A 113,814-nucleotide genomic window follows, 5' to 3' on the forward strand; every position below is an offset into this window, starting at 1 on the left:
TATTTTTTTTTTAATTTATAGAATAAAGCAAACATTTCCATAACATAACATAACAAAAAAGATGGTTGGACACAAAACTGCAAATATATTATGTACAAATGCTATTCCTTTTAAACATATAATAAAATTCTGTAAATTTACCTTATTTTTTTTTTTTATTTTCTTCTCCCTGCCCTAGAGATGGCTACCATTAGACACGAACAGGTATATGCATATGTAAAATCATTTGTTCATACTTCTATTTATCAGTTCTTTCTCTGGATACACTAGCATCTTTCTTCTTGTGTCTTTTAGAGTTAATTTGGGTATTTATGATAGTCAAAATTATGATCTTTAGAGTACAACAACAAAGCAGATGGTGGTTATCTTCTTTAAAGTCCCTTCCACTGATAAGATAACCTCCCTTTCTGATCTTGAACCATGACTGTGCCAAGAAGTTTGGTTTTGAGAACTCTCTTTTCTGAGTCTTCAAGTACAGTTTGCTGAGGAGGTAGGGGCTTGAGCACCCGCAGAAGCAGTAGCCAGGTCCAATCACTAAGAGTTGCTTGCCAGGGTGTTGGCTTGAGAGGTGAGGGGCAGAAGGAGAGAAGAGAAATTTCTGCCTGCATGCTGAATTTGTTTGGAAAAGAATAAAGTGTGATGGCCAAGGATACTTTTCAACACTCCCCTTTAAAATAAATTGATCACCAAACGTAGAGAAAAAATTTTATCAAAGACAATTTAATTAGAATTATTTCAAAACAGGTATGTTGTTAAATATTCCCCAGCCAGCCTGCCCCTGCCTGTAAGTCTTCATGGTCTAATGCACTGTTTTGCACAGTGCCCTGGCACATCGTAGGCGTTACTTTCATGCCTGCTGACTTGCAATCAGTCACAGGATTGCTTTAATATGTGTTTGAGTGAGTGACTAAGGCATGTGCATCTAACTGAATTTCCAGGACGTATTTGTCCCTTCTTTGTCCATCTCTGTGAATTTCCATGAAATCTACATGGAGCCCGAGAATCCATCAGTGGCCACGGAGGAAAAAGACGTGCGCTCAAAGCAGCTGCCGCGGCTTCCTTAGGAGTTTTGCAAAAGTCAGCCAACTGCAGCACGCAGGCATGCGCTTAGCAGAGCCTGGAGCTGAGTGGGGAGTGGGGAAGAATACTACATTTCCCAGAAGGTACAGCTGGCACGCCTTTACGAACCCGGGAGATCTGGGGCCTGGGGAGGAGGCGACGGGGAAAGAGTACTACATTTCCCAGAAGGCACAGCTGGCATGCGCTCTTAAATCCGGGCGGTCTAAGGCCTGCGGAGAGGCAAGGGAGAATACTGTAATTCCCAGGAGGTGCACTGCTGGCATGCGCTTAAGAACCCAGCCGGTCCAGAGCCTCGAGGGGCGACAATACTACATTTCCCAGAAGGCATCGTTACCACGTGATAAGCCACAGAGAAGAGACTGGTGAACTTTCTTTCCCCGCACTGCCCTCTCCTTCCAGGAACAACCGTCATCCTCCGCTGCATGGCATGCTGGGATTCGTAGGCTTCCTCCGCCTCGCGGGCCACGATCGGGGTGCCCATGAGGTTGCCAGCCTTTGCCCGATTTCTGCGATCAGAACTCGTCTGAGCGGGAGCTGAGAAGGAGGCGGCGGCGGCTTGGGGGCGGCGGCGGAGGCGTGGGTGCCCCGGGGCTCGCGCGGCGCGCGCGCTCGCTCCTTCCTGCTGCTGCGGTGACCCCGCCCGCTCGTCGGGCGCCACGCAGTAGGAGACTCGGAGGAGCTGCGAGCGGCCGGCCCCCAGCGGCGGCCGGGGCTGCGGAGCTCGCCGCCTCCTTTCCTCCGCGGCTCCATGGTGGCGACCTGCTCCCGGGGCTGAACTAGGCGCGGAGGGGATGGAGTGACCGGCCGGGGAAGGTGGGCTCGCCTCGGGGGAGGGCTGGGCGAGGGCCAGGGGGTGGTCCCCTCCCCCGCCGCTGCGGGGGTCGGGGTGTCGGGGCTGTCACCCTCCGGCCCATTTCATCCAGGCCGGCGGGGGGCCATCGGGTGGGTGTCGGCGGGTCGCCTCTCCCTCCCACGCGAGCAGCACGTGGAGCCCCCTGTCCCCACCCGAGACCCCTTCACTCTTGGAAGGGATTCCTCTAGGACAGGAGGGGGGCGCCCTTAGCATTCCACGCAGGGTCTTGGTTCTCTCTTAATTCTTTTTTTTTTTTTTTATCCTTTTTCTAATTTTTTGGCGTAAAGTAAGATGCTCCCGTAACCAGAAAAACGAGTCCTGGGCCTCCGACAGTGCTCATTAGTCGCGTGGGGTGGGGGTGGGGGGGCTGGGAAGACAGGAACACGCGGTTTGTGCTAGTCGCATCCAGGCAATTATAAACTTGTCATTGGGATAATGAGGGGATGTTTGAAAAAACCTCCAAGATGATTTTAAAGAGCCTTCACCGCAGTGTGGAAGGGTTTTTTATTTTAATTTTTTCTTCCCAAGGGGTTTGGTTATTGATAACAGGTGAGGTGTTAAGGAGTCTTTTTTTTTTAAGTGTCAGGGCTCTGTGGTTTAAATCTTTCGATATTACCAGACAACAGATCATACTTTATTATCATCACCTGCGACTTGGGGGTGATGTAGTTTTTTACTCTAGTAACCACTAGGTTTTTCTCCACCTTCCCTTCTTTTATCCCTCTCCTCTCCCCAAAGGGAGGTGTTGAGTTTGCAGCAATTAAATTTTTATGCTTTTTTGGTATATTGTGAGCTCTTGATTAGTCTTGTCAGCGAATTATTTTCACCTTTTAGACAGCTAGATGCTCCTTGGAGTCAGAAAGATCTGAATTCAGTTTCAGCCTCAGAACACTAGCTGTGTGTGACCCTGGGCAAGTCACCTAAGAAATGATGAAATTTAAGAGAGGTCAAGTTCCTCAGTCAACAAACATTTATCATTTATGTATGCCCCATATACGTACATATATATTATATATACACAACACACTCATAAAAAGGGGATCATAATAGCGCCTAACTTGATAAGGTTGCTGTGAAGATCACTTGGAAATAATCTGGTAAAGGGGCTTGCAACCTTAAAGCCCATTTATAAATGTTAGCAGTGATTTTCATTCAGGTAAGCACTGGCATATGGGTCAAAGTGTTTTTCCCCCTTTTTTTAGGGTTGGTTTTTTTTTTTTTGGTGTCTTTTATAAAAAGTCAAGTATACATCATTCTACCACATTCCTAGGGCTGTGGCAAGGATACTGAACTTAGAGTCATGGAATCGCCTAGACCTTCCTCTTATTGTGTAAACTTTGGCAAGTCACTTTTTCACCTCTTGGGGCCTCAGTTTCCTCATCTGGAAAATGAGAAGATTATACAAGATGATTTCCAAATCTCCTTTCAACTCTAAATCTAGAACTAAGATGCTGTAATCCTATAAATAGATTAGAAGTTGTTTTCCCAAGATCACAAAATAAATGCAGCAGAAATGTGATGAGAATTTCAGCCCTTAAGTATTTTGCTGACTTTTTCTTCTCCTGTGTTCCCTCTTAGCTTTAGATTTAGAAGGACCTTGTAAAGTCATCCAGTCCAACCCCATCATTTTTCAGAAAAGGAAACTGAGACCTGGACAAGTTAGTTGATTTACCTAATTTAGAACACAGGTTAATCAGAGCTGAGATCTAAAGCCAGGTCATCTGACTCCTCCAAATCCAACACACACACACTCTTAACACTGTACCTATATGCTTTCAGGAGAGGTCTGTATGTCCTTTGCCCATTGTAAAGATAGAGGACTGAAACTTAGAAAATTTGCAGCAAACCAGTGGAGTTAAGGCTCTCTTTTCTCCCCCGCCCTGCACAAAGGTAGAGAACAGGGATTTAGCTTCACATTGTTAATGTATGTATGGGTTATTGTGATAAAGATCTCAGCTTCTGTTAAAGACTGATAGAAGAGGCTGCTGTAGGAAAATTATCAAAGTAATGGAAGGAAAGTGAACCTTGGAGGTCATTTGAAGTCTAAATTCCCTTTCCATTGTTCTCAACAAGTGATAGTGCCTGACCCACCTCCAGTTAATAAGTAATCTTTTAGTGAACTGAAAGGAGACTTAGTTACTTGAGACAGAACTTAAGGCACAGGATCCCTGTCCATTGATTTTTTTTTTTAATTTAATGAAATACTAGGAAACATGAATTGAAGATATTTATTTCGGCTATCTAAGTGAATTTGTACTTCAGAAATGGAAATACTGGGATTCCTGTGGTGACTGCATTTGCAGAGTAAATCCAGAGTTCTCAGCTTTTAGCTGTACACAATTGATACTCTGCCAAGAACTGACTGCAAAGAGTTGATAGACTTTTCAACACATGCCTAGTTCTGTAGTCTGTTCATATATTAATAATCTAGAAGTGGAGAGAAGCCCTCGCCATCCAAGGTCTGACTTCTTTGATTCTAGCCCAAGTAGCTCATCTACTCACTTTGTTTCTCTACTGTATTGAAATGTTTGTGTGTATTTTCTTAACATTGACTTTGCCCTTTAGCCCAATCCCATTCCTGTTCTTAAGGAAGATCTCATTTCTGTAACTGAGAAGTGTGCCAGACTTCATAATTGTGAGAAAAGAAGCGATTCAGCCCTCATCCCTTTGGGACCTTCAGATTAGAGGCACCATCGTAGAATGTTGCATATTTTTTCTTTTCTTTCACCTCTAAATCACTAACCTTTCTAATCGCTCACTAAACTATTAAAATTGATGGTTAGAATTACATAAGTGGCATTTTAATAAGGAACTAAAAGATATTCTGTTTAACTAAGTTCTAAGAATACAGATTCTTTCTGTTTTATAAGTTTTTCTACTCTGTGAATTGCATTTCTAGCATTATTTGGTGGAGAAAAAGCTAAGAACGATTTCAGTAGAGTTTCCTAAGTGGAATTAATTCTCCACTATCCAGGGGGTAATTAATAAGCTCCTGGTTCTATTTCTTTTTACTTGACCATTCATGAACATCTCTACCAGGAAATGAAATGCAACAGGTCATGCTCACTCTTTGTCAACCACTCTGATTAAAAGGTTTTGGATTTGAGTGTCTGGGAGAGGAATATGTAGTAATAACTCTTGAATTGCTCACAGGTTGAGAACTGGAAGTCATCCAGCGCAGCCCCCTCATTTTGCAAGTGAGGAAACTGTGGTTTGGAAAGGTTGAGTGTTTTCCCAGTAAACAGGTAGTGAAGACCCGGGACTCTCATCCAGGCCCTCTGCCTCCACATTCCATGTACTGCCTCATTTCTAGCCCAAGGATAGCAGGGGCAGGATTGTGTAATGGTAGACACTAGATAGAGCCCATTAGGTTTTACACAATTTAACATATGATCCTTCCAATAACCGGTCTCCATTTCAGGTGAGAAAACTAAATTTTGAATTTAAATGACTCCCCAGACATGCTACTAACATGTGACAGGATCAGGATCCAAATTTGTGTCTTCTGATTTGGAACCGAGGTTTTTCCACTTTGCTATAGTTTTTGTGAAAATTTCAAGTTTCGAACAGCTGGTTTACTCTAGTTATTGAGTAGAATTATGGGAAATAGCAGAGAATTGCCATCCATAACACATTTTTACATTTACTTATAATCATACCTTGGGAAAACAAAATAATGAAGAATTGTCCATTAGATTTTTATAAATTAAACTGAGAATTTATAAATAAATAAACTTCCTCTTAAAATCTGATTATTCTTGTTTAATATAAACCTGCATCTTTGTGCATAGAAACAAAAAAGACTTAATAAAAATTCCATGTATAGGCTTTCATTTTCAAAGATTTTTTTTTTTTTTACAATTTTTGGACCACTATAAATTACATTTAATGTAATTAATTTTTAAAACATGAAATTATTTTGATAAACATCTTTTTTGCATATAAATACTGTTTCAATTTTTTTTTTTTTGATCTGCAGATGTTTGTGAATTCTACTGTGCGATCAGGGGGCACACCTAATAAGATTTGGAAACTCAGAGTATAGCAGCAGGCATGGATGAACAGGCCCTCTTAGGGCTAAATCCAAACGCTGATGCAGACTTCAGACAAAGGGTATGTTAAATTTGTCAAATTTTTTTTAAGTAAGTGTTACAATGCAGCATAATTGTGAATGTTGTTAGATAATTGAAGATGAGACTAACCTTTTATTATGTAGTACTATCTTATTCATGTAAATAATAATGAATATTTGTGCAGAAAACTTTTCACACTGACCAAAATGTTTTGAAGTCTGCTCCATTGGCAGTGCTGAAGTAAAACCGTGACTTGTCTTTTTAAATGAATGCATAAAGATTTATATGAAGGTGTAGAAATTTAACCTTTACTGGAAGATGGGGCATTAATGTTATTTCATCCTTTACTTTTTTTCTATTTAGGATTGCAAACTGTTAAATTGTTAAGGATAGAAAGGCACACTTCTATAGCTGAAATGCTTCCTCTCCCATGTTTAACCTGGTCTATAGCATCACTTAATTGTTGCATATCTGATAAATCTAATATTTTTGGTAAAGTTTATCTCATTAAATTAATGTTCTTCATATACAGCCTAAGGTGATTTAAAATAAATCTATCTTAGTATAGCAGTATTCAGCAGAAAGTAGAACTTAACATAAGATGGTTTTGTCCGGGACTCTGTCCTAAGAAATTTAGTTCTTGAAGCACCTCAGAGATTTTGTCAGCTGTAAAATGATTCTTTGATGTGATTCCAAAGGATAATATAATAATGAGGTGGTATTGTAGTCAGGAAACTTAATCATCTAAGAGAGTTGTTCTGAGTAATCCAAACTATAAGTTAATCCTGAATGCAAACATGATACAAAAGCCTTTAAGAAAAAATTAATTAATTTTTTGAAGTCTTCAGGCTGTGTGGGAGGAAAGAGGGACTTCTTTCCCACTGCTCTTTTTCTTCTTGCTTTTTCCAGTTGCAACTGGTGGCACCATATGTGCAGGGTATTTAATAACTGCAGTCATTTTAGTCATGTCCAATTCTTTGTGACCCCTTTTGGGGTTTTCTTGGCAAAGATACTGGAGTGAGTTGACATTTCCTTCTCCAGCTCATCTTACAGATGAGGACACTGAGGCAAACAGGGTTAAGTGACTTTCCCAGAGTCCCACAGCTAGTAAAAGTCGAAGGCCAAATTCGAACTCCAGAAGATGAGTGTTTCTGACTCCAGTCCTGGTGCTGTGTGCCACACCTAGCTGCCCAAGCCATCTCACTGTCTAGTTCAGTATTTTTGGAGGGGGGAGGAGCAAACAAGGGGATCCATAGAGTAAATCATAGGGTCATGAACTGAGAATTGAAAGAGAAGGCCATTGAGTCCAGGCCCCTCATTTCACGGGTGAGGTACTGGGACCCACAAGCTAAGTGACTCCCTAAGGTGACAGGCCTAGAGTCAGAACAAGATCTGACTCCAGGGATGGTGCTCATTCCATGTCCTGTCTGCCCAGGTTGTTGGAGTTTTCTCAAGAGTGATAGTAATTGACCTGATTGGGCAGCTTAGAGAGAGTGAAGCAGGAAGGGATGACCAGAAGAGAGCTCTGTAGGAAGCTGACAACTTCACTGTGCCTCCCAGAAAAAGAACACAGATGGCAATGGATTCAAGATGGATGGGAAAGAGCAATAAAAAAGTCATAGGCTAAACAATGAAATATTTTGTCAGGTCACTTTCCGAACCTCTAGAATACCCTTTTTGTGTTGCCTTCTCTTTTACATTGTTGTCTGGAGAGATGGCCAGGTAATCTCAGTTTGCAGAGGGCCCTGACTGCCTGCAGTGGGTTAAAGCGGCACCATTTGTATCTAGCTGCTGTTGGGTCACTTTACCAAGTAGCATTCTCTGCTTTCCCATGATGCTTTGTGCTATAAATTGAATTGATGATGCTGCTCTTGGGAAACAACAGTATCACACAGTACATAAAGTCAAGCTGACAGTTGTACAAGATGAAGGTACGAGTGGCAACTCTTTGTTGCTATGGTACCTTTATTTAATTATTTCAGAATTTGTTTCACACTGTCAGATTTTAAAATCATGTTGCTACTTCCCCAACAACTCCATGGAGAAAGTTTCACAAAATGTGGAACTTAATTTCCTTGCACTGTATCCTTATGTATGTGTGAAATGTGGCTGATTTGAAGCTCTGGTTCAGAGCATCCCAAGTGTTGCTCCCGAGTTAGGAGAGAAGAAGGAATTCCCTTCTTTCGTCTTGAGAGTGGGAAAAGAGAGTATTTGATTGTGGTGATGAGTAGAAGTGACCTCAGAAATATACATAAGACCAGGGACTGAACAACACCTCCATGTCCCATCTTTAAAGATATTCTAAACCAAAGCTTTGACCATTCAAAGAAAACTGGTACTCAGTGGGAACACCCCCCAGATTCTGCATTTGTAGTTTTAATTTTTTTTAGAGAGTTAACATGTTTTGTTGACAAAAGATATTTCCTTTTCTATCCTGTGATAGCTCAAATGATACACTATGAGATTGTTTTATTCTCTCTTTAGTGCTGATTTTCTATTAAGTTAATATATTCTATTCATAACTCTCTGGTCACAAAGAAGGCTAGGATCTCAAACTGATGCTTATAAGTGGTAAAGTTTAGGAGAGATATGACTGTTAAAATTGTGAACACATACATTTTTATTTTAAGCTAGTAAATTATAAAACTAGATATTTAGATTTAGATCAAATTAGGTGGCAAATTGGTACCTAAGAAGTTTTAATAAGTGCTGATTCATTATTAATTAAGTATTGTTTGCTGAATTTTTGTTTAGAAAATAGTGGGACATTGATTTTGTTTAATTCTAAGTGAATTTTTCTTTTTTTGTTGTAGGCACTGGCCTATTTTGAGCAGTTAAAGATTTCCCCAGATGCCTGGCAGGTGTGTGCAGAAGCTCTGGCCCAAAGGACATACAGGTAATTAGAATGTAATCATTTTATAGAACTCTCAGAAGACTTTAAATTTAAACCTAACTAAATTTAAGAAGGAATTAAGATTTTTCTGACCTCTCTATGCAAGAACATTTCACGGAACCTTATAATTTGGGAACAACTTCATATGTAACTATTAAATAGGCAGGGACACTAAAGAACAAATTAATAATCTGAAGACTTCCATAAATAATTACAAATTCTGGTTTGTTTGTTTTTTTACGTGGATTAGACTAAAGGCATAGGTAGTGCTAGTCTTCAATTTAAAAAATCCTACATTATTTCAGTTTTTGAGTTAGAAATATTGTAGGTCTTGCTGCAACCAATGGAAAAGGTTTGATTCAGTTACGGAGGAAAACATTAATATCTGATATTGAGAACAAATATTAGTTAACATTGTAAAATGTAATTAAAGTAGGATAATAGATTTAGAACTGTAGAGGATCTTATATTTCATCTAGTCAACTTCCCCCGTATTTTGCAAGTGAGAGAAAATGAGTTATATAGATAGGAAATGTCAGAGCTGGTATTTGAACCCAAGTTCTTTTCAGTTCCAACACATTTTCTGCCATGTAGCTTATGTTTTTTGAAGAAGCATTTAAAGAGTGATTTAGGGCACAACCAGCTGGCATAGGCCTGGCTCTTGGGGTCACAAAGAACAGAGGGCTAGCAAAACAGTGCTGCTGCAACCAGATTACAGAGTAACTGGGGAATGTGTAACAAGTTAAATACAATACAACCTACATAATGTTAGTTTGTGGTTTTCTGAGTCAGTGTTGGGGCAGCTGCTGTCATGGAGCAAGGGTTCTTAACTTTTGTCTAATGAAAACTGTCATCCCCGTGTTAGAATACTGTTTTTAAATGCATAAAATACCAAGGAAACCACTCGTATCAAAATACAGTTATCAGAGCACTGAAACATTGACACACTGTCTTTAATGTCAAGCAATGTTGTGGTAGAGGGAGAGCTCACATTTGACTCGACTTTGGAAATTAAAATTTTCACACCTACCTATACTCATAAACCCACCTGTCTTAGAAATGCAAGCTATTGGGGGTACCTGACAGGGAAAATGTGGTTGTCTCATTGTCACTCATCAGCTTGTAACATTGCATTGTTTTGTTACAGTTTTGTCACTTTACTTTATAAACACAGTAGCGTTTCTGGGATTTCATTAGCGGTAGAGGTCCATTTACTGAGTGAGAGCAGGGATGTGAGTAGGTAGGCTAGAGCTGCCACAATTAGCTGGCCCTACCGTCTAGGTTTCCCAGCATAGAGCATTCTACTTTTAGAGACATAGTGGTTGTATATGATATATAAGATGCTGAAGCCACCAAGGGATACATTTATGTTTATGTAGTGTATGTGTATTACATGTTACAGGAAATATCAAGTAGTGTAATGTATATGCATGTGTAAATATGTGATACATGTAAATATGTGTGCATGTATAAGATATTTCTTAGTTATTAAGACCTTTTTGCATATCAGATATAAGCTGAAACATTTTGATTGTCCCATGTTTATTGAACTAATAGGAGAAATGTTTTGGTATATAAGTAGTATTTTAGGATTTAGGCTAGCTTATGTGATAAAAATATAAGTTAAATGTAAAATGGAAAGAATATTTTTAAAAGCCCAGTGTTTTTAACTGGTTAGTTGGTAATATCAGTGCCTTGTATTTTCTATTAATTCTTCTACTCCCCAAATTCATTAATTCCATAAGAGTTAAGGGTAAGTTTTATGGTTAAATGTGTTGAGAATTTTTGTTGTTATTTTGTTTGTTTTGATCCTTATTCTGATTATGTTTCCGTTTCCTTTTTTTCCAGCGATGATCATGTCAAGTTCTTCTGCTTTCAGGTTCTAGAACATCAAATAAAATTCAAGTGAGAAATTTTTCCTTTCCCCATCCCCTTTTAACATTAAGATCTCCATGGGAAAATCGGTTTTGTTTTCTATTTGCCATGTAATAATATTTAGCATTTGTTAAGTGTTTTCTCTTCAGAGAATTAGAATGTAGATTGGCATAATTAGCGCAGTGGCAAATTAGTTTTCATAAGACCATGGCTTCTGATTTTGCTTCTGCCATGGCTCCTCAGTTTTTAAGATGGTTCACCTCATCCTTCAGTGAACTGTGACCCTCCACAATCACATGTATCTGATTTCTAGCCACAAAATAATTTTAATGGGACTCTTTTTAAAAAGTTGCAAGAAGTGCCAATTTGAACTATTACATCAAACATAAAATATCTTATGAGGCTCTTCAGCATATTAAATTTGGTCAGAATCAGTCAACTTCATATTCACAGGATCTACATCTAGAAATCATTGTCCAACTCCCTAACTGAACAGAAGAGGAAATAGAAGCTCATCAAGGCACTTCGCTGATTTCTCTCACAGTCAGGGAGCTGGGATTCAAACCCAACTGACTCCCTGTCTAAGGCCTTTTCCACAGTAGAAGGACCCTTCCCTACCCAGTCTAGGGATGTGGTGAGGAGAGCACCTTGTAAACCTATAGAACTATGAACTGTGACTACTACTAAGTTAGGGAGCAAAATACCTTTTCAGTCAACCACAAACAAACCTCTCAAAGCAAAATAAATACCTATTTCATTGAGAAACAAGAGAAGTGAGGTGAATTCAAGAGCATCTTCAAAATATATTTTTAGAAACTAGAACAAAATAGTGCCAATTTTCTATTATAGGAACTAAATATATATTCAGAAAGAGTAAAGATGATATGTAGCAGTGTGTGCATATGATAGGGAAATGATATCTGTGAATAACATTTTTTATATTCAGTTTTTCTTGCCTGTTTTTCTGCCCTTTATATAAAGCATTTTAGGCAGCTAAGTGCTATAGAAATATAATGTCACAGATTGAGCCTAGAGTCAAATTAAAGGTTTAAGTCCAAATTAGCTAATAATAAGATCCTATTAATTGACGTATTTGATCACTGTCAGTTGCCTGTTCATGTTTACTTTGTAATTTAGCAAGGGGAGAAAAAATAGAAATTATGGATTAAGAAAATATATACTGTTCTACTATACTTTAAAACATTGAAGACTTCAGATAGATTAACAGAAGGGTTAAGTTTTTAATGTTTTGTACTGTTGACTAGGGTAAAGTTTTCCTTAAAATTTGGAATTCCTTGAGTCTTGAAACATTTCATTGTTCTTCTGGGGTTATTGGATATCTGCTTCTAGGATAAAGGGGATTCGGGAAAATAGCCCAAAACAGAGAGGTGTGGGGATAGGAAGATGATGGTAATGTGTACTCCCGGGCAGGGGGGAGGAGGAGTGGTGGTACGGGGTGGTATGAAAAGTTATTCTGGGTTTATATCAGGTATGTATGACAGAAGTTAGAGGTGAAGGGTGATGGATGAGAAGGGCTAATAGGACAGTTTGGGGGAAGACTCCACATGGGGGTGTGTGTGTGTGTCTGTGTGTGTGTGTTGTAAGGTAGATGGGGAGATCTAACCTGGGACTGCCGTATGTGACCAGGCCAAACCTGAAGACAAAGGACTCCTCATAACAATTGGAGAAATGTTGACTTTGTGAATTGTGAACTTTATGTTGCATGGCAACCATTTTCTTGGAAATGAATGGCTTCACACTTGTTATAGTTATGTTGAATAACCCAGTAAGCCTTTGAAGATTGGTTGAATAATGACTGATGTTTATAGAGAGCTTGCTTGACATTATTGCCTTTGATCTTCACAACCACTCCAGTTATTATTTCCATTTCATAAGTGAGAAAACTTGGGCTCAGAAGGTGCCTGACTCAGCCTCCCATGGTCTTTAGCTAGTAAGTGTCCAAGGCAGAATTCCAGGCCACATCTCTTCCGGCTCCAAGATCCAGTGTTCTTTCAACTCATCGAGTGCTTCACTTTTTATGTGTTTTTGTTTCAGGTATTCAGAACTCACTGCAGCTCAACAACAGCTAATTAGGGAAACTCTTATAACTTGGCTACAAGCTCAGGTAAAGTAGTAACGCAGCAGAAGGTTTCCTAGCTTCATTTCCAGCACAAACCACAGAGTCTTTAAGTAATTATCTGTTTCTGGATTTGCGTATTTTTCTATTGTCAGCTGTTGATAAAAGAACTGACTTTGATCTAAAGAAACTTTCAGAAGTGTTCTCTTTTGAAAGAAGAAGGGAAAAGGAAGAAAAAACCTCTATAACCACTTTTGAAATTTTATAGATGATAAGATTTTCCACATTCTGATTTCAGTGTTCTCTAAATATCATGTCCCCACGTTTCATGCTTTTTCAGCTGAAGCAGCCAAATGAGTGTCCAGTACTTGAAGTTTATACTTACAGCTGTCCAGCTGTCCTGCAGTTTCCATGGTGCTTGACATACACATTTGACGACTTTAAGTTCACAAAGACATTGACTAACATTTTGTAGCATAGTGGAGATGTTGACGGCATGCTGTGGAAGCATGGTATTGATTGAAACTCAAGAAATATGTTTTCAGATTAGCAATTTGGAGAGAGGTGAAATGAGGGGCTTTTTTGGCTACAGTTTCTAGGTGGTTAAATGAATTTAAATATATAATATTGCATGATATGAATGTGATCTTCTGTCACTGATCACATGCCGGGCTAAGGAGTTTTTGGTATGTTCATGGAAGCACCTGTATTTCTTTTCTGCCTCTTATTACAAAGTGTATCATTCAGAGGATCTGAAAAATAAGGGAAAAAAAGGATCTCATAAACATGCAGAGTTCTTTTTTGGCCCATTTTAGATTATCTCTGATATATTCAAAGCAGTTGTATAAAGGGAAGACTTTGAGGTGCTTATTTCAATTGCCAAGTAATTAAGGAAAATTTTGAAAAGATTTTCAGATCATAAGACCATAGAAACTATTTAGAATTCCTTTTGAGGCCCTCACATAGATGGAGGCAAGGCAGATAATGACTTATTGCTACTTTTTTATTTCTACTTCCCTTTCTCATGCCCCCAAATTTTATTGAATTGTTTTTTGGCTAGCCCTTTAAACATCAGTACTAATTACTGAGCACATTTCAACCTAACAACATGTTGATCTGACCTATGTTTTGCGGATGATGCATTTTGTTGAACAAATAATATTCTCAGTGCAATTCGCATTTAACAGTGAAAAGTTTAGATGAAGATGAAAAAAGTTTTACTTTCTTGAACTAGATAAATTATGAAAGTAGCTTATGCTGCAAACATGTTGCTGAGCTTTTATTGTGCTCAGAATGTTTGTGCTTGTTTTAGATGCTGAATCCGCAGCCGGAGAAGACTTTCATTCGAAACAAAGCAGCACAAGTCTTCGCGTTACTTTTTGTTACAGAGTATCTCACTAAATGGCCCAAGTATTTTTTTGATATTCTATCAGTAGTGGACCTTAACCCAAGAGGAGTAGATTTATACCTCAGAATCCTCATGGCTATTGATGCAGAATTGGTGGATCGGGATGTAGTTCATACATCTGAGGCAAGTAACTTTAACAACGTTGATTTTTAGCTTTATATGGATTTTGTTTACGGTGAAATGGGTATGTCTTGCTTACAGTGGAAGTTAAGAAAAGATACAAAATTGCATTTAAGTATAATCTTTTTAGACAGAGTAGCATTTTAAAGACTCGTCCCTGGTTTGCTAGATGCTTTTCTTTGTAAAGTTTTGTTTGTTTTTTTTTTAACAATTCAGAACGTATGTAACTTGATGCTTTGAATATTAATAATCTAGATTATGAAATATATTGTTCAAATATAGAATTTGACTTTTCCGCTAAATGTGTCTTGTATAAAAATGTGTGCCCTGTAGTCATGGTGTCCCTGCTGGAGAGTCAGCTTTAGTAGAAATAATGGCAACAGTTTCTCTCCCAGCATATACATATGCTGGAGAAATCTGTGTTTTGTGTTCTTTCTGCTGATGCACCAAGGTAAAGTTGGAAGTTTCCTCCTGTTTGCATGTTTGGCAAAGTTTCTTAGAGATATGGATCTTATGGCAAACTCTACTCCCTCCACTTATATCTTTCATTTAATATTTGAATATGTACATGATATTATGATACGGCATACCTGACCTCATGAAATTTAAAACCTCATAGTATAAATGAGGTGTAAACAAAAATGAAGATTGAAGATGGTGGTTCAGTAGAAGTGCCAATAAAGTATAATATGGAATTAGATTTAAAATTACATAGGGTTATGTGCTCCATCATTGGCAGAAGTACTTATATAGTACTATGTGCCAGGCACTATGCTTTACCATTGTTCTCATTTGATCCTCACAACAGCCCTGTGAAGTTGGTGCTATTATTATCACACTCATTTTATAGATGGCAAAGCTGAGGCACACAGATGAAGGGATTTGTCCAGGGTCACACAGCTAGGTAATGTCAGAAACCACATTTAAACCCAGCACTTTGTGACTATAGGCCCTGAGCTCTCCCTCCTGAAATCTCAGCTGCCTCTCTTAGCTGCTCTTCCTTTATTTCCATCAAGATATATAGCAACTACTATCGTGGGATATTTAGAAAGGGATCCTCCTCAAAGAATTTGGGAAGCCCTGGTCAGTATTCTCCATCAACATGGAAGGAATGCTGGATTTTGATTTAGAGAATGTGAATTTGTGTGTCAGTTTGTTACTTGTAAGTTGTGTGGCCTTGGACAATTCACTTACAGATTCTGATACATGATTTGTTCAGTGCGAGGATTGGACCAGCACAGAAGTATCACACTCTTGAGGGCAGCTTGAAGCTAAAAATAAAGCACGATAAAACATAGCTGATGTGAATGTGACCATGGGGATCCTGGTGTATAGTGTAGTGATGTCCTTTCCTACCACGCTCACCATTTCTATTTGAGTTCGACACCACTGGAGTAGAGGACATATAGGGTCTGTCCTAGCTCAGAATCTGGGATCCCACACTCGTACAGTCTTGCCCCCCTTTATTGTAACTACAATACAACAGGAAACCTCAACTCAAATGTATAGGGTTTTTAAAACATTTTTGACCTGGCTTATTTGCAGCTTTTTCCTTTCTGCTCTCCAGTCACACTTTGAGTTCTGAATGATGTATTTTTATAGTTTATATAGAATTTGGCACTGAGAAGTAGAAAAAAGAGAATAGATAAAAGTTAGAGGACCCGAGGTCTCAAAGCTGCTAAATAAGAAAAGTAGTGGTATAGAGTCTGTCAAAATAACCTCAAAGCCGAATCTTTTTTTTTTTTTAAATATATTTCTATTTTGTTGACTTTCCCAATTATGTTTTTAAAATTTAACATTCTTTAAATGTGATCCAAATTCTCTTCCTCTCCCCCTTACTTCCTCCCTTATGATACCAGTTATAAATGGGAAGTCATGCAAAACATATTTCCATATTAGCCATATTTAAAGCTTCATCTGAAAAGACAGAAAATATGCCATGTACATTTGAAATTTTGTCATATGAAGACATGAGTAGATATACACCATATTGTAACTTGATGTCTGGTGAAATATTTTTGTTCCAGGAGGCTCGTAGGAATACGTTAATAAAAGATACCATGAGGGAGCAGTGCATTCCAAATCTGGTGGAATCATGGTACCAAATCTTACAAAATTATCAGTATACTAATTCAGAGGTAACATGCCAGTGCCTTGAAGTAGTTGGGGCTTATGTCTCATGGATAGACTTGACCCTGATAGCCAATGATAGGTAAGTCATTCTTTTTTAACATGAACTTACAAAATGCATGGTCTAAAATTTTTTGAGTCATGAACTTGTATATGTCCTAACTATGTTATACCTCTTCAGGTTTATAAATATGCTGCTAGGTCATATGTCAATAGAAGTTCTCCGTGAGGAAGCATGTGACTGTTTGTTTGAAATTGTAAATAAGGGAATGGACCCAATTGATAAAATGAAACTAGTGGAATCTTTGTGTCAAGTGTTACAGTCTGCAGGCTTTTTCAGCATTGAACAGGTCAGTAAGATGACTTGAAACTTAATCGTAATGGGTGGGTCTGCTTGGGATGGGAATTGAGTCTAATATTTGTAGTTGTAAAGAAATACTATGTCCAGCGGGTCCCAACAACAGCTATAGGTTTAAGTTTGAGCAATACCATTAATCCGACATGCATTTAGCTTCCATGTAGCCATAATTATAACTAGGAAACATACACAGATGTTGAAGAAACAAATACATTATAACATTTATAAATTTCAGTTAATTCTTAGTCCTAACAAAGCAACTGTTTTCGAAACAATTTCGTTATCTGATGAAATCAGTTTTAAAATATGTATGTTATTAAACAGGTACATAGAAATCATTTAGAAACCTTGCTGATCTGTCATAGAAATAGGGACTAAATGATTTTATTGGTATGGGGAATTTCCAGTTGAGGAAACTTCTTCTGCCATGCATGTCAGCATCCACTCTGCAATTTAAGGTCTTAGTTGCCCAGATCCTAAGAGAAGTTAAGGGATTTTTTCAAGATTGAACAACTAACATTTGTGATTGAAACCTCGTCAGGAATATTGGTGGAGAAGCTAGATTTTAAAATATTGTCTAATACTTTCAACAAGTTGGAAAAACTTTGATTCTGGGCTTAGTGATAGATGCCTTGCTAAGTGTAAAGAAGGCTTGTTCCCTAGGTCTTCTAACGATCTTCTAACTATCTGTCTAATTATGGCCACAACAACTATTGAAAACAGTTTGAGGTTGAGGACTATAATCCTATTGCTTGAGGGAGATTTTTGAATAACTGAAATATAAATTTTACAAATCATAATTGTTAGGCTATTTTAATTTAGCTTTAAATAGAGAGTAAGAAAATACCATAACATTGTTTTTGGTGCTAAAAACAGTGGGCCCATTTCAAAGGGTATTTCTGATTTTTAAAAAGTCAAGTTTTAAAAAAAGTTTTCAGCTCTATAATTTTACCTTTCCTTTCAAGCCCTCCCATTGTACTTGGAAAATGGCCTTAATTAACCTTAGGTGAATTGTTGGTTTGGTGTCATTTATGTGTAATTGATGGGTCTTTTCATTGCTTATGAGTTGTAGAATTCTTATGCAAGTTTTCTAAATTGAAATACTTACTAACAAAATATTAATTTTTTTTAGCTTTTTAAAAGTTTTTCTCGGGGACTTAGAGGAAAATTTTGTGTATTGAGAAGCTTACAGGAAATGTATGTTTAACAACGTCTATAAAACATTACAAGCGCTATAATAATGCTACAGAGTTATTTCTTATCCTTCTCACATCCATTATTCTTCCTTACATTTAATACTCCTGTTGTTTTCTTCCTAGTAACTAAGTAGATATTAACTAATCATTAAAATGACCTAAAGTGATGAAAATAGAACACTAATGGATAGAGAAAAATATTTAGAAGACAGCAATTTTTCCAAAGCATTTAGCTTCATTATAAGTTATAGAAACTAGAAGCTTAACTTATTAGTAATGTTTATCCTCTGAAATAAATTTGTAGTTATTTTGTAAATTTTTGTAATATATTGCTGATATTTTAGTTTTTAAAAATTGGTACTATGTTTAGGATAATTTTGTTATTAATTGCTTGCAGGAAGAAGATGTGGACTTCTTAGCCAGATTTTCTAAGCTAGTAAATGGAATGGGGCAGTCACTGATAGTCAGCTGGACTAAACTGGTTAAGAGTGGGGATATGAAGAGTGCTCAAGAGGCTCTCCAGGCTATTGAAACAAAAGTGGCTCTAATGTTACAGCTCTTAATTCACGAGGATGATGACATCTCCTCAAACATTATTGGATTTTGTTATGATTACCTTCACATTTTGAAGCAGGTAAGATGATAGGAAGTTTCAGAAATAGTTCTGTGCCAAAGTAATTAGCACTTTAATTTTAGACTTTGACATGTTATGTTTCATGTGATAGCCCTATCAAACGTGGCTTGTTTGAATTCCTATGAACAGTGGATTAATTCCTCAGTCCATCTTGTGATCTCACTGATGTGGTTTCTCACTCTAGTGGTACAAATTATAATGCATCTGTTCCTTTCATTCTGTTTAACTTGTTTTTGTCCTCCCATAAATTATCATAGACATTGGGTCAGTCTCAAGTGCCCTGAAAAATAATTACTTTACATAGCCTGAGGTAGCATATTCTCCAAGGCAAATTGTTAGCCTCATCATTCTTTTCTTTCTTTTTTTTTTTTTTTTTGACTATATTAAGAGGACTGAATCAAACAAATTTTATTCAACTCTTTGGGATGAAGAAAACAAGTAAAATAATATAAAATGTTATTTAAGAAATGCTCTTTTGAAACTGATACCTCAAGTCATTTCAATATTTTACAGATTGCCCACAAAGTAACTATTTCAAAAATTCTTACCCAATTCATCTCATTTAATTTGCTGCCATAAATGCAACACTGACAGATGGTTTTGTGCCAGTATTGTACATAGAATTAATGACTTACATCTATATATGCTTTCAATGAGATCATATCCAATACATACGTTATTTTCCTCAACTTTATTTTTTTATATTATGCTATGTCTTTTAAGAATTTAAGAAAGTTTTATAGTCTAGTTTAGATTCCAACTTCTTAGAATCAGCCACGTTTTTAACTGCTTTCATGAAATCTTCCTGTACTACAAAATCATGAGCAGCATGAATTGCAAACATACCTGCTTCAGTGCAAACATTTCTTAGATCTGCTCCATTAAAGCCATCTGAGAGTTTCACAGTTGCTTCATAATCTGTTTCACCATGTTTTGTGATAGGACCTGCATGAATCTTCAATATGTCTAATCTTGCTTATTCATTTGATAATCAGTATGTATTTTTTTGTCTAATCTTCCTGGATGCAACAAAGCAGGATCCAGTGTGTCTGGTTTGTTGGTACTCTGTGTAAATCCATCCATCTGATTCAGTAACTCCATTAGAGTTCTCTGAATTTCTCTATCAGCTGAAGTACCCATAGAAAAACGATGGCCACCAATAGCATCTATTTCTTCCATGAAAATGATGTATGGTGGTGATCCCTGGCATAATTGAACATTGATTTCTCTGATCAAACGAGCACTTTCACCAATGTACTTGTCTACGATAGAACTGGATACAACCTTTAAAAAACTGCAGTCCAGCTGGCTAGCAACAGCTCTTGCCAAGAGTGTTTTTCCTGTTCCTGGTGGTACATGTAGCAAACAGCCTTTTGGAGGTATTATTCCTACATGCTGGAATAATTCAGGGTTTGTAAGGAGTAGTTCTATTATCTCTCTTAATTTTCTGATTTGTTCAGAAAGCCCTCCAATCTCAGAATAAGAAACATTCCCAGGGTCTTCATGAGACATGTTGTAAACCAAAGGATCGACTTCTCTTGGCAAGTATCTCATGGTAGTTAGTGTAGTCATATCCAGAGCAACTCTTGTCCCTGGCTTCAGCTTACTGTTGTGGAGCTGACGCCAACAACCCACAACACATCTTGGTCCCTTTGTTGCTGTAACAATGAATTTTCTTCTGTTAATTGTTTAAGCACTTCACCCACAATCTGCCCAACACTTTGTAAGGCCTTCAGATCATTTCCAGACTTTTCTTATTGCTTGGTAAGCTCTTTCAGCTGTTCTCTTAATTCTTTGAGGTGTCCATCCATCTCCTGGTGCTCAAGCAGCTTTCTTATGGTAGTCCTGAAGTGCCTCATCTCTCGGGTCACCATGATGAGAAGATGTAGTCTACTTGACACTATGTTGTTTTATGTAGTGTTTATGCCCATTAGACTTGTTTCAAACTCTTAAGCTAGTAGAACTCTACTTCAGTACTATCCAGTACTACCTCTCTGAAATAGATGATCTAGTCCTTTGTTAAAGGGTAAGCCATTGTAACTGAAGAGCTGGTAGGTTATGCCAAACTAGAAAGACTTCCAGTGTGGCCTGGCAGTTGACTCTATGGCAGTGTTTTAAGGACTGGCCTAGCTAAATGTTAAAAAGTTCCTCACAAGAAAGGGGGACCTCTGTGAATTTAAGCCACTGAAATTCATGAAGATTGCTTACTAAGGTAGAAAGGTAGCTTGTTTCATTGGAGGAAAATCTGCCACCGTGAAATCAGGTGAAAGTGAAGCAAAAATATAAAACTACAATTACTAGCCAAATAAATTTCCTGAAAAAAGTGATGTGATTGTCATAAATACAAGCTGGATTTACTACCTTTTGTTTTTTTTTTTTAAATAGCTCACAGTGCTCTCTGATCAACAAAAAGCTAACGTAGAGGTAAGACTGAGAAAATTCCTTTTTGTTGAGTATTTTTGTAAACTGATAATGAAGTGTTGATTATATAAAAGTCAGGAATCATAAAACATTCAGTTTTAAATGTGTAAGTAATTGATCATGGGGCTTAAAGAAATTTCATTCTTTTTTATAGGCAATCATGTTGGCCGTTATGAAAAAATTGACCTATGATGAAGAATATAACTTTGAAAATGAGGTAAGTTTTTGTTTTTCTCTTTGCGGAAATAATTTGTGTAGGAACTTACTAATTTTATTTGCCTTGTACTACCATAGACTTAAGTTTTGTTAGTATTTGAATTCTTGAAAAGGCATGTAGGACATTTCAGTTTCACCTCTATTAACTTGAATAAGTTTAGGTAAAATTTAATATGAAACTTCTTACTCTTTAAATTGCATTTTCAGTATTTTTTTATGCATTAACATTTTGCATTGGTGCTGATAAAAATAGCTTGTTTTATACTTGGTGAAGCACTAAATTGAGGCCCTTGGAACTTAAATAATATTTTGGATGTCAAATGTGCCAGAATAAAGTTGGCTAATAGCTTTTTGTCCTCAGACTTGAGCAATTTTGATGCAACTCCTAGTTTGCTCAAAAACTGATGGGTTGAGGGCCTGGGTCCAAGTGGGAGAGTGAAGTCCATTGTAGTTTTCAGTTGTGTTCAGTGTTCTACTCATAGGTTATCCTAAGCAGAGTGAAGATCCTCTTAGGTTTGTTCACCTTTGGAGTCGTGTTCCTCTGATGAGATGATCTACTCATCCATCATATGCTCCCCAGTAAGGTTCCATGGTTGATTGTTACCCCCAGATGAACACTGGAATTTTGAATAAAGGGCAGAATTGATGTGCTTGATCAAGTTCTGAAGGTCCTGTAGTCATTTTAAACAAATTGAGAATTTTTTAGGACTTGTTGGACCAGTAAGAGAAGATAGCAGATTTTTCTAACAAATGAAACTATATGTAATTTTTAACCTTGAAGTTATGGTTTCATAACCTTGAATTCATTCTTAACTTTTCAGTCTTCTTCACTATATACAACCACTTGTCAGTTCCTGCCTCCATATTGTCTTTCACATTCATCCCCTTACCTCCCTTTAAATAGCCATCTACTTAGTTCAGGCTCTCATTACTTATTGTCTAGTCATAATTGATTTACCTGTTTCTCCCTTCTTCATCCATCTTCCAGTCAACCACCAAAGAATCGTTTTAGGTACAGATCTGACCATGCCACTTCTCCATAAACATTATCACTAGCTCGAGTCAACTTTTCCAGACTTCTTAATATTATTTCCTTTGCTTGCTCTATATTCCAAAGAAACTGAACTATTTTGGACTTAAAGTAGACTTCCTTAGGCTCAGGACTCCATCTGTCTCTGTATTCCACCGAACTGGTCCCCCTACCTGTAATACACACCCTTTTCAGTTCTGCCTTTCAGAGTCATTATCTTTCTTTGAGGCACCCTCCTAGCCACCAAGTCTTCCCTCAGCGATTTGGAACTTGTCCAAAGGGCTATAAAACCAAGCATGCCCTTTGATCCAGCAGTATCACTACTAGGTCTGTATCCCAAAGAAATCACAAAAACAGGAAAAGGACCTACAGGTACAAAAATATTTATAGCAGCTCTTTTTGTGGTGGCTCAGAATTGGAAATCAAGGGGATGCCCATCAATTGGGGAATGGCTGAATAAATTATGGTATATGAATGTAATGGAATACTATTGTGCTATAAGAAATGATGAGCAGGAAGACTTCAGAGAGGCCTGGAAAGACATATATGAACTGATGCTGAGTGAAAAGAGCTGAACCAGGAGAACATTATATATAGTAATAGCCACAGGGTGTGAGGGCTGTTTCTAATAGACTTCACGGCAATACAAGGACTTAAAACATTCCCAAAGGACTCTTGATGCAAAATGTCATCCATATCCAGAAAAAAAACTGTGGAGTCTGAATGCAGATTGAAGCATACTATTTTCACTTTGTTTTGTGTTTTTTTCTTATGGCTTTTCCTTTCTGATTCTTCTTTCACAATATGACTAATGTGGAAGTGTGTTTAACATGATTGTACATGTATTGGATTGCTAGCTGTCTTGGGAAGGGAGGGAGAAAAATATGGAACTCAAAATTTTTAAAAAATGAATGTTGAAAACTATCTTTACATGTAATTGGGGAAAAATACTATTAAGTGAGGGGGAAAAAAATCGTCCCTCATTTTTCAAACTCCCTGGACACCTAATTGTTAGTTTTTCTTTCTTTAATTTATCTTGCATTGGATTTACATATCCATTCCTACTCTCCTTCCTCCATGTAGAATGTAAGTTGCTTAAGGGCAAAAACTGTGTTTTTTTTGTTTGTTTCCCTAGCGCCTAGTACAATGCCATATATGTAGTTATATATAGGAGGAGCCATGTGTTTTGTGTAACTAATAGTATATACTGGCAACTCACAGCTAGGACTTGTGCAGGCCAGTGTTTATGTACCATATTTTAGAAATCTAAATATGTTTATTTTAAAAAATCATTTCAGGGTGAAGATGAAGCTATGTTTGTAGAATATAGAAAACAACTGAAGTTATTGTTGGATCGGCTTGCTCAAGTCTCACCAGAGTTGTTGCTGGCTTCTGTTCGTAGAGTTTTTAGCACTACGCTACAGTGAGTTTTTTTGTGACTTAAGTTTGAAGTGTGTGTTTAAGTAGACACTAGGTTTGGAGTAGTAGTTTTATTTTAGATAGTCCAGGCTAGAATTGCTTTGGGATTGATATATCCATCTGAGAACACAGTGGAGGAAGAAGAGCCTGAGAGACAAATAATGAAGCACAAATTTTGGATTTGAGTTCTGACTGCGCTACTCACCAACTGACTGCAAGCAAGTTATTCTGGGCCTTCCTTCTCTGTCTACTTTCAAATTTGTTCTAAGATGTGAATTCTCCTGATCCTGACATCTAGATCAATGTCGTGTTCTGTGCCAAACTCCTCACCACAGGGCGTAGAAAATAGCCCTTTCCTTGACTCTCCTAGAATTCTACTTTAGTGTGTTCCTTATTTCACATGCAGCTGCTCATCATAACCATCATTGTTAACCCTGTAAGGGACTTTGTTCCTTGGAGGCCTCCATTTGGATATGTGAAGTTGACAAACATTTCAAATGCTTTATACATGTTGTTATACACAATCAGTTGGGAGAAACAAAATAATTTAGAGCATATATTAAATAGTTGTGCATAAGGGTATCATTTGTCAAAGCAAGTAGCACTGAATATTTCCTAATTTTTATCTCAAGGAAAAATTCTTCTGAAAAAAAGCATTTCAGATTGGGGAAAGACATAATTGTATGTTGAATTATGATTTAGGTACTTAGTATTGTTTCTTATAAACTTGAATACTTGGGTCAGGTTTTTTTGTTTGCTTCTTTATTATTTTCCTGGTACTTGTTTAAAATAAATGGTCTCACTATATATAGGATGTATATCAAAATTTCAAGATTAGATGTCTGGAGAACATAAATGAACATTCTTTTTTATTTGACCTGTTTTCCCATCACTCCCTCTGACTTGAAAGTTTTCTTTGCACACAGGAAAATCAATAAAAATCTTTTGGATGAATGCATTTACCTAGTATAACTTAATACTTTTCCTAGGTAAAACATCGAAGCTTCCAAGTCTGCTTTAAATAATAAAAAATGCATTTTATTTCTTCCTTCTTAAGACATTGTGTATGTACAACTGTGGGACTCTAACTTGAGTATTTATGTTGATAACAGTAACCCCTCATCTTTTTGTCAGGAATTGGCAAGCTACTAGATTTATGGAAGTTGAAGTAGCAATAAGATTGCTGTATATGTTGGCAGAAGCTCTTCCAGTATCTCATGGTGCCCACTTCTCAGGTGATGTTTCAAAAGCTACTGCTTTGCAGGATATGATACGAACTGTGAGTATTTGACTGAAGGTGATAGAATTTTATTTTCTTTAAAAACAAATTATTTCCCTATGAACTAATGGAACTCTTAACTTGGTTTGCCATTATTTTCCCCACTGCAGTTGGTAACTTCTGGTGTCAGTGCCTATCAGCATACATCAGTGACATTGGAATTCTTTGAAACTGTAGTTCGATATGAAAAGTTTTTTGCCGTTGAACCTCAACACATTCCTTGTGTTCTAGTAAGTACCATTAATTCTGTATTTGTCAGTTTTGTGTAGTGTCTGTGCATTCTAGCTTCTCCCAGAGCCGACTGTTTTCATCTATTTTGCATAGAGCTGCTTTTTTCTTTGTAAACTTTGAGTAAATGGTATTCTAATGACTTAAAGTCTGCAAGTGCCTCCTTGTGTGTGGCTAGCTTTTGTATAGAATTTGAATAGACCTGACTCCTATCTTTTAGGAACTTAAGATATTGTAATAAATTATAAGGACCCAGATAACAGAATTTGCATGTTGTTCAAGGGCATGAAAATTGTAAAAAGCACTTTGGTCTTCCCCTCTAGATGGCGTTCTTAGACCAGAGAGGCTTGCGCCATTCTAGCCCAAAAGTGCGGAGCAGAACGGCTTATCTCTTCTCCAGATTTGTCAAGTCCCTCAAGTAAGTGGAAACTGTTTTCAGCTGCTAGTGGTTTGGGTATTTTGGTTTTTTACAGCACTTATGTGGGAGATTTTAATCAATGTAATATGTTTGTCTGGAATAGCTGCTTAAATTCTTTCCCAAGATTATAGGTTGGATCTTAGTTTTACCTAAACTTTTTCCATGAAGCAGATATTTACCGTTTATTGAATGAAATGTCTCTTGTATCATTCTTCATTTTATGTTCTCTCCTGCACGGTGGCTACTATAATTTATGTTCCCCTTTTTTAAATGTCTTTTTGTGCATAGCTTCTGTTCCCATCTCAAATGCCAGCCACTACGTAAACCAACAGGGTCACATCAAGGATTTCTCCTGGGAGTCTAGTCTGGAGAAAGATCTGGTTTCTTCAGTGTTCTGAATTACTCCAGACCACATGTCTGTGGATGGATATTCTTGCTATTGGCTTCATATGATTATGAAGCCTGTTTTGACACAAGATTTAAGTGTAGCAAATAAAAGTTGAGGGTTTTCCTCAAAATCAGAACCATTTGTGGGTATGTCTAGTGTAGGGCTATGTTCTGCTTCCAGAATAAGTTTTATATTTATTTTATAATAAGCATTTTATTTAAAACCTTTATTTTCTTTTTTTCTCAACATTTATTCAGTAAACAAATGAATGCTTTCATTGAGGACATTTTGAACAGAATTCAAGACCTGTTGGAGCTTTCTCCACCTGTAAGTGTCAGTTCTTTTGCTTACAAGGTTTTCACCATTAGTTAATACTGAGCCTTCTCCTTAGGAGCACAGAAATGACAAACCAGAAACCTGTTAATTCTGGTAATTGCTGATTATTTTCCACCTCAAGATCGTCTCATTGTTTGAAATATTAATGATAGCAGATAGTCTGGGAATCACTGCTTTTTACAGGGCTCTCCCTGGCAGGCATTCTCTGTGATTACTGTACTTGGTTCAGTATCAGTGTAGCTTCACCTATGGGGTGGGAAAATTCAAGAACTGTTTAATACAGATATTTTTTACAAGACTTGTCATAATTAATGACAATTAGATCAGAAGGCTTGGTTAACTGAAATCTTTTCCAGATATATTCCATCCTGCTGTGCACATTATCTTTCTCTTGAAAGACATCTACTTTTTCTAGTTTATAAGTCAATTCTAATGATTTCCAACATAGTAAAAATTGCATTTTACAGTGAAGGCTCCTTAGACACATTTGAGCATCATCTTAGCTCCCCCACACAGCCTCTTCAAGAAAAACTAGTCAGCTGACAAATCTACCTGTTCTTTTTTCTATGTTTATCTCCTAAGATATACTACACAGTTTATTTCCATTTCCTTGAAAAGTTCCTTGGCAGCTCTCACTGATTGCACAGGACTTTCATATGACTTCCTATGAAAGTAGGAAGAGCTCTCCAGTAGGAAAACTATTAATTAGATACAAGTTTTTAGACAATAAGTATAAATAATGATTTACATTTAGTTAAGAAAGTTCTGGCTCACAATTTCATTTGTCTTAAGTTTGTTGCTAAAGATTTTTCCAAATAATTGAGCATTTCATTTTGTATAATTGGTATATTTCTGAAAATGACATGTAAAATAGGTACATTGGGGAAGCTAGGTGGACCTGAGTTCAGATCGAGCCTCAAACATTTGTCACTTACTAGCTCTGTGATCCTGGGCAAGCAATTTAGCCCCAGTTGCCTCTCAAAAAATAAAAATCGGTATATTTCATCATTTCATGGCAGGAAGAACAATTCCTTCTTAATGTAAATAACTGCCTTTATATCTTAGAAGAATGGACCTTGTAAGTGCCACCATTTCTAGTCCAATGGTACTTGGAGACTTTTTTGTTCAGCTTTTGTGAAAAGTGGTGATGCAAATTCAAAATAAATATGAATCAGCTAATTAAAATATTTATAAGTGAATATATGTTAAAGTGATCTTGTGGAAAAACAGTAATTTACTTGATGTTGTTTGCAATGCTTTCAACATAACTTTTCTGTTTTAGTTAATACTTTGAAACGTTCTAAAGATGCTAATTTTTAGCATTAAAGTAAGATTTTTTTTCAAATGTGCACTGAATTTGTGTTTTGCTTTCTCTAAGTACACTAATACCCAATTTTTATCTTAACCTTATAAACCCTTTAGCATAGCTACAAAAAATTTAAGAAAATGAAACACATAAGTAATCACATCCAGGTTGCTGCTGCCATCCCATCACTACTTTCTGCCCCTGCCCAAAAAAGTTTAGAATCAAGTATTTTTGATTTATAATAGTTCATTTATGCTTTGTGTAATACAGCCATTTAAAATGGCTATGCTTAAATGCACTTTAAATGTTTTCTGCATAAGTTATTTAGATCAGTTTTTTAAAATTAATTATTCTTTTGGGCCTTTCTGTGATTGTTGCTAATTTTATTTTTATGAGTAAATGGGATGAATTAGAATGTCATTAAAGGACATAAATCTCCTTCTAGGAAAATGGTTACCAGTCTTTGCTGAGCAGTGATGATCAGCTTTTTATTTATGAGACCGCAGGAGTACTAATTGTTAACAGTGACTACCCAGCAGAAAGGAAACAGGCTTTAATGAGGAATCTGTTGACTCCGTTAATGGAAAAGTTTAAAATTTTGTTAGAAAAATTGATGCTTGCACAAGATGAAGAAAGGCAGGCAGCTCTAGCAGACTGTCTCAACCATGCTGTTGGGTTTGCCAGGTGAGTATAAATTGTAAATTTATATAAAGATTTACATCAGTAAAACATTCTTAAGAATTAAAATAACAGTAGCCATTTGATCACGTGAAAATAGGTCTAGTCTTGTAAATTACAAGACATTTTATGGAATCCAAAAAATGTTCTAATTTTGTGAAGTGAATCCCATTTTATTCACAATCGTTAAACTTTCTGATTGAACTCTTATGTTAATCCTTTGGGGGTCACTAGAACCTGCAGGTTGGCAGACTTTACAAAGTGCATGCTTGTATGTAAATGCTGTATTTGAAACCTTGTGCCTTTGCCTTAACACTTATAAATAGAGAGGTTCTAAAATTCTTACTTAAACACATCAGCATATTAAGTCATTCAGATTCTGGATCATTATTCAGCCAAGAGCCTCTCACATCAGAACTTTTCTCATTTTGCAAAAGATCAGTGCTTGCTACTAATTCAAGAATGTAACATACTTACAGGACATTTGTGTGGGATTTGTTATTGTAGATTTAATCTTCTCAAGAAAAACCAGAGATCTGGATAGAAGCTGTAATGCAATTACATCTTTTGAGTAAAAAACCATTTCATATTGACCTAGAAAGTTACGTTGGCAATTGAGCTTATCAATTCCAGGGAAATTGAGTTAACTAACTCAGTGTCTTGACCTACCTAGTACCTGCTAATCAGGGGCAGCTAGATGGTGCAGTGGATAGAGCACCAGTGCAGGAGTCAGGAGGACCTGAGTTCAAAAATCACCTCAGACACGACACTCACTAGCTGTGTAACTTTGGACAATTGCCTCAACCTGGGTCATCTCCAGTCATCCTGGTGAATATCTGGTCACTGGACTCAGATGGCTCTGGAGGAGAAGTGAGGCTGGTGACCTGCCCAGCCCTCCCTCCCTCAAAACAAAGTCAAGTGCAAGTCACGTCATTATTTCTCTGATGGCATGGTCTTTGGCAACGAAGGATGAACACACGCACACCTGTTGATCCATAGTTTTAGTATTTTTTTTCTTTTGGTCTTTATATTCTCTTACCAATACTTTTGACATCTTTGCATCAAAAAGGATTATTTTGGAATATGCTTATCATTTGTTATTATATTTCACATTTTTCAGGTGTACTACATTCCCCAAAATTTCCCATAAATCCCAAAGCTAAAGAACACAACAAATCAGGGGGTGTCAAATTCTGGTGGAAACAGGGGTCTCTGTGATGTTCAGTCACATACTGATTTAGAGAGCCACATAGTAATATTGTCTACATTCATGTATTATGTTCATTATAACATATAACTAATATTTTTATTTTGTTGAACGTTTCTCAGTTATATTTTGCCTGGTTGTCTGGGTAGCAGTCCTGTTTTTGACATATCTGCGGGAAGTCACTGTGCCACCAAAAAACCCATTTTTTTCCTCTTGGTTTTAGTAGAGAAAATTATATTGACAGCCTTTTCCATTTTCTAATCTGTGGATATTAAGTAACGTTACTAAAGAAGTTTCGATTTTATTATTTACACAGCCGAACAAGTAAAGCTTTCAGCAACAAACAGACTGTGAAGCAGTGTGGCTGTTCTGAGGTTTATTTGGACTGTTTACAGACGTTTCTGCCAGCCCTCAGCTGTCCTTTACAGAAGGAGATTCTCCGAAGCGGCGTCCGCACTTTCCTTCATCGAATGATTATTTGTCTCGAGGAGGAGGTTCTTCCCTTCATCCCTTCGGCCTCAGAACACATGCTCAAAGACTGTGAAGCCAAGGATCTTCAGGAATTCATTCCTCTCATCAATCAGATCACAGCCAAGTTCAAGGTACGCATCCAGTCCTGGTGGCTGCCAATGAACTTCTCTTCAGCCATCTTCTGGCCTGTGCTTTGTTTTGCTCAGTTAAAAGAAAATGCCCCACATCCCTCTCTGCATTCCACCCTCCCTTTGCTATTGCAGCCAAGGAGAATTCTCTTACTGAAGAAGACTGGATGCCTCGTATGTTTTAAATAAGGAACTCAGAGCTAAGCAGTGTCTAGGCAGTCAGAGCACATGTCATGCCCCCTCCATAGCACTCCCTCCATGGTGCTCCCTCCATGCCTTCTCATTAGGTGTACCCAGTTAGTGAGCATGAACTCTAGCAGTTTCTAGTAAGTTTGCAAGGCTTCATACATCCATGAATTGTGTCATCTGAAAACCAGCTTGTTAACTTCCAGGGTGAACAATTCATCATGATCCTTTGAGGCAGGTGCAGGAAAAGTATCTACACCATTTACATCATAGAGGCAGCACAGTAATTCAAGGTTCTGTGTCACAGAATAGTATGACAAAAATACCAACCTTAGCGCATCAGCCAATTCATTTAATATTACTAATAAATTGTGAGTAGAACCAGGTATTTTAAATTATTCAATTATATTAAATTATTAATTATTAAATTATAGTTATAAAGAGAGACTCTGATTTCTTTGTCCAAATATATTTTGTTCAATAAATAATTTTCATAAGAATTGTAAAGTTTGTATTCATTAGTTGTTGTCATTCACAAAGTAAATTGTATTTTCATAAAGGTTTTTTGCAGCATCTCTAATCCTTTTAGTTTTATGTATAGAAACTCAGTATTGTTTCTTAATAGTATTTTTATAATCTAATATTTGGAATGTCATTTTTTGGTAAGCAAATGTATAACTGGACAAAGGAATTCCCTCAGCTGATTAAAAGACCTAAATGCTTACACAAAAAACCACAGAGAGATTTTTCATTGTCAGCTAGCTGACACTGATAATTCAGCATGAATTTAAGTCCTATTAAGTGGGAAGGAATTTGTTATTTCAAGATGGAAGTAAAACTTTAGGGAATGCTTGGTTTGTGAAGTTGCATACAAACATTGCTTTTGACTGCCTGGTCCAGGGGTGGTGTGGATCACTAGTTCCCCTCCAGAAATAAGTACCTTCCCCAGGGCCCTGGTGCACACTACCTCATTAGCCCGTCTTCCCATCCCAGCAGGCTCTTTCTGGATTCATGAGGCCCTCTTCTCTCCAGCAGCCTTGCCATCTGGACCCTTTCACCCAATGCTATGTTGGAACCAGCTCATAGGGGCTTAAGCTGATTGTTAAATTTTCCATGTGAGCATCTACACTTTAGAAATGGGTCATCCCTACAAAATAGGGCTTGATTTATTGTGTTGTTTGTCTAGACTTAAAAAGTAATGGAGAAAATGTTAATGATGCAGATTAAACTTGAAAGTGTGTTGTGCTTCTACTTCCTCCTCCCCACCCAGAATCTTCCTTGGGGGCCCTGCTGTTTTGACGGGTGGCTGCCTTGTATGGCCCACTGCACCAGGCTTCTGGCCAGCCATCCCTCCAGCTCTCCTGCCCCTCTCCCTTCGTACACCTCAATGTGCCAGCTTTGATTCACTGCTTCTAGAAAATGAAATGTCCAAGTACCACCACCACCATCAGCACCCATGACGCCATCACCAACCACCCCTTCCCCACGAGCCCAGAACCTCCCACTTTGTTTTCCGTGTCCCTATTGCTTGTCGCATCACATTGTCCATTCCGTATGTAAAGTTTTTTTTCATTTGAGATTATTAAGGTGAGGATCTGTCTCATTGTCCAGAGTTTGCTATTAAAAAAGAATCTTTGTTTCTCTTCCCCAGACACAGGTGTCACCATTTTTACAGCAAATGTTCATGCCCTTACTTCATGCCATTTTTGAAGTGTTGCTTCGCCCCGCAGAAGAAAATGACCAATCTGCCGCTTTGGAGAAACAGATGTTAAGGAGGAGCTACTTTGCTTTCCTGCAGACAGTCACAGGAAGTGGAATGAGTGAAGTCATAGCCAATCAGGGTGAGAAAGCACATACTGGCTTCTTTTTGTTAACTACACACAGTAAATCTTCTCAGCTTAACACATTACTGTGTTTTTAATGGGGGAACTGGGTATTTAAAATTGCCCAGCCTACAAGAAAAACCACTGAGGCAGAGCTCTGAGTCAATGGCACTTTATTAAAGGATAATAATCTTCTAATGAAGAGGGCCTCAGATATTCCTCATGATCTAAGATACCACCTTCTTCCAGGGCCTTATTTTTATAAGGTTTGATACCTGAACATTCTAAAGAGGCTATACAAAGTATAGAATCCCATTTGTTGACCTTGCTTCACAGGCCAAAAAACAATGCATGAGCTAGAAATGGTATGTCAGCAGGGAGTTCTTGGGTTAGGCAAAACTTGAGGCATCTCCACTGACTATGTGGTCATAAGATGGTCACCTGCTCATGTTAGACAGGAGAGAATGGTCCAGACCTATAAAAATAAGTTGGGGGACTTTCCATGTCATTGAGTCACCTCTGCCACACTGGGCTTGGTCACCAAAACAAGGAAAAACTAGGTTGGAGGGCCTCTAGTTAGTTTCCAAGATTAAACAGGTGAAATTACAATCTGCAGCTCAGCTGTGGGGTCCAATATTCAGAATTTATCATCACTACCCCATGGAATCATATGAAACTGAATAATACTGATTGGAGTAGATTAGGGGTCCACATGAATTATTTTTCACAACTGTTTAATTTATTTGATCTAATTCAATTCAGTAAACTTTTATTAAAGGCATACTATGTGCCAGCACTGTGTGCTAAGTCCTGGGGTTACAAAAAAGACAGAAGACAGACCTCACCCTGGGAGCCTACAGTCTCATGAGGGAGACAATATGCAAACAGATATATAAAAAGCAAGCTTTATATGGGATAAATAGGAGATATTTAACAGAGGGAAAGCGCTAAAATTAAGAGGGGTTGAGGGACGGCTTCCTGTAGAAGATGAGATTTTAGTTTTGACTTAAAGGAAGCCTGGGAGGTCAGTAGTTGGAGTGGAGGAGACAGGAACATTCCAGGCATGGGGGCTAGCCAGAGAATGCCTGGAGCTGAGAGAGAGTCTTGCTCATACAACAGGCAGGAGGCCAGAGTTACTGAATGGAAGAGGACATGTTAGGGAGTAAGAAGACTGGAAAGGTAGGAGTAGGCTGGTTATGAAGGACTTCGAATGCCAAACAGAGCATTTTGTCCTTGGTCTTGGAGGCAATAGAAAATGAGGGATGGTCAGACCTGCACTTTAGGAAAATCACTTTGGTGGCTTAGTGGAGGGTGGACCAAATTGGGGAGAGTTGAGGCTGGCTGACCCACCATCAACATACTGCAGTAATCCGGATGGGAGGTGATGAGGGCCTGCACTAGAGTGCTACAGGGTCAAATGAGAGAAGGAGGTGTGTGCAGGAGATGTCAAAAAAGTGAAATTGACAGGTCATGTCAATAGTTTTGATGTGGAGAAGGTGAGAGGTTGTGAGGAGTCCAGGAAGACTCCTGGTTTATGAGCCTTAGAGTCTGAGAGCATGGCGGCACCCCAGCAGTTATAGGGAAGGTAGGGGAGAAGGGTTCAGGGGAAAAGATAAATGAGTTTTGGACATACTGGGTTTAAGTTGTCTATTGGACTTCCAGTTCAGGATGTCTAAAAGACTGCTGGAGATGCAAAATTGTAGGTCAGTTGCGAGGTGAAGGTATCAAGGAGGTGTTGCAAAGACTATAGATTAACTATCACACACACCTGTCCTAGTGTGGGTATACATAACAACTGTGATAAATTTGGGAGCACCTTTGTAGAGTTCTTTGAACACTCTAAAGAGCTGGAGAGGGGTAATAGTTTTTTGGTTTCATCATGGTTCTCTTAAAGCAGATTTACTCTTTTCTTGCTAACAGAATTTCCTCTTCTTTCCCCTTCCTGAAACACAGTCTCACCTCCTCAGGCAATGTTTTGAATAGGAAAACAATAGGGAAACAATTTTTAATTTCTTGAATTTAGATTTGAAGGGAAAGAATATTAAGAAGTAACTGTATCTGGAAATGATGGTGGTTGATGATTTTTGTATTTTTACAGCTAGGACAGTGGATAGATTACAGAGCCTGAAACTAGGAAGAGTTTAAATCCAGTCTCAGATACTCAGATAGTTTGACCTTGGGCATATTACTTCACATCTATTTACCTTAATTTCTGCAACTGTAAAATGGGGATCATAATAACACCTACCTCCTAAGGGGTTGGGAGGGTCAAATGAGATAATAATTGCAAAGCACTTAGCAGAGTTCCTGGCCCATAGTTATCTGTCTATAAATGTTAGCTGCTATTATTATTAAATCCAGCCAGTCAAATTATGATAATAAATTGAAGAGCATATGTGTGTATGTCTGTCTGTCTCTAGGTAGATGGTATCCCCTAGGTATTAGTAGGTTAAAACTAAGATTTTGGAGATACCTTGTATAACAAAAAGATAGACCTTTCTGGCAGTGGGTGTAATAATTACTACTCACATGTCCCTCTTACTATGACTTCATATATTTTGGTTAAAATCTTTTCAAAGCATGCACATCATATTACATCCCTAGTATTATTTCATTTTCTTTAGCTTGAAATAGGAACAAAAGGTGTTTTCAACTTTGAGACTGGGATGGGGGGGGAAGGTTGAGTCATGTCTGAAATAGGAGCTTTAAAAATATGAGTTGTAGTTCTATTGAAACCACATTGAAACATTTATTTCTACCTGTTTAGGTGCAGAGAATGTTGAAAGAGTATTGGTGACTATCATTCAAGGAGCAGTAGAATATCCAGATCCTATAGCCCAGAAAACATGCTTTATCATCCTCTCAAAACTTGTGGACCTCTGGGGTAAGTATGGTGGTTAATTTTTATCTGGTTTTTGTCTCCTGATCTGAACTTCCATCTCTTACAACTTTTGGAGATCAGGACTCTTAGTTGGAACTTAATTACCACTGTGATACATTCATAATTAATTTCTTTACACAAAATGAAAATCTGTTTTCTCTTCATAGGGGGCAAAGATGGACCAGTAGGATTTGCTGATTTTGTCTACAAACACATTGTTCCTGCATGTTTCTTAGCACCTTTAAAACAAACTTTTGACCTTGCAGATGCACAGACAGTTTTGGTAAGCACCTAGAATTTTTTGTTTAAATCATATAGATTGCTGTTGTGTTTTAAAAAGGCCAATTTGGCTCTTAGATTTTTTTAAAATTTGGTTTAGTTTCATTTTAAAAACATGTTGATTTATGTTGACTCTAACCTTTGTGTCACTAAAAATCCATCTATTTCAGTCACTCATAGGACTTTTCTGAGTAATGTAGCATCCCTAGAACACCACCTCCAAACATTTCATCATTGATTGTAAACCTGTTGTGTTCATCCAAGTTCAGCTGTGTGCACCCTTCTCAGTGCCGTGCACCCCACTTTCACTTGTCTTCTCCCTCAAGTCCTGTTTTCCTTATTTGCAATTGTTTTAAAATCCGTCCTCTGTGGAGAGGAGATGGAGTTGCAGTGGGGAGGGCACCACCTGGAGTCAGGAGGAGCTGAGGAGATACTTCCTGGCTGTGTGGCCCAGGACAAGTCATTTTATCTCTGTCTCTGATTCCTCAGCTGTAAAATGGGGATCATGATAGCACCTCCCCCCACTCCCAGGGTTGTTGTGAGGATCAACGGAGTTGATATCTGCTAAAGAGATTAGGACTGAAGCTGGTTCATAGTAAATGCCATGTAAATCCTTCCTCCCTTCCTAATGTTTGCCCATATAGCCCAAGTAACTCCAAATAGTTTTCAGGCAATGTCACTTCTCTCTGAAGACTGTATTTTTAAATACATACCAGTATTATATATGTGAGTTTATTCCTTACATGTCTTTTTTTATCAATCCCTTAGAGATTTTTGGTGCAGAGATTTTTTCCTAATTCTCAGCTCTTAATCTCATTGCAAAAGCTTTGCAATTTCCCGTAATCACATTGACTTCTTATTGCCTCTCTTCTTGTCCTTCTGGTCATATCTGAGAGAGGTGCCTGGTCTTGTTATGGTGGGACTCTTCATTGTGAGGCCCATCTGTTGTGTGTGGTATAATTAGAAAGTCCTATTCTTCCAAATTGCTTTCTACCTTTCCTAGCAGTTCTATAACAAAAGGAGAATTCTTCTTAATAATGCTTGGTCTCACCAGCTCTCCCTTCACTATGCCATGCTGTCTCCATTGATCTGGAGAAATTTAGCCAAAAATCACAAAAATACATTCTCATGGTAATTTTGGTGAATTTTTGAATTTGAAGTTGGTGAATTTTGTAACATGCACATTATTTCAGAAATCTCAGGGAACCTTTTTTGTTTTGTATTGAGGCTTAGCATCATGGATTTACTTTTTAAAAAATTCCTTACAGTTTCTCTGCAAATTTCTCCTTATTGTAACATTGACTAGGAAGCTGTGAAAGAATGCACTTATACTAGGAATAGACCATTCAGCTCCACCTCCTGTCCTTGGCCTACCTGTCTCCTACTTCTGGCCTTTACTGTATCAAATTCCATACTAAATTCCTCCTTTTGACCCAGATAAGAAGAGTGAGAAAGACACAAAAAGGGGAAGTATCTACAGACTATGGGCCATTTGTCTAATTTGAAAAGAAATAAGCAGGAATTGACTATTAACTTTTGTTTTTCCACAGGCTTTATCTGAGTGTGCAGTGACTCTAAAAACAATTCATCTCAAAAGGGTAAGTTTTGCAGATGTTTTCTTGGGTATTTAGACATTTATTTGTATAAAGATAAGAATTTTAATCATATTGAATCTAATTCTTTCTGTTCCAAACCCTTTTAAATTGAGCAACTTCATGTCACTGATTTCTAGGGAAAATGAAATTAGCTGCAGATAAGTGTGGTCCTCTTGTTATAAAACATACCCCCCAAAAATAGGATGTTCCCTCATTATCTTGAGGGATATATAAATCTCAACCAGCAATCAGCCACTTGGAATTTAGTATTACCTTATTTACAATGAACATCAAGGATGATCAAAAATAAAATAAGAAAGTTAGATATTTTCATGAAGCATGAGCAGGCTAAGTACCTCATTGTCTTCATTTTGACTTGTGAACACACGTGCTTACTATTACCACATAGTTTACCTAGAGATGTGGAAGAAAAGTGCTTTGTAAATAACTAATTACTTGTAAATCCTCACTCTAGAACCAACTAGTTGATTAACCATGGACAAAGTCATTTAATCTCTCTGGGCATCGGTTTCTTTGTCTGTAGATTAAATGAGGTTCCATTTAAGTCTAAGATTCCATTATTCTGTGATCAACTCACTGATAGAGATGATGACATGAAGATACCACTCTGGCTGCTGGTGACAGTGTATTACTGCTGTTGACTTTCCTAGGAGTCTGGCCACAGCTGCTACCAGTGATTAGAACAATGGCAGGGGCAGAATGAATAAAATTTCTGCAGCTTCTGCTTACAGATGTAAATCTTTTTTTCAAGAATTATTCTAGAGCACTATGTCAGGTTTTTTTCCCTAATTTGTAAAAGGGGGAGAGGTTAAAGTTTAACTGCTATCTAAACAACAAAGTTGTAGTTTGATTGTATTTACATTTGATTAAATTTTCAGGGCCCAGAATGTATTCAGTATCTTCAGCAAGAATACCTCCCTTCTCTACAGGTAGCTCCAGAAATAATACAGGTAAAAATCTTCCTTATTTTTTAATTTAACTATGGCAACAAAAATATTTGTATCAGTTCAGGCTTTGATTTAGAAAAGTGAAAATTAATATAAGCATTTCACATTAAATTTTTAAATTTTTTACATATATAACTGAAGGGTGCAGTCTGACCAGTTAGAGCAGTTAGTTAAATGCCTAACATGTAAAACTTAATTTTCATCACCCCAAACCATTTGTCAAGAAAAGTAGATAAGATAGCCTCAATTAATAACCAGGAATTTATTAAATGCATACTGATGCCATGCACTGGCAGAAAGACGAGATTGGCATTAGTCAGTGAGCTTCTGTTCGTCCAAGGAACCAACAAGTACCTAGAAGCATAAGTCCATGCAAAATAAATACAAGGTAGGGAGGTTGAGTAATAACCATGTTTGTGATGGCAGTAAATACAGTATCTGATCTGTTGGTTTGCAGTTATCCAAATACATTGAATTTTTAATGTATCCATTTAAGTAAAAGTTGTGTGTGTATCTACATCCTGCCATTTTTTAAATGGGTTTGGGATTCAACTTTTTTGTTTTTTAAAGGTTAGTGAAACTAAGCTCTCAGGCTTAGGACTACTTGTAATTGCAGAGAAATGTGGACACGTGTTACGGTATTTCTGGAATTTGCCATTACATTTTCATTTAACCTTGACTTTTGTGCTCATGCTTAATTTTCTTAGCTAAGTGTAAGCTTGACTAAGAAACAAAGTAGAATCTTTTGTGCTTATTGAGGTACTGAGGGTCAGAATCCCCACCCTTTCCTAGTCATTATTCCATTTTCCTATCCTTTCCTAATTTCTGGTAGAGCTTGTCCTTGAGGCTGAGCTGCTGCTAGAAAGGTATAGATTTTGAGCTGCTTGGTTTCTTGTCCTTGGGGGACAAGAGAAAAGCTTTTCTCCCCGCTCCTCCTCCTCCCCCAGGTGAGTGAGGGGTACATCTTAACCATGAGAACTGTACTTTTAAGAATTTGTGAATGAATAAATTTGAGTGTTGCATAACATTTGGCAAGAGGTAACTGCTAGATTTACTACATTTAGAATTGAACTTCATCTTGGATGCAGTTTCTACAAGTGACCTTTCTTGAGTTTTATGATGATATTCACAGAGATTCCATTTTCCCTTTAGGAGTTCTGTCAAGCCCTTCAACAGCCCGATGCTAAAGTGTTTAAAAATTACTTAAAGGTAAGTTTTGAAAGGCAGTTAATACTTTATGTAGCCTCATAATGAAACCCATGTTTAAGAGTAAAAAGAAAAACAATTTTGGGCGATATTTTAAAACTTTGCTGTTGAATTGACCACCCCAACTGAAATACTGACAAATAGGGATTGATTAACCTTGTTCTATGATGCACCTGGTAGGATGTCTTATGCAAGCTTTTGGTAAAGGCTGTTTGGCTTCCAAATTTGGTAGAAATGGCACAGGAAAGAAATAAAACAAGTAGAAGTTGTGTGTATATAAGAAATTTTTTCAGAAGATAATTCTGCTAAAGTGGTAGTTCTGGTTAGCAACTTTGTATTGACTATCAGGCATACCATGTGCACTCAACGACATGTGGAGGAAAAGAGCCAAGGGAAAGCATCCAGTAAGGATAGAGACTTAGCCTAGACCTTGCCTAATTAGATTTTTGAGAGGAAAGGATTTGAAAGAAGATAAGAAGGCAAGTAAAAGGGAATTATGTTTTGTATTTAACCTATATTGAAAACATTTTTTCTTGCAATGTGGGACAAAATGTACCTATATATGTTTTGGTTGAGATCTGCCAATGATCCTTTTTATGTTCATCCAAATACTAAAATTACGTAGAATGGTAGGGTCCTAAAAACTGACCATAATGTTTTTTATTTGGCAATTTGTTTTATAAGCTTAATTGAAATGTTAATCTTCACAGTATGAAAGCAGTATTTTTTATTTTAAATAGTGTTCTTCTACCTCCACTGAAGTCTTATTAGTCCAGTATTTTACCATGATATGAAGGTAACTGGTTTCTGATCTGGTTCTGCTCACCTCTGCAAACCTGTCGTCCCCTTTGTGAGCCCCAGCATAGTTTATGAGCTAGGTCATTTGGGTTGGGGTGCAGTCTAAGCCGGCCCAGCTTTATTTGCTTTTGTGAAGCTAGAGGTGTGTAGGAGGGTCAGACATGTTAACTTAGCACCCACCTAGTTGCCACCACCTATTTCAGAGTTTTAAGGAGGAAAATACTTCAAAAATGTTCAGGTACAACATACGTGTTTCCTTCCCTGAGACAATCCTCTTCCAAAAGGACAATTTTCTTCATTGTTTCCAGAACACAACTGGAGTGTTTGTGGCATTGTGTCTTGTATGCTGTTCTGTCCCCCAAATTTATCCTGTCTGTCCTTCAGGACTTAGCCAGAGTAACCACTTTCTCTGAGGTTTTGCCAGACTGCTCTCATCCCAAATGATCTCTTCTGCTATTGAGCTCTGGGAACAGTTAATGGGCATTTCACCTGGCACTTCACCAGCAGTTCAGTGTAGTAAATACAGCCAGACTGTAAAAACTCCACATATTTTGCTCTAGATTTTTTTGCATTCTGCTAGCAGAGTGCCATTTTTATCATACACACTCAAAATATTTGTCTAGTTTTGATTATGCCATTAATTGTTTGGATTTTTTGTTAAGCAGCCCAGCCTTGTTAGGAGAGTGCTTTCCAGGCTTATCTTTGGCACATGTTGGTGCTTTGACCTTATTCACTTGATTCACTGCTTAGCACCCACAGCACCTCTAGGACAAAATAAGTGACAGAAAAGCTGCTGGTCTCCATTAAGAAAGGGAAACTATCAGATGAGCCATTCTATGACACTTTCAACTTCTTTAGCAAAAGGAATACTCTTGTCTATTCCACACCCTATTCATGTGATCTATTTTTTACTTGTCTGTGGTCTCAGGTAATCAGCAATATGTAAAGTTCTTGTTTTGCCTTAATTTACCTGTGAATTTATGGATTATGTGAAGGATTGATTTTAGATAGCTGCCATCTTTAACCACAGAGGAATGACTGCATTCCATTGGTGAACCAGGTCTTAAGCAATGAGTCTTTGGGGGAGAAAGCTCATTTGTTTCTCTTTGAAGTAATTGTGTCTGATATCAGTACCAGGGATCACCCCTTCACCTTATAAGAAATTACACTAATACTTTTTAAAATTTTTTTACAGGTATTCTTTCAGAGAGCAAAGCCCTAAGGATCACACTGGAAATCCCTGTACCAATTTCTGTGATCAGGAACTCCAGTTAATTTATACAGATGGTATTTTTTTTTGTGCCATTTATGTTGGTGATCTTTTTAAAGTTGCTCTGTGCTTACTGCAGTATGTATTTTGGCATTTGTCTGTAAAAATGGGTATGACTGAGTTGGCTTAAATACAGGTATGTAACATGAAAAGTTGACCTGCATGCCTCCTCAGAGATTGTTGTATAGAAAAAAAAATTGCTGTAAACAATACAGCAAAGCTGTCATGGTATCTTTAATTTTTTATTTGAAACTTAATTGAAGTCTTTAAAGACCATAGCAGTGATTAAGCAATGTATATCCTAAAAAAAAATTATCGACTGTAACACATTCGACATAAGAATTTAATTTTCCCTCATGTATGCCAATATTAAAATATGGAAGAAAAAAAAAGAATCAAAACTGATTTTTTTGTAGATAGCCATGACATTTCTTTAAGCTGTTTTAATGCTAACATGTGTTTCCTACAGAACACAGTGATTTCATAAATTAATTGATTTAAAAGTAGGTGCTGGTTATACATTTTTATATAAAAAAATAAATTTTATGTAGTGAATTCTGTGAAGTTTTTTTTTTAACGTCATTGTTCATACTTTATATTAGCCATATCTTCTTATGTTTCTAGCTCTCCTGCATTTCCCAGAATATTCATAGTGGGGGCAGAGGAGTGTGTGTGGAGGGATTGGGAGAGGAGGAGAGATTTGTGGGGGAAGTTCCAGTCATAGTCCACAGGTCTGGGTTCACTTACTGCCACCTGCTCTTAATGGTGCATCTTAACCTGCAAAATTAAGATGGTGACATTTTTACTATGAACCCCAAAAGGTAGGGTTCTGAGAAAAGCAGTGAAATAAGTTTAAAGTGCTTCTGTAGATGTGAACTCTTGGGATTGGTGTCCTTCACATGTTCAGGAGCTGTTTTCCCTAAACGTTGTGTATAAATCTAATTTGGCAAAATTTTAAGCACTCTAGGTGTGTGTTTCTATTTTAGGAAATCTTACTTGAATGTTTGTAAAGCCAATCCTACTTTAACTTAGCTCCATCTTTTTTGGCATAGGACTCTGGTCAAGCCAGGCTATGCCAGTGTTTTCATTTCATTCATCGGCCTTCCAGTGAGCAGTGATCCAGGAACTACAAGCAGCACTATTTTTCCCCCACAACAATCACTTTCAGCCAAACCTTCTTCAGCTGACCTGAAGCAATGACCACAGCCATCTGAGACTAAACTCTCAGCCTTCACATTCTTGTTTCTTCTCTCCACTCTTCCCCATCTTTTTCACCAACACTGTCAGCCCCTCATATCAGACTTGGTGTTTTATACGAGGGGAGAGATGGTAATGGTGACAGAAGTACTGGGAATGATACCAAGGAAGGGAAAGAAGCAGTTGTGTTCAGAATTGGGGACTGTCTGTCTTCCCCAGCCAGGTTACCAGCCAAGGGACCTTGCCAGAATGGACTTCAGTCTGTTTTATCTTCCCCATTCAGAATGCCAAGAGGATATCTGAGCAGAATCTCAGGATTTGGGGCCAGGATCACTAAACTTAAATCACTTCACTCTGCCAAAATAAATACACCCCAGGGTGCCAATAGAAAGCAAATTCAGATGCAGTTGTTGAATGAATATTGGTAATCTTAGAGGAATTATGGTTATAGATGACGTTCCAGATGATCATCAAGTACATTCTATGCCAGGCTGTGTACCTGGCACCAGACATATGAGACAAAAACAATCCCTGCCCTCATATACGTGTGTGTGTGTGTGTGTGTGTGTGTGTGTGTGTGTGTGTGTGTGTGTAATAGGTAGAGACATAATACAAATAGGGTGAAGATGGGGGAGGGAGGAGGGACATCCAAATCTTGAAAATATGATCCAGGTGTGAGAAACAACTGGGGGATGCCACATAGGCTGACAGTGGGTTACCTTGTTTGGGTGTACACGAAAGCCTATTGAGTTGAAATGCAGTGTGCATGGAGAGAGGTTGGGCCCATGCTCTAAGGGCTTCAGAGGTTATAGGGTATCACTGGAGCTTATTGTTAGGGCTGGGTAACATAGACTTGCACTTCCGGAAAGTCTTTTTGAAGCAACTTTTTGAAGTTTGACTTAGAATAGGGAGAAAAACGAGGCAAAAAAACCCAATCAGGAGGCTGTTACAATAGTGCGTACATAATGTGAGCAGCTAGGTGGCGCAGTGGATAGGGTACGGGGCCTGCAGTCAGGAAGATTCATCATCCTGAGTTCAAATGTGGCCTTAGACACTTAATATAGCTGTATGGTTCTGGGCAAGTCACTTAATTCTGTTTGCCTTAGTTTCTTATCAGTAAAATGAGCTGGAGAAGGAAATGGCAAACTGCTCCAATATCTTTGTCAAGAAAACCCCAAAATGGAATCACAAAGAGGCAGACACTACTGAAAAATGACCAAACAATAATAGTAGCGCATGTGAGAGATGAGAAAGGAAGGCCTGAAAGTGGGTGGTGGTGAAGTAAGTACAGAGAAGTGGATGGATTCCAAAGACAGTGGAATGCAAATTACAATACTTGGCAGCTCAGTTGGTACAGAAGTTGGAGCTGACACCATGTTTATGAATTTGGGTGACTGTAAGGATGGTGATAACTTTGCCACAAATAGGGAAGTTTGAAAGAGAGATGGCTTTGGGGAGAGAAAGATTATGAGCTCAACTTGGAGCATGTTGAATTTGAAATGTCTGTAGGCTGCCTAGTTGGTGATATGAGACTGAGTTTGGGAAAGAAACTAGGGCTGAAAATAGAGATCTGTGAGTCACCTGCATAAAGACAAGAAGGAAACGCATGGAACTAATGAGGTCACTGAGTGAATAGGGACAGTAAAGAAGGAGGGCCCAGGACAGCTAGGAAGTATAACAATGCTAATTCAGGAGAAGACTGAGGCAGCAGTAGGAGAACCAAGAGAGAGCAGCAGCACAAAACAAATGGAAAAAGATTATCCAAAAGGAGAGGATTGAATGTCCAAAAGGTCAAATCCTTCTGGTCATGAGTGGTAAACATTGAGGAAAAGCCATCAGATTTGGAAACTGAGGCACAAAGATGTTACATGACTTGCCTGAGCTCATGTAAATAAAGATTAGTAAGCAGGACTTCTGTATTCTTCCTACCATGCTGACTTTGGGTAATTCACTTGACTCCTGAGTATCATTTTCCTCATGGGTAAAAATCTGTTGTACAGTGTTATAAGGGTCAAATGAAACAATGACCTAAAATACTTATTTAAGTAATTCTTATTTGGGTGACTTACTCTGTTTTGGAAAACTGAATACTTCTACCTCTGCTCGAGAACGTGGGCCCAGCTTTGTGGATTCTAAGTTTACATCTGCTTCCATTCCTCCCTCAGCTATGTGAACTTGGACAGGTCACACTTTTCTAGGTCTCAGTTTCCTCATCTGTGAAAGGAGGGTGTTGGACTATGCAACCTCTAAGGTCTCTTCCAAATATGTCATGATGCTCTGAAGCCTGGAAGATAAAGGTGGGTCAGTGAGCTTGGATGCTGATCTCTGGTAACCTTCTAGAATGAATTATCAAATGGATATTGTCTGTGAGGACTTCCAGTAAAGCTGTTGTCTTTGGGACCTAGCCTGGATTTAACAATGATAAAGAATAGTCTTTCCTAGTGACACATTTTAGGGTTGCTGGGAGCCCTGAAAATGTTAGGGTACAAGGCAGAGTTACCTGGAACAAATTCACACAAACCATCTTCCAGTCAAGTGGCAAAGTTTGTTGTATCACCAATAGGAGCCAGCAAAGTTCCTAGTCAACCTGCAAACCAATGAGGATGCAACTGATGTTTATATACAAAAGGGACAGTGAAAGGTTCTGGTTGACATTAAGGAGGGGTAAGTTTTCTGGGGTGGACCAGGTGCCACAGTGAAAGGAATGTCAAGTAAGGCAATTAAGTAATGTAGATGGGCTGGGATAGGCCAAGAGCCTTGGGTGGAAGTACCAGTGAGATGGGCTGCTGAAATGTATGGGAAAATTCAGGGACTGGGTTGCTTTCAAAGACATGATCTTTTCAGTTTTAGGGGTCCAGGTCCCATCACCCCATCACTACTATACATAACAGGGAAGTAGCACAGGACTGGAGGAGTCAGCCTTGAGTTCTAGTCTTGACACTGCCACTTCCTTGCTTTTGTGATCTGCGATGTGACACTTGCTACCTGCCTTGTTTCCTCATCTGTCAAGAGGTTTTGATATACCAGTTCTAACCTCCTGGTAAGTAAGGAAAAGCTAAGTCTTGTTTCCCTTTTTGCCAGGTACAAGACTAGCAGATCAAGAAAACACTACAGTTTATATAGACTTACACAAGATGTTGGACAAACTTTCAGAATATTTGTATGGACTTTACAAGTTGCAGATGAGTTGCTGATCTACATAAGTGGTAGGAGTTTGCGGAGGAGTGCCCACCCCAATGAAATGCTAGATTTGCATTTAAAAAATAGTGTATGGGTAAGATCAAGAGATAGGAGCTAGATGGAAATATAGTTAAGTGGATTCCTAATTGAAAGATTATCATCAAAAGCTATTGATTCATGCATCAGTGCCAGCCTGTTTAAGGTTTATAGTGGTGAGCCATGAGGTTTTATCTTGTTCCTTTTATGCCCCACATTTTTTTAATTAAATGTTTAGGATGGAGACTGGTGAACCCAATTCACTCTGGAGCTCATAAGACTGGACAAATCCCTACCCACCTACCGTAGGGTGGGTGTAATAACTCAATAGTCATTGTTTCTCTTTTACCCAGAAACGCTGAGGGTCTTCCCCTCCCAGTCTGATTTTTTTTTTTTATTTAAAGGGGCCATCCTTTGAGTAAGTTAAAGAAGCCTATTCATTGAATTGGGTGTATCTCACTCAAAGTAAGATAGTGATAAGACCTTAGCCTAAAAGGCCAAGGTCTCCCACTGCATTCTGGGCCATCTCCAGTCATCCTGATGAATATCAGGCCACTGGACCTAGATGGCTCAGGAGAAGAAAGTGAGGTTGGTGACCTTGCACAGCCCTCCCTCACTCAAATCAAAGTCAATTGCAAGTCAGGTCATCATCTTGATGTCATGGTCCTCTTTGAGAACAAAGGACTAAACACAAAATGTAAAGCCTTAAAGGATAACTAATATGTGGGATGGCACAATAGCCACTTACAGTTTTATGGTTTTTAAGTACTTTCCCAGTATTAATAGACAATTTAATAACAGAGTTGGGATCCAAAAAGACCTGGCTGGCTAGGAACAATGGGTTATACTGAAGAAAATTAAATTTTACAGGGATAAACATAAAATACTGAATTAAGGGTTTTTTTCCTTTCAAGGAAAATTACAAGATGGAAGAGATTCATGGCTAAATAAGAAGTTTATGTGGAAGGGATTTATGGTCTGGGTTTGTTAGAAGTGTGATGTGGCTACCATAAAAGTTGTGATATGGGGCTATATCAACAGTCTCTGAGACAAAGGTTTCTAATCTACCTGTGCTGGCCAGATCACAACTGGAGTGTTATGTTCAGTTTGGTTTAACTGTATTGGTTAACCAGAATATTGACAAATGAGTGATTGTAGAGGATGATGGTCAGCATGGTGAGGGATATCTAAACCAAATCCCAAATTATGAAGCATAATTAAAAAGACCTAGAAAGGAAAAGGCTTGGAGGGCAAGAGGGAAATGGCAGGGAGGAGGGGATGGCAGTACACCTACTATTTTCAAATACTTGGCAAAAATAGATGACTTCACAGGACAGAAGTAGGAACAATGGGTGGCAGAGGGAAAGTGCCTGCTTACTAGAAGATCTTCTTAACAATGAAAGGTGTTTGAAAAATTAAAAACAAATTGAACTGCTCAAGGTAATAGCAACTTCCCTATCACTGGGAGATTTCTAAGCAGACTCTAGACGACCACTTTTAAGATTTGTTATAAAGGAAGTTCATTCAAGTATTAAGTTGAACTAGATATCTTGTAAGATTTCTTCCAACTCTGAAATTCTTTGATTACTATGACTAAAATGACAAAGTACTGCTTTTTGGGGAAGTAGATTGAATGCATGTTAAAATCCCACAAGTCATCTAGCATTTATAAAGCATACAGTACATTATGTGCCCGGCGCTGTGCACAGGCGGTACAAAGAAAAGGAAAAATTTTTTTTTAAATTTTAATGGTCACTACCCTCAAGGAGCATTTCTTGTGAGAGACAATTTACAAACAACTTTGTACATAAAAATTCTGTACAAAGTAAATTGAGAATTAACCTTAGAAAAGTCACTGGCTTGGGAGTGGTGGAATGGGTAGTGTGAAACTGAGAAAAGTTCCTGCATAATGTAGGATTTGAGTTTTTCTTTGCAGGAAACCAGGGAAACCTTGAGGTAGCAATGAAGAGGAAAAGCAGTCCAGGTATAATGAAAATGCAGTCTAGACATTGAGTGTTTTGTGCTAGAAACAGTAAGGAGGCTGGTGTCACCCTACTGTAGAGTACATAGAGGGCTGTCAAGTATAAAAAGTCTAGGAAGGTCAGAAGGGGTCAGGTTGTAAAGGGCTTTAAAAATCAAAAAGGAATTTATTTTTGTTCCTGGAGATAATAAGGGACCTGATCAAATTCACTGAGTGTGGATTAGTGACATGGTCAGACCTGCTTTTTAGTAAGTTGACTTTGGTAGTGGAGTGGAGGATGGGCTGGAGTAGGGAGACCAACCAGCAGGCTGTTGCAGTAGTCAGAGGAGGGACCTGATGAGTATGCACCAGAATGATATCTGTGTTAGGAGAGAAGGGAACATAATAGAGAGGTGTTGCAAAGGCAGAAACAACAGGAATATCCTATTTACAGTGTCTGTTGCTATTAAGTCTTCTCAGTTCTGCTTTGACAGCATATCTCACATCTATGCTATTTTCTCCACTCATCCGGCCACTTACTCTACTGTCCTTCTGTCTTCCACTGTCTCCTGAAAACTGTCCAAGTTCATGTTGGTTGTTTCCATAAGACTATTCATCTCATCCTCTGCTGTCTCCTTTTCCTTTTGTCTTCAGTCTTTCCCAACATCAAGGAGTGATGTGATCCCAGTGAGTTCCATCTTCTCATTATATATCCAAAGTATTTAATCTTCAGCTGCAGTATTTGATCTGCCAGGGAATACCCTGAATTAATTTTGTTAAGTATTGACCAGTTTGATCTCCTTGCTGTCCCAGGGACTCTCAGAAGTCTCCACCACTACAATTTGAAATCATTCATTCTGTGGCACTCAGCTTTCCTTGTAACAGGAATATATTACATAATAATATAACTTTTCCTTATACATTGCTACTAGAAAAACCATAGCTTTGACTATACAGACCTTTGTTGGTAAGGTAAGGTCTCTGATTTTTAGTGTGCTGTCCAGATTTGCCATAGCTTTCCTTCCAAGGATAAAACATCTTTTGATTTCATGGCTGCAGTTGCTGTCTACAGTGATCATTCAGACCCTTAAATTATCTCTTGCCTGGACTATTGCAATTGTCTCCTAATTGCTGTCCCCTAGGGCCAGCTAGGTGGGGAAGTGAATAGAGCATTGAGCCTTGATTGAAGACCTGAGTTCAAATCCAGCTTGTGACACTTATACTGTATGACACTGAACAAGTCACTTAATCTCTGAATCAGTTTCTTCAATTGTAAAATAGGGATAATAGCATCTGCCTCACCAGATGTTGGGAGATTATAATGAAATAAGATTTATAAAGCTTAGTACAGTAGCTATGATGCAGTTTGGGGTGCTAGGTACCCCAAAATGTAAGGGTACAGGGTGAGTCTGCCTGGGAAGAATTTGAGCACTCAAGCATTCTTTCAAAGTAGTGAAGTTTATTTTAACACCGATAGGAGCAGGCTAGTAAATCTGTGCCTTGATGGGGTGAGATTGATACTTATATGCCAAAAAGACTGAGAAGATTTGGATGGGATTAAGGAGTGGTAAATAGCTTGGGGTGGCTCAGGTGCAACAGTGAAAGGAGTTAAGGTGGTCTGAGGTGGGTCTGAGAGCCATAGTAAAAGGACCATGGAGTATCTAGGTGGGCTGAGATGGGGCAGATGCCTTGAGTAGAGATACCAGTGATCTGGCAGTGATCCCAGATGTATGGGAAAGTCGAGAGACTGCATTGCTTTCAAAGACATGGTCTTTTCTGTTTAGGGGTCCAGATCCCATCACCCCATTAATAAATGCTTGTTCCCTTGCTTGCCTTCCTAACTGGTCTCCCTGCCTTATTTTTTATTAAGTCTTAATCACTGAAATGGGTGCTGCCTCAGTCAGACTGAGTCCTGTTAAAGACCTTAGCTTGAAAAGACCAATTTCCCCCACTGAATCCAGAGCCATCTCCAGCTGTCCTGCTCAATATCTGGCCACTGGACCCAGAAGGCTTGAGAAGTAAGTGATGCGGGTGACTTTGCACAGCCCTCCCTCACTTAAATCCAATTCACTCAGCATCACCTCCCTGTGTCATGGTCCTTTTTCAGAATGTAGGACAAACAGCAACCCCTGTCTCTAGACTCTCCCTTCTCCAATCTATCCACCCTACTGTTTAAGGGATCTTTAAAAAGTGCAGGTCCTTTTCCTACCCCAGAAACCCTAGTAGCTTCCTTTCCTTTTAGGGTAAAAAAGACAAACTCCAGCGTTTGGCTTTTCAAGCCCTTTGTAATCTTACCTCAATCTGTCTTTCTAGGGTAATTGCATATTATTCTACCATTTGTACTCTGCATTCCCCCCAGCATTCCATCCCCCTTGATGCCTCTACACAAACTATTCTCTTTGCTTGACTTGCCCTCCCTTCTCAGCTTCACTTTGTAGAATCTCTTCCTTCTCTTAGAGCTCAGTTCAAGGTCATCCCTCTTCATGAAGCCTCTTCTGATCTTCCCAGTTGCTAGTGCCCTCCTCTCCCCAAAAATCACTTTGTATATTTTTGTACTTAATGTTCTATGTACAAGGTTCCCCTCAATAAAGTCTTTGAGGGCATGAACAGGTTCATTTTGCCTTTGTATCCCCAGTACCTAGAGTAAAGGTTCTAAACTATGCCAGGCATATAATTGGTGCTTAATAATAATTTAACAAATGCCTACTGAATGTCAAGGAGATAAGAGTGCTGCACTTGGAGTTTAGTAGGATTTGCTTTTAAATCCTGCCCTTGGCACTTGGTAGCTCTGGGCAAACCACAACCTCTCTGAGCCTCAGTTTTCTCATCTGTAAAGTGAGGGAGCTAGATTATATGACCTTTAAGGTCCCTTTCAGCTCTAAGTTCTATGAGTAGGGTACTGACTGGCAGAATCACTTAGATTTTCCATATTTGTGAGGATATTTCTCTCCTAGACTCCCCTCAACACTTCTATTTCATCCATATTACACATGGAAAAAAACCATGTTCCCAAAAGCACTTCTGGAAAGGACAAAAAGGACTGTAGTCATAGAAACTTGATTCAATAAATTGCTTGATTTAAAATTCAGATAAGTGCCTTTTTTTGGCTAACATGAAATTCCTACTTGGAGGGCATTTGGAGCTGGCACCATCCAATTTCCTAGTAAATAGCATTGCTTTGGGTAATATAAATCCATCTAGAAGTTGATGTGATGAGAAAATTTAGTCACAGTATGAAAGTAGAAGTACAATAGATGAGCTGGTGGGTAGTTTACTCTGAAACCTGTAAGAAACTTTGAAGTCTGTCATTTAATCAATGTCTTTCATACAGGTTCTATCGATTGGTTAAAAGTCAGGCAACATTTTTTTCTGTACCACTTTGGAATGTTTTGTTGCAGAATGAATTCATTACTGGGACTTTGAAAATATTTTCGACACTTAGTTTCATTGAAAGCCTTCTTTAACCCTTTTAAGGACTTTCCTTAACTTTTTTTTGGTGTGTCCTAGACAGTCTGGGGAAGCCTACGCACTACTTAGGATCATGTTTTCAAATGCATAAAATATTTGAGATTACAAAGGAAGCCAATTGTGTTGGAATTCAGTTAATAAAATTGAAAAAAGTTCACAGACTCCCCAGATTAAGAGTCCTTGGATTTTTTTTTTTTTAGCCAAGAGACTTGGTTATCAGTACTCGGTTTCTTGTCTGTATGATGATTGTAATGATTCTTATATTATCTGTCCCATACATATATTTTGGGGAATGTGCTTTTGTAAAATTTATACAAAGTTTTCATGTGTTTTCACATATTTGTAGAATTTGTTACAAATAAAAAGGTTTTCATTATATTTATGTGAAAAAGTGGAACTGTAAGAAATTAAGGTTTTTCTATCATAAAGTATGGGTACTAGAATTACACATGATGTGTTATTACTAAAACCTAAAAAAAAAAAAATTTGCTGCAGTGCGCTTTGCTAGATAGTAAGAATTCAACAAATATTCAACAAATGAAAGAATGAGCTGGCCCAGCTGTGTTAAAAATAGATTAATTCTAGATAACATCTGGGTACCTCAGCCTTAGTTTTGTGGATCTGTGCCCCAAATCAGGGTGGACTCAGTAGGACAAGAATAAGTAATTGTTGATATATTTATACAGTGTTTTTTAATGTTTGTGAAATACTTTATAAATATATCATTTTATCCTCTCAACAACCCTGGGAGACAGGTGCTATCATTATTCCCGTTTTACAGATGGGCAAACTGAAGGAGACCTCAGTTAAGTGACTTGCTCAGTCACACAGCTTGGTAGTATCTGAAGCTTCTTCCTGACCCGCCTGCTACCTGGGTTTGAGCTCCAGGTCTCCCAGATCTAGGTCCAGAGCTCTATCTGACTTAGATATTATGGATGGAAGCAGGAGGACGCACACATATGACTTATGCCTTCAGAAACTATCATTCTTTGATGTCAATTTTGAGAAGCAGGTAGGGTCCAACATCCTGGGAGCCTAGAGCCCTTAATTCTGGACTTAACCTGGGCTAAATCGCAGTATTGGGACATTTCCTAGGGCGGATTCAGTGGCTCTCAGACCGTGAACCTTGGTGGATGAATTTAACTAGTTTGTGAATTAATTAAATGAGTTGAATAAGCCTACCTCACTAGAATTTAAGCTAATTAGTTAAATGAGTTTATCTACCTGATGAGAGTTTAAGGATCTAGTCCAGCCATCTGATTAAAATCGGAGAGGAAGGCCACAGAAAGAATTCCCCAGATGCTGCCTACCAGGAGAATGTGCTAAGACTGAACACCACCCGCAGACTTCAGCATAGGTAAAACAGATTTTAAATTTAAAGTGGGGAGAGGGAGAGGAGTGAACTGTAGGCTTCAGAACCAAAAGGAACCTTAGAGATCTGGTCCAGCTTTCTCTTGGCCCCAGCTCTCAGTCGTCACTGTACTAATCTTACTATTCAATGAGAAAGAAGGCATTTATAGAGTTTACCATGGTTCTAGGAGGCCCGGGAGCTTTCACTATACCCCAAGGAGGGGCTGCTGGGATGGGGGTGGGGAGGAGGGTTTTCCCAGCATCCATTCAGCTACCAACTCTCATTAAGCACCTGGCAGAAGAGGATGAGGACCGCACCTCCCCGCAGCCCAAACGTAGACTGCTAAAAGCGGGGAAAGGGAGTTGGGGGAGAAAGGAGAGGAGGGGGTTCTTTTGCCTTATTCTTGGTAACGTCGGTGTACGTTTCAACGCTTCGACATGGGACTGGACCCTAAGCTCCTCGGGAGCACGCTGTGTGTGGGGGCAGGATGGGGAGGTTCTGCCCTCCACCACCCCCCTTTTTGTGGATTGGCGCCGTCTGTCTGCATTTGGGGCTAGTGCCTTTAGCTTCGCTTTGCCCATCCAAGGAGAGGCGGGTCGCTTTGCCATGGGGGGAGCCCGCGGCCGCATCTTGGCCAGCCACACCCCCCTCCCCAATTCAGCCTGCACAGGTCATCTAGGCATGACCTTCTCGGGGCGTGCCCCAGCCATACAACCCTCTATCCCGGGAAGCTTGAAAGCTCGGATTCTCCCCAACCAGAAAAAGGGCGACAGGTGAGGAAGGGCGACGGGAGCGGGAGGAGGGGCAGCGGGAGGGGAGGGGACGGGAGGAGCAGTGGGGGCGGAGCGGAGGGGAGGGGCAGCGGAGGGGAGGGGCTGCGGATGAGGAAGGGAAGCGGTGAGGGGAGGAGCGGAGCTGCGCTACGACGGGCGGCCGGCCGGGAGGGCGCGCACACGCGCACGCTCGAGCCAGTCACGTGGCTGCCGGGCCGCGCTCACCTAACAGGAAGTGTCCCGGGGCGTGAAGAGGAGGGCCGCGGAAGCCGAGCGGCGCCTGGGACCCTGACCCGGTGAGTGAGGTGGCGGGGGCGACAGCGAGCGGGGGCGGCCGGGAAGGCTGAGGCCGAGCCTCGGAGGCCTCCCAGGACCGAGGCCCGGACCGAGGGGCCGAGGACTGAATGCTGAGTCAGAGCGGGGCAGGAGCCGAGCGGGGGGCGGGGCCGGGCGGCCGGAGCCTCCATCCTCTGCCCGGACCGGGCGTCAGGAACCGGCCCCACCCACCCCGTTAGTGAGTCCCCTCCCTGGCCTTCCGACCGCCTTGGGGGAGTCCGAAACCTGACTGACTTAAAGCCGACGGGGTTCGGAAGAGGGGGTTAAGAGGGGTCCTCTGTGGGGCGTGTGTGAACTTGGCCGACCCCGGAAGCTGGAGCCGGTTTCCAGCTCGCGCGTGGGATCTGCACCTCCTCGCGTTCCTTCGGCTTCTTCCCTAATTAGTGCCCTTGGCCCTTTCAGCTGGTCGCTGCCTCGGTTTACTTTGTGTCCGTCCAGCGCACTCGTGAACATGGGCATCTTTCTCCCGGAGCCCTCCTTCTAACCTCCTCCCTACCTGTGGAGCATCGGCGACTCGCCGAGGCCAGCCACCTGCCAGGTACATCCCGCCCCATCCCCTGTCACGAGGTACCTTTTGTTCCCCGCTCGCGTGGACGGGGGTGCCATGCATCCTACCCCTGCCCGCTGCGTCCGGGCCCCTCCTAAGTGCCCGGTGCTGAATCACGGCTAGCTTTGCTGGTGCGGAGACAGAGTGCGAGGAGATTGGCTTTGGTCTTTGGGAAGCCGTCAGACTGTGGCTCGTGAACTTGTGTCCTGTAACGCCTGCCTTTTATGTGTGCTACATTGTAGTGCCTAGTAGGATACAATGTAGCTATGTACTACATAGTGTATCATGTAGTGCCTAATAGTATATTATATAGTATAGTCGTGCACTATGTAGTATACTTACAGTATGGTGCCTGATAGTATACAGTATTCTTATATACTATATAGTATATTGTAGCATAGTGCCTAGTAGTATACAGTATTGTTATGTACTATATAGTGTATTATAATGTAGTGCGTAGTAATATATAGTGTAGTCATGCACTGTATATTATAGTGTAGTGCCTAATTATATATATGTGTAAATACACACACATACACATACACTGTATAGCATACTATAACATCATACCTAATAATATATGTAGTATATAGTTACTTGGTGATGGTATTGAATAAGATTGCTTTTTATAAAGCAATAGGCAGAGTTTAAGTGAGAGAACTCACCAGATTTTGAGCACCTTTTTTTTTTTCCCTTAGAGGACTTATGGGGAAAAATAGTCATTAGTCATAGAAGGAAATTTGACTTCCCCTGCCCCACCCCTTACAACAAAACTCTTTCACTTTGTATTAGATATATAGAAAGTCGTAGAAGGAAGTTTCATATCCACAATTGGCAGAATTCCATCCACGAAAAGAATGCAGTGCCCTCATGGTTTTGCATGTAGTGTTCCTAAGGATACGTTTTTGTAGGGGTTTGATTCATGTTTATGTCTTGTTCACTAACCTCCCAAGTTTGCTCTGAAAGCAGCAAGCTAACAGGACTCCTCTTTTGGTGGACCTGACAGTACTTTAGTCTTGATAGTTTGCCCTCTTGCCCTTAGACTCACCCACTGAAATTTTACCCATTCTTTAAAAGCCAACTCAGATACTACCTACTCCATGAAATTTTCAAGACTCAGAAATAATCTTTATAATAATTCTTTGTATCTGCACTTAAATTTAGGATTGGAAGGCAAGAGGCCATCAGCACCAACCTCCTCACACAGACAAGTTAGGTGATTAGGTCTTACAACTAGAAAGTATCTAAGGCAGAAATGAACCCAAGTCTTTCTTGTTCCAAGCTCAGGGTCCTAGTTACTATTCCATACTGTCTCCACTTCTTCACGTTATGTATCACTTTCTCCTCCCAGATTTTAAGATCTATGGATGTAGGAGTGCATCTTAATTAAATTGTCTTTCACATTTCCTATCATAGAATACTGCAAGTAGTAGAAGCTTCATAAATATTTGTTTGAATTAAATTGGAGCTACTACAATGGAGTGCTATTAGTGGCACTCCAATTTTCCCTTAGTTCACCATGGGTTCAAATATTTTACTCCCATACTGATTTGTTCTGAGAAACAGACTGTATTTATGAATAGAGGCCCAGTCTTAGAGGCAGGAAGATCTGAATTTAAGTCCTGCCTGTGATATGAATTGACTTTGTGACTATGGAGAGATCATTTGACCTCTCAGGGACCCCAGGGCATTAAGTACCTAAGGCATAGTGCATGACTTCTCTCTGAATAGCATTCCCTACATTTAGGCATCATATTTAATTTTAAAAGGTTATGTGTAGATACATAATAAATTTGTGGCATGTCTGAGGAAGCAGACTTTAGGTTACTCCAAAAAAGAATCTTTCAAAGATGACATTTTTCACATCCTTCAGTAATGATTATATTTTTAATATGCTTATATGGTTGCAGCTAAGGAATTTAAATTGATATTTTGCTCTTTGAAACACTTCGCATTTATCCTGGCCTAGAGGAAACAGAGTACTCTTAAATTTTTTCTGAAAATTTACAGAATTTTCTTTGATCTTCTGAGAATTCTCCAAATAAATAATTTTTTAATTATTCTTTACAAAAATCTTGGCAAAGGAAAGTTGTTAAGTAATATACCTTTAATAAAGTAATATACCTTTAACCTATTTTATGGAAAGAAAATCTGAGAATAATTGTAGTTTTCTCTGGAATTGCCATGTAATGTTAGAGCTCATAGATTAGTGCCTTTGATAGGTCACTTTGAGTCTGTATAGGCTATTAAGAGAGCATTTAATATTTCTTCATAGTTCATTCAGCATTTTAACTTTTAAGGTAGTTGTTTTAAACTCATTTGAGATTGAACTGTTTGTATGCTTTGAAGAAATAATAACTTAATATACCTTAAATGTGTGTATATATTTTATAGATATCTATAAATACATGTATCTTAAATCTTTTTCCCTTAGTATTTGAAGAGGATCCCCTAATCAGTCAGAAATGCAGAGTACTTCTAATCATCTGTGGCTCCTGTCTGATATCCTAGGGCAAGGAGCCACTGCAAATGTCTTTCGTGGAAGACATAAGGTTAGTGTGGAGAAAAATTTCAGAATTTGAGAGCTTTATAAAATATTCTTAATAATGTGTAATTAATTTTTGTATAAATACTCATAAAAGAAGCCTATTCATTCAAAAGTATAAAAGTTTCATTATTTGAAGTTGATGTTAAACAATAAAAACGTATTTTAAATAATACTTGTTTTCCGAATGAAAATAGGGACAAAAGTCTGGTACATGGGAGGGATAGTGTTGAGGGTTGTTGGGATATAAAAGTGGATAGGTAGAGAACCTTTAAAATCAGGGTAGAAGTTTGGATTTTGTTTCAGGCAATAGAGGGCCTTTCATAGGTTGTTGAACTGGGGAGCGAAATGGTGAAACTAGAATTAGAAAAATTAGTTGGCAATAAATAGTATATAGGATATATAGGAGGTAGGAAGAAGTAGGGAAGTCAGTGGGGAAGATTCATGGGGTAATCCAGAAGAATTTAGAATATGGTGGTTGGCTTAGGAAAGACGACCATGTGACTCAGAGATTTCAAAGGAAGAGTAATAGGACTTGGTGACAATACTTAAAAGGGATAAAAGAGAGACAATTAAAGACAATTCCAGGGCTCCTAACTTTGGAAAATAGTTGAGAGAGAGAGAGTGTGTGTGTGTGTGTGCATCTGTATAGCAATAATAATAAGTGGTAGTATATGTAAACTGGAGTCGTTCATTTTGTAAATCAAAGAATCATTTTGTAATGCTAAAATGAACCTCTAATTTGTTAGTTTTGAGTGTTTGGAATTTTGTGCATAGGGCTTTATAAAACTGTCATAAGGACTTCTGGTGTACTAGTTTGTATTTAGAATCTCTTAAATTGTCATCCCTTAAATTTGGAGTCTCTAACCATTTTTGTAAGGGAGGAATTTCTAGTCTGCTAAATGAAGGGGTTGGACTGGGTGGTTTCTGAAGTCAGGCACAGTTGAGGGCTGGGAATATAAATATAAAGGATGAACAGAGGAGATAGTATATACATGTATAAGCATATGTAGAATAAACATAAAAAGAATAAATGTAAACAAGTACAAGTTAGTCTGGTAGGAATAGCACTAGGAGTTGGAATCAGGAAAATATTCATGTAAAAGATATTGCTTGAACTACGTCTTGAAGGAAAGAAGGGATTTGAAGAGGAAAGTGATACATTCCAGGCAAAGGGCATTGGCAGTCAAAAGGTAGAGGATGGAAATATGCTGTTTCATATGTGAAGAACACAGAGAAGGTCATTTTGATTTATAGTATTATGAACTGCTTTTTATTTTATCATAAGCCTTGAAGAATAGGGAGTTGGCTTACAAACTGGACATTTCCCCAGGGATGATTAGAACTGGAAGTCACTGTTGTGGTTTGTGGATGAGGAAGATATAATGGCTTACAGATTTCTAGCATGGAAAAAAGTGGTATAAGAATAGTATAAGAGTGTAGGAAATTAACTTGTAGCTTTTTGTAAATCAAAGAGTCATTTTATAATGTGAGTATAAACTGGGCAACAAATTGGTTGTTTCCTTTCCAAAACTGACTCTGTATGTGCTTAAGCTCTTACATGTCAAGGGAAAGACATGACAGTGTCACAGAATTTGGCACTTGAGTACCCCAGAATGCTCCTGCTACTCAGCTAGAAATGATATCAAGAGATGGATAGTTGAAAAATCATAGAATTTCAGGGTTAGTTGGAAGGACTCTTAGAGCTCGTCCTAGTTAGATTCATGCCAGAATAGGAATGCTTTCTACAATATCCCTAACAGTGTTGTTGTCCTCTTCTTGAAGCCCTCCAGTACTATAGAAATCATATTTCCTAAAGCAGTCCATTGCTTTTTTGGACAGTTCTAATTGTTGAGAAATTCTTCCACATCTTGAGCCAATATCTAGCTTTATAACTCTTGTTTAAAATCTCCACAATTTCTGCCTTTTCTTCCTACTTCTGTCTGTTGGTACCAAAAAACACAAATCTGATGTCTGTGCCCTATGGTGGCTTTTCACATATTTTGAAATTATATTTTCCTCCTATAAGTCTTTTTTTTTTTTTAAGCAAACAGTCAGTTTTTTGGAGCATTTGGCTGAAGGAGTTTTCAGTAAAAGGTGCAGGGGACTGAGAGTCTCCATTTCCATGGGTGTGGAAGATGAAAGAAACCTTTTCTTGACCTGCAGCGATTATAGATATTCCTTCCAAAGCCAGTTAATGGCTTCATGTGTAAGAAATGCAGATTGCTCTCCTTTTGAGAAAGTGGAATGGCTGAAGAAACACCTTTCTCTTCTCTTAATTACTAGGGAGGATGAAGTGTTCCATTAAGAGCAGAGAAAGTACTTTAAGAAGAAAACAAAGAAGACAGAGAGGTCTGAACCACTGTCAGGGGGTTAGAGAGTAAAAAGATGTTGCCTGAAAAAAAGAAGGAAACGAGGAACACTGAACGGGTACAGTTATGTAACACATTTGATCCTCTCCTCATTGAAGGTAGAACTGGATGCATTGAAGAGAAAGCAGAAGAATTATGAGAGGACTTAATAGATGTCACCAAGAAGAAGAACATCTTGTGCTGGCCACAAGGAAAAAAAAACATAGTTGTTAACTGTCTGCTGCGGGCCTTTTGTCAACTCAATATGAATAAACAGGTGGTATCCGCTCTTACCCAGGTACTTACCTGGGATGTGACTGGGTCCTCATAAGACTTGTTAAATATGACATCCAGTATTGGCCACCATTTGACTGACATCCAGTGACCACCATTTCTAGTGATTGATGAAGGAATATGTGATTCTTCCAGAAGAAACCTGTTAAGCATTTCTAGGGATATAAAGTCCTTCAGCAGTGAATTTTGAAGATCTTAGAGGCAGAGGTGATATTTTATCACTACTGTTGATTGAAGGCATAGACTTTAAAAAGGACAAAAGATATGGAAATAACAGCTGTTGTTAAAATAAGATTTGAATTGTGGGCCGAGGCTTAAGATACAGGCTAGGGATGGAGTACATCTGAGAGACACAAAAGAAAATTTGGAAATTTACAGATCTGATCATAAGGGCTTTGAAATGAATATGGAAGAGAAGAGAGAAATCTGTCCCTATGAACTACCAAGGCAAATGCCATAGATTAACAGATGATAGAATAATAGTAGAGGTGCTGGTGATTAAAAGAAAACAATATCCAGGAGTTAGGAAAGTATTGATGCCTCCTAAGGGCTGAGTCCCTGGTTGTTTTCTCTACTCAGTACTCTTTTTTGATAACCTCATTTGCGCCCCCCCCCCCCCCCCCAATAGTTGTCATCTTTAAGCAGATGATGCCCAGATCCATATATTCACACTCGATTTTTTCCTGAGCTCCAGTCTCATATCACCAGCTGTCTATTGGATATTTTAAACTAGAGGCATCCTAGACAGTTGGTGATGTGAGACTGGAGCTCAGGAAAAAATCTTGTTCTGTTTTGGAACAGAAGCAGGACACACTATCTTGCATACCACATCCATCCCTCTTGTGACTTTTCCTGGTTCTGTTTAAGATACCACCACCCTTCTAGTCAGCCAGGTATACAACCTTAGAGTTAGCCTCATTTCACAACTTGACTTATGTGGCTACTAGTATATTATGATCCGTATTATATGGCCACTAATCTGTTATGATCCCTACAACAACCCTGGGAGATAAGTGCAATTATTATCTCCACTTTACAGTTGAGAAAATTGAGGCAAATGGAGATTAAGGGACTTGCCCAAAGTCACGCAGCTACTAAGTGTGTGAGACTGGATTTGAACTCAAGTCTTCCTTACTCTGGTCCCAGCAGTTCTATCTACTGTGCCACTTAGCTGTTTGTTATTTAAAGCCCTTCATCTATTTTCTCAACCTTATATGTTACTCTCCTTCACACAGTCTGTGAGTCCAATCAAACTGACCTTACTACCATTCCTTATGCACAATTCTCCATCTCCAGATCCTTGTGCCTTTGCATGGTCTGACTACAGTGCTTGGAATGCTTTCTTTCTCATATCCACATAATCAGGTAACTTAGGGGGACCTACTTTCAAGAATTAATGGCTTGGTTAATGTACACAGCAGAAACCAGGGATAGTATGGTGCAGTGAAAAAGAGTGCTGGATTTGGAGTCAGATGACTTGGGATTGAATTCCAGCTCAATCACTGACCTTGGTCTGCCATCTGCCCTGCTGCTGTTGCCTTCTTCAGACCTCCCAGTTGTTCTGTTCTGCAGACACATACCAAGAAGCCCTGACACTTGCCATCCATCCTGCTACCAGACCTTTAAAAATCCCTGGACCTTTCCACTAGTCCTACAGCTGGATCTTCAATTATGTTGCTTCTCCTTCCCCTTTAGAATATGTTCTCCTTTGAGAGCAGGAACTGCCTTTCTTTTCTATTTGTATTCCTCACATCTTAGCACAGTGCTAAGTACTTAATAAATTTAAAATAAATTTCTATTTATATTTTTTGTTTTATATCATCTACATTTCCCATTATATCCCTCTGCCTCCCAAGAGTAAGAAGAAAAGAAGTTTGGCAAAACTATCAAAAAAAGTCTAACATTATGTGAAGTGTTCCATATCTATAGTTAAATGCTTTTTCATTCATCCCTAATGTCCTTCCAAATTCAACTCAAGTGAATTCATCTTGTACATGAAGTCTTTTCTGATTTCTGTAAATGCTAATGCCTCTTCTCCCCTCAAACTACTTTGCATTGATTTTGTACATATTTTGTATTTATTTGTAGTCATACATATTGTATCTCCATGGAAAATACAAACTTTTTGAGGCTAAATACTGTTTCATTTTGATCTTTAGGTTCCTAGCACAGTGCCAAGAACATAACTGGTCTTTAATTGTTGATTCATTGGTCCCAGATATCTTTACATCAGTGTACAGAACATGAATATTAAAGTGAACTAAAGTTCTTAACCCAAGGAGGTAGATGTAACTTCATACTGAAGCTTGGTTAAATTGTACCTTATGCTGTAGAAGGGTATACTTTATTCAGAAGGAACAGATTATATAATAGGGGCAATGGAGCAGCTCTAATTGTGATTATATATCAAGAAGTTATTCTGTGTGGAAATACATCAGCTTGAGGGGGAAGCATGGCATAGAATATTTAGATAAGGAATAAATTACAAGAGGCAGAAAGGAATGGTAGTGAGTTACCAAAGTCAAAGGTAAAAAGAACATAAGGCCCTGATGCAGTCATGAGGGTGGACTACATCTCCTTTACTCTTCTGCTAGAGGTTTCCCATCAGTAAAGCTGAGCATTGAGACGTTCCATGCAGAAATTCCTTCAGAAGATAGAAAAACCAACAAGAGGAGCTTCTATTTTGGACCTGATTTAGACAAACAAAGAAGAGCTGGGTTAAAAAGTGGAATTAGAAGAACTCTATTCTGTTTTTCTGGACTTCGTTTAGACCAGTCTAGTAATTAAAGTACAGGATTACAGCAAGAAGTTAGCAAATCACTTATTAAGCCACCAACTGGCTAAGTTGTGCTGAAATCCTGGGGTTACAATGAAAAGTGAAAAACAATTCTTGCTCCTGAGAAGCTTACAGTCTGGAGGAGAGAATATGCAAACAGGTACAAACAAGATAATGTACAGGTTAATTAGAGATAATTCAGAGAGTGACACTGAGTTTAAGAGGACTGGGAGAGGCTTCTTGTAGAAGGTGGAGTTGTAACTGAGAGGAAGCAAGGTCTAGGTTAGAGGTAAACAGTTTAGCCAGGAAACAGGTTTAAAAAGCTACAGTTCCTAATTAATAAAAATAAAACTCTACTCCCTTCACATTTCCATACTGATTCATGGCGACTACAGTGTTAGATCAGAAAGGCATCCCTGCAGGACAGTAGAAATTCTACTGAACCTGAATGAACACTGACTTCATAGTGACTAGCACTTTTATGCTTTAGGTCAAAAGTTAGCCAGTTCAGTGAGAAGGAATCAAAACCAAAGATTAGTGAGGCAGTAACTCACTGCTGTCAGTAAATTTGTCAGTAGGCTTTGGTAACTGAAGACTGAAAGTACTAAATGAACATGCAATGATGTGATCGTAAAACAGGTATCCTTAAACCTTTTCATGTCACATACTTCTTTGGCAGTCTGGTAAAAATTATGACATGAATTCCTCAGAATCATGACTTTAAAATATATAAATAAAAGGCTAGGGAAGACAATTATATTTTCAGTTTTTTAAAAATTCACGCATACCAAGTGAAGAACCTCTGACCTAGAAGACTGAGAGCCTCAGACTGAGATATTGAGAAGCAAAGTTGTAAAAGATTGATTGCTTTTGGAGCAAAGAATTGAATTTGAAATTAGAACAGCCTTGCCTAACTATGGAAGAAACACATGAACAAACACCATAGGGATAATTTCAGTCCTACTGATAAAATTGAGTGTTTTTGTACTAAACTCTCCTTATCTCAAGTGCTTTTCTGAGACTCCATACCCCAACCCTAACCCTAAACTAATCATTTTGTTTAATAAGAGGCAGGATGGCATTATGTATAGAGAGCTGGCCTCAGTCAAGAATAATTTCATTCAGGTCAAGGAAGTGGACCAGGTATGAAAGTTCTGTGGGCACTGTGCAAGGAATGCTGACATTTTGGAGTGTTCAGGTAACTTTATAAAGAGAATGATTTTCCTTGTTAAGGTGAAAGATATATCTAGATTGGTCTCATAATCCGAGAAGTCAAGAGAGAGACTTTGGACTTGGCACTAGCGGTGCAAACCAGTGTGGCATAGAAGGTAATGCCAAGCCCCTGGATAAGAGGAAGAGTCAGCTAACTTGAAATAGATTGAAAATGAGAATGGGTGTGAACCAGGAAGTGATTGTTCAAGACTTTAGGTCAAATCAAGATAAATGACCAAAAGGAAAAATATATAATGGGTACGCAGAAAATTCCTTAGACTTTTTGCTGTGCATTATCAATTACCAACCACTTGTGAACCATATACTTGGGATACAAGCATAAAGAAATAAATAATCCCCACTCACCAGGAGCTTACATTCTAATGGAGACAAGTATATATGAAAAAAATAGCATAAATATAAATATATACAAAGCAGTTAAAATTACAAAGTAATTTGGTTAGGAACACGTTACCAGTTGGTAATCTGGAAAAGCTTCATGCAGAAGATGGTAATTGTGAGGCAGAGATAATGAATAAACCCCTAGAAAGCACAGAGTTGGGAGCCATTTTCATAGCGTGTCTGTCCTGTGTGAGGAATAAAGAGAAAGCCAGTTTGATTGGATTGCAGAGGGCAAAAGGAAGCCTGGAGTTGATTGAGTGAGGAAGTGGTCAGACCTTTTCTTAAGGAAATTTACTTTGACAGCAATGAGTAGGAGGGACTGGAGTGGTCAGGGACTTGAAGCAGAGAGTCCAGATAGGAAGAAAGCTGTTTAAATAATCTAGGTGAGTGGTGATGAGGGCCTAAACTAAGATAGTAGCTGTGTCAAGAGAAAGGGTAAAATATGAGAGATATTGTACATATAAAAATGGCAAGATTTGGATAAAGTAAGGAGTGAAGCAAAATTCCAAAGTTTTAAACCTGTGAGACTAGAAAGATGGTGGTGCTATCAGCCAAAATAAGGAAGTTTGGGGAGGATTTTGGATGGCAGGATTTAGGGGAAGAGATGAGTTCAATTTGGAACTAAGTTTAAGCTGCCTTTGAGGTATCCAGTTTGAAATGTCCAATAGGTGATTGATGATGCAGTTCTTGTGCTTGGGGAGAGACCAGGGCTTTCAAGGAAGTATCATCTGCACAGAGGTGACACTTAAACTCATAGGTGCTGATGATGTTACCAAGATTGTCTAGAGGGAGAAGAGACTTATGAAAAAACCTAGAGGAATGCTCACAATTAGAGGGCATAATAAGAGTAACGACCCCAAAGAACCTGAGAAGGAACAGTCAAACAGGTAGCAGGAGAACTAGGAGAGAATAATGTCACCAAAACTGAGAAGGGAGAGAGTCTAAAAGGAGATGGTGGTTATCAGTGTCAAATTCAGCAGTGAGATCAAGAGGCATGAGGACTGAGAAAGAACTATCAGATTTGGCATTAAAAAAAAAAAAAGATCCTTAGTAAACTCAGAGATCAAAGGCCAGAGTGCACAGACCACGTGGAGGAGTAGAAGTAAACTCGAGATGCAATAGACAGTTTTTTCAAGGAGTTTGAGAAAAGGAAGAAAGACATAGTATGATAACTTACTTCATATACATACATTTGTACATACACGTGGAGAGAGAAACATGTTAAAACATGTTTAAAATAAATGTGTATGTATGTACATATATACACCCACATACATAAAAGGAAACTTGAAATGAGTTATACTGTTAAATCTCATTTGAGTCTGATAGTAGTTCTGTGAAGTAATATAGATATTATCCTATTTTACAAATGAGGAAACTGAGGCTCAGAAAGGTTAAGTAATCATATCCATTGTATATCAGACCTGGGATTTGTCCCCATGTCTCTCAACTCCGCATTCAACTCTTTGTCCACTGTACAGCAGCTCCTCTCAAGGCACTTTGTATTTGCTGTTTTGCCGTGGATACTTTATGGGAGTGACTGCAGAATGAAAAGGGGACAGGTTGTAAATCCAAAAAGGAGCCACCTTCACAGATCCAGGATGACAGCAGAAAACTGACTTAAGCAAGCAGTAATTAAACTGGACTCCACAATATGCTGTTTAAGGCTATCATGAAGGCTGTTTTTGGTCATTGATTTGGAAGGTTTCTTCTTAGTTGATTGAATTGTATTTTTAAATCTCTTTAGTATAGGAGTTCTTAACTTTTGTGTGTGTTAGGGCCCTTTTGGTTGTCGGTCTGGTTTAGCCAGTGGACTCCGTTTCTCAGAAGAATGTTTGTAAATGCATAAAATGAAATACATAGGATTACAAGAGAAACTAATTAGATTGCAATGATTGCTATTTGCAAGATTTCCCTTGGACCTGAGAGTGAAATAGATGTTTCATTTGCTGTTTCCTTTTGATTTAGTGTTTATTTTGAGTAGAAACTCTTATCTGCCACCTGTGCCAGGAGCAATATGTTAATGCAGTGTTTTCTTTGAAATTTAGCAGAAAATTTCAAAAAAACACTTAAATTTAAGTAACTTTAGTAAAAAAAAAAAAGTAAGTAAATTTAAGTAACTTTAGGCATACATGATCAAACTTGAATAATCATTGAATAGGAAACATTGATTGATTCACTGTAGCTTTAAAAAAAAAAGTTGTGGTCCTGTAGAAGTAGCCTAATCTGAAAAGTAAGACTTTCTACAAGATGAAGATATAAATTAATATTAGTAGTAGCAGTTGTTTATCCTGGAAAAGAGAAGACTTGGTAGGGGAGACAAACGATTTTCTTCATGTACTTGAATAAATGCCTATCATGTGGAAAAGAGATGAGTTTTGTTTTAGTTCCTAAAGACAGAAGTAGGAAATGCAGATTAGAGAAGCAAATTAAGTATGAAGAAAAATACGTATTGTCCCCATTAAATAGCTGCTAACAAATGAAATTTTTCTTGATATGTAATAGGTTCCCCACCACTGAAAGGTATTCAAGTAGAGAGAACCTCAGTGACCACTTGTAAATTACTGCTCAGTAGCGGGTTGAGACTATATGGTTTCCAAGGGCCCTTACAACTCTGAAATTTATGATTCTTATGTTGTTACATTGGCTTTATAGAACTGCTGTTTTTCAAAAAAGCTCATCGTGATCATTGGTTTTTTAAATAAAAATAAATTTTTAGCAATATTTTTTGCTTTTACATCATCTACATTTTCTAGTATAACTACCTTTCAGAAAGCCATCCCTTATAAGAAAGAATAAAAGAGGGGGAGTAACAGTTTAGCCAAACTAACCAACATTAAAGAAGTCTGACATTATAGCCATTGTTCCTCAGGGATCGTCTCTGATCTCTGCAAAAAAGGTGGGCGGAGAAGGTACTTTCTCATATCTTTTCTTGGGGACCAAGTTGGTCATTATAATCATATGACATTCTGTTTCAGTTATTTTGTTATTAATTTTTCCATTTACACTGTTGTGGTCACTGTATTTGTTGTTTTCCTTATTTTCCCTGTTACTTTATATCAGATCATATAAACCTTCCTGTGCTTCTCTGTATTCATCATATGCATCATTTCTTACCATACAATAGTATTCCATTAGTCATGTATCACAATTTGTGTAGCATTCCTCAATATCATTTTTTTATATTGATTGATTTTTGTGTGCAAAGTTTCAGTGTGTAGTAATTTAGGTATTTAGGTACTCAAAATAATATCTCTTGTTTTTGAAATCATAGCATGAAGTGTCTTCTGGTACGAAGCTATTAGTATCCCACTTTAGCTACATGATGCTCTTAATTGTATTAAGCATATGTCATATTTAAAAGTAGATTTTTGCTCAGTCTTCCTCATGTGTAGATTAAGTACTTCCTAAGTGATAATAGCTACAATAGAAACCAAAAGTGTTTATGTGACATAGTTCTTATACTTTTGTTTAAATGTAAGTAGCCTTTGTACCATTTCTTTGTACCAGATTGTACCAAGTAATTTATAAAGACATGAATATTTGTAGTGATTTTAATTTTCTATATAATATGTTTAATTAGACATTTTTCTCTTTAGAAAACTGGTGATTTATTTGCGGTCAAGGTATTTAATAGCATAAGTTTCCTTCGTCCTGTGGATGTTCAGATGAGAGAATTTGAAGTCTTAAAAAAATTAAACCACAAGAATATTGTCAAATTGTTTGCTATTGAAGAGGAGGTAAGTATTTGTTGTATTTTAATCAATCATATCTTATGTTTGTTGTAATTATGTAAGTTCTATGTGTTATTAGGTATATACTTAAATTTTTAAAAATAATTTTATTACTATTACATACTGATTTCATTTGATCCCTACAGCAATCCTCTGAGGCAAGTATTATTATCCCCAATTGATAGATGAAGAGCCTGAGTTTCATAGGCAGTAAATGACTGTCCAAGGTTACACAGCTTTATAAGGGGCAGAATCTAGTCTTCTGACTTCCAGCCCAAAGCTCTTTCCAGTGTACTACACTGCAAACAGGAGTTTAAATGAGTGAAGGAAAGAAAGGCAATCAGAAAAGAAATCTCCTAGAAATTAGCAATGTGATAGAAGTTAGAATTCCAGACACACAGTGTAATACTAGGAAGAACATAGCTAAATACACATATAAATAAAATACAGAGGAAAGTCAATCTAGTACAAGAAGCCAGTGGAAAAGGAAAGAGGAGACCAGAATTTGGAGATCAGACAAAAGGAATGGAACTTATTAAAAGAAAACATTAACAGAAATGAGGATAATTTAAACATTTTTTTTATTATTATTTTGAACTTGACAGATATCAGCAAAAATGACCATTTCCTTATACAAAGAACAGAAAAAGGATGTATAAGAAAGCATGGCTCTCTTTTAAAGCATCTTTAGCTTTTAAAGTGTGTGTGTGTGTGTGTGTGTGTGTGTGTGTGTGTGTGTGTGTGTGTGTGTGAAACACAATTAAATCTAGTCTAATTTAGGTACCTGAAGACTTAGAAGATATTAGAGGAATAATAGGGAAGATACATAGTATTGAAATCTATGCTTAGCCTTTTTCTTCTTGTTTCTTCTGTGTGTTTTATGTAGTCAGATATTGCAATACAATAACGTTCTTTATTCATTGAAAGACTCTTAGGAATAGAGAAAATACTTGATAATGTTTATAATATGATTTTCCCCAAGTAACAGGGTGTAGAAAAACTCTTTAACCCCTCAAAGAGAAACATCTCACAAGGAAATGTGGGCAAAAACAAAATGAAATGATACCCAGTTGCTGAGCTGCCCTGCTGAATTGCTTTATGATTTTGCAATTCAGTTAAGCATTAAATATGACATTGACCTTCCTGTCTCAGTCCCTTTCAGAACTTTTCTGCTATCTTCTGTGTTTTTTGTTGTTTTGTTTTTGATGCTTTATTGATACTCGTTTCTTGTCTTCCCTTTGGGGAATATTATTACCTTCTCTTAATATATTTCTCTGTTCTCCTCTAACACTAAATAAAAGTCCTCATTGTAAAAATTATCATTTAAAAAAAAACAGCAATCCAATCATTGGCTGTGTCTGCAAATATATGTATCATTCTGTGTTTCTAGTCCTTCACCTTATGTGCAAGAAGTGGAAAGCATACTTTATCAGTCTGCTGGAGTCTTGGCCATTTTGTTGATACTGGTTCTTAAGTATTTCAGTATTTGCTTGAAAATGTATACCTCATTCTGCATCTATTTGTCATCCTTCTGCCAAGAAATACCTCCTCATCAGTCTTCTGGAATCAAAAATCAGTCATTGTTTTGATCATAGTTCAGTTTTTCATGGTTTTCTTTTACACTGTTATAGTCAGTGTATGGATTCTTCTGGTTCTGTTCGGTTTATACTACCCAGGCTTCTTTGAGTCTGCTTTCATTATTTTATGCAGTCCAATAATACTCCATTATGGTCACATACCACAGTTTGTTCAGCTACTTCTCAGTTGTCTGAGAAATAACCTAAGGCATTCCATTAGATTCTGTTTCTTTCTTTTTGCTCTTTTAGTCTCCTTTGAAGACTAGGAATTTTGTTTTGTTTATAATTATTCCCTCTTACTAGCCCCTTTTAACTCCTCCCCATCCCTTGTTTTCTTTTTGAGTTTGATGTATTCCTTCATCAAACTCTGTGTGTTCAACCATCCTTTATCCATTTCAGATAATAGTAAAGTTCATTTGATGCCCACTCCCCCTTCTCTTCCTCTGTTCTCATAGACCTCAGTTATGAGAAATCGTTCCATTACCTTTCCTTGTTTCTGCATTCTTATCCTTCCTTCTCTTTCCTCTCAGGATTTCTATTTTTCTTATTTAATTCCCTTAGTACCTTTGAAGAAGTTCTGAAGGGACACTTCTTTATTTTTTCTTTACTAAAATGTTAGCTCTGTATCATTGTACATCTTCTTCCAAATTCCCAAATACATTTACCTTTCTAGGTTTCTGTGGGCTTTTGTGTTTGCGTTTCAGAGTTCTGAATCAGCTCTGGTCTTTTCATTAGAAATAATTAAAAGTTCTCTATTCCATTAAAAGTCCATGTTTTGGATTATACTCAGCCTTGGTTGTAAGCCTTTTTTTATTCTTTTTTTCTAAGCTGTTGCCTTGTTTATAGCAAAAGCCACTAGGTCTTGTGTGATCCTGACCACAGTAACTTGGTACTTGATATATTTCTTTCTGGCTGTTTGCAGTATTTTTTTGTTTGATGTGGAAGCTTAGGATTTGTGTTATGACTTCCCTGGGACTTTTTTCATTTGGGGATCCTTTCAGAAGGTAATTGGTGGATTCTATCTTTACTTTGTTCTGTGAGCAGATTTGGACAGTTTTCATTTATGATTTCTTTTTTTTTTCTCTTATTTTTATTTTTTATTTTTTTTTATTTTTTCATTTTTTTTAAATTTATTTATTTAACTTTTAACATTCATTTTAACAAAATTTTGGGTTACAAATTTTCTCCCCTTTTATCCCCTCCCCCCCCCAAACACCAAGCATTCTAATTGCCCCTATGACCAATCTGCTCTCTCTTCTATCATCCCTCTCTGCCCTAGTCTCCGTCTTCTCTTTTGTCCTGTAGGGCCAGATAGCTTTCTATACCCCTTTACCTGTATTTCTTATTTCCTAGTGGCAAGAACATTACTCAACAGTTGATCCTAACACTTTGAGTTCCAACTTCTTTACCTCCCTCCCTCCCCACCCCTTCCCTTTGGAAGGCAAGCAATTCAATATAGGCCAAATCTGTGTAGTTTTGCAAATGACTTCCATAATAGTTGTGTTGTATAAGACTAACTATATTTCCCTCCATCCTATCCTGTCCCCCATTACTTCTATTCTCTTTTGATCCTATCCCTCCCCATGAGTGTCAACCTCAAATTGCACCCTTCTCCCCATGCCCTCCCTTCTATCATCCCCCCCACCCTGCTTATCCCCTTATCCCCCACTTTCCTGTATTATGAGATAGGTTTTCCTACCAAAATGAGTGTGCATTTTATTCTTTTCTTTAGTGGAATGTGATGAGAGTAGACTTCATGTTTTTCTCTCACCTCCCCTCTTTATCCCTCCACTAATGAGTCTTTTGCTTGCCTCTTTTATGAGAGATAATTTGCCCCATTCCATTTCTCCCTTTCTCCTCCCAATATATTTCTCTCTCACTGCTTGATTTCATTTTTTTAAGATATGATCCCATCCTCTTCAATTCACTCTGTTCACTCTGTCTCTATGTGTGTGTGCGTGTATGCATGTGTGTGTGTGTGTGTGTGTGTGTGTGTGTGTGTGTGTGTGTGTGTGTACTCCCACCCAGTGCCCAGATACTGAAAAGTTTCAAGAGTTACAAATATTGTCTTTCCATGTAGGAATGTAAACAGTTCAACTTTAGTAAGTCCCTTATGACTTCTCTTTGCTGTTCACCTTTTCATGCTTCTCTTCATTCTTGTGTTTGAAAGTCAAATTTTCTTTTCAGCTCTGGTCTTTTCATCAAGAATGCTTGAAAATCTTCTATTTCATTGAAAGACCAATTTTTCCCCTGAAGTACTATACTCAATTTTGCTGGGTAGGTGGTTCTTGGTTTTAGTCCTAGTTCCTTTGACTTCTGGAATATCCTATTCCATGCCCTTCGATCCCTTAATGTAGAAGCTGCTAGATCTTGTGTTATCCTGATTGTATTTCCACAATACTTGAATTGTTTCTTTCTAGATGCTTGCAATATTTTCTCCTTGACCTGGGAACTCTGGAATTTGGCCACAATGTTCCTAGGAGTTTCTCTTTTTGGATCTCTTTCAGGCAGTGTTCTGTGGATTCCTTGAATATTTATTTTGCCCTCTGGTTCTAGAATCTCAGGGCAGTTTTCCTTGATAATTTCATGAAAGATGATGTCTAGGCTCTTTTTTTGATCATGGCTTTCAGGTAGTCCCATAATTTTTAAATTGTCTCTCCTGGATCTATTTTCCAGGTCAGTTGTTTTTCCAATGAGATATTTCACATTATCTTCCATTTTTTCATTCTTTTGGTTTTGTTTTGTGATTTCTTGGTTTCTCATAAAATCATTAGCCTCCATCTGTTCCATTCTAATTTTGAAAGAACTGTTTTCTTCAGTGAGCTTTTGAATCTCCTTTTCCATTTGGCTAATTCTGCTTTTGAAAGCATTCTTCTCCTCATTGGCTTTTTTGAGCCTCTTTTGCCAATTGAGTTAGCCTATTTTTCAAGGTATTATTTTCTTCAGCATTTTTTTGGGTCTCCTTTAGCAGGGTGCTGACCTGCTGTTCATGCTTTGACTTCATGTCTCTCATTTCTCTTCCCAGCTTTTCCTCCACCTGTCCAACTTGATTTTCAAAATCCTTTTTGAGCTCTTCCATGGCCTGAGCCCATTGGGTGGGCTGGGACACAGAAGCCTTGACTTCTGTGTCTTTGCCTGATGGTAAGCATTGTTCTTTCTCATCAGAAAGGAAGGGAGGAAATGCCTGTTCACCAAGAAAGTAAACTTCTATAGTCTTATTTCTTTTCCCTTTTCTGGGCATTTTCCCAGCCAGTGACTTGACCTCTGAATATTCTCCTCACACCCACCTCACCTCCTGATCCTCCCAGCCAGCCTTTGGGGTCTGAGATTCAAATGCTGCTCCCCAGCCTCGGGGCTTCGGCAGGGGCAGGGCTGCTATTCAGTGTGAGATTAAGTTCAGGTGGTCAGGTCGGGGCAGGGCCACCTCTCAGGCTCAGTTCCCTCAGGGGGTTTATGCACAGACCTTCAACAATGGATCCAGGCTCCTGCCTGCTTGGGGAGCCCTGGTCTGCTGCTGTCTCAGCTTCTGCCTCCCGAGGGGGCCTGAGTTATGGGGGTACCCCACTCCCCTCTTGACCCGCCAAAGAGACCCTCTCACCGACCCCCATCACCTGTGGGTGGAGGGACCTGCGTGGCCACTGGAGATCCCGTCCCTGAAGCCTGCTCGGATCTGTTCCTCTCGGTGCCGCGACCGCGGCAGGGCTGGGCTGGGCTCGGCTGGGCTCCACGTCCACAGCACGACGGACCTTTTGCAAGAGGTTTGCAGGTTCCCTCTGGAACAGAAATCTCCTTCGCTCCACTGTTCTGTGGCCTCACTGCTCCAGAATTCGCCGTGAGTTACTTTATACAGATGTTCTATGGGTTGTGGGTTCGGAGCTATGTGTATGTGCGTCTTTCTACTCCGCCATCTTGGCTCCGCCCCCTCATTTATGATTTCTTAAAGTATAGTATATTCAGGCTTTTTAAAGTCATGGTTTTCAGGGAGTTGAATGGTTCTTAAATTCTCTCTGCTTGAACTGTTTTTCCACATCAGCCACTTTTGATATTAGTTCACTGGTAAATCCCTCTTGTGCTGGAGATGTTTTATTTGGAAATTCCTTTATACCTTGTTCAATTTCTTTTTCTGAAATTAGGCTATTTATGCTCTTTTTGTTCTGTTAATCTGTATTTTGTATTTTTAGATACTCATTTAAGTTGTTTTCTTAGTTTATAATTGTCTTTGCTCTTCATTTGTTGTGAACTTTCCTTTTTCATTTTTAATATCAATTTGATTTTCTTCTTTTTTTAATCAAATTTGAGTCATCATTTATTGTATTAGTTTTCCTTAAAAAAAATTTTTTTTTGTTTTTAGTTTTCTTTTCCTCTTCTTTGGATTTCAGAAATTCTATTCTTGTGTTTAGTTTTTGTTGTTTTTGATTTTCCACTTCTTTTGGTTTGTTTTCTTAGTTTCATGCCTGATTTGTTGATATTTTCTTTCCCTCTTGATGAAAAATACTTAAAGATTTAAATTTTCTCGTAAATATGCTCTCAGTAGGTTTGGTATGTTGTCTCATCTTTGGCAGAGTTATCTGTTATTTCTATTTGTTCTCAGATCTACCAGTTCTTTAGGATTAAATTATTTTGTGCACATTTAAGTGTGAATTCTTTCTTCAAGTGCCTTGCCTTGAATATACTTTTTACTGTATTGTGATCAGTAAAGATTGTATTTAATATTTCTGCTTTTCTGCATTTTTATGATGATTTTATGCTTTAGTAAAAGATTCATTTTTGTAACGATATCCTACACAGATGATATGTATATGTTCCTTTTTATTCCCATTTACTAATCACTGGATATCTGTTATACCCAACTTTTCTGAGTCTGTGCTTGTACTTATACAGTTACTGTCTTCTGGATTTTCCAGGGTTTCTCTAAATACATAGCATTTCTTCATTGTGTTTGGTTTATTCTTATTTCCAGCTTATTCTAACAATTCTGGGATCTGTCTTCAAGCCCATATTACCAGAGCTAATACTTACTTGTGAACCCTCCAAATGCATCCTCATTTGGAATATCTGCTTGCTTCAGACTTGCCACAAACCTGGCTTCACTGGCATAACCCTACTCTCACAAAGCTGTCAGACTCCAGGCCCTTTTACAGTGATTTGGATCCCTCTCCTAATCCTTGGAAGCTTCAGAGTTGTTTACCAGAGCTTATCCTGTCTTTCCTGATGTGAGCTCTCCCCCCACCTCTTCTGACCTCTGGCTTGTGTTTGTGCTGGTGATTGTGTTTATGTATGCACATGAATGTCTAAACAGGATGGAGAAGCTTGGTTTATTTATTATTGTTCTGTCGGGTAAGGGGGAGAGGGTAAGGTGAGGAGGGAAGAGAGAGAGAGAGAGAGATCCTCTGTGGCCTTTCATAATCTCCAACTTAACCAAAAGTCAGAATGTACCTTTAGATAGCATTAAAAGTTTTAGGAATGTCAACAGTCTGCAGCCTTATAAATAGCTTGATAGAGAAAATAAATGTATATTACAGAGCAGTGGTTTCATTTATTTTATTTATTCTCTGTTAATGAGTAAAACCTTATGTTGGTAGGAACAATATTGTGTGCTGGTAAAGTTTTTGTAACTTCTTGCAGAGACAAGATTAATTTCTGTTCACAAACTTTTACCTACCCTAATTTATACATCTGCTGGCAGCACCTTACAGTTCAAAGAGTACTGAATTTGGAGTCAGAAACCCGGATTCAAGTCCCAGCTGTGTCACTTCCTAGTTATGTGACCTTAGGCAAGTCACTGAAACTTTACAGAGCTCAGTTATTCATCTTTTAAATGACATGATCTCTAAGGTAGCTCTTAGTTAAAAATCTCTGATTCTGTGGCATAGAAACTAAGTGTTTTATGGCTATATTCTATACTGTGTGCTTTTAGGAGCACTGAAAATATTTAAAGTGTTAGAAGGTGAGAAAGCAAAATTTCTTTTTAAAATTTATCATCACTGTAATAGCGCTGGGCATGCTAGACTCTGGCTAGACAGATAGGGGCTGTTCAGTATTGGCCAGTCAGTGTGAGGATATGGTTCCATCCCTGGGGCATAAATAGGAGTGTTTAAACTTAAATGTTTTCTGTTAAAAGTTGTTTTCATTGTAGTAATGTGCCTTTTTAAGTACTGCTTATTAAGAATTATAATTTGGGAAAACTGAAATTTAAAAGTGATGGTTATCCCTAAATTTAGTCCTTGTTTTTAGCAATTTGGCTTCCCAATTCAGTAGAATTTTAGAAGATCTTAAGTAGGACTAAGCATCAAAGTTACTACAATAAAGTCTCTTCTTACAAATTGTTGCAGTAAGTCCTGGGAATATGAATGAAGTTATTACTGTGTTTTATAGTCTTATACTGTGTCTCAGCCACTGGTTATTTGTTTTTCTCAGACAACTACAAGACATAAAGTACTTGTTATGGAATTTTGCCCGTGTGGCAGTTTATATACTGTTTTAGAAGAACCATCTAATGCCTATGGACTACCAGAATCGGAGTTTTTAATTGTGTTGAGAGATGTGGGTATGTTGAATCAGTTTTTAAAATTTACTCTTAATTCCTTTCAGATTTGGATATTCTTAGATCTCTTCCATTCAGAGTCTTAGATCATTTTTAGAGTAGTGCTGGGCACAGGATTACTTTTTATTCTTGATTCTTTTCACCTGCCAGTATCTTCTTTCCCTAAATATCTTTTATTTTAAAATTTATTTTGTATGTGTACACACACACACACACACACACACACACACACACACACACACACACACACACACACACACACACCCCTCCCTTGTCTTCTCTGATCAAATATGTTGACAGTAGGAATTGTGCCTTTTTTTTTGTATTTGTATCTTCAGCAAAGTACCTCGGATATAGTTGATGCTTATAAATGTTTTGGATTGCTTGATTGTAGGGCAAATAGATTCCCAGTAATAGTACAATTATCTCTTCCACATTGTGACTTTTCCCATCGCAATTTCATTATACTACAGGTCAGCATAAGAAATTACATGGAAACTTTTGGGGAGTTTTGTAGAAGGATGCAGAGGCCAGCAGACAACACAGAAAAATTTTAGAAACTCAGAAATGCATAAAATATATGTAATATTATTGTATATCAACCCAAATTTTACAGTAAGATGAAGTAAACACCACACAAAAGAAAAAGAAAATTCAGACTTCCTCTGGTATGAAGGAAGGGCCAAAACATTTTGCACAAATTTTCCAGATCATGAGGATGCCACACCCCTAATCTCTGTGATGTGAAAAGGATAACTATAATTCTGGTATTTTACTCCCTTAACAGTTTCATGTCATTTATAGGGAGCTTTGAACACATAAGAGATGTGTAAGACTGAGACTGGAAGTTGTAACCCTAGGAAGGAGTCCTCCAGTTCTTAGATTTAGGCATATTTTTATCATATATTTCCCTGGAATAATAATTAATGCACTGTTAAAGTATTCTTTATTCTGCTGTGCTATATTTTTCTTCCTATACTTCAGATGTTTGACTCACACCCAGAGTAAATTGATAAGATCATATTATAATCAAGATCATATTATATAATTATATATTATAGTTATAGTATTATTAAAAATATTATTATTATTAAAAGTCATTATCCCTGTTCTACCTTGAAATACTGGGAAAACTTTGATTTTAATGAATTTTAATACTGAATGATTTTATATATATATATGTTAAATACAACCCCCACACACAGAATATACAGATTGCTGCTACACAACCTTCTTTGTTCTGTTTTGTATTTGGTGCTGAAGTGGGTGGAATGAATCACCTCCGAGAAAATGGAATAGTGCACCGTGACATCAAGCCGGGCAATATCATGCGTGTTATAGGGGAAGATGGACAGTCTGTTTACAAACTGACAGATTTTGGTGCTGCTAGAGTATTAGAAGATGATGAGCAGTTTGTTTCTTTGTATGGCACAGAAGAATATTTGGTAAGCTATTCATCACAATTGTAGTTGGCTGAAGAAGTTGATCTAAAACATAATTTATCAACTTGGGAAATGAACCCACAGTGGAATGGTGGGGAAAGGAGGTTCGTTATCCATAAATTGTCTTCTACTATAGGTACAGTAAATATTGGAGGAGTGGGAGTCTTATCTCTCATGAGTGCATAGTCCTTTGAAAGACAAAAAATTAAATCTAGGTTTGTAAGCGTTCTCTGATTTTTAGTACTACTGATGCCCTTCTTAGCTATATAGAATTTAAATTTTTGCTATTTTTAAAAAAACCCAACTATTACTAGATGTTTGGTCTTTGTCCTCAATTACCTTACCATCTTAGTAAAGTATTCAGTTTATGTTTATATACGGGCATACCTAAAACATTTGCTGGGGGAAAGAATTCATGATAAAGTAAGTTAGTCTTGGATCTCATCCAAGGGAATTTACTAAAAAGGATCACCTTTCAGATTATCTTTAGCATGGACCCTGAGAGCAATTTATTTCAAACAAATATTTGAGTGTTAGAAGATATTTTCTGGAAACACAAAATAAATAAGCAGAGTCACGCTGAAAAGACCTGTCTTGGGCAGTGCTGAATAGCTTTCTAACTGAAAAACTTCAAATTTTTTCTTTATGAAGTGAGAAATTATTTAGCTTCATTTGACCTTTGCCTGGTTTCACTGACATGGGTGTTTGCTCCATTGACTCAGATTATAAACCTGGCTATAATTTGGTTGAGAGCCTTCCCAAGCTGGCTGAAAAGTTCCTCGTTCTGTGCCTCACCTAGTTACTCTGAAGTTCTACAAATTTTGCTGATGATTGGCTCGTAGAGGACAATAGAGTTAGGGCTGGAAGAAACCTTAGTGGTGATTATCTAGTCGTGCTTATTCGCTTTGCAGTTGGAAGCTGAGCCTGGAAAGGTGAAGTGTTTTGCCCAGAGTCACACATGTATTGAATGACAGGCTCCATTTGAACCCAGGCCCTCTGAGCCCAGCGCCAGTGCTTTAGCCGTTGTACCACATTGTCTGTCAGCATTGTCCTTGGATCTTGTTGAGCTTGTCCACTTCGTAGGAGCGAGTCAAGCTCATGTTCTTCATCCAGGATCATTCACATTCTATGATGTGGATGTCGTAGAGGAAAATACGTCAGATCATCAGAACTGAGAGTAGAGAGGTGTAATAAATATTTAAGAGTTAGGTAGGTTGTTAGTTTCCCACGTGCCTCCTAAGAATTAATTGTTTTACTTGGTCACCTGCTGCGTCTGATAACTAACTACAGCCTGAAGCATGAAAGGGTAATTTTCTTTTATGTACATTTTACCATTTAGCTATTACCTAAATAGCCTTTTTTAGATTTGTTAATTCTGTTTAATCTTAACATGTCACAGTGTGTCTGACCAGGCCTGACCTCAACTCAAAACACTGGTTCCCTCTTAAGATAAAATACAAATGCTCAGGCATGTTTTTAGGTTTCTCCAGCATCCAGCTCCTATTTTCTTTTGTACTTTTATTTTAAAAACTCACTTTCACACTCCAAATTTCAGCAAATCTAGATGACCAGTTATTCCCCAAACTCAGTATTCATCTCCTTTATCCATGCTTTCCCTCAAACCAGTCTTCATGTCTGAAATGTGCTCCTCTCGTCATCTTTTTCAGTATTCTTATTTTCATCTGAGGTGCCACTTTCATGAAGCCATCCTGAATCTCCTGTTAGTGTTGTCTTCCTCCACAGATTACCTTGGCAGTACTTACCTGTGTACATGCTGTATTCCCAAGTGGATTGTAAACTATTGGAGATCAGGGGATATTTTTATCTTGGTATTCTCAGTGCCTTGAACAGACTGGATGTTTAGTTTTTGATTCTCTCTGTATATAGTACATCTGAGAATACAACCAGTATATAGTATGTACCTGTAGTATATTATATGTTTACAAATACCTTTGACTCACTTGTGAATATATCTGATGATCCTTTGTATGAGCACACAGAAATTTTTGTCTGTCGGATATAGATTGCCATATGTCTCGTGTATTTGCACATTTGTCTTTCAGCATCCTGATATGTATGAACGAGCAGTGCTAAGGAAAGATCACCAGAAGAAATATGGTGCAACAGTTGATCTTTGGAGCATTGGAGTAACATTTTACCATGCTGCAACAGGGTCACTACCCTTTCGCCCTTTTGAAGGACCTAGAAGAAACAAAGAAGTAATGTAGGTAGTTGTTTCATATAGAATTCTAAAAAAATAGTTTAGTCATTTCTAATTTTTAAGCCTTTTTTATCAAGGAATATCTTAACTGATACATACACACACACACATAAAATTTAATGTATGTAATATATATGATGTATAATTTTTATATGTAAATATGCATCATGCAGACATGTTTCAAAGCTGTCAATGTGCTTAAATTTCTTTTTAACACAAATTTTAAATGGCAGATGGTATTTCATGGGGATCGTTTTCCTCCCTTTCTGGCTATTTCACTTACTCATCTTTCGTCCTTTGCAGTACCATTAGATACATACAGTTTTTATGAATTTTGTTTAATTTTAATGCCAGTTACTACCCTTGCACCTTTCATATTATTTGGAGGAGTTTTTTTTTTGAGGGGGGAGCTTGTTTTGTCCAGCACTAAAAAAATTACAGCAGCTGCTTTGCAGTGCTAGAACATATAACCATTTGGACAAAAATGTCATACCAGGAACTGATTTGTTTTGTATTTCCCAAAATGATATTTTGATAGATGTAATACTAAACATTTGGCTTTTGTACTGAAGAGGTTGTTTCAGACTAGTTGCAATTTGCCAGTAAAGTATAACCTTCTATGGCACTATTGTTTATATTGTTAGAAAATAACATCTTTTTTAAGTGAAGAAATCTAAATGGTAAAATGCTCCAAATCACTAATAATTAGAGAAATGCAAATTTCAGTAACTCAGAGGTTCCATCCCACACCTGTCTAATTGGCAAAGGGAAATGTTAGAGAGGCTTCAGAAAATCAGGCCCGTTATTGTGTTGTTGATGGAGTTGTAAAGTGGTCCAGCCATTTTGGAAAGCAATTTGGAACTATACTCAGAAAATTGTGAAACTCTGTATATACTCCATCACCCAGTCGTACTACTACCACTAGGCCCCAGTGAGATCCAAGAAAGAGGTCCTACACGTACAAGAATGTTTAAAGCAGCTCTTCTTGTGGTGGCAAAAACTGGAAGCTCAGGGAGAGGCCGTCATGTGGGAATGGCTGAGCCAGTGGTGGCCTCAATGTCCTCAGATACCGTTGTGATGGAAGAAACACCGAGGAAAGCGTGATTCTAGAGACCTGGTGAAGCTTGGACACAAAGTGAGATAAGCAGAACCAGGAGACCCATGTACAAGCACTTCTGAATGATCTGATGGTGCTCATCAGCATGGGGGCGAATCCTGGTTCTGGAGGAGAAACAGTGGAGCATGCTCTCCTCTCCTCTCCCTTCCCCCCTCAAGAGCAGCACAGGCAGAAGGAGGGAGACGTGTTTGGATGTGGCCAAGGAAGGAAGCTGTTCTGCTCTGCTGTGCATATTTGGTACAAGAGCTTTTTTTTCCCCCCAGTGGGGAAGGAAGAAAAAAATGCTTGTTAATTCAACAGCAGAACAGGAAAATTTAATTTTTAAAAATAGCATAAGCTTAAGCCACACAGTGAATGGAAATAAAAGGATTGTTTCCAGGTGTGTATAAAGACCCAGGCTTGAATTCTACCCCTGACATGTAGTAGTGGCTCTGTGATCCTTAAGTTCTCTGGGCAGTGTTATAATTGTAGAGAAGGTGCCAGCCTGCATTGGTAGAGGAAGCTTCTTTACCCAGAATTTCTCTACACTAGAGAAAACACAGGTTCAGTCCCTGTCCCTACCTCTGTGTATTTTCCACAGAATGATTAATTTGATTTTGCTTTATGGCCTGATGATTGCCCTTGTTTTTAAAGGCTTTTTATACAGGTAGAAAACAAGCACTGGCAGGTTCTACCAACCTGGAAAATTTTTAAATCTGGGTCTGGTGATAGATTGTGTCTACTAGACACATACAAGCTTTAACTAAGTTCAATATACCTTTGCCCAAAAGCTGGAGACTTGGTGAGGAGGTTTTGATCATGGGGACCCATGAAACATGAAAATATAAGAGGACCTTAAGCCCTTTGCAATCGTTTTCTACTTCCACAGTATTTATAACACAGAATGCTAAGAAACACAGAGATCTTAGCCTATCTACAAACATTAATAATCATTGGCACTCAGTGTATTGTCTGTATTCAGTGAACAGCCAGGCGACTCACCTACTGAACTGATCATGTCAGTATTGATACTCATTATAAATGAAACAAGAAGTTGAAACTGCATGTAAAAGGACAGCCTACAGGTTCATTTCATACAAAGGCAAATCAACAAGTTGATAATTGCTTTTATTGAGAATCAAAGACAAGAAATAATATTTAATGAACTTGGTCATCTGACCTTTCAGTGCTCACTATTAGTAAATGAACAAAAAGACCATAAAGATATTTGCAATGCATGAATCAGCGTTTGGCAGCTAGGTGGCAGAGTGCATGGAGTACCAGATCTGGAGTCAGGAGGACCTGAGTTCAAATTTGTCTTACTAGCTGTGTGACCCTGGGGAAGTCACTTACCCAATTTGACTCAGTTCCTCATCTATAAAATGCACTGGAGAAGGAAACGGCAAACCACTGGTATCTCAGCCAAGAAAATCCCAAATGGAGTCACAAAGAATTGGACACAGCTTGAAACAACTAAACAACAACATGAGCCGATATCTACTGCAAAGGAGGAAGTACGGAAATTCCATGAAGAATATGGCAAAATACTCCCAAAATAATTCATTATGCCCTAAAATGGCAAAGGTTTCTACATTACTAAAATGGCTTATGCTCTTCTATTAGGAAGACTTCAAGAAGAAAGTTGGAAGGTGTTGGATATGGCAAACACCAGCATGTAGAATAGTGAGTGCATTGAACTTTCTTTTAGAGGACCTGGCTTCATACCTGCCTCTGTAGCTTAGAAACTGTGTGACCTTAGTCAAATAATCTCTGCCAAGTTCCTCATCTGAAAAGTGAAAGGGGATTGGATGAGAGAGCCTCTAAGTCCTGTTCTAGGACTAAATCTAAAATTATGTGAACATCACAGAAAGTGAAGTTGTTGTTAGTGGACAGTAAAGCACTATTTACCACAGATCATGGAGGTCAAAATCAAAAGTAAATTAAAAGAAAGGATCAAGAGGAGAGAAAGACATTGAATGTCTCTCAGAGGAGGCAGCATGGCCCAGGAAAAGAGTTCAGTACTACTTGCTAGAGGCTTTTTTCTTCTCTTTCTCTAAATGTTCTAGTGGAGTTAAGATTTTCTTGGATAACATTAATGGAAACATAGCTTCTCTGCACTTAAGTCACAGTCAGTGTATCTTGACCCTTTTGTGATTTCTGTACATGCTACAAAGTGTCAGGAAATTCTACAAAACTGATGAATAGTCATGACTTAATGAACTTTTTGGTTTTGTCTGCTTTTGCTTTTTTGAAGGTACAAAATAATTACTGGAAAACCTTCTGGCGCAATATCAGGCGTACAAAAAGCAGAAAATGGGCCAATTGACTGGAGTGCAGATATGCCTGTTTCTTGTAGCCTTTCTAGGTAAGTGTATTGTATTTACCTGGTATCTTAGTATCATGACCATAGCTGGTTAATACCACAATTTTTCCAGCTCTCTTAACCCTAGAAATATTCCTTAGTGAACAGTATTTTCCTATACAGAGATATTGCTAGTGACGCACTATTCATAAGGTATTTGTTTTGAATCATTCTTTTTTCCTATTTGTAATAGATTTTCAATGATCCTGTACATTATTACTTAGTCTTATGACCAATGGCATATATTTCTGTGATTACTAGTCAGAAATTGAAGTATATTTTCTGACCTTAAAATAGTTTGGAAATGTAGCCCAAAATGCTGGTCTTGGTAGAATCATGCTTCACCCAAGTTGACTGGTTACAGATAAAATTACTCAATTCAGTTCAACAGCTATTCAACATTTATTAAGCACTTATGCGACCTTACCTCTCTTCAAAGCTCTGCTCAAGTGCTACAACATTTTTAAGTCTTCTGTGATCAGTCTCTCCAGTTGGTGTTTTCTTTTCCCCACCCCCAAAAAATCTGTCAAATTACTTTGTATTTGCCTATCTGTGTTCACGTCCTTTCCCCACTAAGGGAGTGATTCTTTGAGGGTTTTTTTAATCTATTTATCCCCAACCCCTGAGACAGCATGGTATAGTGAATGGAGAATTGATCGTGTGACCCTAGAAAGTCACTTACTTCTCAGTGTTCCAAACAATTCTCTAAGTCTGTAAGTTTCAGAGAAAAAGGCCAATCTGTGTTGGTAGAGAAATTTCTCCATAAGAGGATCCTACACCAGTGAAATCCAAAGTCCAAGAAAAATGGGCAGCCTCCAGTACAGTGCCTACCATAAGCAGCCGTGTGTTGGATGGGCTTGGCCAAGAGTTCAGAGATGGAAGTAAAAGTCTTCCAGAGGACAGAAATTGAAGGGTTATGACACTGCTTTTATTTTTGTGAAATATTTGTCCAAAAAAGGGTCTCATGAAGGCTAAGGAATATAAAGCACTTATTATTTCTAGTACTTGTTTTCCCAACAGTTCACATATTCTGGTAATCGTTGGTTCATTGAGCTGCCATAGCTAGAAAAATTATTTTGTGAGATGAAAATCCAACTAAACAAAACACTAGGTTGAAGAAAACTTACAAATGATTAAGAATTTTATTACATTTTCCTCAGTTTAGAGCCATGATAATATTTTAATTACTTTGGGATTTGTCATATAACTTCTTTCTTCAACACAATAAGATTCAAACAGATTGTAGGATGTCAGAGCTCTTCTTTCTCAGATCTTCTTCCCAGGATTTTCCTTTGTTGTTTAAAGTTGTTCATTGAGAATATCAGACATTTTTTTAAAAAGGAGTGGAGTAGGGGGCATAGAAACAAGAACTATTGACATGGGATTGGTCTAGAAGAAGGGACATCTTCATACCTACTACCTGGTGGTATCGTTAGGTTCAAGAACTAAGTAGTTAGACTGAGTCCCCTGGGCTCAAGCTCATTCCTTTCCAATAATGGCAGCCCAGTACAGTAGCAGAAGCAATGGTGCTGGCGTCTTCCACTGCCCCTCCTACTGCCTCTGTGACTTTGGTTTTCTTAACCTTGTCTGGGCTTCACTTTCCCCCTGGATACAATAATGAGGATTGGGCTGGGCAGTTCTCTAAATCTCTACCAGCTTTACACCAATGATCCAAGAGCAGCAGGAAACTTTTTTTTATGTAATCTTTAGTTATCTGTCTTTCTGTCCATCTAAACCACTGGCTACTGTACTGTATGATCTTGAATAGTTACTTAGCTTTCTGAACCCCCTTTCCTCATCTATAAAATGGAGAATGATCATCCCTGTTCTCCCTTACAAGTTTTTTTGTGGGAACTAAATGAGATGTATGAAAAATTCTGTCCCTGTAAAGCAGTATAAAAAATGTAAGCTATTATATCTAGCTGTCTTTAATAATTAAAATAAATATCAGCCAGCTTCTCCCAGAACTCAGAGAATTTGTATTCCAGTTTATAAAATTTACCGGTTAAAAATTGGCAACCAACAAGTTAATTTTCTCAGCTATCCACTTCACTCTAGGCTAAAGACTCCTAACCTTTTTTTTGAGTCATGGGCCCCTTTGTAAATCTGGTGTAAACCCCTTCTCAGAATAATGTTCTGAAATGGAGGCATTTTTTAAAAAGTCACAACTTCCAAGTTAAAAACTACAGCTCCAAGTAGTGTTTGTCTCTTTCTCTCTTTTTTCTCTCTCTGTCATGTGTACACATGCGCACAAAATAGGGAGAAAACATTTTCATTTGCTATTATAGTAATAATGATCTTAGATGTGATTTGAGAAACATTAATTTCTGGGGCTTCAAGAAGGCTGATAGAATTTGAATACATCAGAAAATTAATTTATACTGTTTAATATTTAGAGTGTTGATGTTTAAGATTTATTTTCTATCTTCCAACTCTTCTAAGTCATTTTCTAATAGGATTCCAACAGGTCATCACTTTACAAATGTGTTAGAAGAGAACATCTGATTTAGGCAAATTTTGGTTGTCCAATAAAGAATCTACAACCTTAAAAGAATAGAATGTTGAAACTTGCTCTTTAATATACATAGTTAACTACCTTCCTAAGTAATTTTACAATCTGGTCTGCTAAGCACTTATGGCAAACTTCTATAGGACAAGAGACCTTATCTAAATGAATCTGTCTAACACTGGATATTTAAAAAGTGTCCTGTGATAAAAACTGGAATATCTCAGCTACCAAGGAGTATGCAGAATGAATCTAATAACAGGGTCTCACAGTTCAAATGAATTGTGTAAATATGTTCCAAAAATATAATGGGCCACAAAAACTCATCTTGATCTACCTTCTCATATGATTGCTCTATGGCTAATCACTAAGTAAACATCCTTGACCATGAACATATTATAAATTAATATTGGGCCTGAGTAAAAGCACATTTCTTGGTCACAGATTTTTAAATAGCTTTGGTACATGGTGAATTCTAAATGCAAGGTAACTTACTTTATCGCCATGATTCCAACCAACCCTTATATATGTAGTATCATAATGTGTGTGGGGAGGTAAAATGGGGGCGGGGGGGTAGCGGAATCACATAAATAGTTGTATGATGAAGGCATTATAGAATACTCTTCACCTCCCACTTATTTATAGTGAATTGCAATAGACAAAAGCTATCTTTTTTTCTGAAAAATGGCACACTTTATGAAGTATCAAGCACATTAAGTAACCATTATTAAATGTTGAAATAAGCTTTTTTTCTTCTATAGTTGTGTTATAGTAATTATTGCCAAACTATGAAACACTGATCTTATAATTAAATGTTATTTTAGGGGTCTGCAAGTACTGCTAACCCCAGTTCTTGCAAACATTCTTGAAGCTGACCAGGAAAAATGCTGGGGTTTTGACCAGTTTTTTGCTGAAACTAGCGATATACTTCACCGAATGATAGTGCATGTTTTTTCTTTACAACAAATGACAGCACACAAAATTTATATTCATAGCTGTAATACGTAAGTACTTATTTTGCATTCTTATTTGTTGTGATGTGTATAGAATATTCTTTAGGCCAAATAAGCAGGCTAATAGAAAAGTTATTTTTCTTGATGAGGAGAATGGAAAACTATCAGAAATAATTCTTCTAATGATTCAAAAATGGACAAATTCTACTTGAATTTTTAGCAAATTTTATTTCATTTCTATTTTATCAATTAGCAAGCCTTTATTAAATGCTTACCATTTATTAAATGATACCAGCTACTATGCTAAGCAGTAGAGGTTCAAAGAAAGGCAAAAACATTTCCTGCCCTTAGGGAGCTCACATTCTAATAAGAATTTTTTCCTCCAATATTAGGTGAAATTGGCTATTTCTTAAACTTTTCCATTATTGTCATTGTTTGTATTATTTCCTGGTTTTGTTTACTTCGTTCTGTATCAGTTCATAACAATTTTCCCATGCTTCTCTGTATTCTTCACATTTGTCGTTTCTTATAGCAATATTCCATTTTGTTAATCACCCCCTAATTAGTGGGCATGTGCTTTATGACAAATTTTATTAAGATTATTTTATATTATGTCAGTATTTAAATGCCTTACAAAATTGACTTGAATGAATGAATGGGATCTTGTGACTATATCTGTGAAGATTTTTTTGTTTAATAGAATAACATTTGTTTAATCAGAATAGCATTGGTGTATGTTTATCAGTACATGAATTATATATAGTCAGATGTTTTATTATTATTGCTAAAATATTACTAGTTATCTTTTTCCTAACTATGTTATCATTGTGGATTCTTCCACACAGTGCTAGTGTATTCCATGATTTGGTTTATAAACAGACCAAAATTGTTTCTTCAAATCAAGAATTGATCTATGAAGGGCGACGATTAGTACTTGAACCTGGAAGACTGGCGCAGCATTTCCCTAAAACTACTGAAGAAAATCCCATCATTGTAGTAAGCCGGGAACCCATGAGCACTGTAGGATTAATGTATGAAAAAAGTATGCTGATTTCTCATTTTATATTGGGGGAGCAAACTTTGAATAAATAATTAGTTTATTATTATTGTAAAGTTTCTATGATAAAAACTAGTGTTGAGCTAAAATGTTTTATGTCATATAGTTTGAAGTGTATCCTACAATATAATACAATTTGTAAATGTAACTCATCATACTAAGGTTTTTTTTTTTTTCATGAAAAGTAAGGCAAAATATGTTATCAGCATCATCTTTTGTACAAGACTTTTTTTTTTTAAAGCAGAGAACTCCTAATCACTGAATGCATTTAATAATTTTTTTCTTTTTCACAGTAGCATCCTCATGCCATAAAAATATTGAAGCACTTCAAAAGTTATTTAACCTTTCAACAGTAGAGTTGATTCCATTATCTTGAGAAAATTATGAAGTTAGAAAGTAATTCTGGAAAAAAGTAAATTTGAAAATATATTGAAGAGGATGTTTATCTTTGAATGGGCAGCCTACCATAGCGTCTTGCACAGAGTAGGCACCTATTAAATGTTTAAATAAGTAGCAAGATTTATATTCATTTAATGATATATATGGCATTGTTTTAAGTTATTGTTTTTCCTGAGGAAATTAGCTTGAGTGTAGTTACCAGCAGTTAGATTAAAAGATTTTACTTTGCAGGGGATAAAATAATTTTTGAAGTTATGTTCACTACTAGTTTTTCAATGTCTGAATAATTATCTATCTCCTATTTTAGTTTTACTCCCTAAAGTACATCCACGTTATGATTTGGATGGTGATGCTAGTATGGCTAAGGTTAGTATTTAATTAGAATATTCCATATTCCTAAAGACATTAATTTAAATATTCAGAGATGATCTGTGGAAGTGAGAAGTAGCATTACTGATTTTAAAATAAGCTTTGTCCCTGTATTTACTCAAGCTACAGTGTAATTCTTCATATATTATTGACCTGCCTGAGGTACAATTCTGCAAAAATGGATGTTCTAAACAGAAGAGTTCATTTTTGAAAAAAGATGAACCACTCCAAAAATACAGATTATTTATTAACCCCTCCATAACAGATAAATGAAAAAGAGACCAAAGCCAAAGTTTAGGAAAAGAGAAATACATTAAATGGACTCCTGATACAACAAGGGAAATCCTTCTTTGCTGGAATTTGGCTTTTCTTTTTTATTTTGCATAGCTATATACATACTTGCTTTGTCAAAGTGGATCAGAGTTTAATCAGTTGCCAGTACCTTGTCCCATATTTTATTATGAACTACTTTAGAACATTCACTATTAAATAATCGAAAAGCTGTATGGATTTTCTTTTGATGTGTGTCACATTTATTTTTCTTCCTTATTAACTGACATGTGGTTATACACTTTTTATAAAAGTATCCATTGTTTATGCTTTTAAGTTTCTTGTGCATTTAGTAAACTCATTATTGAGTTTGAAGTTCATCAATAACACTTATAACAATCTTGAAGATTTTTGCCTAAGTGTCCATTTTTTATGGTTTATTATCATTAGCCCAGTTATCACTAACTTTTTTTCCCATTAGGTAATAACAGGTGTCGTCTGTTATGCCTGTAGAATTGCTAGTACCTTGCTGCTTTATCAGGAATTGATGCGAAAAGGAATACGATGGCTGATGTAAGTAATATGTTAAATTTTGAGAATGATCATTTATGTGAGGAGACAGATTATCATGTCAGATAATATGATGTGATCATCGCCCCCAAAGAGATGAAAGTGATATGGCTTTATCACTGCCTGCGTAGACAGGCACATGCTTGCCTTTTTCTAGGTTTACAGTTGATATTCGTTACTACTGAGGAAGAATTTTGTTGATAATTCAGTATCTACTCAGTGCTGCCTTCTAATATGAATAATTCCTCAAAATACTCCCCCTGCATTTTGCACTTAACAACTCTGATCCACTCTCGCAAACCAAGTATGCATATAGCTAAGCAAGTGATTTAGACAAACATCTTACTTGATTAAATTAACTTCTTAAGAACGTAACCAGATCCATTCATTCAGTAAGCATTTAAGGACTTCCTATTAATATACCACCAAGAGCCTTTGTTAGAAAGTAGGATAATACCCCAGAATGATAACTTTACGAAGTTAGACTTGCATCTTAAAGTATCTCTTTTATTAACACTGTGACCGTATTCTTCCAGTCTTATGTTAGGATTCAAAGAGTCTTTGTTAATGGTTCAATGTCAGGGTGACTTGTTGTATCCAGTAGAATGTCCCAAAAGTCTGTTCATACTCTTCTAATCTGCAAATGATACAAATTTGAGACGGATAGCTTATGATAGCTAAAACACTGCTATCAGATTGATCCTTTGGTAAGAACATTCCCTCCAGAGATCATGACATAGAAGAATTCCTCTCATGGAGGAATTTAATCTCACAAAAGATACATTGGTTAAATAGTTGATTCTTCCTTTGAATGGCAGAGATGTGTTTGAATGGGTGAGTATCCAAGTTGAGAGGAGGAAGAAACCATAAGTCTGACTAAAAGATCATAAAAGACTATAGTAAAATTTATAGCTTCTGCAGAAAAGAAGAAAATCTTTTTTCAAAGAGAATGACAGGTGAATTGATATTGAGTGAGTGAAGTGAGCAGAACCAGGAGAATATTGTACACAGCAACACTATGCAATGATCAACTTAGCTCTTGTGGGACTTAGCATTTCTCAGCAGTACAATGACCCAAGACAGTCCCAAAGACTCTTTGAGTCCTAACATAAGACTGGAAGGAAGGAAAATGCTATATACATCCAGAGAGGGAACTATGGACTCAGAATGCAGATTGAAGCATACTATTTTCACTTTTTTGTTGTTTTTTTGTTTTCGTCTTTTTCGTTTTTCCCTTTTGTTTTAATTCTTTTTTCACAACATGACTAATGTGGAAATGTTTAACATGACTGTACATGTACACCAGATTGCTTGCCATCTTGGAAGGGAAAAAATTTGGAACTCAAAATCTTATAAAAATGAATGTTGAAAACTATCTTTATATGTAATTGGAAAAAATATAATACTATTAAGTGGGAGAAAAATTGTGACAGGATACAAAAGACAAGATAAGATGAAATTTAGTAGGAATAAATGTAAAGTCTTGTACTTGGGTATAAAAACTTAACTTTACGAGTGTAACATGAAGATTAGACAGCAGTTATTTTGAACAAAATCTCTGGGTTTTAATGGACTACAGACTTGATATGAGTCAACATTTTGATATGGTAAGCAAAAACAAAAAGCTAATGAAATGTTGGACTGCATTAAGAGAGGTATAGCTTCAATGAATAGGGAGGTGACAATTTCATCATACTTGGCCTTCATCAGATCTCCTCTGGAGCTCTGTGTTTAGTTCTGGGTGGTGTTGTTTCTAGCTGCAGGCAGCCAAAATAGTGAAGGCACTGTATCTGTGTCACATGAGGGTCATTTTAAAGAATTGAGAACGTTTAGTCTAGAGAAGACTCAGAGGACTTGACTGCCCCCTCGTGTTTGAAGGGCTCTCATGTGGAAGAGGGATTAGGCTTGTTCTGTTTTTCCTCAGAAGGCAAAATCAGAAGCAGTGGGTGGAAGGTGCAAAGAGGTTGATTTAGGCTTGATTTCAGGAAAGATTTCTTAGGATTAGAACTGTCCCAAAGTGGAATGGACTGCCTAGAGAGTTAAGGGCTTGTGCCTCGTTGGCTGTCATCAAGCAGAGGCTGGGTGACCATTTGTCAGGTATGTTACTGTGGGAATTCCTTTCATATAGATGGTGAATTAGGGATCATTGAGGTCTCTTTGCAACCCTCAGATTCTTTGATTAGTCTGGCAACAGTGTGAAATCTGTTGGAGAGGAGCATGAGGAAATGGGCAAGGGAACTCTGTTAGGAAACTCTTGCAGTCATGGAAATTGGGACGTGGACTATGATGATGGTAGTGGGAGGGATAAAAGTGAAAAATATTGTAGAGTTGTGTCTACTAAGTAATAACTAGATGTGAAAGGTGAAGGAGAGGGAAGGGACAAAGATAAAGCCAAAATTTTACAATGGGAGACTGGCTGAGTGGTGCTGTCACTGAGAGAGAGAGAGTGAAGTCAGAAAGGTATAGATTTGGGGACAAATATAAAAGGTTCAATGTCGAACTTTTAAGTCTGAAGTCAGTCAGATGGAAGTGTTCTGTAGGCAATTAAGAGACATAGACGTGAAATTCAGAAGTGGGGGGTGGGGGGGGAAGGTCTAGGAGCCACCTGCATAGATGTTGTCATTGAAGCTATGGGAGATTGCAAAGGGAGCCCAAGAGGGAAGGAGAAGAGAGAGAGTTAGTAGAGAACAGTTAAGATGTTCAGGAACCAGTAGCAACAAGTGAGGAGCACTTAGAAATAGGAAGGGAGTCCTAATATTTCTGGGGCTAAGGAAAGAAGCCGCATTCAGAGGGGAGGGGGGGGTGGTAGTCAGTAGTGTCAAAGGCTGCAGAAGAAGAGAGCAAGGACAAAGGCTGAAAAAAGGTCATTAGGATTGTCAAATGGTAGTCATTTCTAGCCTTTGAGAGAATATATTCAGTGGAATTGTGGAAACAAACTAAATTACAAGGATTAAAGGAGAGAGGATGAGGGGTGAAGAAGCAGAAATATTGGAAGTTATCATCTCTAAGTTTTTAATAACTAATTCCTGTATTTTAAGGGAGAAAAACTTAGAAGGTTTTGTTATATTTATGTGGGTAGTACTGTTAATAGAAACTTTCAGTTTCACTTGTTAACTGTTGCATTCAAGTGGATTTTCCAGTGACCCATGAAATTGTTCCTTTTTTTTCATTAGCTTAATGAGTCATAGGAGTATGAAGATTTTATGATTTTTTTAAAAAAATTATGGAAAAGAAGATAATTCATTTATATATTACATGTGTGGTATTACATTTTTAGAGAGCAGATTAATGGTTTAATTATAAAGGGAATGTATGTCACTATATCAGGTATTTCCAGTGCAGAAAAATAAACCATAGTGGCATATAAATTGAATGCCAAATAAATTTATTAGGGTCCTTTGCATTCATAGAATTATAAAACTCCAAATTCTAAAACATTAAATTAACCAACAGTAAAGTTTACAAAATTAAGTGCTATAGTAGTACTTAGAAATAAATTTTTTAGTAGTGTCCTCCTCAAAATCCGAATCAAATTTTGTATATGTTAAGAATGTTGTTATAAAGTATGCATATAGTATTTCATATGATCTGTAAGAATAGTACTACTCTTAACAGCTGTTGTTACTATAAGTGGTAGAAAAGAGAAAACCCAATGGTTCTTTAGGTAGACTGATGTGGTTAGTATTATTTTACAGTGAACTGATTAAAGAAGATTATAATGAAACCATACACAAAAAGACAGAAGTTGTGATTGCTCTGGATTTCTGTATCAGGAACATTGAAAAAACTGTGAAAATGTAAGTAAGATGACGTGTTTGCTTCTAGTTGTTTGAATGTTAGATTCAGTTACATTTCTTAGGTATTCTTGATATGATAAAATGTCTCAAAAGTACATTTTAATGCCCTTTTAAAAAAACTTATTTTTATTAGTAGTATTAAGAATAAAGTTTCTATTGGTGGGATGGCGATGATGTGAAAACAGTATCAGTACTGCTTAGGAAGAATTAAATACTAAGTCATTTGGGGAGGGGGGGTGGGTCTCATTTTTAAGAAGGAAAATAATTGAAAATAAAGACATCCAATTCCAACCTTATAAGCCAAAAACCCTGCACTGAAAATAAAATCTTATAGCCTTCAGTAAAGAGTAGTTACCCTAAAATCTTATTTTGATACCTTTTTCAGAGCTATGAGATAATCCTGATTTTTTCATTTCTTGTTCATCTCAACCCTATCTTAGGCTGCCATGATTTCATATTCTTAGATGTAGTCTAGTTATATATTTTACAGAGACTATAGTAAAGGAAATTTTTTTATTTTACCTTTTTAGGTGTTACCCTTCATTGCCATTCAGTAGTTACTGAAATTAGATATCTGAGTGAATATATAGACTCAGACTGTTTATTATTAAATTTAACATGCCCATTTTCCTCCTTAACTCACAAGATTACATTAGAATAATGTGAAATTTTCTTTCACTTAGAAAGGTACCATTCTCTTTTGGGAGTTTGGTGGCAGCCATATGTATCATCTTTTTTTTTGATTGTTAGATAGAATAGTAAGTGGATCTGATGTTCTTAATTAGCCTTTAAATATAGCTTTTCTAAATATCTTTTTAAAAATATGTATATATGTATGCATTGGATTACCATTTAATTTTTTTTCTGGTGACTTATTTTTATTGTGAATAGATATGAAAAATTGATGCAAATTGATTTGGAAGCAGCAGAGCTGGGTGAAATCTCAGACATACACACTAAATTGTTGCGAGTAAGTAATTAACAAATCTTAAGCTATAAATCCATAGTCCATCTTTTGCTTATCAGAGAGAGAAATGGAACTTGGGTTGATCAACTTCTAGTCTATGTATATCCAACCATCTTAAAGACCTAGAAAAAGAGTCTTCCATATCCTGCCAGAGCAAACAAAAATTTCAATAATAGATTCCCCTACCCAGATTCCTCCTGCTGTAATTTAAGCCTTTTCTTAGAATTGCAGCATTTTAGGGCTGAAAGCAGCATTATAGATCATCTAATCCAACTCCCTCATTTTACCAAAAAAAAAAAAAGGAAACTGAGTCTCAGAAAGGGAGTGACTTGCTTAGTATCAAATCACTAGTCCATTTGTGCTCTCCATAATGTTCCCTTGTTTTGGCCTTTGTGATTAAAAAAACTCCAACTTACAAATGCAAGTTAACATACTTCTTGAAATGATCCTGAAATGAATAACAAGGTAGATAAATGAGAAATTAATCCAAGGTTCTTATCTAGTGCCTCGTTCTGGCGCAGACATGAGCCTGTGTTCTCTACGGTAGTGGTGCAGGCCTTCTGGCAGACTAATGGGTCACGGAATTAGAGCTCTCAGTAACCTTAGAGGTTGTGTATCCAGCCTTACTTTGTAGTTGAGAAAACCCAGAGACAAAGAGGAGAAATAACTTGCCTCCTGTCACAGACTCTGCCTTCTGACTCCCACTTTAGGCTTCTTCCTGCTCATTCTATAAGTGTGTGTAGAACAGCTATCTTGACTCCCTCCGTTATTCTCCTAACTTCCTTAGTTTCCTCATCTGTGAGAATTTAAGCTAAAGCAAAGAAGAAACCATAAGAAAAAAATGATGAATTTGTCCTTACCACCCATGTGCTGCTTATAGGTGGAAATGATTTCATTTGAAGTGTGCTAAGCCAGAGCAGAATAATGCATAGATGTTTTCCCCAGTAGGCTCACCATTGTGATTGTTGGCTCTCTAACTCCAAGCCTGTTACTCTTTAGCTCTCCAGCTCACAGGGAACAATAGAAACCAGTCTTCAGGATATCAAAAGCAAATTGTCTCCTGGGGGATTATTGGCAGATACCTGGGCAAACCAGGAAGGAACGCATCCAAGAGACCGGAAGTAAGTCAAAGCTGTGCTTGCTCATCTCTTCATTGTTACCTGCCTTTTGCCACACTGACTACAGTAGAACCCTTGGTCTTTTTTTTTCTGAATAGTGTAGAAAAACTGCAAGTCCTGCTAAATTGCATTACGGAGATTTACTATCAGTTCAAAAAAGACAAAGCAGAACGTAGTAAGTAAATTTTAACTTATTTTATTTCTAAGTCAATTGAATTGATTGTATTCAATAGTAATGGTTGCTTAAGGGAAATAGTTTATTTTTAAGATATCTTTAGAAAAATTTAAGATCTTATGCTTTTGAACTATGTGATCTCAAAAGAAGTTCTGCAACATTTTGAGATTTTAATTAAAATTAATGTGATAAACTCTTATTTCTAGGACTAGCTTACAATGAAGAACAGATTCACAAATTTGACAAGTAAGTACCTAAATTACATTTTTAGTTATCAGATTACTTTTTGTTGCCATTTTGCTTTTCCTGCTACTGTGATTTTTCATAGAAACAGTTGTCCTTTAACCTTGACTTAATAAGGCTATTTAATATGTATATGTAGTACCTTAAGGCCCATGACATTCCTGGAACAGAATGATAAAGTGGAAGGGAAAATCTGAATTATATTGAACCACACTTTCACCACTGAAATTTTGGCAGAAAGAGAAAAGCTCCATGCCTCTACTCTCCATTCTCCTTTCCTGTGACTTATTCTTATTCTTATTGGTGAATAGTCCTGCCCTCACCTCCCAATAGCTTCAGGTATTGTGAACTTGGACTTTTGCTTTCCAGTATAGCTCATGTAAAATCTCATATCAAACCACATTTCCTTTTATTTTGGCTGAGTCACATGTGCTTTTAAAAAATGTCACTGCCAGAGAGTGGCTCAAAAAGAGAGTATTTGCTGCTTTCCGAATCCCCAGGCAGCCCAGGTTATCCCATATCCATCTGATGCGATTGGCATCCCAGCTTCCATCATTCCCCTGTCCCATCCCTGCAGCTGCCAAATTGAGATTTCAAACAAAACGAATTTCATTTCTCCCTCACAAATCTTTAGCAGCTCCCTCGTGTGCAGATAAAATGCTGAATCCTTGGCCTGACATTGAAAACCTGTTCTTCTTCACACACTCTGTGTTCCAGATTGGCCTAGCTGCTCTGACTGTCAGTCTGTTACTTCTCCCATTTGTTACATGACTGCCTTTTCCAATTTTATTTTTTGTCACTTCTTGTATTGCAGTCATCATCGGTAAGATGCTGCAGCCTACTTGTCCCTGCCAGGCATCTTGCCAGTACCTTTCATGTCCCTGGGAATTTTTTTTTTTTGGAGCTATGGCAGTCAGATCTTCACCAGGAGAACATGACTGTTAAAAAATATTGACTCAGGCTGTGGGGAACCGATTGAGATTATTGAAAGCCCTTTGGTAGTTTACCAAATATGGTCTGGTCTTCTTTTTTCCTCCTATTTAAATTCCAGTTTTACCGTGATAACTTTCAAAAACAAAAATCATCCTGAAAGGTTGGAATGTGTAATCAACTTTTAAGATGTAATATAAGAAATTAAGAAATTTGTGGGAGAAGATTCCATTGATTATTTTTAAATTACAGGCAGAAGCTCTATTTTTATGCAACAAAAGCTATGAGCCACTTTACTGATGAGTGTGTTGAAAAATATGAAACATTTTTGGATAAAGCAGAAGAATGGATGAGGTAAAACACCCCTTTTTTTGATTTTTACAATTTATAATTTTGCTTTTACTTAATAAGAACTGGCATCTATTTTAGTAACTTGCTTATGTTAAGTGAATTCATTTTACTTTCAGAAAGATGCTTCACCTAAGGAAACAGTTGTCATCTCTAACTAATCAGTGTTTTGATATGGAAGAAGAGGTATCAAAGTACCAGGACTATACTAATGAGGTACTGGAGCCTTTATGATTGGGGGAAAAAGGCCTTTCTTCCCCTTGAAGACCACTGATATTAAATTAGAAAAAAACAATATCTGAGAATATTAATTTCAATAATTACTAGGAGAAAGAGCACAGGCTATACCTAAATCTTACTTTAATTTCTTAGTCAGTCAATAAACATTTGTTAAGCTCCTGCTGTGTGCCAGGCACTGGGGATCCAAAAAGAGACAAAAGACAGTCCCTGCCCTCAGGCAGCTCACAAGCTAATGAGGGAGAACAGTAAATGAAAAAGAAGTTGATAAAGGGGACTGGGGAGGGAGGATACCTGGTATGGAGGCATGATGGAGTCCTGCATCCAGGTGCAAAATATGTTTCTCATTACAACCACAAATACCTCAATATACATAGGGTGTCTCAGAAGTCTTGGTGTGGTTTTAAGCTTGCCCTGTATCTATTGCTATCAGTTACAATGATGAATAAAGATGCAAGCTGACATTTATTAAATGAAATGAGCTGCCTCTTGGTATGTGTGCCAAAGTCTTTCACAGAGACCAGAGGACTGCTTGTTGAAGGTGTTACAGACAGAAGTTACCCTAGATAACCTTGAAGATTACTGTCCAACTCTGCCATTTGATGGCTCTCTTCTAAGATCACTGCCAAGGCTATTGCAGTGTCCTCAAAATAACGCTCCCTACCTCCATTGTCTCCTTCATGCAGTCCACCCTTCTTGGTCTTGCAAGATCAGCCTTCCTGATGAGACTCATGATCATGTCAAGAATGTGCCTAGAAAGCACTAATGACTCCTTTATGCCCAAAGAGAAAAGTTCCTGTTTCTTTTATTAACATTAGAAGCTCTCCATAGTTTGTTACCTCCTCGCCTTTCCAGCTGTAGCTTTTATTATTCCTCTCCTTGCACTATATGTTCCAGCCAGACTACATAAGTTTTTGTTTCCTGCACAATCCTACATGTTCCTGCCTTTTTTGACTCCTCCTAATGCCCCAGATGTCCTCTTCCCCTACACATAGAGATTTGAGGATGTGACTTCCTATAAGCTGGTGAGTTCCATCCTGGCAGAGACTGTTAATGTAAATGTTATCTTGTTTTCTGCCTTGACCACAGTGCTTTGTGAAAATAGGCATTTAGTGATGCTCATTGCATAGCTCATGCTCAATAATAGCACTTTAGAAATTAAAAGTGGAACACTGTCCTATACAGCCACATGTTTCAAAATATCCAGGTGTTTATTCAGTCCTATTTATAAGTAATTAACTATTTACAATGTTTAAGGAACTGGGGTTGCAAAGAAGAAAAACATTTGTATAATTAAAATCTCTTAGTTGGAAACATGTTTATTTATATATTTCTTATAGCTACCAGATTAAAATTATGATGAGATTTTTGTATGAGTCATAAATGTTGTCACACTAGCAGTTTTGATTCCAAATGTAAATTCATAATTTTATTAAAAGGTATAAGCATGAGCTCTTTGTTTTGTGATTCATGTGTACCTTTTCTGTATTTCAGTTACAGGAAACTTTGCCTCAGAAATTGTTTTCAGCTTCCAGTGGAATAAAACCTACCATGGCTCCCATTTATCCAAGCTCCAACACACTAGTGGAGATGACTCTTGGGTAAGAAGTTCAGAGCTGAGTGATTAATTCAGTTTGGCACCATTTTTAGCTCTGAGTATTTGATATTAGTAAATATCTAGGATATTTATTACTTTTTTAATTCTAGGATAAAGTTTAAAATTGCTTGAAAGCCACTAACATTACTTGCTAATTAATTAAATCTGCAGATGGAAATTTCATGTTATAAAGGTGATTCTGAGAAGTAGTAACAACATGTTATCTTTTGTTTTATAGCATGAAAAAATTGAAGGAAGAGATGGAAGGTGTTGTTAAAGAACTTGCTGAAAATAATCATATTTTAGAGAGGTGAGGTTCTTCTCCATCCACACCCCACAATAAATATCTGCTTAATTAAATATAGGCACAGACTTTCATATTCCTGGATCATTGGCTAAGTAGCAATGGGGGATATATGGGCACAAGTCTACTTCAGGTTTTTCTCTAACTTGACCTAACAATTAACTTGTTTGACCCCTTTTGTTGTTTATTATTCATCTACCTGTTGACTTCTCACACTTGCCATGGGGGGAAATTATATTATCAATAATTTTACAGTGGATTCCATGCTATATGATGATAATAATATTAGCTCTTTGAATAAATAACTATTTGATTCAAAACCATCTTTATTTTGTACGTAAAAATTGCTCATTTCAACAATCATTTTGCATTTTCTGAAATCAAAGCTACTTGTTAGGTGCTATTCTGGCATCTTTTGGTTTATTATTGGTGCTGGAGTATTGTGTAAACACAGTTATTAGTAAACCAACTACAGGTGAGCCAACAAGCCCACCCCCTGTCTGACTGGAGCCATGTTCACTTCACAAGGTGACAAAGGGCTTGCCAAACTTTCTCATAAATGGAATTTGTTTTGATTGTGACTGGCCTCTCTTGAGTCCATTTCCACAAGCATTTATTGAGTACCAATACTGCCAGTCAGTATTGCTAGTAGTAGTTCTCTCTATAATAATAACAAATTAGAAAATTTGGTCATGGAGCTAATAGGTCATTTAGTTGGAATTCATATTCAGGTCTTCTGAACCTTATACTGTTATACCATATTTGATTACAATGTTAGAGTTATGCCCCTGTAGCTTAGATACACATTTTTGTTGGTGCTTCAAGCTCTGTATATATCCAGTTATTAAAAGACCAGGAGAGGACCTTATAAGATTTGAGTTCCAAAGAAAACAGTTTAGTAGTTTTAAAAAAAACAGACTTCATAGCTATATGTAGACATTTATTGAAGACCTCTGTAAACATAAGGCTTACCTTAATTAAACTCTGAACTTACATTTTTGGTCCAAAATTCAGATCTAGTGTAGTGGAAAGACATTTAGACTGGGGAGACTTGAAATCTAGTTCTAGCTCTGTATCTCACGAGCTGTGTGACCTGGAGCAAATCATTCAACATCTCAAGGCCTCAGCTTCCTCATTTAAAAGATTAAAGAATTGAACAAGCTGATTTCTAAGTTTTCTTCCAGGTCTCTACTGTTGTGAATCTTTCTGGGTTTCTTGCAAGTAAAAAGGGCATAATAGTACTATTCAGTTGATCATTGTGAAGAAAGAATTAAATAATGTATGTGAGGAGCAGCTAGGTGGGGCAATGGATAGAGCTCCAAGCCTGGAGTTAGAAGGACCTGAGTTCAAATTTGGCCTTAGATGGTAGCTGTGTGACCCTGGACATGCCACTTAATCCCACTTGTCTTCCCCCCAGAATAATAGTTTATGTAAAAATGTTTTGAAAATTTTTAAGAAATGACTTCTGATTATGATAGTAAAATGAGAGGTTATAGAGAAGTCGAATTCTCCCACGTAAATCCAGGGAAATATCTTAAAAGAACCCAGATAGACTAATAAAGAAAATAGTAAGCTACTACATGTAGTCCAGAATTTCACAAAAAGATGTCTAGAAATCTGCCAGTTGTAGGTAGAGAGGTTTCAGTAGGGATACCGAACAATTTAAGAATATCAGACTCTTTCAGAGCAGAACCACATTTTAAAAAAAAAAAAAGCCTGGACAACATATTTCAAAAACTGCCCAGATCTGTTAGAACTAGAGGAGGACAAATGAAAATAGAAAGAACCTACCTCCTCAAAAGAAACCCCAAAATGAATATGCCCAAAGGTATCACAGGCCAATCCAGAGCTCCGGTGTCAAGGGAAAAAGTGTTCAAGAGTATAGAAACAAAGAGACCAAGTAGTGAGAAACCGTAGGATCACAGACCTATGAGACAGTTACAGAAAAGGAGAGAAGAATCTTGGAATGCAGTATTCCAAAAGGCAAAAGCTAAAGGTTTGTAATGAGTAATAACATATCCTAAAAACTGAGCATATTCCTAAAGGGGGAAAAACGGACCCTTAATAAAGAGGACTTTTGGTCACTTTGGATAAAAAGACTAGAAAGAAACTCAGAGTAGAAACTAGGAAATCAAAACACAGGAGTCAGGAAGAACCTAGGAAGGTAAGTTCAGCCCCTCCTGATTTGAGCAAATCAGGAGAGACTAAATGACAGTGAAATTCTTAGGTTCTTTTAGGAAGAAAAAGAAAGGTGTCCTTTAGAATCCTAATGTCTTTGAGGATCACTGAGGAAGTTACATAAGGCAAATGTTGTGCTACTTTTAAGAGAATATAAAAGAATACACTGGGGAAGAACTTGCTGTTTCACATAAATGATATATGTGAAAAGATGAGTATACTAACACAGAAGAAAATGAGAAAGGAGAGCAGGGGTCTCACAGCACTACTCTCATTTGAACCTGATAAAAAAGGATTGGACACAGAAATGGAATCATACCAAGTTTAGTGTCAAAACACCCCAGTCTCAAGTGAAATGCAGGAAGAGAGATGAGGAAAGAGTAGAGGAGGATAGAAAAGGAAAAATAGATTTGGGGAGCAAATAGTCACAAGCCAAACAAACTTTAGTCAAGTTAACAAACATTTATTAAGCATTTACTTTGTGTCAGGCACTGTATTAAACACGATAAATTGGAGATGATCGGTAGATGAAAGGCAGCAGCATTAAGAAGGGTCAGGAAAGGCTTCTTGCAGAAGATGAGATTTTAGCTGAGACTCAGGAAGCCAAAAGGTGGAGAAGAGGAGGAAGAGGATTCTAGGCATTGGGAACAAATACTGCAAAGTCATGTAGTCAGGAGGAGGAGTATATTGTGTGAGAAACAGCAAAAGAACCATAAAATGTGTGGAGTGAGATATAAGAAGATTAGGAAAAAATAGTAAGGGACTGGATTATAAAGGACTTCAAAGACCAAATAGATTTATTTTTGATCCTGGAAGTAATAGGAAGCCATGGAATGTATTGAATGGGAGGGAGAGGGGAGTAATATGGTCAGACCTCTACAGTAGGATGATCACTTTTGATAGCTCAGTGGAGGATGGACTGAAGTGGGAGCGACTTGAGGCAAGGAGATCAACTGTCAACCAGCATACTCTTTCAGTACTTCAGGAGTGAAATGATAGGAGGCTGTATCATGATAGTAGGGGTGTCAAAAGAGAAAGGGGTTTTATCGAAGAGATATTTCAAAGGTAAAATTGAGCCCAGGTGATGAGGATGGTGGATCCCTCCACACCAGTAAAGAAGTTCAGAAGGACTGAACAAAAAGGAATTTTCAAGGGGTTAATCATGAAGGATGATTATGAACAACAGGTCAGAATTAGAGAGTTGGAGTCTGGCCTTAAGAAGAGAGGAGAAGGAACAGCTCTCTAGATTTCTGATGTTAATCATTTATTCTTTTTCTGCATTCTTTATATAGAGAGTAAAGAAAGAATAGAGGGAAAAAGTATAAGACGTTATGAGATGGAGAAAAATAACACAATTAAGTCATAACCAAAAATATTCATGAATGTGATGAACTTAGGAACCAATGAATGTGGATGGTGGATGTATTAGAAAGCAAAATCCAGCCAAATGTTGTTTATAAGAAACATGCTTGAAACATAAAAATTCACAGAGTTAAAATAAGGGATTGGAATAGAATTTATTACACTTGAGGTGAATTTTTTTTACAAACAGGGCTAGCAATCTTAATCTCAGATGAGATAAAGAGTTAATAAGCAAGGAAACTGTGTTATGTTTAAAGGTATCATAAATAGTGAAATCAGTACTTAATGTTCAAAGTGTCTCCAAAGGCTTAGTGCAGTTTTTTGCTTCTTAACAGTTATATATACACAAAATGTCATTGCATCTAAGTATTTGAAGGAAAAGTTAATTTAATTACTGAAATAGCCAGAAAAAATATGATAATATGAAGAACTCAGTGTGCCCCTTTTAGACTTAGACATATCTAACAAAGATAAAGAAGTTAGAAAATATACGTACACACACATACATATGCATATATATGTATATATATATGCATGTGTGTGTGTATGTATGTATGTCTATGTGTATGTTTGTGGTAAAATATTGGACTTGGAGTCAGGAAGATCTGAACTAGACTCCTTCCTCAGATGCTAGCTGTATGTTTCTGAGCGAGTCCCTTAGCCTTTTTGAGTGTTTCCTCATCTGTAAAGGTAATAATACTTTATAGGATTGTTGTGAGGAACAAATACAACAACATGTAAAGTGTTTTGTAAACCTTTACAGTGCTATATAAATGTTTGCTATCTATCAGCTGCTGAGTATTAATAAAAAGGAATATACACATTTCCTAACGAAAATGATACTTTTATGAAAGTTGACCAGGTGTTATAAGGAATTAAAACCTCATATTAAGCATATCCCTTATTGCAATGTAATAAAAATTATAATTAATAAAGAACCTTTGAAGAAAGGAGTCAAGTGGAGAACAGACCATTTAATCCTAAAGAATTGATGGGTCAAAGAATAAATCATGCAAACAACAGATAATTTCTTCAAGGAAAATGAAAATAGTAAGACAACATAACCCAAACTTCTGTGATTCAGCCAAAGTAGTCCTTTGGGGAATATTTCTATCTCTACAAACATTTTCATTCATAAGAAAAAACAGACCAGATCAGTGAATTGGACGTGTATTACTCAGTTAAATGCAAAAATAGAAATTTTGAAAGTAAAAAAAAGTTGAACAAAATTAAAAGCAAAAAAAAAAAAGGTTGAATTGATCAAATTAAGCTGGTTATTTGAAGAAAAAAGATACTCTTAGCTAATCTGATCCACAAAATAGACAAAAACCAAATTATCAATTTCAAAAGTGAAAAAAGATAGAGAAATTGTTTTGCCCAATTATATTTGAAAAACTGACAAATGGATGAATATTTACAAAAATCTTAACTGCCCAGATTAAGAGAATAAAAAGAGAATATTAATAACCCAGTCTTAGAAAATGAATATGTCATAGAAAGAACTCTCAAAGAAGTAACTCCAAAAGCAGATGTTTACAAGTTAATTCTATCAGATATTCAAAGATTAATAAATATCAGCATTATGTCAATTAATTAGGTAGAGAAAAATAAAATCCTGCCACATTCCTTTTTTGAGAAAAATATGGCCCTGATGCTTAAACCAGAGAGTAGTGAAGCATAGAAAGAAAACTATAGGTCAAAACCTTTAATGAATATCAAAATATTAGCAAAGAGGATAATATTAGATGTGAAAAATCTAGGAATCCAGTTTCTAAGATACAGGAATTATGCAAATACAACTGCAAAACAGTTCTATTTTAGTTCTTTATGGAACTAAAAGTGAGGCAAATCATTTGAAAAATATGAAATAAATGATCGTGGTTGACTATGTCAATATTATAAAAATGACAATATTACCTTAATTACAGATGCAGTGTGATGCCTATAAAAATAAAGGATTGCCTTATAGAAGCAGGAAAAAAATTAATCTGGAAGAATAAGAGGTCAAGAAGTCTAAGAACGTTCTTGAAAAAAGTGGGCAAGGAGTGGTCTAGCAGTGCTAAATATCAAACTGTATTGCAAAGGAATAATCATCAAAAAACTTGGATACTTTATAAAAACTTTATACTTGATATTTTATAAGACCTAGAAAAGCTAGTCAGTGGCTACCACACAATTGCATAGTGTTTGATAAAATCCAAGGACTCCAGGTACTCTTATAGGGATTCACTGATTAAACAACAATACTGGGAAAGTTGTCTGGAAGAAATTGGATTTAGACCAGCTGTTCACACCACATATCACAGAACAGATTAAAATGGCTATATGAGCTAGGTATAAAAAGTCATAAACAAATGAGAGGGTCAGTGAAGGGCGTACCTTTTATGGCTGTAGAATTCTTGACCAAACAAGGCCTAGACCAGATTGCAGAAGATAACATGGATAATTTTTATTACCTGAATCTGAAATATTTTTCCACAGACAAAACCAACGTAAAAATTAGAAAAGAAATAACTAGGAAAAATAATCTTTGCAGCAGATTTCACTGGTAACGGTTTGCTATCCAAGATATTTGGAGGATTGATATAAATAGATAAGGCCAAAAGCTTTTTTATCCCCAATCCCAAGAGGAGTTCTTAAAGGATATGAAAAAGTAGTTTTCAAGGGAAGAAATTCATACTGTCAGCACTGTGTGGAAAAATGTCCCAAATCACTAATGATAAGAAAAATGAAAATTAAAACAACTCTAAAATTTTCCCTCCTACGTATAGAGTGGTATACATGACCGAAAATGAAAATTATAGTTGTTGGAGAGGCATTTTTCACTGCTTGTGAAACTGATGTGGGCAGGCCATTTTGGAAAACAGTTTTAGACCATGCCCCGCAGAAACACTAAACTGGTCATATTTTTTGATCCATTGATAACACTACTGGGCTTATGTTGCACAGAAATGAAAGCACTCATGTACAAACATTTATAACAGCATTTTTCATTGTACCAAAGAATTGTAAACAAAGGGAATGCCTATAATTTGGGGGTAATGGCCAAACAAGTTACGGTACATGGTATATGATATGATTATGGTATATGGTATATGGTACATGTTAATGGAATTCTATTGTGCCATAACAAAATGGCAAAAGGAACAGTTTCAGAAGATCCCTAGAAACTTGTATGAATTGTTGGAGCGCAGTGAGAGGAACCAAGAGACCAATTTAGACAATAAGTCACTCTGTAAGACTTAAGAACTTTCATCGAGTTAATGACCAAGATGCGTTGATAGGCGCAATGAGTGAATGCTCTGTCCAGCCCCTGATAGAGGGGGACTCAGGAGGCAGAATATGACCTTGATTTTTGGACAAGACCAATGCAAACATCTGTTTTGCTTGACTGAACACTTTTTTAAAAGTTTGGTCATTTTTTTGTGGTTCTTTTTAAGGGTTGGGGGAGTAGATGAGAACAAGAGAGAAAATGTACGTGTTCACTGAAGAAATCAAATAAGTTTTTAAAAGAATATTACAGCATCTAGAAAAAAGAGATCAATTCAGTGAAGTCAGGATTTGTAGGGACTCATTGAGAGTGAAAGTCAGCAGAATCAGGAGAGCAGTGTATTCAGTTTGATTACAACATCATAAAGAAAAACCAGCTTTCATAGGGATAAGAATTACGATCAAAGCAGTGAATAATTACAGCTCCTGAAAACCAACAGTGAATTACTTCTTGGTCCAGGAGTGATGGATCGAGAGATGCAGAATGAGACATAAATTTTCCCAGGCTATGTGTAAATGTGTTTTTAATGACTGTTTGTTACAATGAAACATTTTGTTTTTGTGGTTGAAGGGAAATATGTTATACTCCCAAAAAGGAAGATAAGGAAAAGAGTATTAATGAATCATTTTGAAACAAACAGAAAAGACCAGAAGGAAATTTGAAGCAGATAGACAAGCAGAATTGTGTTGAAAAATTACCATGTTAAATTTGAATTACTTAAAAAAACATATACTGGGCGGGGGGAATCAATACAGAAAAGTAAATTTTATTTTTAAAAAATATGGCATTTTACAACTATGAAGTAATGGTACTTTCCTAAAACATTTTTATAAATTTTAATTATAGGGAATAAAATTACCATTTCTCAGAATGTTTTTAATAAGCAAAGTCTCCTATGCTTGTTTGTAGCTTGCTTGTCAAAACCAGAGGACCTATTATTAAAGTGTCATTGATTTTAGTCTCTTCTTATATACCTATAAAAATTCTGACTATATTTTGGGATAAACACAAGAAGTGAATAGCTATTTAAAGTTTTTTTAACTTTTTTTTTCAGAAATATGTGCTGTTTTCTTCTCAAATATATTTTAATGGTTAGTTAAATTTTGGGAGATTTACTTTTTCTTCTGTTTCAGATTTGGCGCTTTGACTATGGATGGTGGCCTTCGGAATGTTGATTGCCTCTAACTTTCTAAGAATGTTGAAAAAACCTTATTCAATTTGCACAAGAAAAAAATGCTTTGGGGGCATTAAATGTTAGTGACTCTACAGGTGTCTCCTATTTCTATATTTCAGTATTTGACACAAGCATGTAAATATGTACTATATTGTAAATACATAAATATATAAATTTTTGGCTGCTGCTAAAATTTACTTTTCTCTTTTCACATTTATAATCAAGTGAGGAAATTTACCTCGGTGAGCATTAGTATATGGCCATGATAAATATGTAGAGATACTGAGATTTCTAAGCTACTTTGACAGAAGACTAGATGAGCCATAGTTTGCTCTAGCATCTAAGGGAGAATTTTTAGTTGGAACCAAATCTACATTGTACATTACTGTATTGCATCCTTAAAATTCAGAAATGGAAACCAGTTTTTATTGCTGATGAGACTTTTGGCTGTAATTTTAGGGGCAAGGGCAAGAATGGAAGAAGTTGTTTTTCTTGTCTTGGCTTTTGTTTTGTAGGAATTGGAAACTGAACTTGTGTATTTCTAGGATTCTAAAATCATACTTTTTAGTTGGAAAATTAAATGACCTTATTTTCAGGCTACAAATTGCCCAGGTCTCTGTTTACTCTGGGAAAATTGTCTCATTATTTTAGGATAAAGTCTAAAGCAAAGTTTTTAGTAGTTTAATCATTAAAACTCATCCACCTCTGATAGCCATAAAACTTAGTTGTGATTTCAATACAGAACCTAAACAAAGGGCAGCTGAAATAAATTAATGTATTCATTTCCTATCATCTTTTCTAAAACTAATTTTGCTCAGTATTTTATGGACGCTAATGAATTTACTTGTTTTTATGAGAAGAATGTGTGTATGTGCATATAGTTCATATGAGAAAAATTCTTATTTTTAAAAAGAAATAATATGGGTGATGATGGTAAATGATACTCTTATGTCCTTCAAGTAGAAAAGCAATTTTTTGTCTCATATCCCCAATGGTTTTGCAAACTTGGTAAAGATTTATTCATTCAACAAATACTTATTGAGCACCAACCATGTAGGGAATACAGACAAGAATAAAATAGAATCCCTGCCCTTACAGAACTTAATAGTCTAGTAAGGGAGGTGAGATCAGGTAAGACCAGAAATACATAACAAATACAGGGTAAACCGTTAAAAAGACATAAAGAAGAGATAAAAGTTTCTTCTGAGGAAATGGAAAGGGGTAAATCTCAAGGAGATGACATTTGAACTATCCTTGAAGGTAAGAATAGGAAAGAATTAAGCACAACTAGGGGAAGTGCGTTCCAGGTAAAGGGAACCGCATGAGCCAAGGCACAAAAACAAGAGTACTCGTGGTTAAGGAATGAGTAGTTTGGCTAGAATGTAGGCTGCATAGACGTAGATTGTAGACAAACTGTGATCTTAGAAAAAGTAATCCCTTTAACTCAAAGACAGTGTTCTCTTTGAAAGGTATTCCAAGAATTGCAAACTGAAGGGTTGTGCTCAGCACTTATTTTTATTATTCCACCAATAATTTTTGTAATGATTAGTTTTGATCTCAGACATGTCAGGTCTGTGAATGTTGTTTTGATCAGTCTGTGTATCATGATTCCCTGACAAAAACAGCAGTGGAAAATAAAGCAATTTTTAAAAAACTGACATTGTATTAAGATTTTATTTGGAAAAATGATGCATTACTGTATGGGGATGGTTTAAGATACCCTTGTATTCATTAAATAAATGCATGAGTGAATGGCTTTATTTACTTAAATATAGTATCAACAGCCAATCAATTTTATGGTCTGAGTGTGTTTTTCTTTAAATGACACATTTACTCTTTGTTGACTTTTTCTAAAGGTCACTTGACCATATAAATTTTGCTTATATGTTTTAAAATTTGATGCTCTTGAATATTTTATTATATCTTTAGATTTTATATTGCCAAACTTAAGCAAGGACTATCAAAGAAACTTTACTCTGTACACTGTCATCATTGTCTTAGATGGTTTTTTTCACTATAGGATTTATTGACAAAAAAACTAGGTTTCAATAGTTTCCCCATTTTAACTCTACAAACATAATCATATTTCAAAATATTTTAAGGCAATGAATGCATTTTGCTTTTAAAACTTAATTTTATAGAGTGCAAAGAGAGTGACCATGATGCTTGAAAAGGAAGTAGTACAGCCAGCCTCCCCCCCCCACTACTATTCCATAAAGATCTGGAAAATGCTTCAAGAGTTCTTATCAGGAAATCCGGGAAAAAATTATGAGTCAGTTTTTCAGCTCAGGTCAACATAAGGAGATGAGATCTGCAGACACTGAATATGGGATCTAGCCAGGTATAGCTGCACCCCAGCACAGGAACTAAAAAAAGCCAAGGCTTTGAACCAGGGAAAGAGATCACGAGATCCGATGCAGAGCAAACCTCACAATGTTCAGGGAGCAGGGGCCAACTGCTGTTTACTACCCAGTGCTGGGTCACAGATCCGGTGCTGAGCAGGGGACCTATGCTTAAGAATGGCATCCCAGGGCAGGGAGTAGATGTAGTTACTTCACTGTGTTCTCAGGAAAAGATCCAGAACAGGCGGAAGCAGTGCAGCTCTGACCCCAGGAGTGAAGCAGGGTCTCAGTTCCAGCCAATCTGAAACTTAGAGTGAAATATACCCAGGGAAGGAAGCCCAGACCTATGGGAAAGTATTCTGAAGCTGCAGATCAACCACAAGCCCACAGAGGGATTGCTCAGACCCAAACAGGTCAAGGTCTTGCAGAGCTCGGATCTGGGGGACAGTGCTCAAATTTAGCTCTGGATCAGGAATTTTAGATGCAGCGAAAGCTAGCAGGACTCCAGCCAAAGCTTTCTCTAAGTTGCTGGAGTAGCACTACATTAAATAATCTGAGTAATCAAGAGACAAGGAGATAGAAAAGAGAACCAAGTACAACCCAGAAATGTGCAGAGTCTGGCCCTAATAAAGTCCAAACTCAGGATGTCTGGAGGAATGAGCAAAGAATCCTGTCATACAAAGCTATTCCAGTTAGAGGAGCACTCAAGACAAACGCAGGTGAAGGGAATGATTCCAGAATGTTTATAGGCAAGGCCCTCAAAGAGAATCATGGCTTGCTATAACATTAGTTAGAATACTAAAAGAAATTTCGAGGTGGTTTCTTTTTTTGAGAGCAAAAATTATTTTTTAAATGAGAGTACTACTGGAAACATTTGACAAACATGTCCCAGGGAGAAAACTTGAAGAGAAATGAGAGCTATGGAAGAAAGAAATGAAAAGAGAATTCCATAAGCAGTGTGAAACCTTAACTAACTGATAGACTTTATGAAAATTAGACTGGAACAAATAGAACTTAGTGACTTCGTGAGGCAAAAAGATGTAAACACAGTGAAAAAGCTACTACTGAAAAATAAAACCATAAGTTATATAAAAAGCCACTGACCTGGAAAACATCAAAGAGAGAATTTAAAAATCATTCAATTGCCTGAAAATCATGACCCTTCCTCCTTCCAAAAAAAAAAAAAAAGCCCAAACATCATATTTCAAGAAATTAAAACTGCCTCACATCTCTTAAAACCAGAGGACAAAGTAAAAATAGAATACGTTGGTGACCTGAAACCCAAAATAAAAAATTCCAGGATTATAGCAAAAATCCAGAGCTTCCAGGTCAAGGGAAAAATACCTCAAGCAGCCAGAAAGAATCCAAGTACCAAGGAGCCATAATTAGGACCACACAAGATTTGGCAGCTAACAGATGAAGAAATGGAGGGCTTGGACTACAGCATTCTGGAAAGCGGAGGATGAGGACAATCCTACAAGGGGAAAAAACAAATCTTTGATGAAATAGAGAACTTCTAAAACATTCCTCACTTAAAAAAAACAAAACAGCTACATTGAAATTTTGAAATACAATTACAAGACTCAAGTGAAACAAAAAAATGAGTGGAACAATAATAAGGGACTAAACAAGTATAAATGCTGGAGAGATAACATGTGCCATTCCCAAACCCTATCTTCAGGGCTCATAAAAGCTTTCTAATAAGAGGGAAATAAATAAAGAAGGGATAAGTTCTGAGAGAGGGAAAGAAGAGGAGCAGGAAAACAGAAGCAGATTGTGTCAAATGTAGAACACAAGTGTTGAACATATTCTGCTGTGACCGCACTCTACTTTATAAAGAGGGATTGGAAAATTAAATGAAGCAGTGAGCAATCTAGATTCCAAAAAGTCTTATAGTGAAAGTGTGGTACTCGCCTTCTAGAAGAGAATTGATGGTACAGATTGACTTTGCTCCAAATCACCAATGATTAAAGAAATGCAAATTAGAGTAATTTGGGTTCCACTTCACATTCTCAGGTTGGCAAAACTGACAGGAAAATGACAAATGTTGCGAGAGATTATGAGAAAATAGAAATACTGGTAGAGTTGTGTATTGGTCTTGCCATTCTAGAAAACAATTTGAAACTATCCCCTAAAAGTTACTAATCTGCTTGTCACGGTGATAGCAATACTAGACCTCTACCCCCAAAGATGTGAAGTAAAGATTAAAAGGACCTATGTGTTCAAAATACAGTTCTTGTTTTAGTGGCAAAGAACTATAAACTAAGGGGGGGGGGCATCAATTGGGGAATGACTGAACAAATTATGTTATATGAATGTAATGTATCATCTCTATGCCATACACAGTTACAAAAGGGATGGCTCCAGAGAAACATGGAAAGACTTGAATTAATACATAATGAAGTGAGGAGAATCAAGAGAACAATTTATACAATAATATTGTAAAAACAAAACAGCTCTGAAAGATTTAAGAACTCTGATCAACTGCAGTGATCAACCACTATTCCTGAATGCTGATAATGCATAATGACATCCACCTTCTAACAGAGAAGTGATGACTTAAGATACAGAATGGGATGTACTTTTTTACATTGTGAATGTGGAGATTTGTTTTGCTTGATTATGCATATGTCTTTCAAAGGTTTTTTACATTTTTATAGAAAGGAAAGGTAAGAAATGCTTATTAATTGAATTTTTTAAATTTAATTAAAAACATATAGTACAAGTGAATTTAAGTGAATTTTATCTCACTTTTATATATCATGTTCCTATTACCACATTATGCTTTCAACACTTGGTATGGTAGACTTATTTGGAGGCTTTCTGTAACCAAGATGCAAAATTAAAGGAAATAACAGCCACAAATAGAAAACCATGTTTAAAAGGCTGTAGCTATGATCACATAAGGATAAAGATGTGTTTAGCAGGCAAGCAAAAAGTAGAATATTTTTCTTCTAAAGTTTGGCCAATTTTTTGCAATATTTGGTTTTGTATATAGTAAATGGTTTGAATACTGAGGAAAGCAGTCAAGATTCTTGTTTATTCATAACTTCTATCCATAAGTCTCATATGTGCTCCATATTCTTCTAATTTTCTTATGCTATCTCTCTTTAAATCTGGGTCATATATCTATTTTGACCTTATCTTGATAAATGGTGTAAGATATTGTTCTATACCTAATTTTTGCCAAACTGCTTTCCAGTTTTCCCAATATTTACCAATTAGTGAATTCTTATTCCAAAAGTTTAAATCTTTACATGTGTCAAACACAAAGTTACTATGATTATTTTACTACTGTGTATTCTATATCTACTCTGTTCCACTGATCCACCTTTCTGTTTCTTAGCAAGTACCAGAGAATTTTGAAAATTATTATGTTATAATACAGTTTAAGATCTGGTTCTGCTAAACCTCCTTCCTTTCCTTTTTTTTATTAGTAACTTTGATGTTCTTGACCTTTTGTTCTTCCAAATGAATTTTCTTATTTTTTCTAGCTCAGTAAAGTAACTTTTTGGTTATTTATTTGGGATGGCATTGAATGAGTATATTAATTTAAATAGAATTGTCATTTTTATTATATTGGCTCTGCCCACCCATGAATAATTAATATTTCTCCAATTATTTAAATGAATTTTTGTATAAAAAGCATTTTATAATTCGTTCATGTAGTTACTAGGTTTTTCTTGACAGGTATACAACTGGATATTTTTATGCAATCTACAGTTATTTTAAATGGGGTATATCTTACTATTCCCTTTTGAAGGGTTTTGTTAATGATATATAGAAATGCTGATGACTTATATAGATTTATTTTGTATCCTGCTACTTTGCTAAAATTAATCATTGTTTCAACTACTTTTTTAGTTGAATCTCTAGGATTTTAAAAATATATTGTTATATCATCTGCAAAAAGAGATAGTTGTATTACTTCATTGCCCATTTTGATTCCTTTCATTTCTTTTTCTTCTCATTGCTGCTGCTAACATTTCTAAGACAATATTGAATAATATTGGTAGTAATGGACAACCTTGTTTCATTTCTGATCTTACTGAGAAGGCTTCTAGCTTATCCCCATTACAAATAATGCTTGCTGATGGTTTTAGATAGATACTTCTTGTCATTTTAAGGAAAAAAAACATACCTGATCTTTCAAGTGTTTTTATTAGGAATGAGTGTTGTATTTTGTCAAGTGTTTTTTTTTTTAACCTATTAATATAATCATTATTTTTGTTACTTTTGTTATTGATATAATCAATTATGTTAGCCCTTTTCCTTATGTCAAATCATCTCTGCATTTCTGGTGTAAATCTTACTTGGTCACCATGTATAATCTTTGTGATGTATTGTTGTAGTCTCCTGGATAGTATTTTATTAAGGATTTTTGCATCCATATTCACTAGTGAAATTGGTCTATAATTTTCTTTGGTTTTGCTCTTCCTGGTTTGGATTTCAGCCATTTGTTGATTCAGCAGTATCTACCTAACGGTATCACTACTTCAGGCCAGATCACTTCATCTCCTCCTCTCCTCCCCTCCCCCAACCCCTCCCAACCCCCCCCCCCCCCCCCCCCCCCCGAGAAGTTGTCTTTCTTACTTTCTTAAGGTCCTCTCAAGTTGTTTTAGGCGGGACAACTACCTTACCCTGACGTAATTATTTCTGCTGCTCTAAAGTTCACTTTGAGGCATTATTTTAAATTATTTCTGAGGGAATTGAGTCAAGTAATTTCCTGCCTTATTCTACCATCTTCCCAGAATCCTCTAGCCTATACCATCAAACTCTTAAGACAGGTCTATCTTGCAAATCTCACTGTGCTCATTTTGAGGAATTACTAAATTTTAGCCTTAGTTGCCTAAGTATAAAGGGCCTTCAAAAAATATTGAAAAAATAACCTCATTTGCTAAAGAACCAGAAAGTCATGATTCTTGATTATGTAAGCAGCAAAGTTTGCCTTCCATGGGAACTATGTTTAGGAGTAAGACGTTAATGTTGGTAAGAAGACAAAAACAAGGTTAGAA

At 37.3% G+C, this 113,814-nt stretch overlaps 2 protein-coding genes and 1 pseudogene across 3 annotated transcripts; 2 read left to right on the forward strand and 1 right to left on the reverse strand.

Annotated features, from left to right (window-relative positions):
* The first annotated feature begins 1,766 nt into the window (after positions 1-1,766).
* Positions 1,767-41,783, forward strand: XPOT (exportin for tRNA). Its single transcript, XM_072655266.1, has 25 exons — positions 1,767-1,893; positions 5,913-6,046; positions 8,820-8,902; positions 10,748-10,804; positions 12,830-12,899; positions 14,164-14,382; positions 16,407-16,591; positions 16,691-16,859; positions 18,461-18,697; positions 21,083-21,121; positions 21,273-21,335; positions 23,663-23,787; positions 24,918-25,062; positions 25,173-25,292; positions 25,614-25,708; positions 26,354-26,423; positions 28,184-28,422; positions 29,940-30,225; positions 32,060-32,249; positions 34,999-35,115; positions 35,280-35,395; positions 36,942-36,989; positions 37,886-37,957; positions 39,107-39,163; positions 41,154-41,783. Exons 2-25 carry the CDS (start codon positions 5,987-5,989, stop codon positions 41,178-41,180), a joined length of 2,889 nt encoding a protein of 962 aa, XP_072511367.1. The 5' UTR covers positions 1,767-1,893; positions 5,913-5,986; the 3' UTR covers positions 41,181-41,783.
* LOC140531094 (26S proteasome regulatory subunit 10B pseudogene) lies at positions 19,416-20,556 on the reverse strand (annotated as a pseudogene).
* An 11,600-nt stretch (positions 41,784-53,383) lies between the features above and the next one.
* On the forward strand, positions 53,384-108,115 carry TBK1 (TANK binding kinase 1). Of its 2 annotated transcripts, XM_072655267.1 has the most exons (22): positions 53,384-53,489; positions 53,932-54,067; positions 56,511-56,628; positions 67,256-67,396; positions 75,385-75,514; positions 76,775-76,956; positions 79,017-79,177; positions 82,525-82,635; positions 85,963-86,142; positions 86,937-87,133; positions 87,855-87,913; positions 88,668-88,759; positions 92,452-92,553; positions 93,445-93,523; positions 94,520-94,641; positions 94,737-94,813; positions 95,020-95,059; positions 96,239-96,340; positions 96,454-96,550; positions 98,066-98,172; positions 98,407-98,478; positions 106,417-108,115. In XM_072655267.1, the coding sequence occupies exons 3-22, from the start codon at positions 56,542-56,544 to the stop codon at positions 106,466-106,468; spliced, it is 2,190 nt and encodes a 729-aa protein (XP_072511368.1). In that variant the 5' UTR covers positions 53,384-53,489; positions 53,932-54,067; positions 56,511-56,541; the 3' UTR covers positions 106,469-108,115. The 2 variants fall into 2 exon arrangements, with proteins under 2 accessions (XP_072511368.1, XP_072511369.1); XM_072655268.1 differs by lacking the exon at positions 53,932-54,067 and having other exon boundaries at positions 53,428-53,489.
* Positions 108,116-113,814: the final 5,699 nt, after the last annotated feature.

The sequence above is a fragment of the Notamacropus eugenii genome, chromosome 3 (genome assembly GCF_028372415.1).
Source record: "Notamacropus eugenii isolate mMacEug1 chromosome 3, mMacEug1.pri_v2, whole genome shotgun sequence".
NCBI lineage: Eukaryota > Metazoa > Chordata > Mammalia > Diprotodontia > Macropodidae > Notamacropus > Notamacropus eugenii.

Coding starts and splice junctions, on each gene's coding strand:
- XPOT (XM_072655266.1), top strand. CDS start 5,987: ATGGATGAACAGGCCCTCTTAGGGCTAAATCCAAACGCTGATGCAGAC. Junction 28,423..29,939: donor CATGCTGTTGGGTTTGCCAG/GTGAGTATAAAT, acceptor TTATTTACACAG/CCGAACAAGTAAAGCTTTCA. Junction 35,116..35,279: donor AAAACTTGTGGACCTCTGGG/GTAAGTATGGTG, acceptor TTCTCTTCATAG/GGGGCAAAGATGGACCAGTA.
- TBK1 (XM_072655267.1), top strand. CDS start 56,542: ATGCAGAGTACTTCTAATCATCTGTGGCTCCTGTCTGATATCCTAGGG. Junction 86,143..86,936: donor TATATTCATAGCTGTAATAC/GTAAGTACTTAT, acceptor TCTTCCACACAG/TGCTAGTGTATTCCATGATT. Junction 98,479..106,416: donor AATAATCATATTTTAGAGAG/GTGAGGTTCTTC, acceptor CTTCTGTTTCAG/ATTTGGCGCTTTGACTATGG.